The sequence below is a fragment of the Lacerta agilis genome, chromosome 16 (assembly GCF_009819535.1).
Source record: "Lacerta agilis isolate rLacAgi1 chromosome 16, rLacAgi1.pri, whole genome shotgun sequence".
NCBI lineage: Eukaryota > Metazoa > Chordata > Lepidosauria > Squamata > Lacertidae > Lacerta > Lacerta agilis.
In genome coordinates this window covers 17,445,114-17,589,292 of record NC_046327.1, presented here as the reverse complement: position 1 = coordinate 17,589,292, position 144,179 = coordinate 17,445,114, and the positions used below count along the sequence as shown (strand labels likewise).

Genomic DNA, 144,179 nt, shown 5'->3' with positions numbered 1-144,179 from the left:
TGTCATAACAAGAACATAAGTCATTGTGAAGATAATTTGTTATTACAACATTTCTTTTTCTTTCTTTCCTTTAACAACAAGCTGCCTTATGCATCAGACCATTGATCTATTTTTTCCATATTTTTTATTAAATTTTCTGTTTTAGGATATTCATTTAAACAACCTTAAAATAGCAGTGACTTCCCTTCTTCTCTTTCCATGGTTCATTTTGCATAACACAAATCCCTGCATATTTTATATAAAGTAAACTATTCAGTATTCCATTATTACATCCATCAAAACTTATTTACACTGTTGAATTTATCTTAATGCTGCCCACGTTTTCAAATACAGTGGTACCTTGGGTTACATACGCTTCAGGTTACAGACTCGGCTAACCCAGAAATAACGCTTCAGGTTAAGAACTTTGCTTCAGGATGAGAACAGAAATCGTGCTCTGGCTGCGCAGCGGCAGTGGGAGGCCCCATTAGCTAAAGTGGTGCTTCAGGTTAAGAACAGTTTCAGGTTAAGAACGGACCTCCAGAACGAATTAAGTACATAACCAGAGGTACCACTGTATACACCATTCCCCCCATATATTCAATAAACATTTTCCAGTCTTCTTTAAACGTATGTTCTTCTTGTTCTCTTATTCTATATGTTAGGTCCACAAGATGTGCATATTCCATCAGTTTAAGTTGCCATTCTTCTTTAGTTGGGACTTTGTGGGAATACGTTTTAGGGTTTTCCCGCACGATAGCCGCTTTGTTAATCCTTCCGCGCTACTGCGCAGAAGGAAAGAAGATCCGGCCAGAGATCGGAGCCTGGATCCCTCCGCGCCTCTCCGAAAGCGCGCCAGGAAGCCTCCTGGTAACGGTCGCAAGGCTGGTTTCCTGCCCGGAAACACTCGTTATTGTAATGATGTTATTGGTTTATGCTTGTTTGATGATGCTGTATAATTTGCCAATAAATAGCCCCTGCTTCTGTTAGCTCGGCGACAGAGCCACAGAGCGACAGAGAGACGGAGAGCTCGCTCACAAATTACCGACTGCAGTCTGCTTCATTTGGCCTTCTTCCTGCTTCTTCGGCCACACCTTTTGCTTTGCTTCTTGCTGCCTGTTCTGTCCTCTTCAGCACTTCATCTACTTCCAAAACTCCTCACGACCTTCAAGAACCCCCATAACCAGCGGCCTTCATAACCAGTGGGAGCAGGATCTCCAGCGACTGGTTATCCCAACGACTGGTTATCCCGACAGGACTTCGCTCGTTTTCCATTTTTGAGCTAACCAAACACGGGCTGCAGTAGTGGCATACATAAATAACATTTCCACTATCTCAATATGCAGTTCAGTAGTACTTCCAACTAGTCTGAAAAGCACAGCCAAGCAACTGCCTACTTGCAAGGATCCAATGAATCAGAAGTAGACAGTGATTGGTTTACACGTTGATGTGGACCTTCTGCACTGTCATTTTCGAGAGACGCTATACTGAATCCAGATTTGACCTTTTCTTATTGATGCTCAATGGGACCACTTCCAGGAAAGAGGCCAGCTACACTAGAATTTAACTCATCAGGCATCTCAGTGAAGTAAAGAGGTTTTGCAATGGACTTTTCTTCCTTCATGGTGGCTCAGCAGTTATGCTCACTTCGGGGGGTGCATGACCTACTGTACTTTACCGCCTCTAAGACATCCCCATGGATAAGACGCCCCCTAATTTTCAGGATTCAATATCAAGAAAATCAGGGGAGATTGTCCATAATGGGAGGAATGCTGGAAGAAAGCTCACCCAGATTCCAAACGCTTGCGATTGAACGCAACACAGAAGCCTCCTATAGTATTTCCAGTCAACACCAGCAGCTGCCAATCACACGCCCAATTGCTGCAGCAGAGCCCAATCACCTGCAGCCATTGTTGCAGCAGCGACCAATCACCAGTGGACATTCTCGCAGCAGCGACCAATCACAAGCAGACATTGTCGCAGCAGCCTATCACCCGCAATAACACCAATGACAATCTACTACTCAAGGCAGAAATCATTTCCAAAGTCCCCCCCGCACTACCCATGAATAAGACTACCTCAATTTTTAAGCATTGTTTTAAGGTAAAAAAACAATTGTCTTATAGATAGAAAAGTATGGTAGGTGCTTAGGAGTGACTTCGAACTCTCCAGCCCTGTTCCTTGCCTGTTCACTCCTTGCTAATCCCAACTTACAGAGTGGAGAGAAACAGCAGGCCAGGAGAAATGGTTTTCTTCTGTGTGCAAATTGAGGATGAAGCCCTTGGCAATCATAAAAAGAAACGAATAATTTGCAAAAACTACTGAGGATCCAGCTTTGTTAAACGGCTCAGTAATTTCCACCAGCATTACTACAATGAGGTCTGATTCACAGTGACACCCAAGCTTCAACATTGCATGGCTTGCCAATTATTTTAGGCTGAACTGAATGTTAATCTGAAAATTTCCCTTTATGCTATTTTAGCTCACCAAAACATACTGCCCCAACAATTAAAAAGCATTCTCTCTAATGTGTCCCCAGACAATACCATTTACGTTGTATGTCAACTATATAAAAAAGTGCAGTGATTATTCTGCTTAAAAGTTATACCATGTTTCCCTCATAATTGCAGGTCTTATTGAATTCCCCCAATTTTTATTTTTATTTTGGTAAATTATATCTGCAATGCTCCACCAAAGATTAAAAATGCAACAATTAGGGTGACCATATTCAAAGTAGGGGAAAGCTTATGTATCTTTAATATGTGTGTATAAGATGGACTTTGTTATCCACAGGTGAAAGGGATGCTTGAAGAATTGTACCTTTGCACGTTCCTATATCAAATGGCATGCTCTGCACTTCTTGGCACGCACTGTGGAGATGGAAGCTAGACTGCCCAGTGGATTTCACACTTCTCTGAATACTGCAGCACAATTCTCAGTAGTTTAAACATACACATTTATCTGAGAGAAAACGCATGCTTTAATATATATTACAAGGGCGTAAATATTAGAGGTGTATGTAAAAGATACAGAAAGTCCCAAGCCAAGAACTGAAGCAAGGCTGCTTGGGACAATTTTGAAGCTGTACATGCTGTAGCAGGATCTCTCCAAAGTGCCTGAAACTAAAGTGTGTGTGTGTGAGTGAGTGAGAGAGAGAGAGATCCTATTGATTCTTCTAGACCTCTCAGCAACCTTCAGTAATAATCTACCATGGCATTTCATTCTTCTGGGTTATTTTGCTGAAATGGGCTTGGAAGGCACGGTACTGAATCACTTGCCAACTATTTTATGCTGAACTGCATGTGAATCTGAAAATTTCTTCCTTCAATTGTACCGTCTGTCTGTCTGTCTGTCTATCTATCTATCTATCTATCTATCTATCTATCTATCTATCTATCATCTATCTATCTATCTATCTATCTATCTATCTATCTATCATCTATCTATTCCTCTATCCATCCACCCCCCTTTCAATGCTTTTCAACACATTCACCTGTAAAACACATTCACATGTGCATTCTGTGTGCATCACTCATTTAAAGCCGGAAGTGGTTGGTGAGGAGGGGATGCACAACACACCTGGTCTTCCAGCTTCTGAGTGCCTACCACATATTAGAAGAGGCGGGACAATGTGGCAGGGAGGTCAGTGTTGTGTTGGTGCATCTGTTGACCCAGTCTGGTGCTCCCAGTGCACTCGCACAGTGCCGACCTCCTTGCCACCTCACCGCCCCCCCCCAGTAAACAGTAGTGACTCAGCTGCCAGGAGGATGGGTATGCAGCAGTGCCCTTTCTCACTGACTCCTCCCATATAAAACTCACATTTTTGGGGTGCCACCTTTTGTACACCAAAAATGCATTACAACATTTAGTCACGTGCATAATCTGACTAGGATCTGCATTCCAGTCCACAAGGAAGTTAGAAAGCATTGGATGAAGAAGTGGACCAAATGTACCGTATTTTTCTGTGTATAAAACTAGGTTTCCCCCCCTAAAAAATAATGTAAAAAATTAGGGGGCATCTTATACATGGCTACATCTCCCCCATTTTCTTAAATCTGAGTCCTCAAAAAGAGGGGGCGTCTTATACATGGGGGCGTCTTATACGTGGGGGCGTCTTATAGGCAGAAAAATACGGTATCTTGTCCAGCCCTGGCATCATGCATCAGAAACATTCATAGGTAGTAGTATGCATTGCCACTGCTAGAGCTATACTGCATGTCCTCTAATTTTCTGTGTTTGCCTGATATATAGCTAATCTAATGCAACTGATCAGACTGCCCATAGCCCAGCCCGTCAATTCATATTTGTATATGATTTTTTTATTGTATAATTGCTGCCACACTTTTGTCATCTTGGCTGCTTTTTGGGGAGGCATCATAACCATCCCTCTCCTTCTTTACTTTTGTGGTTTTGCACATACCACTATTCAATCATGTTGACTACTCTTAACACTCTTGGAATATGTGCATGTGTGTGTGTGTTTGGTTTTTTTTTACATGAAAAGGATTGCAGAATGTGGCGAGTAGCCCTGGCTTTTGAAACTTGAGGAGTATATTTTTAGAACTCGCTGTGGGACTTTAGGCTGAAGGGTGGGTATTAAATGAAATTGCAATCTTCATCATCCTCACCTCAGTTGTATTCAATGTGGTGTTGTGTGAATTTTCATAGTGCATTTGTTCAGTGGAACATTCTCCTCCTCTCCTTCAGATCTGATCTGATCTAGGGGTTCTTCTCAGCCTCTGCAGCAGTTTTGGTGAGGACATGGGACATGCACTTGGTGAGATGGAGGGCAAATCCCTTTAAACAAGTGGAAATCCTTGCACTGTTGGCGGCAAGTGGGAGCTGAACATGTTTCCTTTTCAGACATACTGAACAGATGAGTCAAAAAGAAGCCCTCTGTCCACCTCCCATGGATTAGAGCGATGTTTGTAAACTTCTGTGGACAGCTGAGATCATTCTGACAGAGTTTTCCAAAGGAATTTCCCTGTGTTCTCAGCCGCATAATTTGCTCAGTGAAACCGGCAGCAGAAATTTATGGTTTATCTTCTTCTGTTTCATTTAGCATTATTTAAAGACATGCTTATAATTCTATTGAAGCTAATAGGATTTCTGTTAAAGTATACATTGGAGTGTTTTGCTGAATCAAAGCCTTTGTATAGAACTCAAAAGCAGCATGTTTGTATTTCAGCTCAGAATACTTTGAAAAGTGCCGCTGGATGAAAGATGAAAGCAGGCAGATTGGAAACATGCATCGAAAATGTGACTTTAATTGACTGCTATGATGACTTCGGCGCGTCCTGGTATGATGTTACATATGTCACCTGAACTGTGTAATTCATATCCTTTGATCATTGTTTTGGATAGCATCACCACATATCTGCAGTCAGCTTGTAGAACATGAGTTTCTGTGCATGTTTGTTTGTTTGTTTAGCTTGATATCCCATTTCCAAAATTTACAACCATTCTATTTCCTGCTCTGTGTCGTGTCTTCCTCATGTTCCCATTTGGATTAAAGGAACAACTTGCTTGGAAAATGCCATTTAAAAAAACAAAACACATGCTCCTTTGCATAATCTGAATCATGACCTTCTCCTGGATAGGGTACCATAGCATTCCTGCTAATAATCTGCAAAAATACTTTTAGCCAAGCAATTGGCCCATCAGTAGAACAGATTGTATTTGCCAAAATGCAATCAAAGCTACATTTAGATCCCTACCATTATTTTTCCTCCCTATGCCTTGACACTTTCCACAGAGCTTAACCTTGTCTCACTGCAGCCTCATCAGTCATGATTCATGTGTCTTGTCAGGATTCTAGCCCAGTGGGCTTATTCTTGAACAGGCAACCGGAGCATGCAGGGATTTAGTCTGTGCACCACTATGTGGCTCTTACTGAAGAGGGGGCTTCAGGGAAACCAGGCACATCAGCAAGGATGCATATTGACATTGATTGGACAGGTAGTCCTTCCTAACCCCTTATAAGGGAGTTCGGGTCATGACTGCTGTTTGCTGATCTACCTGCACAGCTTTGACTCCATATGCCTTTACTAGGTTTCACAAAAAGCTAATTTTCCAGGCACATCAGAAAACTTATCTTTTCCAACAGAGAATTAATAGGAGGAACACACTATCCTTGCATTGATACCTATCCAAATAGTTAAGGTAAACCGTAGAGCCTTATTTTGAGGGAATATGTTTTGGATTAAAAGTAAAGGGTGGCATATCTCAGGGCTGATTTTTAACCATGCTGCTCCTACCCACAAGACAGCTGCTGTGTCAGGAACATGGCCCACCAGAGCGCAGTGGAAGAGTCAGCCTCAGAAATTGAGCTAAGCAAGCAAGGGACTGACTCTGCAGATGAGAGCTGGTTGTCAGAGTCTAGAAATAGCAGCCCGGCCCCCCTTCTTCCCAGGGAAGACGCTGTTAGCTCCCAAGGAGAGGAAGAGTTGGAAGGCGTCTAGAGCATTGCCAGGCAACCAGAAGATAAGCCAGAGTCTGAGGCTGTGTCTTCTGGGAGTGGGGAGGAGACAGGCCAGCCTTTCAGTCCCCGTACTAGGAGACTGGAGAAGCTCAGAGAACAATGAAAGGGAAGGAGAAGAAAGGTGTGGTTTTGGCTTTCTTCCTGTTGGTGGATGGACAATGATTCACACTGACCAACTACTATTAATGAGAGCAGGCGGGGAGCCGAGCTCTCGATGTGTTTTTCTTGTAAATAAACTTACATAAAACTGATGGAGAGTCCTTGCTGCTTATCAGGCTGCTTGCCTGCCAGAGATCGTTATATGCTGGTGTAAAAATAAAAACAAGTTGGAGATCCTCTTCCCCTGTGCATCAGTCCACGGCATGCAAGCACTTCTGGTATAATCCTGACATGGAGCTGCTGCATGAATTTTGGACAGTGTACAAAGGGTAAAAGGCCTTAAAATGTTATTCTTGGCCTGTTACATGGAGCATCGCCATAGGAAAATGTTTTTTGGAAGCCTTCTGACATTATCTTTAGTGGCATTGGAGCTACTGGGTGTATCTCCTTTCTGTGCTGTTCATTGGACAGCCATGTGGGAATGTCAGGTTTCAGGGAATCCAGTCTCTCCCCCAGTGGCAGCCAAAAACCAGATAAACAAGAAGAGTTCTTACCATGTAATTTATTCTATATTCACAGAGAGAGACAGAGGAATGCAGTCTCTATTAAATAATGGCATTGATCTGAGTAAAGTCCAACCCCCTCTGTCTCTCCTATTATATGTCATCCCTGTGTCAGCTGATCTGAGCTTTCTGCCTCTGCGCTTTCTGTTCTACTACTCTCAATGCCCTCCTAGTCCTGGAAGAGGGAGGCTCAGGAATGCTTTCCAAAGACACTGAATCTGTCAGCTGTCCCTTCCCCAGTGCTTCTTCTTCCTGTTCTTCCTCTCCCAATATTTCCCAGCTTTTCCCCTCTGCAGCCTCTGAACTATGGCCTTCTGGAAACCACTGTTCTAAATCTATACTGTCCTCCTGTTCTCGGGAAGGTTTAGGAGCCTCCACCATTCCTCCTCAGTCCAACCCCTGACAGGGAGGCATGTATAGTGTGGTTCTTTCCTACACCAGTGTGGGCTACCAGGGAAATGGGGCAATGCACACATGGTTTAAATCAGGCATAGGCAAACTTGGCCCTCCAGATGTTTTGGGACTACAACTCCCATCATCCCTGACCACTGGTCCTGTTAGCAAGGGATGATGGGAGTTGTAGTCCCAAAACATCTGGAGGGCCAAGTTTGCCTATGCCTGGTTTAAATCGAGTAACTCCAGCAAACTGGGATAGAAGCAGCACTATTTTTTCCAGAAAAAGAGATGCCGTAACTCATCATGAACGCCTCCCTCGTTCTCTTAGAATGGCAATGGCCCCCACCTGAGAGGTGCGGCAACTGAGTTCCTGTGAGTTCCAGCTGAAAAAAGCCCCTGATAGAAGCATCAACTGGCATTTCTATTTAATTAAACACATTAACAAAAGTGTATTGCCTCACAAGCATTTGCCCAATTAAAAATAATAATATTTATAATGGTTATAAACATAGTTATTAATTCCTTCTCTAGGCAGCATGAGCTAGCTTGCAGCATGCTCTCTGAGGAAAGTAAATAGAGACATTTCCACAGAAAGCATTTGCATTCATTTCTAGTAGTAGTTGTACTTTGCTTTGTAGAGAATGTTAACTGGAAAATTGGTCTCTCTCTCTTTTTTACCATTGCTGTGTCACACTGACATTTAGAAAGAAATTAAGTGCAGATGCTGAAGAAATCATCTGGATGAGAAGTAATTTTTTCTTGATATGCAAAACTGAATTGATAAGATATTGAATAAGCACATAAATTACTTCTGCTAGGAAGATCTTGCCTTTTCAGGAAGGCTGAAAAGAAAGAAAATCAATATATAAACAAACGAAATATTCACACATAAATCTCAATCATTAATAATCTTTCTTGATACATGGTTGAAACATATTAACACTATGCCCTATTTTTATTATTTCTTTTTTTTACAAAGTGTTTTAAATTGTGGAAAAGGATTCTATTAGTTAAGTGGGTATGCGTGAGTGTTCTGTGATAATATATTTGGCTACTGTTCCAGACTGCAATTCAAACTCCATCTATCTGGGAGTTAGCCCCATTGAATTCTGAGTAAGTATAATTAGGTTTGCACTGTAAGTTTCCCTTTAGACTAGGTCTTAACAACATGCAATTTGGCCAGTCAAATAGGCAACCCCTCTCCTCTGTTTATGCAGGCTGAGACAGGCAGCAAACTCAAGTCCTTGGTGGTGGACCTGGCTGGTCAACCTCTTTGGGTTGGTTCATAAGTTGTTTGGTTCAGATTTAGACAGATTCCATAAAATATCTGAGCCCACGAGTGATCCCCAACTAATACTCAAAATGCCAGAAGCACAAGGTTTTCAAGTAATCCATCTCTTCTTAAGTCATATATGTTCTAAACAAAAATCCAAAACAACCGAGATGTTGCAGGGCTATCAGTGTTATCGTCTTGCAGGATATTTCTGCATGACCAACCCCCCATCCCCAAGCCAGTTAAGCAGTTTAAAACCTCATTCATTTGTTGGGAGGGGCTTAAGCTTGAATCCGATAGGAACTGGAATTGGGATCATTTATTGCTAAATCCCTACCAAAATAGCAGACATAGCAGACAATAAATAATAATGACATTAATGTTGCAGTATTTACTCTGAACCATTTTTAAGTGAATTAAACACTTCCCCTTCCAATTAAATGGGGGGGGCACTTTTTAAAGCCAGGAAAATAAGAAGGAAATGAAAAAGAAGGAAGAAGCTGGTGGGATGGAAGAATGGGGCAGCTCCAGGAATAGATGAGGGCCACATAAAGTGAAGTCAGAGGCCGTGTGCCTCTCAGATGTAGGTTGCTCCCCTGTGCTCCAAGACATGTGTTAAATTGTTTCTGCTGCTGTTAGAGCACTGGGGCTTGGGTGCCCTCAGTGGGGTAACAAGCGCCAATAAATAGGTAAAGGGACCCCTGACCGTTAGGTCCAGTTGCGGACGACTCTGGGGTTGCGGCGCTCATCTCGCTTTACTGGCCGAGGGAACCAGCGTACAGCTTCCGGGTCATGTGGCCAGCATGACTAAACCACTTGTGATGAATCAGAGCAGTGCACAGAAACGCAGTTTACCTTCCCGCTGGAGTGGTACCTATTTATCTACTTGCACTTTGATGTGCTTTCGAACTGCTAGGTTGGCAGGAGCAAGGACTGAGCAACGGGAGCTCACCCCGTCACAGGGATTCGAACCGTCAACCCTCTGATCAGCAAGCCCTAGGCTCTGTGGTTTAACCCACAGCGCCACCCGTGTCCCTAATAGATAGTTAGGGAAGCTTTAATTTCATAGATTGATTTGAACCAACCAGCCAATTCTTTGGCTACAAGCTTCTAGTTAACGTTTAATCCTTTCCATTGCAATCTATGATGCGGATTTAGAACAAAATGCCTGTGTTGTGTTGGTTGGCTTCTGATGAAAGCTTCCTTTCCCCTGACTGTGAGAGACATGGTTAAACATAGAGATTTTAGAAGAAAACTAATTTCAGGCTTGATTTTGCTAGCATCACTTAACAACATTCCCCTCATTTAACTGGATGGGAATATGTGTGAGACAGCCTGCCCAAATGAGCAATTCACAGCCATGGTCTTTCATGTGTGAAAGAAGGCTCCGTAGGGAGGTATGAAGATTGAGTGTTTCTCTCAATACTTCCTCAAACCAGTGAGCATGCTTGCTTGTGTGTGTATCTATGTGGATACAAAACTTGTTTGTCATTAACAGAGAGACTAAGCTTTTGTACAACTGGTCTAGACCAAGATCTTACACCAGCACTTTAGCTAGCTCTTATCTCACCCCTCACACCACTTTGACTTTATATTATAATAAGGGTGGCCTGTCAATGCATCTACCTCTTTTTTGGAAATGCATAACAGCCCCCACAAAAAAGAGGACAAAAAGGACAGAAGAGGACATAGCCTTGCATGAAATTTGCATTTGCTAATTTAGTCATTGATTCAAATCTAGAAATAATAATTCTAATTTTAATCAAAGTACTGTACATTTCTCCATACGAGCGATTACTCTGATCAGCCAACCACTAAGCTTCACTAGTTCACTAGGTTCAGTGTGTCCATGCATTGGTAGGCAACTTCAAGGTTTCTCTTCTCCATTCCTAAGGTTTAAAAAAATATTTATATCAGTCTGGATAGCACTTCAAATATAGGACTCATTTATATAAGGGTCTGTCTTCTGTAAGACATGACCACCCTCATAATAATACCTAGCAGCAATATTGCTAGGTAGCCATTATTTCATTGATATAGAGAATCTGCATTATTTCATGGTTTCAAGCAAACAACTAAATTGGCTGATCCTTGTGCTCATTTGCACACCAGAGGAGGTGTGCATCCACTGATTTTAAATGACCCATTGTTTCCTGTGACATCTGAGCTTGGGAAACTGCCTTATTTAAACTATAGTTGTTAGTGAAAAAAGGTCACGATCAAACCACAGTTTCAGAACCATCGTTTAAACAAACCACATTTTCCCAAGTTGAATGACACAGAAAACTGTGGTTAATTTAACACCAGAACTGGATGCTTCTGATTTCCTCCTCACAACATGCAGAAGAAGAGGTGAGGCAAGGCAAGGGATTTTGTAAGCCTGAGACTTGGTCAGGCATGCTTTCCCATTACATCTGAACTGGGCCTAAGTGCATAACTATTGTTTATGCCCCGGGCAGTCTTGGCCAGTTACTGTTTCCTGTTGCAGGAAGTGAAATGCAATAGATATGCAGCAATAGTAAAACATATACAGTATTATATTAGTCCATAAAAGGCAAGCCTTTTGGTTAAAATTTCTGTGGACAAACACTTATTCAGTTCAGCACATCACTGAAATTTAAAGCAGGGCGTATTTGTAGCTGTGTAAAGTATGTGTTTGTTCCTGTTCAGAAAATCTTCCTACCAGAATAGGAAGCAGACTATTACTTTTCCTGTTAATTCATGAAATCCATACATGGCTGATGACCAGAGGCATAGGAAGGTCAGGTGGTACCCGGTGTGGAAAATTTCTTGTCACCCCCCATTGATTCCCCCCCTGCAAAAATGGTTTTACTTTATTTCATATTTTCTTACAAATGAATAATAACAAGTAATAATAATAATAAACTTTTATTTATATCCTGCCCTCCCCGGCCAAAGTCGGGCTCAGGGTGGCTAAGATCAGGTACATAACATTGGTATAAAATCAAACAATAATTAAATTACCTCCTAAAAACATCTCAAAATCAAATTAAAGTCTAATTAGATGGCTTTCCACAGGGTTAGGGTTGGGAACAGTAAGTGCTCCACTGAACTGCAATTTCAGCCTTCACGACATAGGAAAACAGCCAAGTAAACAGCTATTTTGGTGGAGGAGGGTCAAGATATTAACCGATATGCATGAAATTTCATATATAGCTATATAATCCCTAGTATAGTAAGATAAGACATTTGGAGCAGGCATTTTTTAAAAAAGTTTTTATGAACCGCCCTGGTAGGGCAGTAATTGTTCCTTGATAATTTATCACCCCCTCCATTATGGAATAAGGGGCGTTCCGCCCCCTATGCCCCCCCTTGCTACGCCCCTGCTGATGACTCTGTAAGCAATATATGGCTTCTTATAGTCAAATTCTTCAGAGATAGTCATGGATAGATTTCTGTTGACTTTCAGAGCTATAGTCTATTTCACATTTCAGTGATCTGCTTAACAGGGTGTTTGTTTCTAATAATTTTGTGTCAGACGAGAGCTTTTTTATTATGGTCTTCTATAGCATGTTTTATTTTTATTTTTATCTGATCTGTGTACCCAATGCATGTTTTATTGTTGATAATTTCACCTAATATTTCAGTTTATTCTTCTGGTTTCCTGGGAAATAACTGTGTGTGTGCTCAATTGCAATTACTAATATATATGGTACAACAGATACATGGAACAGCTTCAGATGTGATGTCATTCTTTGTTTATATTTTTTATTATATTCTTTAATTCTCTGGGTAACATACAGACAACTGAAAACAACTGAAAAGCATAGAAACCCTACACGATGCAACACAACACTAAAATCAAATTAAACCAACCAACCAACACTAAAACAGAAAATAACCTAATTATACATAGAGCTAAAAGAACCTTAAAAAGGCTAAGATGCACCCTAACTGTCACCAAAACAAATGCAAAAATGCAATATCAATATTTAAATGATATTATGCATATGTTTGAATGGAGCTAAGAGGATATCAAAATGCAATGGTGAAAGGACTGGGAATAAAAAAAGAATTTAAAAAGCCATTGTCACCAAAATTACATTAGCATGAGCAACAGTCTAGTCTTTATAGGGAAAACCACCCTGCAGAATGGGAGGGAAGGCAGAGAAGGGCCTCTGATGGAGATCTTAAGTCTCTGGTAGGCACATATGGGGTAAGGTGATCTTGATACTGATGTCCCAAGCCACACTGGGCTTTATAGATCAAAACCACCACTTTAAATTAGGCCAGGAACGGACCAGGAGCCAGTGATGGTGAAGAAGAAATGCCGCAATATGTTCTTAATTCCCATTCTTATCGGAATTCTCGCTGCTAAATTCTGCAACAGTTTCTGGATCATCTTCAAAGGCAGCGCCATGTTTATAGAAGAGAGCTCAGTTTGAATACAAGGGTTGTGGGTTTGAGTCCCATGTTGGGCAAAAGATTCCTGCTTTGCAGGGGGCTGGACCTGATGACCCTTGTGGTCCCCTCCAACACTACAATTCTATGATTCCATGTACAGTGCATGACAGTAATTCAAGTGGGCAGTTACCAGTGCATGAACTACTGAAGAGTCTAGTTGGAAAACCAGTCTAAGCTGGTTAAAGGCACTCCATTCCACAGAGACCACACAAGCCTCTAATGACAGTGATAAATCCAGGAGCACCCCAGCAGGAAAACAAACAAACAAACAAACAACACCCAAAACAAACAAAACAAAATACAGCCATCTGGACAGAGGAGCCACCTACTAACAGCGCCTCCGTCTTGTCTGGAATGGATTGAGCTTCAGTTTGTTGGGGGATCAGAAGTGGAAAGGTGGTTGCATCAGAACTGCTGTCCACCTCAGGTTGGTCCTGCTTGAGGGATGAGACATAATCTTGATGTATAGATATGTTTGGGTCAAGCAAAGATCTGCCAGTACCACCTTCTGGAAATGGCCACCTAAATGCGAACACAAACTCTGCAACATAGTGCCACCCACACCCAAATTGGACAGCGTCTCCAGAAAGATGCCATGACTGGTGGTTTTGAAAGCAGCTGGGAATCAACAGACTCACACTCCCCACCTCTCTTCCGCAACAGAGATCATCCCAAAGGTGGCCAAGGTGGTTTCAGTGCCAAACCACATCAGAGTATTTTATTGATAAATTACTTTGTGTTTTTATTGACATTGTATCACTCTTTGGGACTGCTCCCCCTGAGTGTGCACTGCCAGGAGAGTGCTGTTGTGCTCGGGTCCTGCTTGTAGGCATTTGGTTGGCCCCTGCGAGAGCAGGATGCTGGACCAGATGGAACCTTGGCCTGACCCAGCAGCTGGGCTCCTCTTATGTTCTTATATATGTGTAACAAATCAAGGGAAGGAAATAAATAAAAGCCAAGCTATTATGAAGAGAAAGAAAATAGAGAGGAGGAGGAGGAGGAGGAGGGGGAGGAGGGGGAGGAAAGAAATAAGAATGGCACTATTAACTGGGCTATCCCTTGCTGTTGCAGTGATGATGGCTGCCCATTCATCTGAAAACAGCTCAAGGATAGATGTATTTTTATGTAAGTAGAAAATGGAACTCCAATTTTGATCCAGAAAAAAAATCCTCGAAAGCCACCTGTGACCCAGGCATAAAAAACTGGGAAACGCAACTCTATCCTTTGAAATGACACCTCGTTTTTAGGTGCTTCAGCTTTCCAATTAAGGATGGAAATGAAACATTGCAACAAATGAAGAGTAGATAAAATGTCTGCATTTATGACAAACAAATCTACGGCGAGAGAAGAGCGGTAATTTCAGTGACTGGTGAAATCATCCTTTTATGATGAGCTGCGGGGTCTTCACTTTTGCACATGTGCTGTTTTATACGAAAATGGTTCTTTAGGGGAACAATTTAGCAGGGATTAATCCCTGTGAAATCTGAGTGAGTCAGTGTGAGCTCCTGTTTTCATAGCTTGAAAACATCTCTCCCTGCTCACCCCAGCCTAGCTCCCAATTCGCCACTACACTTCAACGAACTCAAGCATTCCCTGGCGTTGTTGGTCAGTGTAAGCGTGTGTTTATATAAGACTTTGTGCAATGAAGATGCAGCTGCTTTCTGAATGTATACAGAAGGCAAATGTTGTAGATCTGTTATATTTTTGTACATGGGTTGTTGCAGTTCTGCTCTATTCTAAATTTATTTCCCAAGTGCCACATCTCAGCCAAGTGCAGCGTTTACATAATGAGGAGGGTGTGAGTGCTCACTGGAGGCTTTCCTTTCCCCTCCCTGAACTTGTTATAGGTTGACGGCTACCTTACTGGTTGTCACAAATAGCCTGTCATGGAAGCTGCATAGTTATGGCAGCCAAGTGCAGAGAGCACCCTTGGCTAATTTGTACGGTGGGCAAAATAGATAGGGCACTCATCCTCGTGGTGTCCTCCATCAAATGTGGATGTTCTCTGGTCCCTTGGAGTTCACATGCATTGCTGAGCTGCCCTGGTTTTGCATTTTTAAGACTCCCTCCAGTAGATTAATTTGTGGTCTTAAATTATTGCTTCACGCTCCCCTGCTTCCTTGAGAAGGAGGATATTTTAGGAGCAGCCATTACGGTGCTATCACATTCATGTGGAAAAGTACTGGAGGCTCATCTAATAGGTGTTTATTTACAAATTTGCAGGATTTTTTTTTTTAAAGAAATCTACAGGATGACAAAGAAAAATAGCCAGGCACTCAAGTAAGGAGCACCAGTCAGCAGCAGCAGTGACAGTAGCATTTGCAGACCTAACCTCAGTCTCTACATCCTGAGAGCTGGCTACTAATCCAGCACCTGGCATCCAGACACACCTCCACGTTCTACAATGGCAGGTACAGTACCAGGGTGACCCCTAAGAAGCATCATGCATAGGATTGCCATAGGTCCGGAATACTGCAGCTGGGAAATTGGCAAAATGTGAAAATGTGGCTGCATAGAAGCCCATGTCGGTAGTACCGTTTTTGCCAGTTTTCCATAAAAATAGCTCAAAAACGGCAAAATGACATCTCAACAATTTTGGCCAAAACACCCCAAGGATGTTTTTTTGTCAAGAAAACACCTCATTCACTCACCGCATTCAGCAACTTCCTAGTTTGTTTGTTTTTCATTCCGTCAGGGAAATGTGGCCTGCAGTCCTGTCTCCACAAATGACACCACTGAAGTGTTGAGTTTTTACATGTTTTTATTGGATGGGGTGGGAGACTGCTGTAGCTTTTTGGGACTGAAACAGTGTGCTTGCTTTAGTTCCATCAGCTCAGCCTGTGAATTTGTAAGGTAAAAGGCTCCACAAATCTCCAGTACTTGATCCAAGAGAATGGTAAAAGGCCTCCTTCCCCTGAAAAACCCAACTTCCTTGAGAAATAAGGACTGCAAAACATACGTTTGATCATGTTGCAGCAGTTTTGTGGCTTCTGTTGCATCTCCCATCTCATGCCCAGTCAGCTGCCTGGTGACACCACTGATGATACATGTTTCTCTATTGGCTTGATGCTGATGTGACCCTGACCTGAAATCAATCTTCCATGTCACTCGCATAGTGGACATTTCTCATTGCTTCTTTGCCTTTTGGTTAAAGATTTAACACTGGTTTTCTTCTGTTTTCATGAAGGAAACATCCTGGGCTGCTTTATCTTCATAAATAAAAATATGGACTTTTAAATGTCTCTATGTGTATTTTTCTATTTTATCAACACATTAAACAATAGCACACATAATGTTTCGATGATACAAATGACACACAATGCAAAATAAAAGAATGGCAGAAGTCCAGGAAATGACAGAGATACTGGGAACAATCGCCTTACATTTTCTAGTGACAGGCGAGGGAGAAGGAAGCAGCCAAGAGATGTCAAATGTCTACACATTTCTGCTATTGAACAATCAGCCTAGGAATCAAGATAGATGTTGTGAATGAACTCTTTTTATTTCTTTCCATGCGGGACAAGGAATTTGTGAAACCACTCGTTAAGTCCAAGAGGCCTAGTGATGAGCCAGATTAGACATTGTGAGGAATGTATGACTGTCATGTAGAGCAGTAGTCTTGCTTAAGTGCTCCTCGTGGCTTCCCAGAATACCCTGGACCGCCAAGGTACATTATTGGCTATCACTTACATGGGCCAAGGATAGTCTGAGCACAAAGATGTTCAGTCATGCATCATTCTTTTACGAGACATTGCTGGGAAGCTATGAGGAGCACTTAAGCCCTACATGATAGTCATACATTCCTCACAATGTCTAATTTGGCTCATCAACAGGTCTCTTTGTGGATGCAATCCATTGGAGCAGTCAAATGCAACATTCCTTATTCCTCCCCGTTCATGTGATCTGGGAGATGGGCGTGGCTCTGGCTGACTCCATAAAAGTGCCGAGTCATGTGGCCATTTTCTCAGTCTGTTTTGCCTTTCTGTTGTCTTGATTCTTTCTGTCTTGTTGCTGCTCTCCTGCAACCATTTTGTTGTCTTAATGTAATTTTGTTGTCTGCTGGCTCTCAGCCAGAAGCCCATGAGTTCAGTCTCCATATGAGATGAACTCACAGTTTCTTTGTGTAACTACCAAGGAAAGCCTGCTTTTCAGGGATCAATTTGTGAACTGAAATGTGAGTAAACCTTTCGTTACTTTACTCAGAAAGACTCTCGTGTCTTTATTCTTTTTAAAGGGATCAAAGGGGACACCAGGAAATAATCTTAACTAAGAGATTCAAACGAATCTCAAACTAGTTTCCAGCTATATTGAGGTGAGTTTGCTCTGCTACATCACTTCACTAGCGTGAGTGAGGGAAGGATAATACTTATTGAATATATCCTTCCCTACTATCTTGTCAAGTCTTCTTGCACTGAGCGTGTGAGAAACACACATGGGATTTCTCCTTAGAACATCTCAACCCCTTCCAGTAGCTCTCACCCTTACAAGTGCATGAGTCTCTTTCTCCCCTCCCCTGCATGAACAAATAATTCTTTTTATTTATTTATAGTTTCACAGAGGACATACAGGGTGACTCATTTCACATCCACTATTGTATAAAGTTGCCAAATGACTGTAATAAAATAAATCTCCAAGAACATAAATATATTGAGACCAGAGTATATCACTGCGGTAACATTTAAATGTCAATAGCTGTTACAATGAAATGTGCTTATTCAGAATAAATTTCCTAACAGGTGACTGGTGAGAGCCACACCTATGAAATGCATTTTATTTAAATCAGAAAAACCACTTGATGCAAAGGCTGTCTAAGGTATGGCATTTCTACACCTATGTTAAGCAAATCTGTGCAAATATTTATTGTATCATAATATGTAATTATATTACTACTAGTAATTTTGCATGCCCCAAAGCATTAAAAATTAAAAAGAGCCTGCTGTTCCCCCCAGCATTTATAAGCTGCATGTTAATAATAGGCTGAAAGAATATCAAGAACATGTATTATTCCTTTGTTGATTTGCAGCTATTCAAGCCATTTGAGTGTACAAAGCTAGCAAACATGTTTCTAAATTGTCCAGGCAGAAAGCTCAGCATTACACCTGAATTCGTAGAATTGCTTCCCATTATCAACACTGCAGAAGAATCTAAGTGAATGCTGAAGACAATCTGTTCCTCAACTACATGGAATGTAGCTTATTTTAATGTATTACATATGAAAAGGAAGCGGGGGGAAATTGTTCTTTTTACAGCTAAACCAAATTTGGGGAAATATTAACCACCATATGTTTAGGGAAACCCATGCTAGTTTTCTTCCATAGTAGAATGAAATAGGACTTAGAAATTAAGGCATCAACTGTGACCCCACTTATCTAGGTGTAAGCCCCACTGAATTCAATAGGAGTTATTTCTCAGTAGGCATGGTTAGGATTGCACTGCAAATCGTGAATTTTAATTGTAATGTAGCGTCACACATTCTGTTGTAATGTTCCAGAACACACACACATATACAAAAGCACTGGGCCCAATGCTGATCCTTGGGGGTCCCCATTGATTGCATCCCTCCATTGTAAGAACTATCCATTTATTCTCATTCCCTGCTTACTGTTCTTTCACCAGTTAGCATTCAATAAGGAGAGTCAGCCTTTTGACTCTTCTTAATTTAAAAATTAAGAAGAATTGATGCTTTTGAATTATGGTGCTGGAGGAGACTCTTAAGAGTCCCATGGACAGCAAAAAGATCAAACTTATCCATCCTTAAAGAAATCAGCCCTGAGTGCTCACTGGAAGGACAGACCCTGAAGCTGAGACTCCAGTACTTTGGCCACCTCATGAGAAGAGAAGACTCCCTGGAAAAGACCCTGATGTTGGGAAAGATGGCACAAGGAGAAGGGGATGACAGAGGATGAGATGGTTGGACAGTGTTCTTGAAGCGACTGGCATGAGTTTGGCAAAACTGCGGGAGGCAGTGAAAGATAGCGGTGCCTGGCGTGCTCTGTTCCATGGGGTCACGAAGAGTCGGACACGACTGAACAACAACAAATTTAAAAATTCCCTCCCTTGTATTTACAGGTAGGTAGCTGTGTTGGTCTGCCATAGTCAAAACAAAATAAAATAAAAAAATTCCTTCCAGTAGCACCTTAGAGACCAACTAAGTTTGTTCTTGGTATGAGCTTTCGTGTGCATGCACACTTCTTCAGTATTTGTAATGGTTTCACCCACTTAGCCCCTAACCTCTGAACTCCCCCCCCCCCTGTTTGCATGGTAGCTGCAGCTTCTGGGCTCTGGCAGTCATTGTGGATGGTGGTGAGAGTGGCAGAAGTTGGTCTTACTCCTTCTCACCCTCCATCTCTTTCTTTCATTTTCTTTTCCTCATTCTCCCCATTCCCACAGAACTTGGAATTCTGCTATGGCCCATGATGACAAGTGAGCATATATGCTTACTTTTGTAGGTTTGGGCTTCTTCAAGCACAAACACATGGAGGTGTTCTTGAGAAGGAGTGAACCTGCTTATCCCCTAGATTGTGATGTGTGAACCAGCCCCCCCAAACCCAGGTGATTTGCAATTTGCAATTGTAATTTTTAAGGGGGTTTACACGCATGCAGATGTATAAGCTAGCCTCATCTTTCTTGAGAGCCATTTCATGCATTTGGTATTGAATTCCTGAAGAGTGTTTAGGGACATTATAGTCTGAGCCAGAGAAGAACCACGGAGGGCAAGAGTGGAGGGCAAACAGCCATGGAGGCCCAGCTCAGAATATCAGCATGTATTCAACCCCATCTGATTAATATTCTGAACCAGGCAGTTATGAGACTCTGCAACATAACTCTGTGCAAATGAATTTGTTATTGGCCAGCTGACATGTGCTAATATTTAGCATCTGATAGCAATGCCATGCTTTTTTTTTTTTAAAAAAAATAACTTTATAATTGCAAAATTATTAAAGAAGGAAAATGGGGAAATGGGGAACCAGCAAAAGGAAAAACACAAAGAAAAGGGGACAAAACTCCATCAGCAATGCTAAGCAATATGCAATTGATTACATTTTATAACAATTTACCTTTGATGCCTCTTAAAATCATAACGATAAAATGACACTGAGACGTACAAAGCATCCAGATTTCAAAATTTGGGGGTTAAGTCCGTGTTGAAAATGCAAATTAGAATGTCAAAAATTAACGTTCAAAATCTGACTTTGAAAACTGGGCAGATTTTTTTTTTTAACATGCAAAATATTGATTTCAGCTAAGGTGGAAGCAGTCACAGCTCATGACTATGGAAATCTAGGTTTCAAGCCATTGGAATGTTTCACACAAATATATTTGGTTCATTTACTATTTCAGAGCAGTGCTGCACTTATCTCAAATGTGTGGTTCCCTTCTGCTTTTGGTGCAGCCATACAATTTCCCCAGCTAAGCCCTGGAACCTGTAAAACCTCTCTCTCTCCCCCCTGCCTCTTTTAACCTTTTGAAAACTAGACTTACGGCTTCCCCAAGGTATTATCATTCCCCCCCCTCTTTCTTCCCTTGTCCTGAGGGGAAAGAATTATAACCCAACATTTCCCCCTACAGCTATTCATAAAGAATAAAAGCAACGAGGGAGGATATAAATATATTCATGAATTAGTGCTATTAAAATTCTATCTGCATTAGATGGAAATAAATTGCACTTATCACACCCCCTGCAGATGCCGGCCGTCACAGTCAGCTATGGGAAACAAAGAGAAGGGCAGCGAAAGGAAGATCCTATCAAATTGTGTTGGTGTGAAAATAAATACACACACACAGCCCTGGAATCATAATAATGAACAGTCCATATGTTTGCTGTAGGGAAAATCCTCTTCACTTAGTTTCTTGCTATCCATAAATATCTACCTTCCTGCTTCACTTTGGTGCTGTTTTTACCCCATTCCCCCCCCCCCAGCATATCTGAGTGGCTATATCAGGCATAGCTCATGTGGCTCCCTGTGGGTGTTATGAACTACGACTCCCATCATCAATGCTGGCTGGGACAGAGGGGAGTCGTAGTTCGCAACATCTGGAGGCTACATGATGATGTGGCTGTTGTAAGGAAGAACTCAGATATGGACCAAAAATAGTGCTGAAAAAAAACAGCTGATCCAGGTTGGGAAGAGACTCGCTTTGGTGTTTTGCTCCAAGGCAAGGTTCTGAGGAACATCCACTGCATGTCATGACTGTGACCCCCTTTGGGACCTCATAAAATAAAATCAGCAAAGAGGATGGTGCATTTCACATGGGGGGGGGGATATTCACAACACCTGCACCTTATTCTGACTCAGCACTCATCTTAATGTCTTTTGTTACTGTGTACACAATAATATTTGTAAGCCTGTTACCTCATCAGGACATTTATATCCCATAGGTAATAAATGGCTCTTGCTTTCAGAGCAGGTAGGCATGAATACTTGTTGAATCCCTGGTAAGCATGGAGTGAAGGATCCATTTACTGTTTTTCCTGGAGCAAGGGGAGCTAAACTGTCAGGGACTGGGCAAAGGAGGAATGATAGAGACCGTCTCCCCATCCTGACCCTTCCAGGGAGGAGGAAGAGGAAGACAGTATAGGTTAACAACAGGGGTTTGCGGGAGGTCACAGCTCAGAGGCAGATGAGGGGGGAAGTTGGGAAATCCAGAGCAGCAGCTGGCTGACATGTTGTCATTAGAAAGTATTCCAGATCCTCCATCTCCCAGAACCTGGCAAGCCTTAAAAGTAGGAGAGCAAAGAGCTCAAAGACAGAGGGCACATAGCAGCACCTGCAGAGGAAACGGTGAGAATGATGGTTAATGAGGAAGTGGGAGAGACGAGGGGTGGGGATTCACTCAGGACAATGCCATTATCCAAGAGGCTGGGTTCTATAACCTCTCTCTGTAAAGTCTGAAATAAAAAAGGATGGTAAGAAACTTTTCCTTGTCTTTATACTTTCCTGGACAACCAGCCAGGAGCCATTGACAATATCCAGTCATAAACCATGAAACTCCATTCTTCAAATACAGTAATGTCATCAGATTAGTGCAGCTGATATCGCTCTTCGGAAACAATGCAAGAAAAATCCCACAAGTGGTGGAATCTGAGCTACCTTTTAAGAAGTGAGTAGGATCTAAAGGAGACGTAGCACTAATTTCTAAACACAGAGAGAAAGGTAAAGTACGGATTCTCTGGAATTAATTCACCTTTTCAGTTTGCGCAGCTGAAATCAGTGGTGTCTGATTTGTTTGGGCAAATGGGGCATTGCTGTCCTCAGTCAGCTGTCTGTTTCTTTCTTTTAACCAGCCAAAGAGGTGGCACTGTCTTAGTCTCAACGTTGCACTTCTAGAACTCAGCAGAGAGGAAGATTGGGACAAGACCAGAATTTTTTGGCTCTGCCTAACATTGGCCCCCACACTGCCTTTTTTGTTTGTTTGTTTGTTCCCTGCCTTCTGCCCTATCCATCACAATGGGTACAGCCACCATTGGCTGCAATATTCCACCACCATAATTTTTCTTACAGTATATGAATTCTTCTTCCCACGGCAGTATCTGTAGCACAAGGCAGAAATGCTAATACACCACAGGGCTTTAAAGCTTGCTCTCTCTACCCAAGCTGTCAAAACTTAACATGAATCTTTTGCACTTTGGCACCAGTGATGCTTTTTGTCCTGCTACAGTTTGGACTTACTGGAAGAAAAGCAAAACAAACAAAAACACTGGCATCCACCAGTCTGTGCTAAACTCTTGGCAACAAACTGATCTGTGATGAAGTAGCTACAGATGACATCATTGTTAAGTGGATCAAATGGGATGAATTCTTTCCTGATCCTTCTTGGCATGTTTTATGAGATGGGACTGAAGGTTGTAGAGTATATCTGAGACAGGGCTAGTAGGTTTGCTATCAAGATGCTTGGTACACAGTGTCCAGGCTGGTGTGTTTCTATCTTTAGATGGCATGAAATAATCACCTTCATCATTCCACCTGCATTTCACCTGGCTTCAGCAGATGAAAGGATGGGAAGCACATCCCACTTGATTGGCTCTGCTGAAAGACCAGCTTCATTTGGCTCTTCCTCTTCCTGAACTGTTTCCATTCAAGCATGTCATTATAGGAACTGGGCAGCTTTAAGAGCTGGGGTCAAGGTTTGCTTTTCCCGCCTTCCCTTTTGCATTGTATTTTTTAGGTTGTAAGCCTTTTCAGGCTTTTTCAGCTGAAGAGCCTGGTAAAAATTCTTTTAAACACAACAACAACAACAACATTGATGTAATGCTTTACAGAGTAACATAAATTAATTATAGGTCCCTGCCTTGAGTTTGTAAGCCTGAGCACAGGGACTATCTTGTTTGCACTTATTTGTAGTATCTTATTATGGGATGTGGGTAGCACTGTGGTCTAAACCACTGAGCCTCTTGGACTTGCCGATCAGAAGGTTGGCTGTTCAAATCCCTGTGACGGGTTGAGCTTCCGTTGCTCTGTCCCATTTTCTGCCAACCTAGCAGTTCAAAAGCGCGTCAAAGTGCAAGTAGACATATAGGTACCGCTGTGGGGATGAAGGTAAATGGTGTTTCTGTGCACTCTGGCTTCCGTCACTGTGTCCTGCTGCACCAGAAGCGATTTAGTCATGCTGGCCACATGACCTGGAAAGCTGTCTGTGGACAAACACAAGCTCCCTTGGCCTGAAAGCTATAGTCACCTTTGACTGGACTTAACCGTCCTTTACCTTTTTAAAAAACTGATCTTATTAAGCTGGTCTCCAAGCCCTCTGTTTACACTTCATGAAAACTGTGGTGCAGTGGTTAGAGTGTCAGACTAGGACCTTGGGGACCAGGGTTCAAGTCCCCACTCAGCTATGAATCTCCCTGGGTGACCTTGGGCCAGCCGCTGCCTCTCCGCCTCAGCTACTTCACAGGTTTGTTGTGGGGATTAAACAAGGAGGTGGAAAACCGTGTTAGCCACTGTGAGCCACCTTAAAGAGAAAGGTAGAGTATAAATGCAATAAGTAAAGAATAGAAGAAATGAAGACATAAAGACATAAAGATTTTCAGTAATTCCATCCTGATTCTGGAACCTGATCCATTATTTAAATATTAAACTGCAGTGTTTCTCATATATGGCACATAATATTGTTATGAGGTGTCCCCCCCCTTTTTGGAGGGGTGCAAGCTGTATGCCTGAGCCCCCTTCTAATTCCTGGATACAGCATGGATTCAGTTCCTATAAAAAGCTAGGCTAGCTTCCTGGTGAAGTAATGGCACTCAAATGATGAGCTATTAAGGCAACAAAGGAAGTGGCTCTTGGCAGTGTGGCACATGAGTGGAGCCCCTTCCCTCAACTCACTGGTAGTTAGAAAGACAAAGGGCGGAGTTGAAGTTTGTGTTACCTAGAAGCCATTGAAACAGGGCTGCAGGTTAGGCAGTTGAGAGAGACAGAACCATGCCTGATTTCCACAGGGATCAAAGGCTGTGGTTATGGGAGAAGCAAGGCCATGTTGAAATGCTGATGCTGAGGGCCCCTTCATTGTAGGCTCAGGTTGTTTATATGTGTAAATAAACCACATATCATAAAGACGCCACAGCCTCCACTGTCCCTCTTTCGAGGAAACAGAATCGTTGTTAAGCCCCTGGAACCCCTGGAATCTCACCCATCTCAGAGTTTGGGATGGTGTGCAACAATATGCAACAAAGCAAGAACAATCTCATCAAACAGAGACAAAGGCAGAGAAATAGCTGCGGGTGCTCTGTGCTTAGTATACGGCCAATATGTAGGCCCATGTAAACTTCTGTAGAACCAATGTGTTGGCCAGAAATATAGGTGTTCTGCACAACTGCATCTTGCAAATGTGGGAGGAGGCATGACCACCCTCTCTAAATCATTAATCTGGGAGCAAAGTGCCAAGCAGCAAAATTGCACAGCAGCCGAGTAATGGGTACAACTCAGCAGCAAGGATTACAGCACCTTGGATAGCTCCATATGGGAGCTTTTAGCTGCAGTTTGGCAGCACTACAGTGGTACCTCGGGTTTCAGACGCTTCAGGTTACAGACGCTTCAGGTTACAGACTCCGCTAACCCAGAAATAGTACCTCGAGTTAAGAACTTTGCTTCAGGATAAGAACAGAAATCATGCGGTGGCAGCGGGAGGCCCCATTAGCTAAAGTGGTACGTCAGGTTAAGAACAGTTTCAGGTTAAGTACGGACCTCCAGAACAAATTAAGTTCTTAACCCGAGGTACCACTGTACTTGGCTGGCTCATGGTCCCTGAAATCAGGATCAACCTGTCACACTATACCAGGCATAGGCAAACTCGCCCCCCCCAGATGTTTTGGGACTACAACTCCCATCATCCCTAGCTAACAGGACCAGTGGTCAGGGATGAGGGGAACTGTAGTCGCAAAACATCTGGAGGGCTGAGTTTGCCTATGGCTGCACTACACAGACACAAACCCTATATGCCCTTACTACCAGGGCCCATAGAGCCACCCAGCCTTCATCCTGGGGTCCAGGTTTGCCAGCCTTTATCAAATTAGTTTTCCCAGTGCTTCTCTTTCCTGATAAGCATTTTCATTCCTTTTAATATAACATGGCTCAATGGATGGCACATACTACTGATAATGCCTAGTTCTTATAAAAAGGCAAGGTGGTAATGGGAGAAAACTTATTTGCGGCAGCTACTCTTTCTTGCTTTTTCAAAGAGCTTCTTTTTCTTTCTGTCTGAATCTGCTCTGCATTCCATGCAATGTTTTTGGACACTTGGAGCAATGTGCCATATCTTTCCTCAGTTTTTACACATCTGGACAATTTGCCTGGTTTAACTTTGCCATTGCAAACCATCCAATGAATAAGTAGCCTCATTTGAAGCTGTCAGCTAGGCTACTAGTGGGCGGCATATGAAATACACTAGCAGATATTGACAAAACATTAAGATGGGGCTGGATCAATTTGGATGTGCATTGATTCATGCAAAAATATTTCTAAAGGTCCATATGACCTTTCCGAGCATGTCAGTATAAAGGAGATAACAGGCTTTAAAAAGACTTTTATTGTTTTGTTTAAAGTAGACCTGCAGTGGCATAAGTAAAGGTGAGACGGCTCAATAACATTCCCTAGTTGTCCACCTGGACAATTACAGTTAGTTGCATTGTATTTTCCATTGGAAGAAAAACTGAAATGGTCTCAATGCAAATATACTATTACAACCATATATCTGAAAAGGCAGCTTACACACTTCGTTGATGAAAAATCTGTATACATGAAGCAGAGATGAAATGAACTAAGTAATATTGTCTGTTGGTAAAGACACCACTTATCCTATTTTGCACCATCTTCTTTTCTGGAGCACAAGGGGTGGTGGTGGAATGACATGAACTGAGAGTCTCCTGTGCAAACTCTGGCTAAATAAATTGGAGACCCAAAAGAGCACAGTAGACAAAGCTCTTGGTTGTTTAGTAATTACTGGATTCATAGCCTGCCTTTTCTCCAAAGAGCTCAAGGTGGTGTGCATGATTCTCTCTCCATCCCCAATTTAATCCCCACAGTTATTAGCCAATTATAAGCACAAAGTATGTCACTGCTCCCCAAGCTGGGTTTACTCTTCAAAATAACACTTTATCAGGTGGATGTAGGACTTGCAGATCAGGTGTTGGCTCTCCACTCTCTTTGCACTGCCTGGGCTCCTGGCAAGGAGGAGGAAAGGTAGGCAGTTCCAACTGGGATACTCACAGAGATTGCATTCACCTGGCAGTCTGTTCCATTTTTATGGCACTTGCCTAACCATAAATTTCTGCATTACACTTGAGCTTCCACACGACATAAAAGCTGCTTTCATAAACATAGCAGAACACAGTGCTAATTTAGCAGTCCTTTCTGTGTTCTTTGCTTCCAGAGGACAAAAGCTCGCACCAGTTTTCAAATATCATGGAAATGAGTATTAAAATTGTGCCATATTCTGCTATATTTGCAGAAGTGGCTTTTACTTCATTTGAAAGCTCAAACAGAACACCTGTGGAGGCTGGTGGTACCCGGAAGCTAGCCTGGTGCCACTGGCTTCCATATCAGCTACCTTCTTTCTCTTGGGGTGGCTTTATTTATTTTTCATTTATAAAAGAATTTCTAAACCACCAAATCTACCTACCTACCTACCTACCTACCTACCTACCTACCTACCTACCTATATCTATCTATCTATCTATCTATCCAAAGCTTTTCTCAGTTCCGGCACCTCTCAGTTGGGCGCCATCGCCATTCTAAGAGAACAAGGGTAGTGTTCATTGTGAGTTCTGACACTTCTTTCTCTAGAAAAATAGCACTGTACTCTGCCTGCCTGCCTACCTGCCTTCCTACCTACCTACCTACCTACCTACCTATCCTTCATCCCAGTTTCTGATAACATGTTGCTTAGGGAGGCCACTAGGCTCTTCCTCCATGCCTCCAGACTGTTGATCTTCAGCCTGCCCCCTATCTTACTAACTGCTGGTGGCCTGAACTTGGCAGGCTGCCTATCCAAAGTATTTTACCACCCTGGGTCTCAGCACCGGAAAACTGAGGAGCAAACCCACTTTCCCAGCATCTCTGATGGCAACAACACCCACGCTTGCTGCTCTTTCTCCCCTTCCCCGCAGCATATTATTTAAGCATGTAGCAGCATGTTTGGTTCCCATTTGTCAGCAATATGTAAGAATTAGCCCTGGGTCGTAGTGTTTTGACTGATACTGCTATGATGTATTGCCATACCTATCAGTGTCAAACGGCTGCCTAATTCGCCTTCCCTTCAAGCCACAGTTTTCCCCCTTACTGCAGTACACACAAGCCTTATGCAAGAGGAGCTGAATTTTAAAACAGAAATCTCTGAGGCAGGCTGTGGCGTGGAGACCATACTGTGAGGTGGAAAAGGTTCCCCCCAAAACAAGCATACCAGAACAATGTGTTCATCAAAGTAGCAAATAATTGCTGTTCTATAACTCTCACAAAGTGCCCACCATTATGATGGCTGAAGTGCATATCTGACTTGTATACTGCAAGGACCCTGGGTGTGTGCAAGAGGCATTTTTCTCACAGTTACAAGGTACACACACCCTGCCGAGTTCCCACCAGTGAATTCCAGGCCACTCAGCTTCATGTTTGGAGGGTAGATTTTGCTCTCTCGCTGCAACTGAGTGCCCGAGTGCTGTGTTTCTGCAGCCAATCGAAAGCTGTACCTTGGTTTTTGAACTGCTTCAGGAGTCAAATGGACTCCCGGAATGGATTAAGTTCGACAACCAAGGCATGACAATACTGTGAAGTGAAATAAACAGAAAAGCAAAGGTTTTGCCAGATATCTTGTCAAAGATAGAGGGCTGCTTAGAATAACTTATGATCAAGTTTTGGAGACTGTGGCCTTCTCCAGATGTTGTTAGACTTCAACTCCCATCAATTCCAGCCTGCATGGCCAATGGATGATGGGAGTTGTAGTCTTTAAATCAGGGGCTGGGAACCTGTGTCCCAATGGTCAGGGAGAATGGGAGTTGTAGTCTAACAAAATCTGGAGGGATACAGGTTTTCCAGCCCTGCTTTAACCAAAATATTTAAATCAATCTTTGGATCTCTCTTACAAAATATTTCCCTTCAAAATACATGACTGGCAAGAGTCCTGGATGAAATTGCTTGTGCCAGGTCTTTAAGCAGCTTGACATGAGTTGATAAAGTCTTTCAGAGCTTTGGTTTATGCACAGAAACATCACCTGTGAGCTATACAAGAACACCTTCCATTTGAGGGAGGGGGAAAGGGGGGGAGAAAGCAAAACAGAAGTGCAGTCATGTGCAGCAAAACACGGGAGTTTCATTAAAGAAAAGGCAGGCACATTATTACAATTTAGCTGTAATTTGTCATAGAGCTTAGAGAGCTAAGTTAATATTCTTAGCACAGAGCACATTTCTTTGTCACAGTAGTATGGAGGGATACTGATGTTCCTCTTTTCTTGCAAGAAGAAAAATGATTCAGAGCTGTTTTTTCTAAATGTTATCATGGTTGTGTCCTAACTTTCCTCCAAGGGACTCATTTATCTGCCCAACAGTCCTAAAAGGTAGGTAAGTGTGAGAGATGTGGACTGGACCAGGACCACTGTTTCTAGACTGGAATTTGACCTGAATCTTCCTCAGCACAGGTCTGCAACATCACAATTGCCATCCCAAAGATTCTCCTGCAAATCAAGTGAGCATATTGTGCTTGAATCATTCAGCGCTGCAGAGAGCGAAAGGGAATTTAAGACAAATTGCAGGGTCAGTTCTAAATGGTGTGAGGTCAGGGCTCCAGGAGCCCCCTACCCCACTCTAATGGAGCCATCATCCTTACTTTGCATGGAAAGCAGTGTGTGAGGATTCTCAGTTTGCTCATCATATTTTTTTCTATATGAAGAGGGCCCACTGTGGATGCCTGGCTCAAGGGCCAATCAAAATTCCGGAGCCAGCACTGGCCAATGAGAAACTGGCCCCAGATTTGTCCCTGCTTTTGATGACAAGCTTCTAAGAAGCAAGCCTTGAGATATATAAGATCTATATATTATCAGTAGGAAAAGGTTTATAATTCAATTTGTGAAAAAGAAATGACGCAGTCTTCAGCATAAACGGAGGTAAAAGTTACAGCAGTATTCTCCGTCCAGCTTCTGCTGCTGGCCTTGTAGAATGTCAACCAAATATATGAACAGATAAATCTAGGGAACATTGCAGCACTTTGTTTTCTCATGGCAGGAGATGCAAAAAGGGCAGGGTTGGGAGGGGGCAGGAAGATCATTTCATTGGCTTATAATTCAGCAAGGTTTTTTATAGTTCAAATCTAAGTGATACCAGAGAAAGAACAGAAGCTTCTCTCTCTCTCTATATATATATGTGTGTGTGTGTGTGTATATACTGTAAAATAATAATGATGTTAATAATACTAATTCTGCAGGGGCCTGGCTAACCTTCTGAAGTTAAAATATAATATATATTTCAGCTTTCATTCTTAAAGTTCCCTAGAGGTAACACCAATAAGTGTTTTAATAACCAAATGGTAAATTGGCAGGGAGGCAAAACACTAGAACTGGTAAAGTATAAAAGCTCTATAAACAAATGCTGAATTCAGTACATATAAGTGCATTTAATTTTGAAATCTACAAAATCTAGATTTAATGACGCTGTGAATAGTGGGACACATGTTAATATCTTGCCACCAAATATCTGAATTCTGAATCCACCCAGGTTTGTAAAGATTGTATGAATCCGACTTTTTGAGATATAAGAAATTGTGCAATGTATGCATCTATATTTCCACACACACACACACACCAGACAATATTCAACACTCATAAAATACAAAAATAGGTTTTCAACAAGAACAAACTAAATAAAACATCAATAAAAACCAACAACATTGTTGTTGTCTTCACTTTTCATCTAAAAGTTGAGAGAGAGAGAGAGAGAGAGAGAGCGAGCACTAAATGAGGGCATTCCAGCTGTCCTGCTCAGCTACTGTCAGAGTCCAAGCTGAGCAGGACATCATGTCAGAGGCTACAGTGTCACTGGTTGGGGACTGATCCAGGTTTCTGCCTCTGACACTGATGGTGGTGACCAGGGGACTTCAAAACCTGAGGTGGGCAGAAACCTGCTGAACTGAATCCCATAACACCAGGGTCCATAGAACCAGAACCAGACTCATGGGTCTAAGAAAGCAGGTACCTCCCAAATGCCTTACTGGTCCAATGACACAGAAAGCAGGCCATAGAATGAAGCAGGTCATATTCAGGCTAGATGCATGGCCCTTTCTCTAGTTCTCCAACAAAGAGGATGGAGCATTAGAGTGTTAGAGCCTTGAAAGACATCAGTTCAACTTCTGCAAGTTGCTCATAAGAGCTGTCCTTGGTGCTACTATGTGCCTTGTCCCATGAGCTCCTCATGGGGAGCAGCACAACATAGCCACAAAAAGGCCCTGTCTCATATACCCACTAACCTTGCTCCAGACAGAGGAGGAGCACAGAACAGAGTCACCCCCAAAAATCTCAGTGGGTGGGGAGAATCATGGAGGAGCCAGCAGGCCTTTCAATTTTGGAGCCAAACCAGGAACAGCTCAATAGGTGATGACCATCACTTTGAATTGGGCTCAGAAACAAATTGGAAAGCAGTAGAGGTTGAATAATATTGGAATAATATATGCTATGAATAATGGGCCCTCAGCAAGGCTCTGACAGCAGCATCCTACCACCAATCTCAGTTCCTGAACGTTCTTCAAAGTCTACAGGTACAGTTTTTTGAATGACAAATTGTAATTCCTGAGATTTCCTCTTCAATTAAAAGATAGTTGCCCTGTCTGTCTATGCATTGGACCCCTCAAGAGGAGGAATCCAGAACCAAATCTGGTCTTATTTTTACAGTGTAAAATGTATGCAGTGTAAAGGGATTGTGCCAAGATTAATTAGACCTTTTGGGAATTGCCAGATTTTGGCTGTTTCCTTCATCATCACCATAAGTTGCAATGATGTCATCCTTAAGCATACAGCACAAGGACAAATGGATTGCAAATATTTTGCAGTACCCTGCCCTGAGTATGCATAGGCTGTGATCCCTTTTCCCATTTGCTCCTTTTGGAGTAGACCCACCAAATACTAATTTAGAGTATGCGTTTTGAAGCCTGTAGCCCGTCACAGGCTGTGTACACACAAAACCATTTGTAGCAACTCTTTTTCTAATCCAAAATCATTCATGTTCATTTTCAACATCTTGCTTTTAATCTCAGCTGGAGGTTGGATCTGTTGTCTCCTCAACAGCCTCTCTAATGCAATGTCTGCAGTGGCTTCTTGGAGAATAGGAGGTGCTACTGGTCTCCTCCCATTTTTGTTCCTGATGTAGATCTTTATTTACCACCCATGTTCCTGATGTAGATCTTCACTCAACCCTTCTTCCCTGTCGGGGTGGGGAGCAACATTTTATGGTTTGTCTCAGGTGCCACAATGTCTTGGACCACTCTACCAGTGTCTAAACCCTCCTCCTGACACAACCATCTTATCCATGCTTTGAGACTACTACCAGCAGGCTCTGGATATGGAAGTGGTAGCATTTCCGATAAAACTACCTTGGAGGTCCTGGCTTTCAGCATCCAATTTAACAACCTACAGTAAATTTCACTTCCACAGTGTCACAACTACATCTCCCCATGCCAACTGTACCAACATGCACCACAACCACTAACTCCTCCCCAGCACTATTTACCAGGCTAACTAGATGATGGGTGACATCAGCAACCTTCATGCCAGGTAGGCAATTCATCTTGTAGTCTGTATGTCCAATCACACATCCAACTATCTCTGTTCTTAATTATTGACTCATCCACTAATGAGACCGCCCCCCATAAATGTATCCTTGGCACAAGAGGATAGCTGTGCATCCCTCAAGAAACCAATCCCTTCCAAGAGAAGATTTTCTTCTTCTTCAGAGTGACATTCTCCTTCCCTGAGACTCATTCTCCCTGACAGCAGGGCAGCTGTCATTGTGTGAGTGGGACACAGCTATAACATCCCACCAACCTCTCTGCCTCTCTTAGCTATTCCAAGTCAACCACCTTGGTCTCAAGGAAACAAACTTGTTCCTGGAGAGCCAGGAGCTCATTGCACCTTGGACATACCCACGGCTTCTGTCCAACAGGGATATAGTGGTACATGTGACAGACAGTGCAAAACAGTGAAAAACATTCTACCTGCATAATTGTTTCTGTAGTTTAAGTTGCTTTATTGAGAGCTTGGTTTTGCTTTAGGTCAAGGAAAGGAGAGTGGTGTGTCCCGGCTTTGTTGCCCTGCTGCTGAACTTGAACATCTGCTTAACTCTCCTTCACCCTTTGTCAGATGGAGCTAAGACATTTCATCAGCCAGGACTTCCTATAGCTCTTGGAGGAAGCTCTCCTTGCTAGGCTGCTCTAAATTTATTTGCCTGGCTAGTTCCTCACTAGGTCAGGACATGTGACTCAAATTCTGTTCATCCCTCTGGGAGTCGGAAATGAGCAATGGGTGCTGATTGAATGGGGAACAGTCAATGATTTTTCAGTCACCTGGCAGTTGGCTCCAAGGGGGGGATAGGACTTCTTTCCTTATTGAGAAGGGGTCCTGTTTGAAAACTTTTAATACTGCTTCTAAAAAACTGCTTCTATTTTGTTTACTGGCAACAGTATTCTAGCTTGAATAGAGTAGGCTGAGTAGACTAGCTGTGGTCATGTGGCATTCTTGGATCAGACAGATATCTTTTGTGATACACGCAAACACATACACACACACACCCTCCAGTAACACCCTGAACTTCATAATTATAAGCATTCTACAGGACCATGAAAATAATGTAATGTACCGGTACTCATGCACAAATATTTTCAAAAAAAGCTTTTGGTTTGCACATTGCTTGAGACCCAGAGCAATTTGCAGTGCTCTCGGTGATCACAGCATAACATCCTTGTCAGCAGTTTAACAAAAGGAAGACTTCATACGGTCAGCAACACAATGCCTGCAGTTCACAGCATTTCTTGTGTGTGATGCCGGCTAATTAATTTCTTCAGTTAATTGAAAAGATTGTCAACATAAAGCCAAGGGTTCGTGTGTGAGTTGAAGATTGGTGCCAAGATCTGCCTTAAATCAATTGCAAATCTCTCCACACTATTAGAATAAAAGGAAGAACAGAAATCGCTGTCACATAGGTTTCTTTTTATAAGCGCTACAGTAAAATGACTCTTTAAATGCTGCATTTTAAAGTGTACACTTGAAAGGTACAATGCAAACTTATACATGTTTACTCAGAAAAAAAGCTCCATTGAGTTCAAAGTGTTTGAAGTGTGCCACAAACCCTCATGTGCTTACAAGGTAGTTCTAGAACATCAAGGGAGGGTTCATCCCTCCTTGTAGTGAAATACAGTTTAATTACAATCTTAGAGGTCAGCCAATCTCCCACTCAGACACCATGATGACTGATGGGTTCTTATTACTAGCCAATTGGAGCGTTTTATCATTAAGGTCCCATCTGGACTATATATTTAAAGCAGTATCATATCAATTTAAACAGTCATGGTGTGCATCAAATAATCCTAGGTGCTACAGTTGTTTGGAGACCACTGTTTCCCCCCAGAGAGCCACAGTTCCCAGAGTGGTTTATCTGTCAACTCTTCTTTCCAGGGAACTCTGGAGAATTGTAGCTCTGTGGAGGAAATAGGGGTCTCAACACCATTAACAAACTACCGGTACATTCTCCAGGATTCTTAAGGGGAATCCATAACTGTTTAAAGTGGTATGATACTGCTTTAAATGTATAGTGCGGAAGGCGCCTGCTGGTACGTCATATCCTGTTAATATCTCTCTTACAAAGATATTATTTTTGAGCAATACCAAATAAATGGTACATGTCACTGTTAATTGCTTTACACTTCCAACATACTTTGCTTGGTTCCCATAAATGCTGTCAAGTCATGAAGCTATTGATCTTTAATAAGGACTTTATTAACATTTCCTATCTTTAACATCTCCTAGGGAGGTAAGTACCCACACTGCAGTGTTTAATAAAGACTGTAGCATCAGTTCTCATCAGCATCCATGCAGCCAGAGAAATTCAAACAATAGAAGAGAGTGCATGGATGCTGCAACGACAATGAGAATTTGTTTTTGGGCTCAGACTAATTATGAAGGGAGTATACTTTTTGGTAATTTTTGGGCTCAGCTTCCAATTAGCCTGGAAGCTCCTTCCTGGTAAAAATTTTGTACTCCAGACCCTCAAGTCCTGATCATTGACTGAATCACTAGTTGGATCTGCACTTTAAAGAGAAAGGTGGGGATCTGCACTTCAACAGTATGAGCATACATAACTCAGGCTGTTATAGAATAGCACACTTTAGTTTTTAAGAGGTTTCCCCTTCACAGCAACCAGTGCATTAATAGCCTAGGAGTGCAACCCCATAATGTTTTGTTCTTGGCAACAGATTCAGACCCTGTACCGGTTTGTATTAAGTTTGGCAAAAATATATATGCAATTTTTGGGGGAGTTTAAAAGGAAGACTTGCATTAATTCAAGTCAATGTTTTGGAAACATAGTCGTACTACAAGCCACACTTTTTGCTTTTATTTATTTTTTGCTGGCCGCCACATATATTTTTAAATTATGGCTGCCATGGTGGCTTGAAAGGCTTCTTAACTGAAGCTCATGCTGCCGCAGTTACTGTGTGCTGCATCCTGCAAGTTGAAAGGAAAATGGAAAGCGTTGCTAGGTAGCTGCTTGGCATGCTTAGGTTTGTCCTTGGAATGGGTCTAGCCACTTGAAATTCTATCTGGAAGTAACTCTGAATGAAGAGCTGAGCAGCCCGAATGTTTTATGGACGCTCAACAAGCTGAATCCAGACTCCAGACTGGGTCCCTGTTGGGTCCGGAAACCCTGGCAAGAGGTGCTAGGCTTTAAGGCTGATAACTCTGTGGCATATCGAAGACAACTGGTGGTTCCAGGATCAAAACAAAAAACTCACTGACCTAGACAGTTAGATATTATATGAATACCCCTAACAATTCTCCAGCAAATTAAGGTTTTACCAGGTTTTTCACTGGCTACTGCTCTTCTGCCTTGAATTGAATTTTTTAATTGCAGGCAATCACAGGTGATAATGCTTATATCCTTGCTGTGTGGAAGGCAACACCTTCTAGTCAAAAGAGAAAGCCAGGCCACTTCTTTAGTTCGTAACCATAGTCAGCAGCGGAGCAAGCCGCTTGGGGCCAGCTGCCTGCAAGGGTGGGGCCAGCCGCCCACAGGGTGAGGACAACCGGGTTAGGACACTCCGTGGGACCACAGAGGAGTCTGCCTGCCTCCTCCCACTCAGCCGCCCTACAGCTGAGGGGGAGGCAGTGCGGAGCCTGCGGGTGCTCCAGCCACTGTGTCACTCCCAGGAGAGATGTGTGGCTCGGGCACACTGCAGGTCCCGCAGTGAGCGCTGCCTGGCATTTTGTGACCCCCCCTCAGTGGTGACCCCCCGGGCAGCCCACCCCCACCGCACCCCCTTCCTCCGCCCCTGACCATAGTAAAATAGGGACTATGTCCAAAGCAGAGCTCCATTGGTGCTGAGCCACTTCATTTTCCTCTCCTCCTCCTGCATGGTAGAATCAAATCTGCTAAGGGCCCCCTAGCCCCTTTGAGCTGATTTTGAGGTATAGAGGAGCTGCATGGGAGAGTTCCATTCTGCTAGTGCAAGTCTCTTATGCTAGTGGAACCTAAGCATTGGAGACTTCCCTAGGTATGTTTGTAACCCCTTCTTACATCCCTGCCTCAAAAACATACTTACTTGACAGTAATTTGCATTGAAATCAACTATCTGCACAATCCTATGCACACCTACACAGAAGTAAGTCCCACTGTGTCTCTAAGAAACTTTAGTAGTTGAGGGCTGCCGACAGACATCCTATATCAGAGGACAGGGAACAGGATAATCTCAGCTGGAAGGTGATGTAGGAGGTTGTGCTTTTGGTACAACATTTTTATTCTAGTTCACATTATATCCTGGAAATCTAGGGCTGGCCCAACAGAAAGCATTTTAGGTAAATGTGACAGGAAGGACTGACATTTGCTTATAATTTCCATGGGCAGTTCATATTTTGAAAACTCTCTCCATAATAAGGAGAAAGCAGAGCATGGGTGGTGTTTGCTCACATGTTAAATGAGCAAACATCCAAAGTAAACATTCTTTGATCAGTGCTACTTTCATTTGCAGGAACACATTTTTAAGGGCAAAGGGACAGAACTCTTCTTCAAAAGCAGCAGAAATTTGCTAAAATGTGAGTGTAGGATAGAATTAGGGGGAAAGAGGATGGGGTGCTGAAATTTTATTTATACTGGTGTTATCTTGTCTGTTAACCACACTCTGGAAAGCTGTAATTGCTTCATGGTAGCCTTTTCCAACCTGGTGCCCTCCAGGTGTTTCAGGTTACAATATTGGTTGGGGATGCTGAGAATTATAGTCCAAAACTTCTGAAGGGCACCAGATTGCAGAAGGCATATCACGAGATAACAAGGAATTTGTGCATAGATCTCAAGCTCTGTAGTTAATCACGAAAATAAAATGTCATCAGGGTCCCAAGGAGATGTTGGGACCCTGAGATGTTGTACACTGCCATAGTGAGTGGCTGACTGAACTGTTCATAAGCTGGCAGGTTAAAAAGTGTCAGACCTAAGTGTGAGAGTCTTCCAGATCTCAGTCCCAGAACTTGTTCTCAATATCCTGTATAACATACAAAATCATCCTAAGAGAGAGCTCATTTGAGAATGCTCAAAGCCCATTTCTAGTGCGCCCTATGCATGGAAAGGCTTTCAGGTTAGATGATGTGCTTAATAGGTACAGATGGGTGGATGTGTCCATTTTGGCTTCTCTCAGTTTCTCATTTGCCCATTCTTCAGTTCTTTACATTTTGGCATCAATTTGTGATATATTAAAAATGTCCTCGTAAAAATTGGTCAGCATTTTAATGCAAACTTCTACTAATAGACGCCCATGTGTGCAATTTTGCCTAAGACAAACAGGTCTGCAAAGCAATTTTCCCAATATATTGCTTTCTTTGTATGTCATTTTTATGAATACGGTATACACATTCATATGCTCACTTTACCATAGCAGATGGATTTTTCGTACATGTTACTTGGCTTGAGAACTGCATTGCAAAATTCACATAAGGGCAAATGTCAAAGGATGCCTGTATTTCAGTTTGCATATTACTTGTGACAGTGTGAATTAGGTAGGTTCACCTTTCAAAGTCAACTGCATCGAATTTCTCCTTCATCCCTACTTAAAGGGAAATCTTGAGCTCCCAACAGCAAGTTATTTATTCAATTTACCAATTAAACGATTTAATCTATTTAATTTACAAATAATTTGACTGCATTAATTGCTGCTCACAAGTTCCTCTTAGCAATGAATAAGGAGCAGAATTGTTTTTTTTTAAAGCCTGGGTTGTTCTCTTAGGAAGGAACCGCTTTATTTTGTTTCCTTGTACTGTACAGTGAGGCATTCTCTCTCCTTGCTACATACACACAACAAAGCTCTCCTCCAAGCTCAACTGAAGGTTCTGGTTGCTCTGGAAGAAAGAGGTGAAGGCCAGGCAACAGCGGGTTATGCTGTTGTGACTCCCTCTCTCCCCCTTCCCCACCCCACCATCACTTGCCATGAGTGGAGAGCTTCTGGGCAAACACAAGCCTATAGAACTTCCATCCAATAACAAGACGAGGAGGCTTTTCCTGGATACAGTGCATTGTAGCAACCTTAAAAGGTGCGTTTGTGTATTGTCGAGAGAACAAACAAACAAGGTGAGTGCATTGCTGCTGCTCTTCTTGTCCCTTCTCCCCGCTCAGTTGATCTTGACACGTTTTCTAAATTATGCTTGATCTTTCCTTTTCAAGGTGTAATATTTTATGCGAGGCAGAGCTGTCAGTGTAGGGAGTACTTGCTTCAGAACTGCAATCTCTCTCTCTCTCCCTCTTTGTTGGAGTTCTTTCAAAAGGATTCATCAAACTTGTATGTGGGAAGAAGGGGGCAAGGGAATCCTTCGTTTTGTTTCAGGGAGCAACGAGACTGACATGTTCCTCAGCCTTTTCTCTGTCTCTCATTTCAGGCAATAGCAACCCAAGGCATATCTGCAACTTCAACTGCTTAAACTAGTTTAAAGGAACAGAGCCCCTTCCCTTTCTTTCTTTCTTTTCTTTTCTTTTCTTTTTTTTTTTTTTTTGCTTTCTTCCCTCCCTCCCCTTGCTTTCCTGGAATAATTTAAAAACAACAACAACACTCCAGCTATTTCCCCAACAGCATTGCCAGAGGTGAGAAGCAGCTCTTGTTCCACTGAAGTGAGAATAAAGAACGCCCACCCCCCCCATTTAGTTTCTGCACAAGGAGGGGAACTAGGCAGTGGAACTATTTCAATGGGTCCAGGACAGCAAGAGAGTGTGGGGCAGTAAATTGTGGGTGGTAAATTTGTAACATCTAGCCCCCCTGCCATCACTAGCAATGTTTGAAGAGAGGAGCATGGGTGTATGTGTGGATGCAGGGCCATCTAAGACAGGGGTCAGCAACCTTTTTCAGCCGTGCGCCGGTCCACCGTCTCTCAGACCATGTGGTGGGCCAGACTATATATTTGGGGGGGGATGAACAAATTCCCATGCCCCAGAAATAACCCAGAGATGCATTTTAAATAAAAGGACACATTCTACTCATGTAAAAACACACCAATTCCCGGACCATCCATGGGCCAGATTGAGAAGGTGATTGGGCCACATCCGGCCCCCAGGTCTTAGGTTGCCTACCCCTGATCTAAGACCTTGTTTTTGGATATTAACAGCAGCAGCTGGGTATCAGGCTACGAAGTACCACTTCCAGGGTACGGCCTGCTGCAAGTAGTGGGGGTATCCCTAAAGTATTGACTCAGAGTATTTCTCTTTCGGGTTACCCCTTTGGGGAGACCACTCCCTAGAACTTTTGTTTCTTTTTGCCACAAACTCAGCAAAGCTGTGTCTCGAGTTAATTCAGATTGTGAATTAACACGATGACCTCAAAGTCAGAAGCACTTTTGCTATAGTTTGTTACTAGTTTGGCTGGAGAAACACAGGTCCTTACCTACACCCAAAGCATTGAGGCATCATTGAGTATGGGGTGTATATCTCTCATCCCATTCTAGTCACATGTTTTTGTTTCAAAAACAACAACAACAACATGCAAACTTGCTGGCTTGGAGACAGCGAATGGGTTTTTTTTTTCAAACGAGCATGCACACCTCAGGCAAGGATGCTTCTCTCAATTTCCTTATCTATCTTCTGTAACTCCAGGCTCAAAATCTGTTACTGGCGCATTCATTTATTTATGGGGGTGGGGGTGGGGGAGGGGTGGGGGGGAGGGTGGCGCTTTCCAAATGAGTGTGATAGGAGATAACTTCTGAAATGTTAAAGATTCATAAAGAGTTTCTTTAAAAACTCCCATGGATAACTATTGCGTTTGCATGGGGCTTGTTCCAGCTTACCCATTTAGTAAATGATACTTTCTTCCTAGCATTAGAAAAATAAGCAAATAAGACCTGAAATAGAACCCTACTGGATCAGAACAAAGGACCATTTTGTGCAGCATCCTTACCCCATTCTCGTAGTGGCCGATCATAGGCCTATGGGGAAGTCCACTGGAACGATTCCCAGAAACTGGTATATAGAGACCTACCTTTTCCTGTACTGGAGATGGTATACAGCAGGTTTTCCCAAACGTGAGTTCCCAGCTGGTTTTGCACTACAACTCCCATCATCCCTAACTAACAGGACCAGTGGTCATGGATGATGGGAGTTGTAGTCCAAAAACAGCTGGAGACCCGAGTTTGGGAAACCCTGTATACAGTCATCATGGCTACTAGCAAACTGTAGCTTCAGATGCCCTATGATTGATGCACATAATATGAATAGACTGTGAAAAGATATATATCCAGTCCCATAGCATGCAAGGCCCAAAAAGTCAATGGAATTTTTTTTTTCCTGGCAAGGAGTGGAGTCCTACAGCCAAATTATTCTGTGAACCACCCTGAGACCCCCGGGTATAGGGCGGTATGTAAATTCAATAAATAAATAAAATAAAAATAAGTATGTAAAATCTTATATATTTTCTCAGAAGGAAATTCCACTGATTTCATTTCAGCTTACTTCCAAGCACATCTGTTTAGGATTCCAACCTTAGTTCGCCCCAAAGCTGGGAAGACTTGATACAGGACTATGAAGGAGCCCGTTCAAAATTAACAGTTAACAATGCAGGAAAGAGAGGAGGGTGTTTGTATAGAACCTAGCCTAGTGTACTTACTGTAGGTAAAATATACATTCCTTACTCTGCCCACACCCACCACAAGGCCTTTTGTCCTGAAAGCTTGACCAGAAGGAAATGAAGCCACCACACTGAAAAAGTGTCCCTGCTCTGCTCTAGAATAAAGTGAGGGTTTCTAGTTCTCTGGTGTAGCAGAATCAAGTTCTCCTTACAGTAGTTTACTGCACTGCTTCAGGTCGTGGGATTTGTCTGGACTATGGGAATCTATGCCAGTCACTTCCAAAAGAACGATGGTCAGATCCTTACGGCAATTACAGATCCATCTCAAGCCAACTGGATTGCGATCCACGCCGAGACCTGCAAAAGTAAGAGCATCACTTCTTCTTTTTTTAAAGCATCAGCCACTGCTGTGACTCACACCTTAATCTTCTCTCTTGGCCTCTGAAGGATAAAGTGCTATTTCTGTCCACACCAATAATTGCTGAACACATTCCTGTAATCCTTTTTACAGTACAGCATTTGCATGGTTTTTTTTTTTTTAAATGTATCCCTTCATAGTGACTTCATACGGTGCCTTTCACCCATTACATAGCCAAAATAAGTTTAATTAAAGGTATTAGCAGCATAATTTCTCCATGTAATAGACTGTGCTGGTTTGAGCCATTTTGTCTCCCCTTTAAAATCTGTTAGTTCTGTGAAAGGAGCTTTCGTGTGCATGCACACTTCTTTCACAAGAAAGCTCATACCAAGAACAAACTTAGTTGGTCTCTAAGGTGCTACTGGAAGGAATTTTTTATTTTATTTTATTTTATTTTATTTTATTTTATTTTATTTTATTTTATTTTATTTTGTTTTAACTATGGCAGACCAACACGGCTACCTACCTGTAACAAATTTTTAATATAAAAGAGCAGGTTTTGAAATGTCCCATGGAGAGAAACAAGTTATTTTTACATCCGGTAATAGGGTGTATACACATCCTACACATAAAGTAGAGCACTCTGCCTTGGGATAGGGTGCAGTTTCCATTGTCTGAAGCCTACAAAGTGATTTTGAACATGGTTCCAAAAAGAGCTGATATTGCAGGACGTTTGTAATTGGAATGAAGCAATTGTTATGCAAGATTGTGTGGTCAAGATTATGGAATGAGGCAGGGTATGCGGTTTGTGGTGGACATCCATTTAAGGCATCCAGCCCACTTTGCATTGTGCACATTTTTCGTGTTAGCCATGTGGACTGGAGAATGTGCAAGTCCATAGAGCCTTCAAACAGTGATGATGCTGAAAAACCGCAATGCACAAGGTTTAATGCACACGCTTTAATATTGCATTAGATCAGTTGATTGTGCCAGGGATGAACCCTGTCTTTACCATCTGTCCACAGTGCTAGGGGGAGATGAAGGAATAATAGATGAAAGCAACCCTGCACAGGTTCGTGATGGGTTTCCTTTCTCATGGAGTAAGCACAGAGCACCCCACCTCACCCCACGCCTGCTGCCAAACATACTGGGGATTTGGATACAGGTTTCCAACTGAGAGTGCTATTTCCAGATCCAGCATCTTTTGTTCTGGAAATTAAGCACTGATTAGGACTCACTCTTTCCAACTCAACAACATATCCATTTCCTCTGCATCCAATAAGCAGTGAGGCAACAATGGACAAGTATGTGCTAAATCCTCAACAGCTCTCTTGTGATGTGCTAAGTTACTGCACACATGGGAAGACCAGGGCGGGGGGTCTGGAAAGTGTAATAAAGTGTGAGAAACATTGCACAGCCACACGGAGAATTTATACACTTAGTTACTGTATTTGCTGGTTCCTCCCTTGCTGGGCAGCTTAAAGTATCTGAGATGTTTTCTGATTACAAAAGGTGCAACTTTTGATGGGAAGATGGGACAGCGAGGGAAGTGGCAATGTGGCAACATAGTCATTATGAAATGACATTTCAATACAGTTGTGCCATCACACACTTGGTTTATTACATCTGATGCCATTTATCTTTGTTTTATTCATTTATACCATACTTTTCAAGAGCAAATCTTTTTTTAAACTTTCCAGCTTGTTACAAAACAAATAATCCCCTCACCCTGAAGCAATGGCTAGTGGTAGCTCTGACTCCAGCTGCAATCAGTAGTTTTGCTGAAGCAGGAGGGCACTGAATGTATTTCTTTCCAGGCCTGACAATTGCCCCATCAGCAAACCGATCACAATTATAAATCGTACTGGGGGAAAGAATTGCAAAACAAGACATTACACACTCTGTCTAGTGTCAGGCTTCGGAGAATCAGATCCCTCCCCTGGTGGCAGTAAATAAGCAGATCAAATGAAAGGAGTGTTCTTACCAGATAAGTTCTTTAATAATCACAGCGAGAGACAAAGGAATGCACATCTCTCTTAAAAATGGCATCGCTCCCAGTAAAGTTTCACCCCCTCCGTCCCCATTAATCTATGCCACTCCTACACCGGGTAATCTGAGTTTATTGCTGTTGTGCTTTCTGTTCTATCACTTTCCAAGACCATCTAATCTTGTGCAAAGTGGGGGGTCAGGAATGCTGTCCCAGGACACCAAATCTAACCAGCTGTCTTTCTCTTGGCACTTCCTCTTCTAGCTGTTCCTCACCCAGTATTTCCCAGCTTTCCCCCTCTGGGCTATGCCCTTCTGCGAACCACTGCTCTAAATCAATACTGTCCTCCTGCCCTTGGGAAGGTTCAGAAAAGGGGGCCAGGCTCCAACTTTTCCTCCTCAGCCCAGTCCCTGACATCCAGTCATGAAGCAGTAAAATTGCCTTTTGAAATTGTTCAGCTTTGCAACCAATTTTTAGATTAATACTTGGCTCCTCTTCTTGAACTCTCCACAAAGATAAGAGGAGAATATTGGCCAGTTATTAACATACAATCCTATACCTGTCTACTCAGAGGAAATGCTACTAAGTTAAGTGCAATCCTATACCGGTCCACTCAAAAGTACTGGTAATTGTGCATAGGACTGAAACCCAAGGTTCAAAGCACTCTCAGCCAAAATGTTTGTTCTGTTGCCTTGGGCAAACCACTACAGTCTCTTTCAGGCATTGTGTTGTTGTTGTGTAGTTGTTTAGTCGTGTCCGACTCTTCGTGACCCCATGGACCAGAGCATGCCAGGCACTCCTGTCTTCCACTGCCTCCCACAGTTTGGTCAAACTCATGTTAGCAACTTCGAGAACACTGTCCAGCCATCTCATCCTCTGTTGTCCCCTTCTCCTTGTGCCCTCCATCTTTCCCAACATCAAGGTCTTTCCCAGGGAGTCTTCTCTTCTCATGAGGTGGTGAAAGTATTGGAGCCTCAGCTTCAGGATGTGTCCTTCCAGTGAGCACTCAGGGCTGATTTCCTTCAGAATGGATAGGTTTGATCTTTTTGCAGTCCATGGGACTCTCAAGAGTCTCCTCCAGCACCATAATTCAAAAACACCAATTCTTCTGCGATCAGCCTTCTTTATGGTCCAGCTCTCACTTCTGTACATCACTACGGGGAAAACTATAGCTTTAATTATACAGACCTTTGTCGACATTCAGGCATTGTACTCATATGTCAAAACAACATGTAAGTATGGATGAGCATGCTAAGCTCTGTCTGCTGTTGCCACCACCCTCCCTAAGTTGGAAGATGAACTTCCAAAGTGGAGAGCTTATGGTACTTGTGGAAGGTCCCCTCATAATTGGAATCCTCTGCAAATACCCTAGGCTCATAGAGTTGTAGATTGAAAGGGTCCTTGAGGTTCATCTAGTCTAACCCCCTGCAATGCAGGGATCATTTGCCCAATGTGGGGGTTGAATACCCAACCCTGAGATTAAGAGTCTCATGCTCTACTGACTGAGGAAATTCATCTTACCGCTGACAGAGGACAACAGGGACGATGCTTGGCATACTTGTCCCCACTCTCCCAATTCACATGTTGCATTTACACATGAGTAGAATGCCCAATGCATTATTTATTTATTTCATTCCACATTTTGTCCATAGACCTTCATAGCGGCTCATGACATAAACTAAAATACGGTAATTCACACTGTACGCTCACTAATAATTAAAAATGAACCTTTTTAAAAATATATATCTTGTGAACCACTTTGAACTGCAGATCTTTATTGGTGATTTATAAATGAATCTTAATTTATGACAATAGCAATGCTTGCAATTGATACTGTTGCCTGATGTCTAGAAAAGTTCTACACTACCTTCGGAACTGAAAAAAAAGCAGTTTTATTGATGCTGAAATGCAACTAAAAATGCGTGAATTGACTTGAAAGCCAGAAACAAAACCCCAAAATATGTCCCTTCTTTAGGACAAAGTGCAAACCAACCTGCTGCCTCCGAGATGTTGTTTGAATATAGCTCCCACCATCTCTGACGATTAGCCAAGTCAGCTGGTGCTGATGAGATTAGTAGCCCCAAACATATTGAGGTCTGGTGTAGACACACTTCTGATTCAATTTACTTGACTTTTTGTTACAAAAAACGAAGCAATCGTTCTTCAATCTGGAGAGAGGGGGTTGTTTAGCCTTGCTTAGATTCTTGTCTCTCCACAAAGCCCTGCAAGCAGTCTTCTACCCAGGGTGCATATCACATCAGCATTTCTTGATGCACATCTCCAGACAGAATTTAGTAATAAAATGAGCAATAAGACTCCTGTAGCTGAGAATGGGAAGACAACATCTGTCTTTCAAGCACATTCTTGTTGCACCAGAATTCTCTCAAGCAAATAACAGGTGAAGCTTCAGTGACTCAGAACCTCCTTTGAAAACTAGTGCTGGAGTGGGGGGGGGAATCACTTTCTTTCTTTTTTTGCAGCTGAGTTGGAATCTGCCTTGACAAAAATGCCAGCACCCACCCAGCAGTCATGGGGAAATGTGGCATGATCTCTTAGTGCAATCAAATGAAACTTTAACACTCGGCATGATAAAAGTCTGTAATTTTATTAGGACAAGTTATTTGCTGTTTACTGTCGTAACAATTGTTTTCTCAAAATTTATCTTCTGTACCATGAAAATAAATAGAAACAGTATTTTTTTTTTAAAAGCCTATTTTTTCTTTCTCAAACAATTCTATTTCAAAAACTTTGGTGGCAGTGGCAGTCTGGGGCCATTTCGCTTTCCTCTTGGTTGTTCTTTGCAGTAGGGTGATAGTGGGAGCACCCAGCTTGAATAAATAAGGGTCAAACTGGAGCTGACACCATGCGGTTAGCAATGGCACGAATAGCTTTTGAAAAGTAAATTGGTGGGGTGGCGGGCACTACCTTGGCATGGGTGGTGCCTCGATTTTTTGCCCCCTCCCTTGTGGTCCCAATGGCATCCCGATCCAAGCTTGACCTTGAGAAGGCTTGCTAGAAAAGACTACAGTTGCAAGTAGATATATGTGTTAGGAGTAAGCTGGAGCGACCACCCATTTCTGTGTGATTGTAAACGAGGGAATACATGGCCTAAAATCTGCTCTCGCTGGAGCTGGAGGAACTTATCTCCAATGGTGTCAATGGTATCCTTCTCTCCTGATAAAAATAGCAAGTGGGGTGGGGAATTTTCATTGACCCTAGCAGGGGGGGAAGGGGTTAAACTTACCCCCCCACCTCTGTGGCCCCAGTGCTGATTGAGCTGCTATTTACATTCTTTAAAAATGTACGCATTAACCGCATTAAACTTGGCCTTAATCTAATATAATTTGATTCATTCGAGGGTTGTTGTTTTTTTAGTGCAAGAGTGGGAAACTCATTTTGGCCTGATGGCCACATTCCCACATGAGCAAACTTTCAGGGGCCATATGCTAGGGATTAAGTGGCGAAAGTGAGTGGACCTCTAAGCTAGGAAGATGCACTGTCACAGTTAAGCACTTAAGGGAGGAGTTGAGCAGAACCTGTGATGGGTGTGGCTTGGAGACATTTCATGGCCTAAGGAGAGCCTCAAAGGTCAGAGAGACCCAGAGACTCCTCTCCCTGCTTTTAGTGCTAAGTTTAGGGTTTTGAGATTTGAGGACGTCCACCTCCCATACACAGTAGTAAATCTGGTTATTTTACATTCAACAGGGTGCTGCAGCCAATCACAGCTACCTGAGCTACCAGCATACCTGTATAACACATACTTGGCATATCCACACAATGTTACACCTAACATGTAATTAAAAATAAATAAATTTCTGGGGCGTGCTCTTAAAAACGGTTAATATTTTAATTTGCCTTCTTTCTCTGAACAGTGCCAGTGCCGGAGGTTCGAAGATGCTGGAGTAGGTTCCTTATGTTGCAGCCGGACCAGAAGGGGAACTTGCCTCGAATGCGCCTCCTGCAAACCAGCAGTCCTTTTGGCCAGAAGGTACAACCAGCAGCTGCTGGGTGAACTTTCCTGCTCTTTCTCTTAGATAAGGCCTGCCCAACAACAAGCAAGGGGAGAAAGGGAAGTCGTCCCGACAATCATTAGGAATCTCACACACTTGATAGAGATGTCACTGCAAAAGAGGTGCCCAGAAAACTTACGTCAATGCTTTACATGCATCCTTTCAGAACAATATTGGCTTCAGCTGACTGCTCAGGTTTTTGGCTCCAGGCTTAAATTCAAATCTTTTTTTCTTGCATTCATTTTCCAGTTGTGGGTGTCCCACTTCTAGAATGCTCTCCCAGGAGTGACATGCTTGGTGCCTCCATGCCCTTTCAGTTCTAGGCAAAAACCATCTTATTTCCCCTAGCATTTCCCTTGTAATGATTTGTTCAACTGGTGGTAGGTTATTGTTTTTATCCTACTGTTTCACTTGGCAGGCGCGATCGGCCGGCACCCCTTCCGTGCGGTGCAGCAACCTTTAAGGCTGAAGCGTGCGAACAGCAGCACAGACGCTGTGCTGCTGTTCGCGCGTTGCAGCCTTTTAAAAGTTGCCGCGCCGGCGGTGTCGATCGCGGGGGTGGGGCCTGCCCCCAGAGTGTCACCCTTCCCAGGGCGGTACCCGGGTCGGACCGCCCCCCCCCGCCCCCTTGCTCCGCCCGTATATATGTTTATCATTTTGTCAGCCTTCCTGGGGAAGTTTTGTATTTAAGGGCAGGGTATAATGGTATAAAATGAAACGGAAAAGCTGTTTAAAATAAAGGGGGGGGTGGAAGAAGAAAACATTGGGTGATATTCAGTTAAGTTTTACTCGGAGTAGAGTTATTGAAATGAATGGATCTAACTTAGTCACTGTATTTTGCTTGATTATAGTATTGCTATCTTGGAATGGCAATGCCAAGGGATCAAAATGTAAGCTAAGAGTTCATTTCTTCTTAAGAGTTTTAAAGTTGCTAGTTGGTGCAATTGCAGGAGTCACTCATGGTGGTTGAGCTAATTGACAGCTAATTAAGAACTCTTGGGGGGAGCCAAAGAAGTTCCCTTCAGCCTGAGTTTCTTGAGTATAAAAGAATGTCCAGTATGTTCTAGTTGCAGCAATACATTCATTTATTTTTAGCAGAGCAGAGCAGATTAGGCTTCTGCCTGACTGCTAACCAGACGACTCTGTACGTTCTTATTTATAGCAATCTTACTGCTAGAGTTTTGTTCAGCCTGCCCGCTTATGAAGTTTGCCAACTTCTTCACTTTCTGGATTCAGCCTACTTTATCCAAGCCACTTCTACTAAGAATTACCCCTACGGGTCCACAGTTTTACCTTGTCTTTTGTACTCGAATACTGCCCTTCCTTGGCAAGTTCTAGCAGAAATAGTCATTAGGGAAGGGTTATAGCTCAGTGGCGCAGTAGGTCCCTGGTTACACCTGAGCATTTTCCTGGGAACCCTGGAGATCTGCTGAGCTAGATGAACAATGTCTCATTCTGTACAAGGCCGCTTCCCATCTGTAAAATGTTGCAGTCTATGTTTTCCTGCCTTTGGCACTAGCAGTACTGGCTTCAGCAGATACTGAAGCAAAGCCAGGAGATGGACATTGTAATGATGTTAGAAGAATGAATAAGCTCAACTAAACAGTTATGGGGGTTGGAGGAGCTCATCATGGGTTTATTTTTGTTTTGTTTTTTGCAGAAGCCCCCCCCCTGCTCTTTGCAACTTTTGCTCTCAAAGCAACTTATGTGGGGCTCCCAGTGGTCTCCTATCCAGGCACTGATTAGGTCCACAGCTGCTCAGCTTCAATGACGCCACAGCCCTGCAGCTTTACAATGTTCTCTGCCCATTCACTCAGCCCCAATAAAGTTCTATTGGCTGCAGTCTAGAAAAAAAACAACCTAGTTTAAAGCAGTGTGTTTTAAACCCAAGGGGCATCACCGTGTTGGCTTCACTCCCCAGTAGACAATAGCCTTAAGAAAGAAGAGGCACTGGGTCATTTTAGCCAGGACAGGGAACATATTTTTATTAAGAGAGTTAAGAACCAAGCATGAATGTTTGTAGCCAGATGAAATAATAATCAGAGGCAGCGATTGCCAGTTGACCTACTCTGGTTAGTTCCACTGCTATTAATAATTGACAATAAACAATAAAAGCTCTCCCCTTATTAAAATGAGACAACTGCAGAATAGCCTGTTATTGCATAACGTCTTAATTATACTTAAGACATGAGAGCCTCAAAGGGAACATCATTTTATCAGCGTCCCTTTAAAATATCTGTCACATACACACAAAATAATCTTTGTCCATTGTTAAAGGACTAGGAACTGCTTTTGAAAGCTGACTTAGCTGATCCGTTGCAAATGTGTTGTCTGATTATAAAACCACATATTTAAATTACAATTCTTTTAGAAACAGGCCAACAATTTTACCTAAACACCAGTGATTTGTTTGTAGAATCTACTGGTTTATCAGAGGTTTACACCCAAGGTGAGCACGATAAGAAATATTTTTATTTGATTGTTAAATTTGCTATTAAAAAAATAAAGAAGGAAAATGGAAAAGGAAAAAATGACCACAAAAACTTCAGCTCGCATGAAAAGAACCATCAGCACATCCATCTTAAATTAAAACATACAAATTTATATAACCCATCCAGATGTCTGAAGAGTAGGGGCAGTTAAGTTCCTCAGACCATTATGTAATAGACAGTGGGTGTTTATCCTTCTTAGCTCATAGTATAAGTCTGTATCACAATCATTTTAAAATAATAAATAAATCTGATGTGAACTTTAAAGTGTGGAGCAGAGCCTCAGAACCATGAGAGGGTCTTGACTCATCTCAGTTTCATTTTTGGATGCGACCAGATAAATGGGAGATTATCTTGAATATTTCAAGGTGGATGCAGTTCACTTCCTAGCGGTAAGTGAGCCAGGAGTTGCTGAAGGAACAAGAAAATGTGGCATGATAATGTGGGGTCTCTAGCTCATGCACAGTAAGGCAAGTGTATGCGATTTAGGATCCAAGCAAACTTAAGAGCATTCCCCATTGCCATAGCTGCTGTTCCTTCTGTTCCCCACCCGCTTCCATAAGTTGACATGGTGGGCATCTATGTCTCCTCAGGGGGAAAGATTTGACAGTTGCACATGCATAACCTACAGTAGAGATGTTCAGCCAGTCAATGTTGTTTGTTGGTGCTTTGCAAATGAGGTGAGCGATGTATGTTATTCCCCCTTAAAAATATATTGTCCTCCCCGCAAAAAAGCTCAACAACTCTACTTTCAAAATGCTCAACAACTCTGATTCACCCCTAAAAGTTTAACAACTCTGCTCTCCCCAAGAAAAGCTGAACAACTCTGGTCAATCCTCAATGACAATGCCAGGTTTTTTTTTATATACTGGGAGTAGATCACATTCTCGTGGGAGTTGGACGGGCCTGACCTACAGCATTTATCATGGGAGAAGAGGGGCATTAATGAATTAGATAGTTAGCAGTCAAATGGAATGAACAATTCCATGGAGGTATCCAGTGTAAGAACTCTGCTCATAAATAAAAATTAATATGCATAGATTTTGAAAACATACAGCGAAAAAGATAAACCTACACAAGATGCGACATGCCTGCCGCTTGCTTGCAGATTATGGTGTCTCCTAATAGGAAACATTTCTCATTAGTGCAGATTCATTTACTGTAGATATATTTCAGTGGAAAGAAGGAAGGCACAAATTGCAAAACACCATTTTCGTGTTGAGGTACTTTTTTACCATTGTTAAACAGAATGCTTTGCGTATGGAACATTTACTCTTCACTGCTTTGCAGATAATAAGGAAATGAGCTTGATATTCATGACAATAAATTGAAATCCTTATTCCCCTAGTGTGTCTTTAATAGTGTTTTGGAAACCTATCTGGTTTTTAATTAGAGTCTGAGGAATTTATAATTGCTTTGCTGTCTGTGAAGCCAAGAAGTTGTTTCTTTCTAGAGATACAGAAAAGCTCCACAGCCAATCAGCCTACAGATCCACCCTGCAACTGAAAACAAAGATATTGGAAATAACATAGTTGAACTTTTCCACAGGTTCTTAATTCCACAAACCTGCCACAAATCAAGGTCACGAAGAAGAGCAACAGCATTTCAAAGCTGTTGGATCAATTGTATATTTATAAGATGTTCCAGCCTCAAGGAGTTTCAACAGGATTCCATCTGCTGTGAAAGAACAAAATCTAAAAATCGGTACACAGAGGGTTTGTTTACTAGGGAAAGGACCATTCTTAATTCTGTCATGCAGAAATTGTGAATTTCACTTTGCCATAGTGAACAGTTGCTTGCATTGCAACAGAGAATAAGCCACCACACATGAACTAGAATGACATGAAGTGAGACTTACCTCTTTACCTCCTTCAAATAGCATTAGATTAGAAAGGGTATATGTTATGATCCTGGCCTGCTTGTCATGGCTACTATAGAGCTCAACAGCCACTTTGGGAGCCAGGAAAATGTGTGCGTCCCCCTTCTCGTTTGTGTTCTGTTGTCACCTAGACAACCTTTGGAAGATGTAAGACTTCCTGACTTAACTAATGGCTCAACATTTTAGCGTATTTCATTCAAACCAAATGCGAGTAATACAGAGAATGGAATCCTCATCTTTGAATAAGCTTCCCTTGTTCGCTTTGCACAAGCTTCCCCTCTCGCCATCTCTATGGACTTGCAGGATTAGCTCCTGCCATAAGAGCTGCGCAGTCACCTTTCCCCAAAGGCTTTCGTTGTTTGAGGGCTGGATTCTTCTTTCCAGGGGAATTCAGATTCAAGCTTCTACTGTACTTGGAATTCTGTGGTCGCAGTCCTATTCCTGCTTTTTGTTCTCTGATCATGTCCTTGAAAAAGATGGAGAATTGTTGTCCGCCTCCTAGAGATTTCTAGACTCTATTAAACTGTTATTCAGGCAGGCATGTGGTACTCATACCTCCTCCACTCGCCTCCAACATGGTGGAGTTTAGGTTTTTGTGTGTATGTTTAAGTCTTGTTTTCTTTTATGTTTTGAATGAAGAGATCATACAGCTTGAATGCTTGCATCTATTGGACTAAATGCCTAGATAACACTTCCACTTCCTGCTTTTAAAAGAAAGTTTTCTTGGGGATTTTAAACAGGGATTTGTCCAATGAGGGGAAAAACCTTGCTTGGCCCTGGATGCCCCACAGGAGAACATTTGCAGTGGAAGCCAAGAAAAATATGATATTTATTAGATTTCTTACCCACCCTTCACCATAAGGTTCCAGGGTGGGTTACTACACACACACACACACACACACACACACACACACACACACACACTGTAAAATAGAAAATGTTCTATGAAATAAACATATCTCTCTATAGAAGAAGGTTTATTTATGAGGCAATAAACGATATCCTTGCCCTTCACAAGTGGTATTTCTGCAACAGATAGAATGTCGTTTGGGAGAACCTAATTGCAATGAAAGTATGAAAATGGGACATTTTTTTTATTACAGCCAGCCTGATATTTTTGGTCAAACTAATAGCGGAATGGAAAGAAAACCCATCTCCAAACTGTGACTGAACAAGAGAATTTTCTAAGAATTTCAGGGACTGAGGTGGGGAATTAGGTTACTTTACAGACAAGGTGGTCAAGGACAGTATTCCCCCCTCCTTATAATAATAATAATAATAATAATAATAATAATAATAATAATAATAATAATAATAATGTTAAAAAGTCTTGCTGGTTGCTGATCACAGCCATCAAGACTCACCAACCTCTTTGCCTTCTGGAGTTTCTTCCAGCAATTGTTTCGCTTCCTTTGCCAGTCTGGTCCTTGTGTAGTGGTGTTTCCATGGAGATTCTTGGCCCTATGAAGGTAAGCCATCCCTTATCCCTGAACATTCCTTAGAAATTTGCTCGCTACTCACAGAACTAGCTGTTCACAGAACCCAGTTGCAGGAATGTGTGCGGTGCAAACAGTCTTGCAAGTATGAGAAGGACCTCCAGTAATCGTTGCGCATCGTTAAAAACTTGGAACTGTAAGCCTGCTATATATTGGCAGCCAGGAGAAAACACATGTGGCCAAAGGCATAAAAGTTTTTGCCTTCGTTCCACAGATTAAGAATGGGAAGATTTGCGGTTGGCGGTTGAAAGTGGAACAAAAGAAACAGGGAAGCCGCTGATTAATGATAAGGAATATTTATTCTATATATTGGAGACTTTAATTGTTTCAAAGTCGAGTTCTCTCTCAGGGGCAATTTCTGAAGAATAGTTACAGCACATCATCCAGATGATATACTATAAGTATTTTTCAGCAGTGACCCCCCCCCCCCACCAAGGAAGAGAGTGTTAGAAATGTGGATAGCAACCAATCTATAGAATCAATATTTTTTTAATGAGAAAAGCAGTGTCTCTCCCCTGTTCCTATGTGCCTGCTGCTGTAGAAACAACACTTTTGTTTTGGTTTTTATCCTCTCAGCTTAACCAACCTTGGAGGGTTGTTGTGAAGATTAAATATTGGGGAGGGGGGAGGCAAGAGAATAATGCAAGATTCCTGCATTGCAGGGGTTGGACTAGATGACCCTCAATGACCCTTCCAATTCTACAATTTTTGGAACCCTTGGAAGAAAGGTGGGATGGAAAATTAAGAAGTATAAGTAACCGTATTTTTATATTCTGAAACACGACTAGTCTTTAGAGAAGAAAGAGCTGTTAATTGGCAAGTAATATAAATAATTACGTTTTGAAGTCAGTAACGATTGACTGCCCGGTGCTTTTAAATATATTTGGTTAACCTATTTAATAAAAGGAAGCAAAGAGGCAGGAAATGTTGCTTGCTTAGAATTTGATTCTAGTGCTCCCTCCTGTGGCAAGGGGAATGCATGTGCTGTCCTCTTAAAATAAGTATGTGCAAAGCATAATTGGTGCAACAGTCAAAGCTGCTACTAAACACTTCACATAGAAGAAATTGGCAGATATTGTTTTCATTCTCAAGCTAAGAGGGAGAACCAAGAAGAACAGAGATCCACACTCTAAGCTTCTGTGGCTTGGGCCCTGCCTTCTTTCTTCTTCTTCTTCTTCTTCTTCTTCTTCTTCTTCTTCTTCTTCTTCTTCTTCTTCTTCTTCTTCTTCTTCTTCTTCTTCTTCTTCTTCTTCTTGTTATTCTTGTTATTCTGTGAAGTGCCATACGCTTACACAGTGATGATGCTATAAATAACCAAAATAAGGAGCTTAATTGTTAGTTATATGTGTACTATAGCAAAAACTGTGTTCAACAATCATGAGCGTGTAGCCAATGGAGAATGCAGATGTTTGTATTGCAATGAGTGCCTTGCTCTGCATGGAAAACAATGTCATCGATACACAATGCATTGCTCAGTACTAATCTCCACTTTTGCTAATATTTGGGGGCTCAGGAAGGTAGACAGTCCATGCGGCACACAAAGCCGTGTCTTCTGACACAGGGGAACAAATAGGGAGGAGTGGCTGGATGGCCGCTGCTGCTGCCCCATAACACCTGTCATTTGAGGCAATTGCCTCACTGTGCCTAATGTTATGGCTGGCCCTGCATGGAAATTTAGGGAGAAAAATATTTAAGGTAGAGAAATCATTTATCTCCTTGGTTTTGAATAAGTTTGTCTATTTGTTTCAGTTGTTAAAGCAAATTCCGGTCACGGATGATGACCAGTTAACATTCCAGACTTACTGTAATGCTGTGTCCTGGCTATCTAAAAGCAGCTTGGAGACCAAAGTAAAAGGTAAGACATAATTCCAGGATTTATATTAGTCCTCTCTGTTTATTCAATTGCTCTTAAGCACAACATTCCGTTAGTTTCAGTGTTAAATATTGCAGTAGACACTATCTGCTGACACATTCGACAGAATCCTCGTACGGCACAGTATTATCCTTGTAGGATATGCTGGCATCTGATCTTGAGCTCTTATTTGCTGTCACAACAAATGTTAAGATACTGTCCCTAGCTCGGTAAGATAACAGCTGGAATATACTTAAGAAGCAGATATGCCTTTAGACTTTTTCCTTTCCTTCTTAACGCTGTTAAACATATAATAAGTTTGGGCTACTGAGAGATCCATTCATGTCATATCTAAGGAGGGAGGAGAAATTCATTTCAGTTTGCATTTTAAGGGGAACCTGCCATATTCACACTTTCTGAAACAGTGCAAGAATCAAAATGGAGGCATCCTTCGAACTTTGCATATCTCTGAATTTTGTACACAAAGTAATGTGCACAAATATGCATTTACTGGGGGAAAGTTTGCATAAAAATGCAGAAACAGATGAAAATAACACAAAAATGCATTATATTATGCACTTTGCAAAAAAAATGTATATTAGACAGAACTACATCAAACCTGTGTACATAAGGAAAAAATTCACACTAAAATGCTGGTGAATTTCCAAGAGTTTTAAAAACAAATCACAATTGAATGTGGTAATATGGAGAACTGAACAAGACTGGGAAAATAAGAAACTGAGAGAAGCTTAAACTGACAGATTTATCCAACAGTCATTATGATGAATCTATATGATACCCAATCAAGGGTTAATGTTCTTGAGAAAATAATAACTGAGGAAATGATTAAGACTGATATTTCACTCACAAAACTAGTTTTTTTGGAAAAAAAATAAAAGCCACCTATTGTATTCTCTGCATTGATTAGGAATGTAATTGCAGAACGTGCTATTACAGTGGTACCTCAGGTTACATATGCTTCAGGTTACAAACTCTGCTAACCCAGAAATAATGCTTCAGGTTAGGAACTTTGCTTCAGGATAAGAACAGAAATTGTGCTCTGGTGGCGCAGGGGCAGCGGGAGGCCCCATTAGCTAAAGTGGTGCTTCAGGTTAAGAACAGTTCCAGGTTATCAGAACACCAGTAAAAAAAGGTTGAAAACAATCTAAACATTTCAAGAGATTCATTTTCCCCCCTTTATGGAAGCATCTTCCAGAATTGTGGCTTTAGTCATGACACCATCACAACTCAAATAAATGTGTTTGTCACCCATCAAAGGCTGCTAGCTAGGATGGCTACGGTCCATCTCTACAAGAAGCAGGAAGTCTCAGTTGCTGTTGTGCTCAGATCCTTCTTACTGGCTTCCTATAGACTTCTAGCTGGCTACTGTGAGAGCTGGATGCTAGACTTGATGGGCCATTGGCCTGATCCAGTAGGCTCTTCTTATGTTCTATGAAGAGTTTGGATTTGATATCCCGCTTTATCACTACCCGAAGGAGTCTCAAAGTGGCTAACATTCTCCTTGCCCTTCCTCCCCCACAACAAACACTCTGTGAGGTGAGTGGGGCTGAGAGACTTCAAAGAAGTGTGACTAGCCCAAGGTCACCCAGCAGCTGCATGTGGAGGAGTGGAGACGCGAACTCGGTTCCCCAGATTACGAGACTACCGCTCTTAACCACTACACCACACTGACTCTCATACTAAGTACTTAAAGAATCTTCTACAGGGTTATCTTCTGGCCCAAACAAAAGAAACCAGGTCAGAGACTATGCAGAATAGACCAAGCACTATATTATGTCAAAAATAATAATAAATGAATCATATACACAGAAAGGCAGAGCCCCGGAAGAAAGAGCAAAGGAAAAAGACCTATCTATTCAACAATGAAAATTTGAATAGGTGGTTGCACCCATATTGGTTGTAGCCCAATTCCCGCCTCATTGTGGAGACGTTTATGGCCTGGGACATCAAATCAGCAAGTGCCCTGTGCTGAAAATGAGAATGAATGTATGGCTATTTCAGTACTGCAGTCTGCAACCTATTGGCAGACTAAGAGTCTGAATAAGATAGGGGCTTTGCGTTTGTAAATCAGCCGAACTCCGGTCAAGTCCAGGGAGGTTTGCTGGCTTGCGTGGGATGATTATACAGAAGCAGTCATGTGTGGTAGTTTTGTCGTGTTGCCGGGGGATATTCTTCTATCCAGTATTTTGTTCTCCAGGGATCACTACCAATTTTCTCTGTAGTTTAGTATTCATGAAAAGTTGTGTCTTGTGTCTCTTGGAATGGAAAATGTCATTTACTTTTTGATGGCATCTACATGTTTTCAGACACGGGTCCCATTTATTTCAATGGGACTTGCTTCCAGATGAGTGAGTAGAGATTGAAGCCACAGGGTTTTCTACTTTACTTGCTTTTTGCACTCTAATTCATCACTGGCTTGTAGTCCAGGGTTTACCCACTTCCTCATGTGTATTGCATTAGGTTGTTTTAGTACATTCTGCTGTAGAATTAGATCAGGACTTTTATCGGAATGATTTTATACACCAACAATCTTTCCTAGGCATGGGGCTGGATCCTAAAAGGGTAATCTTAGTTCATGAAATTATCATCCTCTCTTCTCCCTTGCTTCCTTGTAACGTGGCTATGTGTTCTACATTACAGAGGTCCTCTTCAAGCTCCAGGGAGGGTCTCCTCCTATAGTTGGTTAATGATAAATTCTATTGGATTAGCCTTCTTGGGAAATCCAAGAAACATGTTGAATAACATTATACTCGGGCATCACATTGCTGTAGGTATAAATCTGTTGCCCACGTTCAGCTGCTCTGCATTCAAAATGAAATTATTGATTCATTACCCAGGCTTGGAAGGAGTGAAGAACTGCTGAAAGGTTTTGCTTTTGAAATACCTGATGGGATTAGCTGTCTCAATTGAAAAACCCAGGAATACCAGTTTTGAAGTGCAGAGTTCATTTGATTAATTAAAGCAATTACAGCACACAGTGCATTTCCTGCAGATTAATGGCCAGATGGGGGAAACTGATATTCTGGAATTTTGCTTTGTTTTGGGCTATTACCTCCAGCTGGCTGCTGGACAATCCTTTGCTGGAATGACTATTATTGCTATTAAATCATTTTGTTTAAAAACAACCAAACAGGAATAACTGCTCCTTTCTTCTCATAACCCCAGCCCCAGGCAGACACCCAGCGCTTTACAGAAATGATATAGCTCTAGGGGCTTGGCCTTCTCTGTGAAACAAAAGACTGTAATCCAGTTCTTATCTCACAACGTTTTCTAAAATTATTTCGCCTACAGTCATGGGAGAAGAAAGGAGCTTTGATTGAAAAATATGGACGTGGATTTCTCAGGAGTAACTTCAGTTGTTGTGTGGTTTCTATAGGTTATGACATGTAAAGCCCTAAGTGGCTTAGAACTGGGATATCTGAAGGATCATGTCTTTCCTTATAAGCCTACCCATCAAACTTCATTTGAGAGCCAGTGTGGTCCAATGACTATGTATTGTGTTGGACTAGATGCTGGAAGACCAAATCCCCACTCAGCTACAAAGCTCTTTGGGTGACCATGGGCCCACAATTACTTTTCCACCTAACCTACCTTACAGAGTTGTTGTGAGTAGAAATGGGTGGCTCTGTCATTTAAAAAAAAAGATTCAACAGATATACATCTTAGAAAAAGAGGAAAAACAACAAACAAACAAAACACAGAGACGTTATGGACATGGTAGGTATATGAGAGAAAAATAACATAAATATAGATTTTACAGTACTGTACTCAGTATATAAATAATTTCCGGGCATCCATCTGTCTCGGGAAACAGTGGAGGAGTGTGCCTTTTGGGATGAGTTGAAGCTGTTGGACGGTTGCAGCGCCTGCTGTGGCTGTAGAGACTGATGTGGGAGAGATGTTTTGTTGCAGCTGGGGCAGGTGAAGGTGTCCCGTTGTGCTGCTGCAGATGCATCACGGTGTTCCTTCTCTCTGCTCTCCTCCCAGCGGTCCTTTCTGCTCTGGCCACTACTTTGTTTACACAGTGTCTCCAGGCACTGTGGTCATCTGCAAGGGATTCCCACATGGCAGGGTTGCCAGCATTGACACTGGGACTAGATGGCCCTCGGGGTCCTTTCCAACTCTATGACTCAATGAGATGAGACATTCTAGCTAGACAAAAATGACCAAGGAGCAAAGCAGGGCCAATCAGGAGTGTGGCCTGGGAAGAGTCATGAGTGGCAGATACATAGGGCACTTGGTTCCTGAGCCTGAGGTTCCCCACTCCTGCCAAAGTAAATATGCCTAGTACTAGTTCCTCCTATACCATATATCCACTCAGTTTTGGTGCATTTCTCCTCATATATCGACAAATAATAAGATGACACCTGGATCTTCCTAGCTAGGTCAGCGTCAAAGACTTATGAGTGGTTCACTTCATGCTGGAACATGTCTGTAGGGTTTTATGCTTTCGTGTACTAAAGCAGTGAGTCTGAAGATATTAAATGATATATTAAGGACCTCACATCACCATCATTGACAGGAAAACATATTAATGAAGGAATGGTAGGGACTGGAATTCAGGATTTCTACTTCTTTCTTTTTAGCAAGGGTCGTTGCTGTGGGGGCTTACATGCTTTAGGGACCCGCGACTGTGTTTGAAGCTGTTTGCTGCAGCTGTTGATCCATATGGGGGTGATAGATCAGACTAGGATGCAGGGGCGTAGCAAGGGGGGGCATAGGGGACGGACCGCCCCAGGTTCCATAATGGAGGGGGTGACAAATTATCAAGGAACAATTACTGCCCTACTAGGGCGGTTCATTAAAAAACTTTTTTTTTAAATGCCTGCTCCAAAGGTCTTATCTTACTATACTAGGGATTATATAGCTATATATGAAATTTCATGCATATCGGTTAATATCTTGACCCTCCTCCACCAAAATAGCTGTTTACTTGGCTGTTCTCCTATGGCGTGAAGGCTGAAATTTCAGTTCAGTGGAGCACTTACTGTTCCCAACCCTAACCCTGTGGAAAGCCATCTAATTAGACTTTAATTTGATTTTGAGATGTTTTTAGGAGGTAATTTAATTATTGTTTGATTTTATACCAATGTTATGTATCTGATGTAAGCCACTCCCCGGACTTCGGCCGGGGAGGGCGGGATATAAATAAAAGTTTTTATTATTTTTATTATTACTTGTTATTATTCCTTTGTAAGAAAATGTGAAATAATGTAAAACCATTTTTGCAGGGGGGGAATCAATGGGGGGTGTGACAAGAAATTTTCCGCACCGGGTACCACCTGACCTTCCTATGCCTCGGGGGGGGGGGTGTTGACAATTATTTTTTTTGCCCCGGGTACCAATTTACCTTGCTACGCCCCTGCTAGGATGTTCTTAGTTATCAAGTTGTTAACAGCTGCACTAGATGCTTGATGGGAAAACGTTAAGGGGCAGCGAAGATGCACCTCCGCGATAACACTTTTGTAGTTTTGGGGTGCTGGATTCTGTGTTTGTTTTCTTTTCTCTCGGAATAAGATGAAGCTTGCTTGGATTCTTGCAAATCTGTGACAATGAAACAGCAACAAAAACAGATAGCCACAGAGCCCCCCAAGGGCCATGGCAGATACTAATGCATCTTTCCTGCAGGCTGAAGAATTATTCAGATGTGCAGCTAGCAGCTGACGTCCGAATAAAAATTCATCAGCCCGACTGTACTAACTCTGGTCACAGAATAATGGCGTCAAAAATAGATTCACCAGTCACTGTTAGGCATTGCTTGATTCTATAGGGTGGCTATTTGAGAATCCCTGATAAGGTTCGTTGGCAAGGCCCAGGATTTCTGAGTAGTGCAGAGCATTAGTCCGCAGTATTTGCGACACAGCCTGGTATCTCTGACCAGCGTTGAAATGTGGGCTTGCATCATGAGACTTAAACCATGAAATTGACTCTTATATTCCAAATTAATAGGAATTTTGGATTACTGCCAGGCTTGCAAGGAGATTCACACTTCAATAATCTAGATATCCTCTGCTGAAGGCTGTTTTTCAAAGAAGAAAACTGAGCTGTGGGGGAGAAAAATAGAAAAGAGAAGCTTGGGAGTATGGCAACATTTTAGCAATGTTGGAAGATTCAGGCAGCTGAATAAAGCAATTAATAGAAAGGGTAGAATACTCATGAGTAAACAGAGAGCTGATCGCACTGCATTTTAATTTCTCTTAGTTTCCATTGAAATCAATGGAGCTCACTTACATCATGGCTCACGTGGCCCAATGATCTCAATGGGAATGAAGTACAGCTTCCATTGTTTGGATCCACCACTGTGTGTTAAATTTACTTGCAAACCATTTTCAAATGATGAAGCAGGTTTACTTATTATTGAGCAATCAGTTGAATATTGCCTGTATGTTTTCCCTTATGTCTCCAGCAAATAAACAAACAAAAGAAGAAGAAGAAGAAAAAGGTTTAAGCTCAGTCAGGCCAGAGTTACGTACTTGATTTCTTTGAAGGGAACAAACTCAAAGCACAAATGTACTTTCCTTCCTTCTTAGAACGTTGATCTTTTTCTTAGAAGGGGAATGGAAGAACATCTCAGAGGCCAAGCTTTTGTGGCTTATCTCCTATTACTAGCTAGCCCTGTTTTCAGAATAATAATAATAATAATAATAATAATAATAATAATAATAATAATAATAATAATAATTTATTTCTACCCCTCCCATCTGGCTGGGTTTCCCCAGCCACTCTGGGCGGCTTTCAACAGAAAATTAAAAACAGAATAAAACTTCAAACATTAAAAACTTCCCTAAACAGGGCTGCCTTCAGATGTCTTCTAAAAGTCGGATAGTTGTTTATTTCCTTGACATCTGACGGGGCAGGTGCCACCACTGAGAAGGCCCTCTGCCTGGTTCCCTGTAACCTCACTTCTCGCAGTGAGGGAACCGCCAGAAGGATCTTGGTGCTGGACCTCAGTGTCCGGGCTGAATGATGGGGCTGGAGATGCTCCTTCAGGTACAGTATACTGGACCAAGGCCATTTAGGGCTTTAAAGATCAGCTTGTGACCTTGCCAACACCAGCAATGCCATGCCTAGGGTGGTTTTTCCCCTCCAGCCAGAACTCAGTTCTGGCACGTCTCAGGTGGGTGGGTGCCCTTGCCATTCTAAGAGAATGAAGGAGGTGTTCATTGTGAATTCTGGAACCTCTTTTTCTAGTAAAATAGCACTGGTTGTGCCCACAGAAAAAGTGCCAGGTTTGAGCTCAAGAATAATCACACACAGTTCTTGTATCTTTTGAGATCCTGCCCCTTAGCTCAATTAACTTGCTCCAACATGGGAAACTTGAGAGAACCCCCTTTGCAGATTGGCTTTGCTTAAGAACAAATCAATGGTTCTTAGAAACATCAGTTATTGACAGGATTTTGGGGGCACATCTGGCTTTTAAACCAGCCAATAACTTTTTGTTTGTTTTTACCACATGAGTGGTAAGCCCTTTTGTTCAAATCAATAAATTACCGTCATTCCACTCTAATTCCCGTGATGCATGCAAACAATGCAATTATCCCAAATGAAGAAGATACAGCATCTGTGATTTCACCGAACTCATAAAAATGATGACGCACATCTAAAGATTTATTGATTTCCCAAGTGCATGCTTTTCTTTTTTCCTTAACAAAATTGGTGGGGCAGAGGGTGATCAGGCTTGTGTCATTGGTACACAGGAGTTTAGCTTTATAAGAGTGGCATTCTGATATTGTCACCAGAGAACAATATTGTGAATGCTAAGCTTATATTTGCCTTGAGGCCAAAGTCAATTCTTCTTGAACCCTTTCTGGCTAAATCTCTTTTCTTCTGTCTGTGTGGTATTGGATGAAAATGCTTAAGAGAAGATTGTTTTCCTTGCTTCCCCAGACCAAAGTCCCATTAAATCCATGATTGAAGCCACTACCACAGAGGAGGGAGGAGATGCAGAGAATGGCTATGGGCTAGACCCAGAGCTAAGTCACCCATGAGGCAAGGTGAGGTGACCACCTGGGGCAGCAGGATCCATAGGGGCAGTAGATCCAGTCTCCAAGGAATTATTCACCCACTGCCTCCTTGCCCTGCCCCCCAAAGCTGTGTCTACAGTGGCCTCTTGGTGAACAGACAACTCCTGCTAAAACTGGTTACTTGCAAAAGAGGAGTAGTTTCTGTGGCGGTGCTGTTTGGTTGCTTCAGATTCCATAGTGTGATGTGGAAAGCTCTTCAGAACCTGACTGTTGATGCCAGGTTGCTGGCTAACATCATGTGCCCCATCTATGACTTCTTGCACCATCTAAAACATTGGTAGGCAAACTAAGGCCCAGGGGCCAGATCTGGCCCAATTACCTTCTCAATCCGGACCGTGGACGGTCCAGGAATCAGGGTGTTTTTACATGAGTAGAATGTGCCCTTTTATTTAAAATGCATCTCTGGGTTATTTGTGGGGCATAGGAATTCGTTCAATTCCCTCCACCAAAATATAGTCCAGCCCCCCCACCAGGTCTGAGGGACAGTGGGCCAGCCCCCTGCTGATAAAGTTTGCTGACCCCTGATCTAAAATGTTCAGAGATCTAGATGGGCTCTTTAATGTGACCCAAGATTGCAGTGCTGTACCCACATGATTTTAGCCTCCACTACTGCCAAGCAACTTGTTAGATGGAATCCATGGCACAAAATCATCCTGTTCACTCTGTGATCCATGACTGGTTGGAATTCCCCATGTGAATAATCTTGAAAGGTGGAAGTATCAGTAATGCGGGGGACGGACGGACGGACGCCGACAGGATTTTTTACTTCTCCAAAATAGCCAGTAATTCTAACTAAAAATAAAAACGGGGAAAAAAATATTTGGAGCAGATTTAGAAAATAACCTCCAGTTTGTTTTTCATTTCCCTTGCTTAGGACTATACCAAACATTATTCTCTGGCATTATTGGCAGGGAACAACTCAGAGGTTTGCTGCATGACTTATATCCTTTGCAAAGTTGCAGTGCCGTTGATGAACTTTCTGCTGCTTTCCTCAAGGAAGTGGATAAAGACAATCAAGGTAGTTTGCTGACTTTTTGAGAATATTGATTGAAGAAATGTACATTCCTGCGTCCATGATGTGTAGGATGCCATGTTAACAGGAAAATTAAATTGACTGAAAGAAGCTCAAAAACAATGTATTTTTTCCATAAAGGATGTGACACAGCACCATCTTGTGGATTCTTCGTTATGTGGCAAACAGAAATGAGGGGGAGTTTGCAAAGAGATGTGGTTTCCAGGCTTATTTTACTTTTACATGACTCAACTGAAGTCAAGCTGTTCCTGTTAATTCCAATGAGACAATTAAGAATGCACTCACTTTCGACCCACTGAAACCAATGGGGCTTAAAAGTGCTTAACTATGGCTAGATCGTGTTTATTATTTTAAAACCAAAGCATCATATTCTGTCACTGCTGTTGCTTTACATACATAAATTTGCAGTAAGTGTTGTATTTATGTATGTAAATACATAAATTACTCTGTGATCAGAGGCTATACTCTACGCAGAACCCCAGTGTGCAAACAGCTTTCCGGCATCCGCAAGGACTTTCCTATTCATGACAATTCCAGATAAAAATATGCACTCATGTGCAGCTATTGCCCCTGACAATTCAGTGAATAGGGAGTCCTGCTCTTCCTAGGAGTTGTATCTCCAGCTCTGAATATCTGAAGAGCTTTGGATCAGAGCACTTTTTAAAACCAACCTTCCTTAGTGGTAGAATATCCATAATGCCTTGGGAACTTCCAGACTGGGCTACAGTAATGTGCTCTGTGTGGGGCTGCCACTGACGAATATTTAATAACTTCAGTTACAAGATGGCACCCATTGTCTTGCAGATAAATAGCATTAATGTAAGAAGAACATTTTCTCCTTAGGGTATATCTCTGAAGATATGTTTGTTGCCTGGGTTCTATCCTTTTCAGAAGAAATAGTCAAATCTACGCTAGATTTTCCAATAATACCTCCAAATCTGACACAAATTGAGCATCCTACTTCTTATCTGAGTGTAAGTAGACATTATAATTTATTTTTAAGATTTCCCTTAACAAAAAGTTGTCACTTTTCACTAATAATAATTTGTGGGAGAAAAGAAGGTGGTTACCAATCCACATTAAAGAATATGCACTTGACATAATGTAACAAGATTATATCTGTTGGGCTTTTAATATCTCTGCACCCAACCAGCAATATGAGTACAGTCAACATCTCTTTCCAGAATTCTAATAAGTCCACATATTTGCAAAGCTCGTATCTGTTAAATACAGAGAACCACAAAATGCCAAGGCTTAACAGCCTTCTGAAGGGTTGAATGGCATTCTTATTGGTCTGGCTTTTGAAAGATCAAATTAATTCAGAAGGATGTGCGTGAGAGAGAGTACAATTCTAAACTGGATGCTTTTGATCATTGTCAACTTTGTATAAATTCTAAATTGTCTGCTTTTGTTTTGTGTATCTATTTGAAGTACACTTAGTCTGACCCAAGGGCTTGAGATGCAGTAGAAATGGCAGGTAGGGCTCTTTGCTTGGAGAGCATATAGAACATGTCTCAAATCTTGTGGAAATCCCAGTACTATGTCCATGTAGACTCTTGACCTGCTCCTAGGGAATCATGGATTTTAAAGAGAACTCAGCGGAACATTCTGAAATAGCATTTTGGATACCATCTTGTCTTGTGATTCAAAGCGAGATGTGGCCAACCGTTTTGCCAAAAGCTGCCAACAGTTACTTGCATGAAGGGATAAAGTGCTTAGAAAGCTGCAGTGAACCCACACATCTGGACCTACCCAGACACACATTTGTTTCTCCCTTTGTCCCCATCATCTATTGTGTGAGGTTCCAGGAGCTGAGGAAGCCTGTAACTACATACAGTGACACCCGTGCAATTTCATGAATGATATGAATGGGAGGAGCTGCACATGGTTTGGGCGGGGCCAGAAGCACAGCCCTATTACAGCGGTACCTCAGGTTACAAACACTTTGGGTTACAAACACTTCGGATTACAGACTCTGCTAACCCGGAAGTAGTACCTCAGGCAGGGCTGTCTTAAGCATATGCAGTGCTGGAGTGCAAAGATCTGCCCGGTGGGCCCCGCCCCCAGCCCAGCACAACAAACCAGCCCGAGGCGTTGGTGTCAGCGACTGAGCCAAGCCAGGCACCTCGTGGTGTGAACAGCATGCGCTGGGTGGGCCTCTCCATGGCCCTACGCCAATCCCAGGCATGCAGGAGGGCGCAGCCAGCCAGCCAGCCACCTCACCGCTTCACTGGCTCGTTTGCCCCCGAACTTGTGGTGCAGAGCCGCCAGCAGCAGAAAAGCCTGCTTTGGCGCTCCAATGGGCAGGCTCTTCCCCAGACTCCAACTTTTGGGCCCCGGACTCTCGGCCTGGTGCCCCTGAGAGCCCGGCGCCCAGGTGCCCCACACTCCTGGCACCTATGGTTAAGACGGCCCTGACCTCAGGTTAAGAACTTTACCTCAGGATGAGAACAGAAATCGTATGCTGGCGGTGTGGCAGCAGCGAGAGGCCCAATTAGCTAATGTGGTACCTCAGGTTAAGAATGGTTCCAGGTTAAGAATGGACCTCCGGAACGAATTAAGTTTGTAACCAGAGGTACCACTGTACATCATTCTACATGCTCTGTCTTTTCACAGAGTGTGAAGGGAGTGAAAGAGAAATATACAAGGCTGTTAAATGCAAACCCAATAACTTCCTAGAATTTTTTATAATATGGCTACTGTTTAGTTCTCATCTCGGCATGCCTTTCATTTTTTTCAGAGTCTTCTGTTCCAACCTTTACTCTTATTTCATCTTTTAGCAGTGGAGTGTTTCTACAGTTGTCTAATAGCATATATATATTTAATCCAGTAATTAACAACATCCAAGGAATTAAGCTGCAGAATAGATGGAATCAGAATGCTTTAATGGGTTTCCGCTTAGCAAGGTCATTTAAAATATAACTTTATGTTGTTAACCAATCAGAATAAAGTTCCTAACCAGAAGCTGAGTCCATCGAAGACCATGTGGCTCACCCATAAAATGCAGTTCTCTAATAATCCACTTTGTTTTTACAGATCACCGCAAATACTCAGGATAAAGAAGGACTGAGTGACCTGCAACTTGTTAAGGTGGCCACAGAGATAGCCACAAGAAAAAGAAACTGGAGGCTTCTTGCTAGTAAGCTTGGCATTACAGAGAAGGACAACTTCCATTTGGTGAATGAGCATGGGAAAACAAAGGAACAAGTAAGTCATATTTGGTGTGTGGTGTGGATGGGTGTGGAATCTTTTGCAAGTGTCAAAATCAAATTGAGTCAGTAATTATAATAAAAATGCAACAGCCGTGTTGAAAAACAAAGAGTGGCATACCTGTTAGGCTGGTGGAGAAAGCCATGTATTGAACTGTTCCAGTGGCAGGATACTTGGGCACTAAGCATAATCCAGAGGGGCCTAGCTGGCAGCAAGATGTCCAATACAGCCCATGTTGTTTCAAAAGAGTGTGGCATTCAGATGAGGTCTTCTAGAAGAGATGGAGAACCTGTGGCCCTCCAGATATTCTTAGACCCTATCAGCCCAGGCCAGCATTGTCAGGGACAACAAGAATTGGAGTGCAGTAACATCTGGAGGGCCATGGGTTCCACATCTCTACCTCCTGTCCTGATGGAGGAGTTGATGACTTCTGAAGCTGTACCCCCCCTTAAGAGAGAGTGGAATGGACTCGAAGGGGCTGTGTGCTAGCTTGGAAATGTGTGCATCTCTGACATTCAGCATCCTCCTTGTGTGCCTCTTGGTATTTCCAGCGCGGGATTACACGAGGGAGCTTGGATGTTTGGGAAGCTAACTCATGAGGAGGGGCTCATGCTGCATGCTTCGTTGTCAGAGTCCCCAACCACAGGGCTGAAGTCCTTTCCTGAGTCATCTTCCCTGGAAGAGCAGAACAGCTGGCTTGCCTTTGCATGGTTACTGTGACAAGACTGGAAGCAACTGGGATTTCCAGTCCATAGCTCTGGTCTTATGAACTTCCTATAGGAAGCTCACAAGGGGGATCTGAGCGCAGAATCTTCCAAATGTTTCTGTGAAAGACTGCTTGGTTTTGTAATGTAACAAACATAGGGAAACTGCCTCAGACAGAGTCAGCCCAACCTAACTCAGTGCAGATGTGGGAAACCTGGGCCTTCCAGACATAGTTGAACTGCAACTCCCATCATCCCTTGCCATTGGCCATGGACTACCAGATACTAGGACTGCTACTAGGGTTGATGGGAGTTGTAGTCCAGCAACATCTGGCAGGCCAAAGGGTCTGAACCCAATCTATACTAACTGGTGGAGGTTCTCCAGGGTTTCCAACAGGAGATATTCTCAACTCTGCTGGGAGATGCCAAGGATTAAAATTAGGGGCTTCTGCATACAAAGAAAGTGCCACTGAGCAGCAAGGCTCCCTCACAATCCCATCAGTTTGTAGCCCCTCACTTTCCCGCAAACCAGCAGGCTTGAGGCTAATGAAGTGAAATGAACAGATACAGTACTGATATATGAGATGTTATATGGTAGATATAGGGTAAAACCAACCATATGACTGTCACAAGATTTTACTGCTTTTCTATAGCTGTTGAGAAAGGTTCAGGGTAATATTTTGGCTCCCCTTTTGTTTTTATGTGCAGATCCTGAAAATGTTACTGAGCTGGCACAGAGCATGTCAAGGAGCTCCTCTTCCTATACTTCAAGCAGCCCTGCAAGAAAGTGGCAATGTAGACATTTGTAACGAAGTGTTCCACTTGAGCTTTTAATGCTAGGAGAGGATAGCTGTTTTAAGATGGGGTGGGTAAGCTTTCCCAGCCTAAGGGGTTGTACTCTTTTGTGCAATGCTATTGTTATATATTTGTGTAACCCCACCCCCCTTTTCCCCTGATAGGGACTCAAGACGGCTTACCATAGTGCACTGGTTTTCAACATGCTGTGTTTCTCTACTTGGGGCACATGTGTTCATGGCAACATGTATCAAAAGGATACAATGCAATACATCCAAGGCAGAATAGGCTAGACCTGTCCACCTTTAGTTTTAATTAAGTCCATTGAAATCAGCTCTGTGTGTGGATTGTTGTTACCATGTGCAAGGCTGCAGCCCATCTTGTTTGTGTACACATAGCTCGGGGGCAAAGCACACACTTGGTAAGTCCAATATCCCAGGTTCAGTCCCCAACATCTGCAGATACAGCTGAGAAATACACCTGCCCAGGACTCTGGAGTGCTGCTACCAGTCACTGTAGCAGACAATAGCAAGGTAGATGGGCCAACTCCCTGACTATGTATTAGTCAGTTTCCTGTGTTCCTGTGCATTTAGTCTCCCGTGTGCTTAAATAACATTTTAATTGCCTTCTGAAGGACAGAGAGGACCATTATCCCCATGTAACTTGACATCCTGGTACTTCTATTGTTGGATTAAATCAGCACCTCTTACATTTAATTGGCTTTAAGGTAGTACTAAACCACTTTGCTGTCTCCGGGACTATATTACATCATATCACTGGGGAAGCGACGGAGACTGCTGTTTTTCCTTGGAAGCTGGTTAATTATGCTATTTTAAGAGCACCATTAAACCCTGCCAGTTTTGAATTCTGAACTTCTTTAAACTTGTGACAGTTTAATTGGCATCTTCTGCGATGAGAGATGGAGCAAAATGGAACCAGGAAAAATGCGCCACACAGACATGAAAGGGGGGGAAAGTGTCCGTAATAAATGCATTTTAATGTCAAGTAAATGTTCAGAAAAGAAAGGGAAGATTACATTTGCCTCAAACAAGTAATTTGTGCCCCAGTGAGGAAAAGCCATGCCGATGTTTCCGTAACATGGATGGTGTTGCCGTTTTGAAAAGCATTGTGCAAAGTGAAATCAGCAGGGAAGGAAAAGGCTTAGTGCATGAACATAAGGCCATATTCAGAGAGCCAGCAGGATTGCACACACTCAACCACGGGCATACTGTGACATCTCAGACCAGTCCCACACTACTAACATGTTGAGGGAAGGTCTGAAGGGGAGAAGGCTGCCTGTGGTACATAGTCCATCTCTCTCTCTCTCTTTCCATTTGAATTCTGCATGCTTCCAAGAGAATATTTAGGGAAATAATTTCCCACCCCCACCTATCCCTATCTCTTTGGCTGTAATTTGTTTTTAATATTGAATTTTAAATTATTGTAACCCGCCCTGGGACCTGATGGTGAAGGCAGATAATAAATCAAAATATATTAATAAGAATTTCACCATCCCCTGCAAACAGGTTGGAGTAAGTTTACCAGACATCCCCATTTCCCAGGGACAGTCCTTGGATTTACAAATCAGCCCCCTCACAAAATCCATCCCCGGAACGGGGAAGTTGAAAAGTGTCCCCGGATTTATTTATTTTTTGGGGGGAATCTGGTAACCTTAGGTTAGAGAGTTTTGGGAGCCCATTTTGGTTGAGTCCTACAGAAAACCAGAAGAAAGGTTGAAGGTCAGAATGTTGAAGGGTGAAATGCCAGCCGAGGTCTGAAAAACCATATACCAAATGACCTACATTATGCACATGCACAAACTATCTAGACAATTCAGCTGTTATTTCCCCCTCTTTGTAATTATGCAATTATGCACATTCCATTTTCCTGCATCTGTGCTCCGAGTGAGCATTCCATTGTTTTGTTTTGTTTTTTAGAGATGCTGTTTTCCAAACTTGAAAAAAGGAGGTTCTTTAGCATTTCATTTGTTTGGGAAAAGTAAACAGTCTGGTGTCCTTTCCTTTGCTTGCTCAGCCAATTCTTCTCCCGGGGATCTGAATTTCAATGGTGCTTCTTCTATATCATGAGATGGATTAGTACTAGAGATTGGCTGTGGTACAGGTGGCACCATGATGTCTGGCTTTCTAGTGGGCAATGGGTTATCTGGATAAAACTGATCGTGCTGCTGATCACCAGATGGAGCTCCCGTGCTGGATAAATACTGCTTTAACCACCTTCCAAAGCATGGAGTCCTCTTGAACCCAAGTGCTGCGCGTTCTCCTTTCCTAACATCTTCACCATCAAGAGCTGCACTTCTGATCCCTTGAGGTGGTGGCTGTACATTTTCAGGAACAAACTTCATAGAAGCTGCCCTTTCAGATTCTCTTTTGGACTGATTTTCCCCCACAATCCAAGCAAGGACATTGTGTCCGTCACCTCGGATGCTGCTTCCATACCAAGGTGTGTTCCTAGGTGCAGGTAGACCAGTTTCATAGTTGGCTTCAGGTTCATTCTGTTTTCTTAGTTGCGATTTGGAGCATGGTGGACCATTCTGTAGGCCTGCTATTTCCTCTCCAAATGCATCCAAGTTTTCTCTCTGCGATTTTGTTTCCCCAGTCTTCAGAAAAGTATCCCTGTGATTAGATTGAATGCCAGCTGGGTAGGGGGCATGCCTGGCATGCTTTACATGGTTGCTCTCTGGATATGTCGAGCTTCCTTTTTGCTCCCATGAAGCAAACTGGAAACGAGGAGCACTTTGCAGTGGTGCCAGTAAGTTCTCTCTTGGCACTGGGGAGTCACCATCACAGCACAGGTGGCTGGCGGTCGTGTGTGAGGTGATAGTTCTGGGTTCTCTTGGGTAGTCATCTGGGTATCTCAGTGTGTCAGAATGATGACTTCTTTCTGCAATATTAATACTGGAAATGGGTGCTCTTCCATGCATGGCTCCCTCTGTATTTTCAGCATGCGCTGGGTTTTTCCTGAAGTCTGTGGGGTGGGTATTAAAGTAGGGTGAAGTTTCTTTCGGAGCAGATGGGCCCACCATGTGGGGGACCCAAACATCTCTTTCAGGATACTGTGGTCTGCTTTGGAGGAGAGTGCTGCTTTGTAATGGAGAATGTGGTGCTTGGTTCTCCAAATTCCTTTCTCTGGGTCCGAATGCATTGTTCACGCGATATGGGGTGTTTTCTGTTTGTCTCAAGTGTTCTGTGCCATGAACTGGAGAATGTTCTTCTGGAGTCCACCGGTTAATTTCCTCATATGGCAAATTACTTCTTTGGTTGGCTGGATTCTCCATAGAATATTTTGGATATGCATGGTGTTGAGTTGGATTGTATGGAGGGTTTCTGTACTCTCTGTCAAGGTCAAGCACCTGTTTTTCTTGGGTCCATGGGTTTTGCCTGGGATATGGTTCATGCTCCTGCAGAACGTTTCTATGATAGGTGTTTCTTTGCATCTGATTTGAAGGCAAATCTAGAGAATATGGTGGACTTTCTCTTTGGTTTGCTGGGCTCATTGTGGGTGAATGTTCTCTATCCTCCCATCCTCTGGGATAAACGGAATGGGTTTGTTGGCCATTGAGATCCCTTTCAGAGTAAGTGGCATGTCCCGTTTGTTGAAAAGAACCAGATGGATACATCGAGTTATACCTGGGAGGAGCATCTCGGAAGACCTGTGGATCTTCTTGGTTGTTCCACCTCCGGTTTTGTGAAGATTTAAATTGTTCTCTTTCACGATCTGGATGAATAAAGGGCTTCTCCTTCCACTGATACCGCTGGGCTTCTGTTTCAAATGGAGTTCTGCTTGTGGCTGAGAATGCTTCCTGATGGGAAAATGCGCTTGTTCGGTGCATTCCAGAAGGCTGGTGCCGTTCAGTGTTTTCTCTTTCATTATAGACATCCTCAACTCGTCCTACTGTATTAAACTGCAGATCCAGGGAACGGCCTTCAGATGGGGAGTGATTTAGACCATTATCCCTGTAGACTGGAACTTTATTCCACTGGCTTTGTGGATCAGAACTAGGAAAAGGCACTCTTTCTCTTTGACCTGATGGGTTCATCTCAAGATAATGGGGTTGCCCTTGTTGCTCATATAAGTTAGGTCTATTGTTCAATGAGGGAGGGTTGCTGTTTGTATTCTGGAGATTGCCTCTGTGGTTAGAGTACTCTCCATAAGACAAGGACTTTGTTGGGCTTTCAGTTTGGGTAGAGGGGTTTCCTCTATAAATCAAAGCATTGTGCCTTGTATCTCCCATATCTGGTTGGGGCTTATAGACATGTGCACCATACCCTGAGGGTTGTTGGCCCCCTGAAGGAAAGCTTTGAATGGCATTGACATCTGGAGATGGAGGCCTTTGACTTGAGGGATCAATGCCATTCCATGTTGCTCCGTTCCTTGCCGACACATGAGCCGTGGGTGACGGTGTTGGGATCCCATTTCCACTGAGCAAGTTCCTCTCAAGGCCTGGCGAATTAGCCCCATTGCCTGCTGAACTGAGCCCAGAAGCAGTGCCATTCGCTGCCTGGCTTGGTTGATTAGAGATGGTTGAATTTGTTTCCAAGACCGTTGAGTTGGTTGCGGGATCAGCTGTAGGGGTTTCTTTTTCTTTTGCCTCCTCAAAGTCTTGCTCAAGCATCTCTTCAGAATACGGAGGTCTGCCTCCCATCCCAAGGTAGCCATATCCGTAATAGGGGGTCTACAAATATAATTAAAGAGAGTAAAATAGTTTGATACCACCCAACACAATAAAATTACTAGCAATTGTGAATGAAATGTTATTGTTAATAGAATTATAAAAGTTATTTTAACTGTGGGTTAAAGGCCTTGACCTCAGAGATGCATTCATCACTCAGCAGTCCTGAGCACTAGAAACATTAAAGCCATGCGGTCTGTGCATCCTGACCTTCTTGAAGGTCAAGGGCAGGGTGCTCCCAAGTGAACATTATAGCAGGAGAATGTAGAAGGATGCCTCGGAAGTCGTCTTTCCTGCAGCTTCATATATAGTTTAGCTCACACCATCCCAATTATATCAAATTGTATTTACCCCTTCTTCATTGCTGGCAGGTGGCTGTCCAAATGGCATATGCTGGAGAAAAATAAAATTGAGTAAGTTTAGATAGACTTTGCAGGTAAGGCATAAAAATTAGATTGCTTAGCTATTCTGAAACATAAAGACCAGTGTCTAAGCACACATGGTGTGTTGAAATTCGCAAGGTTCTCCCTCGCTTCTCAGACACGAGCTATTTGATCAATAATGAGGGACAGATTCATACCCACCCACCACACTACAAAAAATGCTTAACTCCTTTCCCCTTTGTTCTACTGAATCCATCTCTTTATATTTCTTTTTTTTTGAAGTATTTTTATTAAAGATTTCTTGATTTACAAAAGTATGTGCAATGTCTCTCTCTCATATTTTTTACATGTATCATTTTTACAAATCAGTTTCATTTGTTGAGACATTGGGAAGAAAAAGGGGGAAAGAGGTGGATAGGGTGGGAGGGTGGGTGGGGTTGGGGTTGGGTGACGATGTTTCTATTTTACTTAATATATGTAGGGTTTGATGTCAGCGTTGCTTGTGCAGGTTCTCTTTATATTTCTAATGGAAGAATCAACAGCATTTCGGATTCACTGCGTGGATCTATATTAGTTTTACAGGGCTTGTTTATTTACTTTTCTAACTTTTCCAGAACCACAACAACACAATTAAAACATTGATAATCTTAAGAATATAACACAATCCCTCGCAGCCCATGGAGATACTGATAGGAATGCTTTGGTGGTGTTTCCTGCTTGGTAGGGGGTTGGACTGGATGGCCCTTGTGGTCTCTTCCAACTCTATGATTCTATGAATTCAGACAAAGGCATTGTCAACCAATCATTCCTGGTTAAACAAGCCACTTTAGCTATGGGATAGAGCTAAGTGGTCCCCAAAATTGTCACCACTACCCCCAAAGCCTTTAAATGGAATATCTTACTCCCCGATGTGGACCAAATGGTTGCTGTTGGAAGCCTCCATGACCAAACATCTACAATGCAGAAGAAAAACAGCCACATGTTAGCATAATTGTAGTTTCGCCATTGTTAGTAAATGTTATCAGTGTCTGTGGTGCTGTGGCTTGAATGCTAGGCAGCTGTTCATATCCCAACTAATGAAACCAAGGTTGCTAGTTGGTGACTGGACAAGGAATTAGCTTAACATACCACCCTGGCCAAATGGTTTACAATTTACAACAATAAAGAAGTGCTCTGAGCATGCAGGATCAGATGAGAATATTTCAACAAAGCTAAACTTAGGGCCACTTCACACTTATTATGGGCTGTATGGGAACTTTATAATATAAACCACTGCACATCAGCACCTCTGGACTTCCCCTGGTCCCCACATTAGCATCTCTGTGCCTCCCCCGCCCCCTTCCTCATGTGGATGGTGATTACTTCCTCCTCCTCATACATAAAGTTTAACAAGGAAGTGGCACCAATTCCACCCATCATTCATCATTTTATTTGTATGCCGCCTTTCCATAGTTAAAACAGTGCTCAAGGCTGCTTACAACATGACAAGATTTAGATAATTACCAACATAACAGAAGTCGTACACAATAAATAAAACGCATCAAAAAGTACACAACCAAATGGAAAACAATTTCCACATAAATCATAAAATCTAGGTAAAAAGGTTAAAAAGGTAAAGGGACACCCTGGACGGCTTTCAGACCGAGGGAGCCAGCGTTTGTCCACAGACAGCTTTCTGGGGCATGTGGCCAGCACGACTAAACCGCTTCTGGCGCATTAATATCAATCACAATTTAAAATGACATAAATAAAAAAATAAAAGCATTTTGAAAAAAGAAACGAAACAAAAACAGGGCCCTCTCTGCCCACCACCAGCAGCAGCAGCACTCCTTTATGGAGCCTGTCAAGCCCCACCCCAAGCCAGGTGGAGAGAAGCAGAGCAGACTCCCAGCATGTCAGCACCAATTCCCACTTCCACTTTTAGCTCTACAGGTAAGTGCTTGTCAGAGATCAGAGCATCTGAACAGCATCAAAGTGACCCAGAAGGTAAGAGAGAATGGGGTGAGATCTAGGAGACACAACGATCCAAAAAATTAAATTAAAAATAAAATAAAATATATATTTTTTTAAATGCAGCCCCCTGATACTGCTTAAGTTTTTCATGGATTCCTCCTTCCACCCACCATCACATGACAGATCATTTTGGCACCTGTTGACTGCCACAAGAACCACAGATCTGGTGTTTCCCAGAGTTTTCATGGTACAAAAACATGGATCATTAATGGATAATGCATAATTTTTACATGGAGTCTCCTCAAAATCACCCAACCACAGGTGTGGTTTCTGATTTATTGGTGGTTCACTTTTCTTCCTATGTAAACAAAAACCATAAAGATCTGTGAGGAAGCATGCATTGGACCAATGTTGCCATGGTGCCGGCAACAAATCCATTGAAGAAATCTTAGTAGATGAACCATGTGAGTTTTCAGTGATCAGCTCAATCTGCATACAGATCATTTTCAAAAGTATCATTATTGTCAGTTACTGATATTAATGAATCCATCAATATACCGCTTAATGCCAAAATGAGTTTCTAAGCCCTTCCTCCCATGTTTGAGAAGAGGAAGCTTTGGCTGCCCTGAGAAAGCATCTTCCACCTGTGAATTTAGAAGAATTTAACTTAGAAGTATTTTATTTTAAGGAGAGATCTGCTGGCCAATTAACCAGAAGTCCTTTTTAATAAAAAACAAAAAAGACCCCACAACTGTAGCCCTTAAAATGATTGTCAAATTTCTCTGCGTGTGTTAAACAAGGAACATCCATTCACCTGAGGGAAGTGCCAAGGATATTGTTGCTGTGGTGGGAATGCCTGGAGGGGGAAAGAGAAGGTGTCATTATGAAAAAATCTAACACTCCCTGCAAAAAAACAAAACAAAACAAAAAAAGTCTCTATGTCATGATTACAATAAAAGAGAATAGTGTGATTCCACCTACATTTCCAGCTATCATTGTTTTGCCTAAAATGACCACTGAGAGTAGCTTCTGTTCTGTTGGTTTGCCTGACACCACATAACACATGGGTAGGCAAACTAAGGCCCAGGGGCCGGATCCGGACCAATCACTTTCTAAATCCGGCCCACGGACGGTCCGGGAATCAGCGTGTTTTTACATGAGTAGAATGTGTCTTTTTATTTAAATGCATCTCTGCATTATTTGTGGGGCATAGGAATTTGTTTCCCCCCCCCTCCAAAATATAGTCTGGCCACCACAAGGTCTGAGGGACAGTGGACCAGACCCCTGCTGAAAAAGTTTGCTGACCCCTGACATAACACATTTCCCCCTTTAACGTGGAAAATGTCCAAAACTAAGGTGTGTAACACCATACATTTAAGACATGCACCCTTCCCGAAAAGAAACCGTGGGAACTGTAGTTTACCCCCACACTTGGCGCCCCTAACAAAACTACAGTTCCTGGGATGCTTTGGGGGTGTGTGCTTTAAATGTATGGTGTGTACATTCAGTGCTGGCACATGTGCAATATGTCACATGCTCTCATTTTCTCTCCCCCCCCTCAATACCCATCCTTTCTGATGCATATGCTCTATAATCATAGCCTAAAAATGAAAACTAGGGTCGCCACCTGTGTCTTTTTCCTGTGTCTTCAGGGGGCCACTTACGCATGGGCAAAGAGGGCACAATTTAGACCCCAATTTTTTTGTAATTGCATAGAAAGAAACTAAATCTCCCCATAGCGGGAAGGCTGTGACCAAGTGACATTTGTGCCAGCTCAGTGTGCCATCCAAATACCAATTTCAAGGCCACAGCTCTCCAAACTTGGGGTTCTTTATTTTTAACCCATATATGGGCAGGGCAGTCCTTCAAATAGAGAATGCCTTCAAATATAGGACGCCACTCCCCACCTCCTGTAAAGTAGGCCAAGGGGGTCACCCTAACATTTTGTGACAAGTAGAAAATTTGCAGCTTCTTTCCCTGGCCTGGAGATACAGCGATGGGAGTAAGGGCTGAAGGCCAGGGACTGACCCAGGACTATTGTTGCCTGAGGCAAGGTCAATATGGCACCTCCTCTCAGCCCTGGTCCATGTACAGAAGCTGACTGGACTGGCAGCCGACTCTTACTTCAATGGGACAGCATCCGCCACCCACCTGAGCAAAACAAATTATATTAGAAGCTTCAGGAAAGGTTGTGTGGAACTCACAGCTCTGTCCTCCAAAAGAAGGAAGCGGGTGTGGGGACAGACTTCCACTGCTGCCCTACAACATCTGCTGCCTGAAGCAGATCCTCATTCTGGCTAATGATAGGGCCGTCCCTGCTGATCCCTTGCAATGGCAGATGTTGAGATGCCGGGGACATCGGAGCAATTCCCCCCCAGATCAAACCTGCTTGTTTACCTGAGGCTGTTGCTGCTTCCCCCTTTGGGGTTGATGACCAGCACTTGTTGGTGAGTCTGAGAAGGGCGGGTATTCTGAGGCTGCCTTGGTGGCTGCTGTAATCGTGGTTGTGGCTGCGGACGCCTCGGATGTTGTGGTTTTAACTGCGGCCTTGGCTGCGGCCTGATGTTTGGCTGCCTGGCCGCTGGAGTTTGGTGAGGCTTGCGTGGGGGCAGCCTGGCGACTTGATGCACTGGTGTCTGCTGCGGCCAGAGGAAAAATCTCTGCTGGGGCGATATAGGCTGCTGGGGGAACATCTGCGGGAAACCCGAGCGGTAGCCATATAAAGAAGCTGCCAAATGAGCCAGCTGAAATGTGATTGAAAGAGAAACAAAAGCAGCACATGGTGAGATAGCATTTCTGATTGGAGTGTTGGTCTAAGACCAGTGAAACCCAGGTTCAAATACCTTCTCTGCCATGATGTTCGCTGGATGGCCTTGGGTCTCCCTCAACCCTACCTTGCAGGGTTGTCGTGAGGATAAATTGAAGGAGAGCCATGTGTGCCGCATTGAGATCCTTAGTGGCAAGGCAGGTTATACATGTTTTTAAATATATGTTGGAAGCTGCCCAGAGTGGCTGGGGCAACCCAGTCAGATGGGTGCGGTACAACAACAACAACAACAACAACAACAACATGTAATAAAATCATAGAATAATAGAGTTGAAAGGGATCATCTATTTCAACTCTCTGCAATGCAGGAATCTTTTGCCCAATGTAGGTCTTGGACCATGACCCTGAGATTAAGAGTCCATGGTCTACTGACTGAGCTATCCTCTGGAGTATAGAAAGTTGTATGTTCCAAGAACCAAGAAAAGAGTGAACTTACTTGTGGGAATTCATGTATCCATATGGACCAAACTGCATCATCTGTGAAGAAATATACCTGTCAGACTGTGTTTCATTTCAATCTGGCTCTCCATGAACAACAGTATTTGAACCGAACAGGTTTTCAATTGAATCAACATGATTCTAGTCCCATTGGCTTCACTAGCACTGCGGGAGGGTAAATTACCCCTGGCCTGTCAGTCATTTTAAAATGCTGGAAGTGATAAATTATTTTCTAAGCCTGCCAAACCTCACTTGCTTTCAGAGCTGCCTGGACAATAAGCTGAGAACTACAGCTGTACACAAACAAACTTGAAATGGGCAAATATGAACCCAGGTATGGAAGAATCTGTCTAGGTGGGCAGGGGTAAAAGAAGGAAGGGCTCACACACACACCCCGGCCGCCTGACAAACTACACCTGCTGCGTTTCAGTCTTCTACACAACAATAAAGGTGCAAGAGTCCTGTCCTGTTCTGTTTTTTCACTCTGGCCCCTCTAATGCTGCCAAGTGTTTAGGTTCATCAGGGGAATGTGTTGTATAAGAGAGTGTGTGAGACTGTGCTTCTCTTTTGGGGGTTGGAGTGTATATACAAGTGTTTAGGAACAGAGGTGAATTAGACTCTCCAGAATTTCAGGCAGGGTTTTTCCTAGCTGGAAATATAATGTTTTAAGTGCATTATACAAATGTAACATTAGGTGTGCTGGTGAGCTAATGGCAAATTCCAGATATATTTTACTTTTTTAAAAAAGGCATTTTCACAGCGTTTTTTAAATATCTGTTTAGATCCAGCCTGGATATGCCAGTGATTGAATCTGAGACTTTCTCTGCCGCAGTGTTTACTAGCCTAAACAGACTAAACCACCGGCCGGGGGGGGGGGGCTGGATTATTGGGACAGAGTAGCCCCTGGAAATACAGAGCTGGATAAATCTGGTTGAATGGAAAATGGAAGGAAATTTACTTACTTCTTCACTCTTACTTCCAAATCCTGCCTTACGGGGTTTGCGCAGCTAAGGTAGAAAGAAGAAAAAGTGGTGCTGAGTGATCACCACAGAGGAAAATTTTTAAAAAAGAGGAGGCCTAGCAAATTGGCCGGATCTAAAAGGCTCACCGACACGGCCCAAGCTGTGCCCATGAGGCAAAGATAACAAGGGTTAGCTTCATTCCTTCCCTTTTCCGGCCTATAAAAACAACATACACACAGTCAACCAGTCCATCCACATATATTGGGCCATTCATTTTAGCACCCTGGCTTGCTTATATCATGTAAGAATTTTAAGAGTGGGCATCTTCAGGTGTCTTTAGTGCAAAGCAGCAGCCTACTCTTCATTCTGGTTACATGACTAGGGCATAGCTGTCAACTTTTTCCTTTTTTTTAAGGGAAATCCCTTATTCCGAATAGGATTCCTCGCAGGAAAAGGGAAAAGTTGACAGCTATGGACTAGGGATGGAGGAGACATTTGTGTGGCCTGCTGTGGGAATACATTTTTGGTTTCCTCCCGCGCGATAGCCGCTTTGCCGATCCTTCCACGCTACCGCGCAGAAGGAAGAAGATCCGGCTGGAGTTGGAGCCTGGATCCCTCCGCGCCGTCCCAAAAGCGCGCCAGGAAGCCTCCTGCTAACGGCTGCAAGGCTGGTTTCCCGCCCGAAGACTCGTTATTGCTATGTTGTGATTGGTTTATGCTGAGTTGGTGACGCTGTATAATTTGTTAATAAATAGCCCCTGCCTCTGTTAGCAAGAGAGAGAGTGACACAGAGACGGAGAGCTCGCTCGCATTCGTGAGTGCACTTAAACCACCGACTGCAGTCTCATTTATTTTGGCCTCCTTCTGCTTCTTCGGGCCACAACCTTTTACTTTGCTTCTTGCTGCCTATCGCTATCCTCTTCAGCCTTCATCTAATCCCGAACTCCTCACGACCTTCAAGAACCCTTCATAACCAGTGGGAGCAGGCTCTCCAGCGACTGGTTATCCCGACAGCCTGCATGTTAATACAAACCTCCCTAAAAGGCAGGTGGTAAGACACCAGGTTAAGGAAGACTGACATAGCCTAGTTCTAAGATAGAATAGTTGGAAGTGAAGCAGGAACAGATTTTTGGCATACCTCAGCAAACAGATCCAGGCATACCTGATGCTGACTATGTCTTGAAACGTTTCCTCCTTTACCATAGAGCCTCAGAACTGCACTGCATAAGAAGACATCCCACAAATCACACCTGAGAGAACATAGGACAGTTTTTTTTAAAAATAATATTTATTGATTTTTCCAAAAAACCACAAAACGCATCCAACAACAAAACAACTACAATAAGAACAAACAAAAACAAGTAACACAACTACAAAATACAATACATCAAAGATAGAAGAAAAAACAAAAAACAAAAATATATCATCTTACCAAAATCTACTTTTTTCTATCATCATTTTTTGGACTTCCTCCTGTTTCCCCTTATTTGCGTCCCTTTAGAATATTTCACGTAACCTTCCAAATTTAATTTTCCTCACATATTTTATACATATTATTATCTCTTAAAAAAATAAAAAATACAACACTTTACCATCTAAAACTATTCATATCTAAAACAATTCCAAATCTATTCTAAAATCCATATATTCCTAAAATTCTCCTTAATTACTTCAACTTAAAATTGACAGCCTATCCTTATTTTCCAAACACAAATTAATTTTAAATATTACAATGTTTTTTCAAATACAATTTAATTTTTCCCCATTCTTTTTCCACCGCGTCCTCTCTCTGGTTACGGATTCTCCCGGTCATTTCAGCAGGCTCCATATATTCCATCATCTTCATCTGCCATTGTTCAACAGTAGGTAATTCTTCCAATTTCCAGTTTTTTGCTATTACAACTCTTGCTGCTGTTGTGGCATACAACACTAAATTTCTATCACATTTCAAAATGTCTTTACCTAAAATACCTAACAAAAAGGCTTCAGGCTTTTTCTTAAAAGTATATCTAAGTATTTTTTTCAACTCATTATAAATCTTTTCCCAAAAGTCCTTCACCTTAGGGTACAACCACCACATATGAAAGAAAGTTCCTTCGGATTGCTTACACTTCCAACATTTCTTACTTAATCCCTGATGCATTTTTGCAAGTTTAACAGGGGTCAAATACCACCTGTAAATCATTTTCATAAAGTTCTCCCTTAATAAACTGCACGCTGTAAATTTAATACTCTGGTTCCACAGTCTTTCCCAATCCTCCATCATAATGTTATGCCCAAGGTCTTTTGCCCATTTAATCATAGCCGATTTCACCAACTCATCTTGCGTATGCCACCCCAATAATAAATTGTACATTCTGGAAAGATTTTTACTTTTCGATTCTAGTAGTTCTGTCTCCAACTTGGATTTTTCTATCTGAAAACCAACCTTCTTATCTGCTTTGAATGTTTCATTAATCTGATGATATTGCAGCCAGTTCGTAACTTGGTCTTTCAATTGTTCATAAGTTTTTAACTTATAATTCTGTCCTGAAACATAGGACAGTTTACAACCGGACCTCCAGAACGGATTATGGTTGTAAACCAAGGTAACCCTGTAATAGGTATCTAAGCCATTTGCACATAACAAAATATGTATTTTATCAAAGTAATTGTTGAACTGAAATACAATTAAGAGGAAGTATATTAATAGTGAGATACAATTAAGAAGAAGTATATTGGGAGGTGGGGCAAGAGAGTGGGCCCCTAAGCTATAGCTTTATATGTAAATCCAGCACTGTTCACACCCCATACCCTGCCCCAAGGAGAAAATAAGTCCATAGCTGGAGTAGAAGTTTCGCCTCTCTGGTCTGCGAGCCTAAGAGATCTTGCATAAGTAGAACATTGCAAAATCTTGCAAATCTTCTACTTGCATAAGTAGAACATTGCAAAATCTACAGATCACGCAGGAGAGATTAGCACATGCCCCTAGGGACGTTTATGCACATTTACCCCTAGCAGAAGTTCCACATCAAATCTGCTACTGTGGACAACTCCATCTTTTAGGTTCAAAAATGAACGCATCTGGTTACGAAGTCAATTCGTTCCGGAGGTCCATTCTTAACCTGAAACCGTTCTTAACCTGAGGTACCACTTTAGCTAATGGGGTCTCCCAGTGCCGGTGTGCCCCCACCGGCCGATTTCTGTTCTCGTTCTGAGGTAAAGTTCTTAACCCGAGGTACTACTTCCGGGTTAGCGGAGTCTGTAACCCGAGGTGTTTGTAACCCGAGGTACCACTGTATCGTATAGATAGAAGTAACCAGCTTTATTAATATTTTAAAACAGAATTGGGTTGCAAATCTCAAAACACGGTGAAAAATCTAAATATTTTGTATCATGCAAGATAGACATTGGGAAGATCAGGCAATATACATTACAGCAAAATCCCAAGAAACATCACATCACCAACCACCCTTGTTCTCAAGCAGTTTAAATAAAAAAGCTGAATTACTGACATTTACAAAGTTGATACAGCAAAAGAAGCATGGCAAAAGCCAAACCTGAGAATTTTCACTTTTAGATAGCCCCAATTGCATGTTGGATTGGGTCCCCCCCCTTTGTTCACATTGATTTACGGTGCAAACATGCCTGTCTATACAGAAGTATGCCCTACTGAGTTAGATTGGATTTATTCCTAAATTAGTAGGTCCTATGGATGAATGTTTAAACCTCTCCCGTGGGAATCAGTGGGACTTGTCACATAACTCTGATTGGACTGTGCCGTTATTATTATGATTATTTTAAATCTAAAGCAATATCTATTTTGCCGCACAGTATTTGCAAAGTAATGAAAAAAGAATGACACATCAAATAATACATAACTCAGTCACTGATTGCTTGTTGTTCCTTTTTCAATTAATCAACCTTTAGCAAAGTAAAACGCAAATTTCAAAAATCAAAATGAAGGGGAGTCATATATTCATATGAAATAGAATTACCTCTTAAATGTGGGGAAGCATTCTTGGGATCCTGAGATGGGATGAGGGGGGGAAACAACTTAAGACTGAAAATCGAAGAAATTTGCTCTCCATTCTAAAATCATCTGTAGGGCAACATTTAAATGTTGTTTTTGCAAGGTTGGAGCCAATCAGTGCTCGTGAGACATTTGACGTCACTCTAGGCTTCAGCCAGGCAGTTGATACTGTATGCAAGGTCTTGCATATGTTATTACAGGAGCTGCCAAATCTCAAAGTCTCTTATTATGTTTAATAACAAGTCACGGGGAGGAAAAGCTTACAGTGCAATCCTATACATGTCTTCTCAGCAGTAAGTCCCTTTGGGTTCAGTGGAGCTTCTTCCTGGATAGGGATGGACAAAGCTGTCCTTTCTGCTTTCTCTCATTTTCTCATTTTCCTAATCTTAAACTGAGTTATTCATATTTCTGCAGTACTTTGTGAGGTTTTGTTTTTCAGATCCTTATGAAAAATTGTCAGCATTTTAGTGCGAACTTCTCCTAATAAACATAGTTTTGTATGCAGTTTTGTTAATGTGCATATTTGTGCAACCAATTTTGGATGTTATTTTCTAATATTTGTATTTTATGCACACATTATCTTTGTGTGTACATTTTGGTATGTACACATTATTTGACCACAGAACTGCATTGCAAACTTCACAGAAGTACAAATTTCAAAGGATGGCTAAAATCTGGGGGACGGGTGCATTTTGGTTCATGTATTGCCTTGAGAAATGCAAATTAGGTACAATGCAAACAAAATTGAATTTCTCCTCCATCCCTACTCCCAGGTAAATGGATATAGAAGTGTAGCCTTGGAACAGCAACTTCAAGAAACTACATGACCATATTCAAATACTAGTTGAACTTGCATCGGAAGAGGATTCATGAATTGCATTGAAAAAAAAGAAGCTTTGAGAAAGCACTGTTTTACAGAAATCAAATAATTTACATATCAAGCTACTAAGGCATAGTAAATAATATGTACTGCTATATGTGCATCCATCCATATAAGCATATTGCAGCCCAATGGCCTTTTGCGCATCACTTTAAACCATAGTTATACTAAACTATGGTTTAAATGAAAACCTTTAGCATGGCGGCGTAAGCTGCTGAAATTGTGGGCACTATCTTCTTCCCCCACTCCTGCTGCTACCACACTGCTGGGAAACAGTGGCTGGGTGGTATGTCCAAACCCAGGTTCATGGTTTGCTTTTCCTGAATGAAAAACAAGTGAGTTTCACCAGTGCCATATGCAATTACAGATGGATGCTGAATGTACTGTTTGGAAGTCCCTGTTCACAATGGGTAAATAATGAGTTCATTGGATTGATTAGTTCATTGGATTAAAACACTTTAATCTACTAAAAACATACCTCTGATTAATTGGTCAGCAGGTTTTTGTTTTTTAATGCAATTATTTTCAAAGCTCACACTTTCAACAAACTGCAGGCACAGCCAGTCAGGGCCTGCGCAAGACATTTTGGCACCTGAGACGAAGCACAAAATGGCATCCCTCCTCTCTCACCAGGGAAGAAGGAGTGAGTGAAGATCTACATCAGGAGCAAGAGGGGAATGAAGATCTACACCGGAATCTGCTGCCCCTGTGGATCCTGTCATCCAGAGGTGCCAGGGCGATGGAGAGGGGTGTTCAATGTCACACGTGTGATGTCCCGATGTCCCAGTGCTGTGTGTGTGTGATGTCAGGACATTGAGGGGAGCAGGGGGGAGCCAAATGTGGTGGCTCCGTGGCTTCAATGGCAAGTGACACCTTCTCCTGGTGTCAACCCTCTTTTCTCTCTGCTTCAGGAGGAGGAGAAGGAGCTGGTCACTGGAGCCCTGTCATGGTTGGCTATGTGCTATGCCTCCATGCTTTTGGGGCCTTGGGGGGGGGCCCAGGCCCTACCCCAAATATATAGGGGGGTAAAGGGGAGCTGGTGTCCCCAGGAGCTGGTGCTCCTACTATCATCTGAGGCAGTCACCTCACCTTGCCTCATGAGTGGGCTGTCCCTGCAACCAGAATTATCCTGCCCTCTTCTATTTCAACTAGGAGGCAATAGCTCTTCTAAGAAGATGCCTGTGCGAACTGGTGCGCATCACCCTAAAAACAAAGAAGAAGTGCTTTTCTTTGTAGAACTGTTGGTTTTGTCTCACATTCAAGGCTTCACGCAGACTTAACTGATTAATCAGCTTAAACCTGTAATAAAACACAATGCAAAACCTATACAGACGTAATCCTCAATGGGGTCAAATAGATTTATTCCCAAGTATAATGGGTTATACCCTAAGATTTCTGGTTCTGGTGGTGATGTGCAGCCATACCCTATGTGCCCTGTGCATGCACCTGACAATATTCTGTTGCATGCTGTACACTATTGCATTCCAGCAGTGCTCAGTACTGTCAAATATAATAAACTAATGTATCTTGTGGCACCTTAAAGCACTGAGATTTACTATGGCATTTTTGTAAACTACAGCCATCTAGTCTATAAAGGTGCATGCCATAAGAAATTACTTGGTTTTTAAAGTGCTGCAGCATGACTCTTCGTTGTCAGTGAGCCAGTGTGGTGTAGTGGTTAAGAGCGGTAGCCTCGTAATCTGGTGAACCGGGTTCGCGTTTCCACTCCTCCACGTGCAGCTGCTGGGTGACCTTGGGCTAGTCACACTTCTTTGAAGTCTCTCAGCCCCACTCACCTCACAGAGTGTTTGTTGTGGGGGAGGAAGGGAAAGGAGAATGTAAGCCGCTTTGAGACTCCTTTGGGTAGTGAGAAAGCGGGATATCAAATCCAAACTCTTCTTCTCTTCTTCTTATTTACTTCAACAGACTAACATATCCCTCTGGGGATCACCAAATACCATTAGTACACTTCATGTTAGTTTTCCAATACAGTGGTACCTCGGTTTGCGAACTTAATCTGTTCTGAAGTCTGTTCATAAACCGAAACCGTTCTTAAACTGAGGCGCGCTTTCCCTAATGAGGTCTCCCGCTACCAGTGCCCTTCCACCATTCGGATTCCGTTCTTAGACCGAGGTAAAGTTCTCAAACCAGGACACTGGTTTTGTGGAGTTCGTAAACCGAATCATTTGTAAACAGGACTGTTCTTAAACCGAGGTACCACTGTCGTATAAAAAACCCCAGCTGCCAGTAGCAAATACTAACAAGACTATGAATGGATCAACCTATACATTTAAAGCACATAGTAAAAACTAAATTAAAAAATTCCTTCCAGTAGCACCTTAGAAACCAACTAAGTTTGTTATAAGTTTTTTGTAAAGGAAATGGAGGCAGTGAGAGATTTTTATTTTCTTGGGCTCCATGATCACTGCAGATGGTGACAGCAGTCACGAAATTAAAAGACGCCTGCTCTTGGGAGGAAAGCAAGGACAAACCTAGACAGCATCTTAAAAAGCAGAGACATCACCTTGCCGACAAAGGTCCGCATAGTTAAAGCTATGGTTTTCCCAGTAGTAATGTATGGAAGTGAGAGCTGGACCATAAGAAGACTGATCGCCGAAGAATTGATGCTTTGAATTATGGTGCTGGAGGAGACTCTTGAGAGGTCCCATGGACTGCAAAAAGATCAAACTTATCCATCGTTAAAGAAATCAACCCTGAGTGCTCACTGGAAGGGCAGATCCTGAAGTTGAGGCTCCAGTACTTTGGCCACCTCATGAGAAGAGAAGACTTCCTGGAAAAGACCCTGATGTTGGGAACGATGGAGGGCACAAGGAGAAGGGGAGACAGAGCTGGTTCAGCCCCCTGCAATGCAGGAATATGCAGCTGTCCCATACGGGGATCCAATTTGCAACCTTTGCAAACCATTTGCTTTAAATCTGCACTGGGTGTGCTTTAAATGCATAGCAAGGATCTGCCCTGGGTGTTCGAACAGAAGCATCCAGCAAATAATCAGAAACTACAATGCAAACATCTGTTATCAAAATTTGCAAATGACGGTTTTTGGAGGGTGAATTTATGCACACAAATCTCTCCCCCCCCCCCAGCTCTTTCTCAAAGGTAACTTAGTTCAAGGGTAACTTAGTTCAGGATGCTACCATCCATTGCACCCAGCATACAGAGCCTTCTTATGCTGATCTTTTTGGAAAAAAGAGACAGAAATGTTAAAATTATGATTGCAGTGTCTGCCGTGGCAGTGTCTGCATGCTACTAGTGTATCATTCTGCCCTGTTTTTACATGTGTAAAACAACAAACCCTCTCCTTGCAAAACAGCCCTGGAGCGCCATGAGAACTCCTTACATTGCACACCCAAACCCCTCCCCCTTCGGCTAGTTTCCCCTGGGTATGAAATTATCCATCTAAGAGCAAATGAAAGTAGGAAGGTTGCTGAACTGTAATGAAAGATGAAAGGAGAATACAGAAACCATCAGCAGAACAGGGTAGACGTATATTCCTGATTATTCCTTTAGGCTCAGAGGTTTGGCACTGCTTCACCACTGTCTGAATATTTCTCCCCCATCTTACTTTGTTTCTGTTCTCACAAATATATTTCCTACCAAACATCAGGCATTTTTTAAAGAAAGGAAGTATAGCTGAATTGCGTTTTGCTGGAAAGGATTTTGAGTACTGGTCTGGACAATCACCATCATGTGCTGTCTGGCAATTTATGGAGTGGTGGTTAGTATTTTATGAAAGCAAAGAAAAAAACAATTCACAGCAAATTCTGATCACAAGATTTTTTTGGGGGGGGGAGGGGGGGAACCAGAAAAGGTAACAGAAATCAGTGCATAAATATTCAGCTGACTGGTCCAGGGAGTTTTAGACTGCATTCTGGTGATTCCTTGGCTTGGAAGGGGATTCATAGAATCATAGAGTTGGAAGGGACCTTGAGGATAATCTAGTCCAACCCCCTGCAATGCAGGAATATGCAGCAGTTCCATACGGGGATCGAACCTGCAACCTTGCACCATGCTCTAAACAGCTGAGCTATCCAGTCAGTACTTCTTGGTGTGAAGATCAGCAATGGTGGACAAGCTTACCTGAAAGGCCGCTTGCTTATCGCTACTGATGTTCCCTTTCAATATGAAGATGAGGGGGAATATTGATAAGCTCCAAGCTGGGGGGGGGATTTGGTTCACGTTTAATGTGAAATTACCAATTCCACCACTTCCCGAAACCTAATCACAATTATCCCTCAAGCACTGCACATCTCTGAATTTTGCGGTGCAGTTCTCCAACAAAAACAATATGAACACAAAGCTGTAGATTAGGGGAAAGTATGCATAAAGATGCATGCATTTGTGAAAACAACATAGAACAGCACCTCTGGAGCATCTCGCTGCTCAGAGAAATGTGATCATACCAGTAGTTAATTGCCCAGCCTGTTTCAGTGGAAATCTTCTCAGCAACACAAGAATACAAATTATTGACTTATTCTTGCAAGGTTTTCTTTCTTTCTTTCTTTCTTTCTTTCTTTCTTTCTTTCTTTCTTTCTTTCTTTCTTTCTTTCTTTCTTTCTTTCTTTCTCTCTCTCTCTCTCTCTCTCTCTCTCTCTCTCTCTCTCTCTCTCTTTCCCTCCCTCCCTCCTCTTTTCTATTTGGTGCTGCCCTATTTTCACCCTCTGGGAATACATTTTCAAGTTACATTCACAAAACTGTAATGGGTTTCATCAAAACCTTGAACAAATCTTTCCACATTTCTCTGCGCTCTGCAGCTCATAATATGCCTCCTAACTGTAAATTTTAGTGTGCTGTGCTGTTCAGTGCACATGGGGCTAATGTCTATCCAAGCACCGAGTCTCAGTTGTTAACAGGGCTCTGTGAATTCACAGTAGTGTGTATTTGTCAAGGACTTACAGTGTTGGATATACAGATCCAAAACACAGGCAGCCCAGTCATTACTTGTTTTTGCCCTGTCCCATACCCCCAATCCCCAGATACCTTTAAGAGTTATTGGTATCTTTGGGGGATTCAAGGAAGAATGAGATCAGACTCTCACTGTGTGATGAGATTTGCAGACTCACAGAGGCAGAAGAATTGCTCCAACTGCCTTAAGAGTGCCTTCAAAGCACAGCACAAAATAAGCCATTAACATGTTTAACAACAACTTTATACAGCTTTTCATGCCACAATAGGCTCCTAAACGGTTTGCAAATTATTAAAACCAGTTACACAAATGTTAAAATATAAACACCATGATTAAAAAATACGTTAGAACAGCACATCAATACAAACAGCAGATTTGGATCTAAAGATCATGGGAATGCCTGTGTAAACAGTGCAATGCCAATACAGATTGGACCTCTCATACTTCATCAGAGAGTGCATTCCAAAGCACTGATGCCACCAGTGAAGAAGCCCCCTTTTGCATCACCACAAGTAATGTGTGCTTTGAAGACACACAGAATCAGGCAAGAGAAAGAGTTGATTGCTGCATTGCAGCGCAGGGTCCTGGTGCTAAATAAGAGGTCGACTCTCTGCTCCTCATGATCCCCTGAGAGTCAGGTTGTCAGTCCCACCAGGCACAAGACACAACACTTCCCCTTCTTTACAAAGGCTTTTCCGTATGCAGGGAATTCAGGGAAGGAGGGTGGGTGTTCGTGTCATCCACATCATTCTGAGACTGGGCTCATGGTCACAAGGACAGGATTCGTTGCTCATGGCAACAGCATTTTGCAACGCTCCCAAGATAGCTGTGGAAGCAAAGATTTCTTCTGGAGTTCTGAGTACTAAACTAATTATTCTCCACACATCTTTCCAGACGAAAGCTCCTGCCAAGCAGCTCCAGAATATGGCCTCACTTTGCCTCTGGGGCCTTACATATTGAAAAACATAAATGTGTATGTGGTTCATTTATTTTATTTTTTTGCAAAAAGTGTTCACGCTGTCCCAAATGTCCGGTTCAAAACTTTCTAAGAATGGTAAGAATCCATATTTGCCAACACACCGCTCAGTTATACTAATAAATACTAATATACTAATAAATGACACTGCCTCTGTGATGGCTGCCAACACAGTTTGGATTATGAGGCCTCTGTTTATGGCAAAGGCCTAGTCCACTGCCTGGTCCATCTCAGTACCAGCCAGTGGGATGTATTTGTGGAAGTACAGCTCCTGTGGTACTTGCACACCGAATCCCTACAAATGTCCCTACAAATGTCAACATGACTGCTCCAGAGAGCCAGTGTAGTGTAGTGGTTAAGAGCGGTAGACTCGTAATCTGGTGAACTGGGTTCGCGTCTCCGCTCCTCCACATGCAGCTGCTGGGTGACCTTGGGCTAGTCACACTTCTCTGAAGTCTCTCAGCCCCACTCACCTCACAGAGTGTTTGTTGCGGGGAAGGAAGGGAAAGGAGAATGTTAGCTGCTTTGAGACTACTTCGGGTAGTGATTAAGCGGGATATCAAATCCAAACTTTTCTTCTTCTCCATCTGTGGGACCTCTCATAATTTAACCAATTGCCCCAAGTGTCAATTCTTAAAGTACAGCTACAGGGATTCCCATTGCAAAAATCCAGGATCTGGGGACAGTGCATCTCGAAAAAGGCCATGTCCAATTAGGGTAGATGCCATGTTCCAAATTCTGGAGGACTATCCCCTTAGGGAGGATACCATTTACCTCAGGGAGGTTTTCTTTTTAGTTTTCACATCCCTTATGAGGACCCACAGCACCCTCTTTTGCAAGGAATCTGAAGACGGTATTGGGCACCGAGTCTCTAGCCTGGCAGAAGATAGATAAGGAATTTAACAAAGGCAAGGTTTTAGGCCCCTTTTCTGTCCCTCCTGTGCACTCTCTTAGGGTGTTGCCTCTAGGTATAGTGCCCTAGAAAGCCCCAAGTGAGTTTAGGCTTATTCACCATTTGTCTTATCACTCAGTCATTACATCTCAGATCAGTTGTGCACAGTTTGCTATACCTCCTTTGATAGCCCCATCTGTATGGTTCAGAACTGTGTTAGTGGGCCCTTGATGGGCAAATGCCACATTAAATCTGCCTTTTGCCTCCTGCCTGTTCAATCCTGGGATTTTTATTTGTTGGGCCTAGATGGATGGCTCTTGCTTTGTTGACATAGCTTTTACAATTGGCTGCTTGGTACATTTTTTGGAGTGGGTGGTCAAGAGGTGAACAGGTCTGGCACAGGTGGTGCACTGTTTAAATGATTTTCTCTGGCACTTCCAGTTCTTGGGAGTGCCAGTTTTTTGATGGAGCAGTTTTCTCAGTTGACCCTTGATGGCCAGGCCCATCTTCAGCTATGGTGGTTGAAGACGGACCAGTGTTGCAAGGATATAACCATCTCATTAGCCCAATGGGTGAGCTATGGAGGAAAGGGGACTAAATAGAGGTTTGCCCCCTTTTGTGGGAGTCCAGGTGTGGGAAGTGGAGCAGCTGTGTTTCAGCCTGGTGACCCCTTTAGGCACCTTTCAGAGTGATGGGCTCCCCTTGAGGCTTCCTGTCTGGGCTTTGAGGTGGGATATGGGCTGCTTCTGACACTAAACTGCTTCATCAGCCTGAAGCTATGGAGCCTTGGTGGTGGAGTCTGGACAATCATGCTTCCAGCGCCTGCACTCTAGAGACTGTAGTTGGGTTCAGGTTTGGTCCAATAGCAGACCCTCCTATTTTCCAGCTGTCCCAGTTTCTGATATGATCCCAGAATGGCCCGCTTTTCCTTAGGACATCCCTATTTTCAACGGAGACATGTCGGAGGATATGGAGTTATGTTATGCAACCCCTGAGTCAAGGAGATAAGTGACTATACAACCTTTAGAAGACATCTGAAGGCAGCCCTGTATAGGGAGGTTTTTAATGTTTAATGTTTTATTATGTTTTTATATATGTTGGAAGCCACCTAGAGTGGCTGGGGCAACCCAGTCAGATGGGCAGGTATACTTAATAAGGTGGTTGTTGTTGTTGTTGTTGTTGTTGTTGTTGTTGTTGTTGTTGTTATGGAATAGGACATCCCTATTTTCATCAGAGAAATGTTGGAGGGTATGCAATAGTGTTGCCCTCTACAAGGTTTCTATGGGTTTTAATCTTATACAGTATAAAGAGGATCTAGTTCAACCGAGACTCTGTGTCAGACTCTTCATTTGGCCATCAGGTAATTTATTTTATCACTGGAAAACCCCTCCAGTAAACAATGTATGTGAAGGCTGGTGCAGCTGGCAGTGGGAGAGCAAGTTCTTTCTTTCTTTCTTTCTTTCTTTCTTTCTTTCTTTCTTTCTTTCTTTCTTTCTTTCTTTCTTTCTTTCTTTCCTCCCAAGAAATAAAACCAGGTTAAGGTAAAGACAGGTAACTGGTTTGAGGTGCCATGAAACGGCAGCAAATAGTCTGTCAAAACAAGAAGAGAGTGGTGCTTGTGGGATATGTTGTCACAGTTCTCAAAATGCCTTAGTGCCCTTGAATAGTTTTGTACCTTGACTTGGGCCTGAGGGTGGTAGTAGCAGGATGGCCTCCGGCAGCAAAAGATATTGGATTGACCACCGGAAATCTATCACAAAGTGTGTTGGAAATGCATGGACATTTCCCAGAGGAAATTGGGCTGACCGCTTTTGAAAAGAGAATGCGTGTACCCTGCTCTGATCCAGCATCACATGTCCCTAGCCTAGATTATGACAATTTGGCAGTTGGGGGTCTGTGCTAGGAAAGCAGCTGGAAGCCCTTGAGCTACACCTAGCTTCTCCAGTTGCACATCTATATGCTTAAGTAAGGAGGGATGCGAAGGGAGTTGCATCTGTAAAATTGGGTGTGCCAGCAGTTCAGTTGATGGGGTTGGCAGGCCCATGAGGCAGGGTAAAGCAGCCACCTTGGGCAGTAGAATCCCATAGTATGGTGCCTCCGTTGGTATCCTGCCTCTCCCTACCACTGCTGGGGGGGTACAGAGAGATTTCTGGCTGACTTCCAGAGAGATTTCACCAGAAGCTACTGCCATGTGACCCTGATAAATGAGACTTCAGCTGTAGTCAGGGACAGCACTTTCCCATTTTGCAAAACAGGATGGGCCGCCCCTGGGGATTAGGAACATGACCTTGGCCAACCATCAAGTCACTGAAGACTCAGGGAAGAGTATGAATGGGGGACTTTGGTTTCCCCAAAATTAAATCTGGTTACCTGAAAGTTCTGCGTTTAATGTGCAGTAGCAAAGTATCTGAGAAGGAAAGGGTGACCGAACTGAGGGTTAAGAATTGCTTATGTTTCTGAACAGCTTTTGCATAGCTGCACTGTCATTCACTCAACATTTTAAGAAAAGCAAGCCTCAAGAAGCATTAATATGGCTAAATAAAAGTTTATTACATGCTGCCTACATAAATCAATGCAACACACTGAGCCATCTAATCAGAATCAGAGACACACGCCAACCGTAAGACTCCAGATTAACACGCGACTGCTTATAAATCTTGAGTGCATTTCTGGTTTCTAATGCCAAAGGTTTCATAAATAATAATCATTGTTTAAAATATCAATCAGGCAAGGGCTTAAAGCATATGAAAGCTAAAGTGGCATAAACAAAAGGGAAGGGAACCTCCGCGATTGCCAGCAGAAACAGAATTCATTTTTGTAGCCATTAATCATCTGGCACCTCCGTTGCTTTTCCAGACGTGAAATGTAAGACATGGGGGGGGGGGGAATTACGCCATCACTGCCACAAGCTGCATACATTGATTAGCACATTTAATGCTTTGGTGCTCATTGTGTAGAAGATTAATAGTCCTCCTAAGCCAATGCATCAAGCACAGGAAATACCTGCAGAGCACATGAGGGCATGCGTTCCTTAAGGGCACTCAAGGCTCTTGGAAATGCCACATATCTTGACCTACTTGTGGGTACCCAGCTTCATTTCCTGCATTGGCTGTGGATACGGTGTCGGGGAACATGGTGGGATCCAAGGGCATGGCAGCGTCAGCGTTAAAAGGCATGAAGCTTTCAGGGAACCCTTCTGCTGCCGGAGGGACTGCTGTGGCCTGGGGTACACCTGCTGGTCCTTTGCTCTGGGCCGCGGGGTTTAGCAGGTTGCCATTGGCATTTGGCAAGGCACCACCCTGGCTGCCATCTAGGGAGATGATATTGGTCCCCTTGCCAGAAGGGTTAGCTCCTGCGTTGGCTCCTCCTTGAACTTCAGGCTGCTCTGTTATTCCAAGCTGGTCGTCTTCAACAGTGTAATCACCTGGCCCGCCGAGGTTTGGTTGCATGTTTCCATATCTAGCATCCATGGCGAACAGGTTTGGGCCCGGTGCGCTAAAGGCTGGTGCTCCAAATCCACCACCCTGGGGGAGGAAAAATTGCAGCATGTCCCATTACCACGATTGCCATAAATTCCCATTGCTAAGTTTTAGACCCTGAGGATCATCTAGCCCAATGCCCTGTAATTCAGGAATATGTAGCTTTCCCATATGGGGATCGAACTTGCAGCCTTGGCATTATCAACACCATGCTCTAACCAAATAATAATAATAATAATAATAATAATAATAATAATAATAATAATAATAATAATTTTTATTTCTACTCCACCCTCCCCAGCCAAGACTAACACCAGGTAGCTAACACCAGGTATAAAAACAATAGATTAAAATACAACTTAAAAACAAGATTAAAATACAACATTATATACCATTTGCACTGGTATTTCCATTTGTACTACTGGTGTCAACCTCCCAGTAATATTAGGGGGAAGGAAGCAGTGCTACATCTCCATGAAATGAAAACCATGTCTTAAATCTCTGCCCTTGTGCATCCATATAGCATTTAGCAGAGCTTTTCCAATATCCACAATGTCAGCAGCATTTTCACATTACGGTAAGCTATAGTTAATAGTTCATTGTGAATGTGCAGAGGACCCTCGCTTCACTCCTTGCCTTGCACAACCCCGGGCTTAGTGTTACACCCAAACTGGAGGTTGTGGTTTTCACCCCCTTCCTTTGCTCCCTTTCGTTTGTTCTTGGGCTTACCAACTGTGGCTTGAGTGAAACAAGAGAACAGTCCCTGGTTCAGATGAAAGGCTAAACCAGGGAGCATGGTCTTCTGCTCCTGCTTGTGCCAGGAGAGGAGAGAGAGGTGTCGAGCAAACTGAACCAATGCATGTTTTCCTGCTCCACATCATTGTCTGTTACTAGTGGGGGCTGTGACTTCTGTGCTGAAACATTTGCTCTAGATGTTTTGGAATGAGAAGGTAGTATTAAAAACAGGGCTGACATTTCTGATGCCAGGTGTGTGTTTAATGGAACAATCTGGGCTTGATTCTCATTCACTTCCTGATGAACTAGAGTCTAATGTAGGATTTTAGTGAGGGAAAATGTTTTGTATCAAAAAGGGAGCGGCTTCTTATTCGAAGGCCAAGCTTTTTTTAAACCCTCCTTGGCACTGACAGGCTAAAAAAGAAAAAGAAACCCTGCTGTATATTTGTTTCTCCCAAATATTTCTCTTCCAGCATCAGCGGTAAACTGTATACATCACTCAATATTGGTGAACCTGTACTGTGATACTTATCTAGCCATGTAGGAGAGTTATGGAGATCTGCTGACATTACAATCCTGTAATCAGCATTATACCAAGTTTGAGGGTAATGACCTCTCCAAGTACTGTCAATTTTTTGGTGAGGTAACTGAGAAATGTTACAGGTGGGTAGCCGTGTTGGTCTGCCATAGTCAAAACAAAATCGAAAATTCTTTCTAGTAGCACCTTAGAGACCAACTGTTACAGATGCAGTCCAAGGAGAAGACCCTAAGACTGAGAGGTGTCCCTGAGAGGTTGGATGAAAACCTACAAGGGGCTTTAACTAAAGAAATAGCTACCTGGTTAGAAGTGGAAGAAGAAGAACTAGCAGACAATACTGAAAGCTTATTTAGAGTTAATTCGAAAAAAGCAAAAGAAAATCAATGGCCAGGAGACTGTTTAATAACATTCACCTCAAATAAATGGAAAAACAGGGTTTTACAAACTAGAAGACAAAAGAAACTTATGATAGATGAGGAAGAAATTGTAATCCTGAAGGAAGTTCCTCCACGTCTCTTGAGAAAGAGGGATAAATACCAATTTTTTAACAAAACCTCTTAAAGCCAACTCCATATTTTTTAAATGGGAATATCCAGAAGGATTATCCTTCCACTTTAAAGGTAGAAGAAGGAGGTTTGATAATCCGGTGGATGCAGATATCTTCTTCAGAAAGTATAAAGATGAATTGGGAGTAAAAAAACAACAACTAAAAGGAAATCCTAATCAGAAAACTTCACGCCAAGACAGCAATTCTGAAAGTGAATAAATAATAAAATATATTATTTATTCCGTTTTTTTTTTTTTTCTTAAAAAACCAACAGATTTTATTTGAATAAATAAATAAATGAATCTCAAAATCTCCTCTTGGAATGTGAATGGATTAAACAGTAAAAATAAAAGAAATAAAATATTTCACATATTATTAAAACAAAGGAATGATATTGTATGTCTTCAGGAAACGCATATTAAAAAAGAGCATAAAAGACTGCTGATAAACCCAAAATTAGGACAAGAATTTGTAGCTGCAGATGAAGTTAAAAAAAAAGGAGTAGTGATATATGTAAGAACAAGTTTAGAACCACAATTAATATTTTCAGATCCGGAAGGTAGAATAATTGTATTAAAAATAAATTATTTTGGAGAAATAATACATATAATAGGAATATATGCGCCAAACACTAAAAAAGCAGAGTTCTTTAAAAAGGTTGAAACAAAATTGCTGGAATATGTTGAAAGTAAAATGGTAATCTTAGGGGATTTAAATGGAGTAATTGATCCGAAAATTGACAGAACAGGAAGTAGAAAGGAAAATAAAAAGGGGAAATTACCGATATCGTTCTTCAATATGATAGAAAATTTAAATTTGGAAGATGCCTGGAGATTCAAGAATGAGGCCGAAAGAGAATATACATTCTTTTCGGATTCAAAAAATATGGCAAGCAGAATAGATGCCATTTGGCTCTCTTCTGAACTATTAAGTAGAATCCAGGAAGTCAAAATATTACCTAGAACAATATCGGATCATAATCAGATATTACTACATTTAAATTCAGAATGGAAGTCAGGTATTAAAAGATGGAAATTGAACACCTCGTTGTTATATGATGAAAAAGTAATAAATGGCGCAAAAAGAGTATTACAAGAATTCTTCAAACTAAATAACAAAAAAGATTCAGATATAAAAACAATATGGGACACCAGTAAGGCAGTAATTAGAGGATATTTTATTAAACAAAATGCCATACAAAAAAGAGAAAGAGAAAAAGAGAAAAGGGGAATTCTAGAAGAACTAGAGAAAAAAGAAAAAGAGTTACATAAAAATCCAAAAAAAAACAAATTTAAAAACTGAAATTAATATGTTAAAAACAAAATATAAAATCAAAATAGAACAAGAAATAGATTGGAATTTAAGGATTTGGAAACAAAACAACTTTGAATTTGCAAATAAACCGGGCAAATATTTGGCCTGGCAATTGAAAAAAAAGAGAAATGAAAAATTAATAAATAGAATAAAAGTAGGGGAAACAATTATTGATGATCCACAAATAATAATGGAAAAATTTGTCCAATATTATGAACAATTATATAATAAAAAAGATGAAAACAAAGAGGAGATAAAGCAATATTTGGAAAAATATAAAATTGGAATTAATATAAAAGAGGAAGTGAAAGAATTAAACACCCCTATAACAATACAAGAAATAAAAAACTCAATCAAAAGGAGTAAATCAGGGAAAACCCCAGGGCCAGATGGCCTACCAATAGAATATTATAAAAGATTAGAAGACATTTTGGTAGCCCCTTTACTGGAAATAATGAATCATACATTAGAAAAAACAGAAATTCCGGATTCTTGGAAAGAAGCATATGTCACACTCCTGCAAAAACCTGATACAGATAAGGAAAAAATGTCAAACTATAGACCAATTTCCCTGTTAAACAGCGATTATAAAATCTTCGCTGGAATAATAGCAAATAGATTAAAAGAACTGGCCAAAAAAGTAATACACCCCAACCAAGCGGGCTTTATACCCGGGAGACAACTGTATAATAATACAAGGAACATCGTAGATATAATAGAACATCTGGAATTTAAAATTGATAAAAAGGCGGCCTTTCTATTGTTGGATGCAGAAAAAACATTCGACAATGTATCATGGGAGTTTATGAAAAAACAAATGGAAACAATTGGAATAGAGGGAAGAATGCAAAAGGCAATTGAGGCAATATATAATCACCAAAAGGCGAGACTTATAATAAATGGGAATCTAACGAAAAGCTTTTTAATTTCCAAAGGAACAAGACAGGGATGTCCCCTTTCACCTTTACTGTTTGTCTTGACAATAGAAATTCTCCTACAAAACATTAGAAATAATAAGAAAATAAAAGGAATAACACTAGGTAAGAATTCTTATAAAGTGCGAGCTTTCGCCGATGATATCATAATAACAACCCAAGATCCGTTAGAGAGTATACCAGCAGCTCTAGAGACCATTAAAGAATACGGAGAATTAGCAGGATTAAAAATAAATTATCAAAAAACATCATTACTAACCAAAAATTTAGAGTTAAAAGAGAAAAGGGAATTACAACAACTAACAGGATTGGAGATTAAAAATAAAGTAAAATATCTGGGGATTTGGTTAACCTCTAAAAGCATTAATTTATACGAAGATAATTATGTAAAAACCTGGAAAGACATTAAGAAAAATATGGAAACATGGAACAGGTTGCATTTATCATTATGGGGAAGAGTTTCCGTTGTCAAAATGAATATATTGCCGAAAATGATATTCCTATTTCAATCCATTCCAATTCTAGGGGGCATGAAATGCTTTAAGGACTGGAAAAAAGAATTGACGAAATTTATTTGGAACGGGAAAAAACCCCGTATAAAGTTTCAATTATTGACTGATTGTAAAGAGAGGGGAGGTTTTGCATTGCCCAACCTAGAATTGTACCATGCAGCAGCAGGGCTATTATGGATAAAAGAGTGGATTACATTGGAGAACCCAGAGATTTTGGATTTGGAGGGAGCAGAGAATCGATTCAGCTGGCACTCCTACTTGCTATATGATAAGGTTAAAGTCCACAAGGGGTTTTTAAACCATCTCATAAGAAAATCCTTATATAACATTTGGTCAAAATATAAAGGAATTCTAGAACCAAAAATACCCCTGTGGACTTCACCGGTGGAAATTATTACAGTTAAAAAAACAAATATGGAGGGGAGGTGGGCCACATATCAAATATTACTAGAAAAACAACAAGAGGAATGGTCTTTAAAAAAATATGAAGAGGTAAAGGAATATCTGAATGGCTGGCTACAATATTTCCAGATTCATCAAAGATTTATAATGGATAGAAAATTGGGCATTGCAAAAGAGAACTCAAAATTTGAAAAAGAATTAATACAAAATAAAGGTAAATATATCTCACGTATGTATAAGCTATTATTAGAGTGGGACCTAAAAGAAGAACAGGTGAAGTCGGTAATGGTCAAATGGGCCCAAGATTTAGGCCACAACATACTGATGGATCAATGGGAAAGGCTTTGGCAAGTAGATATAAAATTTACGGCCTGTTATTCTTTGAGGGAAAATACCCTTAAGATGATGTATAGATGGCACTATACACCGGATAAACTAGCCAAAATGTATAAAAATAGATCACATTTATGTTGGAGGTGCGATAAAGAATGTGGGTCATATATGCACATGTGGTGGAATTGTCAAGAGGTTAGTATATTCTGGAATAATGTTTATGAAGAATTGAAAAAATTACTGAAATGTACGTTTAAGAAAAAACCGGAATTATTTTTACTAAGTATAGTGCCAGATGAGATAAAAAAACCAAAAAGAACATTAATGCTATATGGAATAACAGCGGCCAGAATATTAGTAGCCAGGAATTGGAAGAATAAGACTATACCAAATATGACAGATTGGCAAAACTTGATGTTAGAGTATTTTGAGTTAGCGATGAACACTGGAAGGGTAAGAGAGCAGACTAAACAAAAAGTCCATACTGAATGGAAGCTATTTGAGGAATACCTGGAGAATAATGGTATTAGGAGCTCCTTTATAGCAGAAATAGACTGAACCAGATGATAAATCAACTAAGAGGTAATAAAGAGACAAAAAGGAACAAAAAGAAAAATCTACAACTGTGCGATAAATATAGACAATGAACAGCAGAAACAGCGAGTTTAGTTGGAAGTCTTTTTAATTAACATCGAAATGTTTTAATTTGTGGAAATTATGTTACAATTTTTTGTTTTTGATGTTTGTATTAGATCATTATGTTTGGTAAGAATGTAAATAATTACATCTTTTCTTTTACTATTTTCTTTTCTTTCTTTACCCTTATCCTTCCCCTTCTCCTTCTCCTCTTCTTCTTTTCTTCGTCCAAGTGGTGTTTTGTTGTATGTTATCTATATTATGTTTTGTTGTATGTTGTGATATTTGTTATATGTATGAGTGTTTTTTTTAAAAGAATAAAGTTTATTAAAGATTAAAAAAAAAAAAAAAAGAGAGACCAACTGAGTTTGTTCCTGGTATGAGCTTTCGTGTGCATGCACACTTCTTCAGATACACTGAAACAGAAGTCACCAGATCCTTAAATATAGTGGGGGAGTACCCTTCTGAGTAATACCCCTCCCCACTCCCCCACTATATTTAAGGATCTGGTGACTTCTGTTTCAGTGTATCTGAAGAAGTGTGCATGCACACGAAAGCTCATACCAGGAACAAACTCAGTTGGTCTCTAAGGTGCTACTAGAAAGAATTTTCGATTTTGTTTTAACTGAGAAATGTTCCTTAGCAACTCTGAATGCCATCGCTACAATTCACAGAGTCCCTTGAATGGTAGCTATTATAATACTTAGCTTTTAATGTTTATAGCATAACACAGCCATCCACCCAACCAGCTGTCCCCCAGATGTTTTAGGGTGAAACCTCCCAACGTCACTGACCACTGGCCATGTGGCACCAGGTAAGGGAAAGCTGGCATAAGGTATCTTTGCAGACAGAATTTGCTCTTTTATTCATTCACAGTGTAAATTAATGTATTAATTAAGGAGGCATATTTCAACTTATCGTGACTCACCTGCATTTCTTCTGAGCTTACTATTCCTAGTCTGGCAGGAGCCACCTAAGGAACATGTAAGCAAACAGCATATGAGGACCAAATCACCCCAGGCCAATACACGTACAGTGGTAGGAAAACACCCTTCATTTTAAAGCATATTATACCCATTTGATTGTACTTCATAATACATTTCTATCTACATGGTTTAAAAGTCCACATTGCGGCTTATATTATTTCCTTCCCTTTGAAACATTAGTGTATCACAAACAAGTTAATGAGCTCTGGAGCGTTTTGCTTTCCTTCACTGAAAATTCTTCCTGTCTTTTGAAATTAAAAAATTGCAATGTGTAGCTTCCAGGGGTAGGTTTATGATCATTCCCATAAGTGTGCTCCCTCCCTGCCTCCCTCCCGCTCACACACATTTGAATAGCGAAAGGTAAAGGTAAAGGGACCCCTGACCATTAGGTCCAGTTGTGGACAACTCTGGGGTTGCGGCGCTCATCTCGCTTTATTGGCTGAGGGAGCCGGCATACAGCTTCCAGGTCATGAGGCCAGCATGACAAAGCCGCTTCTGGCGAACCAGAGCAGCACACGGAAATGCCATTTACCTTCCCGCCAGAGCGGTACCTATTTATCTACTTGCACTTTGACGTGCTTTCGAACTGCTAGGTGGGCAGGAGCTGGGGCTGAGCAACAGGAGCTCACCCCATCATGGGGATTCGAACCGCCGACCTTCTGATCACTTCCTTGATTCTATCTGTTTGTCATATTTTAGTGTGACTGACAAAAAGGATGAGACTATGCAGATGAATGGGTTGAGATGTGTAGATGGGTGGCAAGTTAGTTCTCGGATACTCTTGCTGAGCTTTTTGAGACAAAGTAATCAAGCTCTGATAAGGAAAACATTGGGTGGGGTGGAAAGGGAGCGCTAGGATTGGCCGTAGAGGAAGGGCAAGCTCTGCCCTCATTCAGGTGGCATCCCTGAGTTCCTTCTCCATTCATTCCTGTGAGGGAAAAGTGATGCACATAGATACACTTTGCCCTTTGGTTCTGGTGCTAGCTGGCCAAAGCTTCTACTGGGGTCACAACAATATTGGTGTTGCTAGCATTCTCATACTGTGCGCAGAGCACACAGAGATGTACTGCACCCCAGATATTTCTTTAATGTTTTGGTTGTCTCCCTGACGTGATAATGATAAGGATTTCATTGCCTATAAATGAATGCAACATACTTACTCCTTGGTTGGCTATGTAAGGCATGTAACGCAAACTGGGTTGCATCTAGACAAAGGAGAAAACCAGTTAGCAGTAGTTTTGCTTTCAGGGACAGTACTCTTTGTTTTTTCATGCAAAACAGTGAAGAGCTTAGAATCAGACCACAGCATCGTGTTCTCAATGGTAGTCTCACCAAAATGCCCTAAGACAGGGATGGGGAACCTTTGAGTTTCCAGGTGCTGCTGGACTCCAAATCCCATCAGTCTAGCCAACATGATCAATAGTCAGGGATGATGGGAGTTGTAAACCAGCTACATCTGAAGAGCCACAGGTTCCCAATTCTTGCTCTTATATTTAGTACCTACACTGTCGACTTAAGTCATCACCTCTTTGCAGCAAGTATAGAATCATAGAATTGTAGGGTTGGAAGGGATCCTGAGGGTCATTTAGTCCAAACCTCTGCAATGCAGGAATCTTAACTAGATCATACATTACAGATGGCTATACAACCTCTGCTTCAAAACCTCCAAGGAAGAAGAGTCCAACGCCTCTCCTGGGTGAGATTAAGGTACTGCAATAATTGTACGTGATTCACTGTACTGGTGGCTTTTCTCCAGATCAGTCAATAAATCCTACTAGTAAGAATAATAAAGAAAGTGGGATTTCCCCCCTGTATTGCCTAGTACTGGCATCCCCAAACTTGGCCCTCCAGATGTTTTGGGACTACAATTCCCATCATCCCTGACCGCTGGTCCTGTTAGCTAGGTATGATGGGAGTTGTAGTCCCAAAACATCTGGAGGGCCGAATTTGGAGGTGCCTGGCCTAGTCCTTTACTGCCCTGCCCAGACTTGTCTGTGAGGTCAATGTGGGGGTGTGCATGTGGGGTAGCAGGGCTGAAAGAAAGACACCTGATGGCTGCCTTTGGTTAGATCTGTGTGTTCCCATGCACTGCTTTGCTTCATGATGGATGGTGCAGAAAGCACCTATATAAACAGAGTTATTGCATAGCTTAACTTCTCAGAAAAGTCACTTTGGACATAAGCTCATCTTAAACCTGTGCAGGATACTTACTTGATGCACTCAAAGTAGGACTTTGGGTCATAAGTCTAGGGCCAAGCTCAGGTGAATGAGCAGGAGCCCTGCCCCCCACCAACCCACAAATATGGATGGGTGAGAAGTCCGGTTCAGTTTAAAGGTGACTGCATCAAATTCGCAATGTAAGAACTGAAACACATGCATCTTTCAAAATTGACACGTCCAAATTTTGCAGTGCTGTTCTCCAACATTTACAAAAATTAATATATTAGGGGACAGTGTGTGTAAAAGCTAATATGTCAATGCAAATAACATTAAAATGCTTTATATTATAGGTAATTGCTTTAAAAATGTGTACTTGAGACAAAATTGCATGAAAAAAATGTGTTTATTATGAGAAATTCAAATTAAAATGCTGAGGGTTTTTTTTTAAGAATTGCAGAAATGTGAAGAACTAAATTTAAGAAAAATGAGAAACTGAGAGAATTGAAACTGACAGCTCCTTCCACCCCAAGCAGAAAAACTGACTGACCACATTTTGGAGTGATCAAAGTAATATGTATTACTGTCTAAAGAGCCTCACACCTCCCCTGTAATACCACAAAGTTCTGAGCCTGAAAGCACCTAAGTGCACCACTGGGGTTGCATGTTAAGAGAGTTGAGCTATGGGAATCAGTGTGCTGGCAGCATGACTCTGTTTTCAGAATCAACATACAGATCTTTGCTGTGCTTGTTGGGCTGCATCTTGTGGGTTTCCAAGTAAACCTGGGTAGAGCTTTGCAAGAGAAAGGCACATAGAAACATCCAGTGAAATGCGATGCAAGGCAAAAACTAATATATATATAGAACAGGTACTACAATATGTACCCAAGAAAAGTATCAAAGAACTATGGGCGCTGTCTATTTGTGCATAGAGTTCAATGTTAATTTTTCAAGGCGATATGAAATAAAATTCTATACTTACTCCCTGACCTAATGCCCCTGAGTATTCTTGTATAGCCGGTAACTGTATCTATCAAGAAAACATTTAGAGACATAAGATTAGGAGACACAAAGTGAGTAAGAAAAGCAAAGACAGGCCTTAATCCTAACTTGCAGCTGAGGCTGGATGCTTTTACAGCAGTATTTCAGCAGACCAGGATTGGATGGAAATTTGAAATTCTATGGAAGAAAAATCTTCCAAAAATTCAGAAACTGGCCTTTGGTAGGAAAATGAACCTAACATCCATGGAAGTTCCTGCAATACATTTCTATCATAGAAGTTCTAAAACTGTATCGAAAGAATAAGCAAAAATGATACAAGAATGGTTAAGAATGGATATAAGAATGGTTCATAAAACTACTGACTGATGCATCATTAAGGCAACAAAATACAAGGCTTTGGGTTCAGAGATTCAGACACTGAAAAAACCTGCAAACAGTGTACCTGAAAAAAACAGAAGCATTTCTCCCCAAGCTTGCCGTAAAAAGCAAATGCCCGGGTGAGAAAAGCGTTTTTTAATTATTATTATTTTTTTGCGATGGACTAGTCTAGCTTGTAAATCAGTGGTGGGAATCTCTCAGCCCACAGACCCCAAAGGGACCCTAATTTTGCATGCAAAGCAATTTCCCCCAAACCACACCCCCTGTCTCTCACCCAACATCATGTGAGATGTCAAGTGTGGAACAGGTAAAGCCATGGCTGAAAATGAACAATCGGGAGATCCAGAGTGCTCCTGGTTGTTTATTGGCAAGCTAGGTTGCAAGGGAAGGAAGGGTAGAAACAGCAGCACAGTTGGGCACCCCCTCCACCTGTCGTAACTGACCCTGGGGGGGTGGGAGCTCAGAGTTCAAGCACTGGAGTCTCTGAAACCTGTACTGGTGGCTTCGGGACTTGGATGTCACCTGTTTATAAAACTGACCTGCTGAGTTTGTCTCTCTGACGGTGGCTGCTGTGGAACAACTGGCTGGTTTCCCTCTGGCAGCAGAAATGGCTTCTGCTGGAATGGTGGCTGCACATCGTACTGCTGGAGTTGGACTTGCCTTGTAGGAATGAGATTCACGAGCTGGAAGAGAGGTTGCTCTTGCAGTCCAGGCTGCTGAAGCAGAATGGGTGTCTGCTGAGATGGCAGTGGAGGAGGGTGCACAGGCATGCTGTATTCATACTATAGAGAGGGGCGTGGGGAGGACATATAGCCAGAAGGAAAAGGGTATAGTCATTAAGAAGTTATGTCCACAATACCAAAGGTAGTGCATGCATTTTTTAAAAAGTATCTGTGCATGCATTTTTAAAAGTATCTAATGTATTAGGCTCTTGCCTGCAAAATCTCATGTTCTTTCATTAAGATGCCAAATAATTAGCGAAATATACTAATGACTGAGTTGTACTGAAATAAAGATGATCTCTTTAAATGCCTATATAGCACAATATTTTAATCATTCCTTATGTGTTCCAAGAGGGCTTTCTCCCTATAAACTGTGCCCTGACAGCAAAGAGAAGATTGCCATTCTTCCTAGCAAATATCTTGGGGGATAGTTTGGCTGTCATCATTTAAGACATATGAAAGCTATTGCATCACACCCATATGCCTTGTTTATTCAGCATTCATCCTGATCTTTTTGCCCAAAATAGACTATGACTTGAGTATTCATTCCCATATGTTATTTGACAATGAGCATTTATCCTCCATCCATCCTGATTTGCTTGCAGGCTTTTTTTTTTTTTTTTTTTTGCACATCTTCCTGGTAATATTTCATTCTCCTCACACTTTTCAATGCATTTCCCCATCGCTTTCCAAACCACAAAAAGCTCAGGGTTTTTTGTTTTGTTTTTAAAGGATTTGCTGCACTCGGGCCTTAATCCGCTTTAATTGCGCAAACCTAAACACCCAGTAAGTGCTTGAATCTCTCCCGCAAAATTCTAATGGCCTGGAAGCACCTTATTTTTTAATCCTTATTATACTGAGTACAGTTTCCAAAATTATTGTAGCGTGAACAGCTTACCTGTTGAGTTTCATGTTGCTGAGGTCCTCCCCTTATCCAAAAGTAAGATGAATGTGACGGAAGAAAGTTGTGCATCCACATTGTATTAAACGGATCTGCATAGCTATAAGGCTGAGCGTACTAAAGAAATGGAAGAAATCAATGCAGATATTCTGCAGTTGCGTTTCACATTTTAGCATTCTTAAAAACTCGTGTTAGAATGTAGCATCATAAATAGTTGGAAATGGGTTTTCTTATTGATTTCTATTATGTTGACATTCCCACTTCTTTTTTCCTTGAAAATATAGCCATATACTGTATATCTGATATCGGGAATCACAAGACAGAGAAACCAGTAGGAGAACACTTCAATCTCCCAGGACATTCTATAAAAGATCTCAAAGTAGCTGTCTTAATACAAAGAAATTTCAGAAATAGACTGGAAAGAGAAGTGGCTGAATTGCAACTAATCACCAAACTTAAAACCATGGAGAAACCTGGTCTGAACAAAGACACTGGATTCTTATCTCATTATACATAACAAAGCTATCTTTAGCCATCTCACCCCTTGCCTTTCCCTGCAAGACTAATTGCAGCCGTTAAGAGTCGTCAACAGGTTTTCCCCACCTATCAGCTGATCACCCATTCCCACCACCCTTCTGAGTAATACCCCTCCCCCCTCCCTCACTATATTTAAGGATCTGGTGACTTCTGTTTCAGTGTATCTGAAGAAGTGTGCATGCACACGAAAGCTCATACCAAGAACAAACTCAGTTGGTCTCTAAGGTGCTACTGGAAAGAATTTTCTATTTAGTTATAGAGAGATAGAGGCAGAAGAGGAAGGTGGAACAAGGAAGTACCGGTATTTACAAATATTCTGCCTTTGGGTACCCAAGGAACCCTCAAGTTAGTTTACAATTGGATTTCTATTGCCAAAGGAACAATAGATTTTTTTTTGGTAGTTTGTCATATAGGAAAATATTCTAGAATTGCATCATATATTTTCTATTGCAGTTATATTCACGTAGAAAGAGAATTTTTCAAAGAGGGCATCTGTAGTTAGCTGCAGTTACCTGCGGGAGTACACTTGCCCCGTTTGGTCCTGCCAATTGTCTCATCAGCTGAAAAGAAATGAAAAACCCACAACATTAATACCAACCATTTTATCTTCGCAATATTCTTCTCCTTCTTATTGCCACCACCACCACCCCGGCTCATTTCTGATGCTCAGAATTGGTATTTAACTCTCAAGGTCCTTATCTTTTGATGCCAGAGATAGTGCCTGGAACATAAGTAACAACACCTCTAAGCATGTGCAGAGAAGCCTTCTTATTGTGGAAGGAGCTCCCCGATGTTGTATAATGTCTGTGTCAGAAGAAAGTAAGAAGAACCTTGCGTGATCACATCCAGATCACACACACACATCCGGTCTAGGCCAACATCCTGTATCCAAATGCAGCCAGCCAGATTCTTTTGGGAAGCCTTCAAACACAGCATGAAACCATAGCCCTTCTCTGCTTTTTGTGCCCAGCAATTGGTATTCAGAAATACATTGCCTCTGAAAGTGGAGGTTGCTATCACAGCTAGTAACCTTTGGCAGACCAATTCTGTATTAAAATGGTCTGTTCCTCTTTGAAAGCCAACCAAGCTAATGGCCATTGTGGCAGCGATTCCCACATGTTGCTTATGCGTTGTGCACGGAAGCACATTTCTCTTATCTGTTCAGAATCTCGTACTGGACAGTTTCATGGGATGGCCCCACGAGGAAAGGGGTGGTGAAAATCTATCAAATTTTCTTCTATGCAGGTTGTATGAGTCTTTGTTTAAGGTTCAGAGACACTCTTTTTATAAAACAGGGTTTCCCAAACTTGGGTCTCCAGCTGTTTTTGGACTATAATTCCCATCATCCCTGACCTCTGCTCTTGCAAGCTAGGGATGATGGGAGTTGTAGTCCAAAAACAGCTGGAGATCCAAGTTTGGGAAACCCTGTTACAGAGCTTAACACAGTTTCCCACTGCTTGGCTGAGATCAAGATTTCAAATTCTTTATTTTGTTCCTCCCTTAATATATGTGCATTGAACTGGTTTGCTGCTAATAAACATTTCTATAAGGTAATAGGTTTTTTTTCTTGTTACATAAAAATTAATCAGCTGTCTTAATATCTCTGGGGTCTCTGAGGTTGTAAAAGCTGTTGGTCCATAAATGGTAGTTAGCAAATGCTTTTTCTGAAGATATTGCCATTGATTGTTTAAAGGTAATTCATATTTATCTCTTAACATGGAGTACAGTCGTACCTTGGATCCCAAACGCCTTGTGAGTCAAACATTTTGGCTCCTGAACGCTGCAAACCCGGAAGTGAGTGTTCCGGTTTGTGAATGTCCTTTGGAAGCTGAACGTCCAACGTGACATCTGCAACTTCTGATTGGCTGATTGGCACCTCCAATGCTAGTGGAACATCTACACTTGCAGGGCTCTCTGTGCCAAGGCCTGCCTGTAGATCTCCCTCTCTGCTGGAGGATGGCATTTACAGCTTCCTAAGACAATTCAGCTAGCCTTTCACCAGCTGTAGCATTGCAGCCCTGGCTAATTATTCATTACTGCATTAATGATTTAAAGCAGCAAACACCATCATTCAGAAAAGCCTATTTTAAGATGCTAATTGGACCGGCTCTCCTTGAAGGTTATCATAATGACTTCCAGATATTTTAGAGATACTTGCAAGTGCAGGTGGGGTGTAAAATATACCTCAAGGCTTATACCACCCATTCCAAGTATCCTGGCATGTTGAAGAAGCATCTCCGGACAAACAATTTATCTATTGAATCTCTCCCCCCCCCTTTGCAACACTTGCATTTGGGAAGGTGCTAATCACCTGTATTCAGAAAGGGGAGAAGCAAATTTGCCATTGCTGGCTTGCTCTTTTGCATGGAATTTATATTGTATTGAGGCTTAGGTATCTAAAAATGGCCACAGATTCACCTTTGTGCAAAACTAAAGTTAATGTTGGGAGAAGAAAGGAATGGGGGGGGGGGAATTTCTCTGGATAGTGAAAGAGGTTGTGTGAGGAGCCAGCCATCAGGCCCATAATCAGCTCCCAGTCTCAGCAGGGTTGTAGCAACACCTGGCCTTTGTCATATAAAATTCAAACCATTTGTAAAATGCCTTGGAAGCCATCTTGATATTTATGGTGTTATATTCCCCCCCCCCCAGCATGAGAAAGAACCAGAGGATCATCTACTCTGGAAAGCGCTGTGCATGTCAAGTCTCCAAAATAACAATCTATGCTACTTGTAACGAAACAAAACATGAAACAGGTTCTCCTTAATTTGACGGACAACAGTTTGAGGTAAAATTGTATTAGTTACCGGCATTGCAGAGCAGATTCCTAATAGGACTGAGATAAGGATCCATTTTTTCATATCTCTGATTTTATGTCTTGAGTAAAAAAAAAAAAGGACCCGGGAAGAATTTCAGAGGATGATGAGGTCCTGGAAATGAAATATAGTAAACAGTGAAATGGGGGCATAGTCAGTGCAAAGACCCCCTTGACAAATGTGGTTTGCCTTCCAAGCTTGAGGTACTTAATACCCAAGGCCGGTGAAGTTCTTTTATCAACTGAAACAAAAACCCCACAACCATTTCTCAACATCCCTAGGAGGAGAAAAAATAATAATTATTATACAACATTACAATACAATGTTAATTAATTACAATACAATGCTAATAAATCAATGCTAATAAATTACAATACAATGCTAATAAATCAAACGGATTTAATTGCTGCTTTTTCATTATACCCCAAATCATGACATCACACTCAACCTAATGGTAGGGGGAGCCCTTCCCATGATGCTCTGCATATCTAAGGATGCTTGGTCACTTAGCACTGTTGCCAAGCAGTCAGAAGGAGGAATGCGAGGCATTTTTGAATCTTCCCTGTTGAACGGAGTCCTGCTTTTCCAACAGGAGTAGCTTGTGGAGAAAGCCACTTCCGCCTATCGGCAGGAGGTGGCATTGCGGGCATCACGACCCGAGCACGCGTGCAGGGGCTGATACACAGCCCCTGCACGATTGGAGGATTCCCAGGGGCCTCTCCCCAGCGGCCGACCAATCCGGTCGGCCGAGGGGAGGGGCCAGCAGACCTTTAACTGGAGACGACGGGAATCCTTCCCCCTCTCTTTTCGCTGCCCCCAGCAGTTCCCCTTGATCAACATCAGGGGTGCTGTCCTTGGTGGTTAACCCTTCACGGACCTCCAACACTTGGGTTGGGGGTCAGATATAGTGGTTAGGATCCAATGCCTAAGCCAATACCGCTCAACATCCATAACCAATAAAGTTGTGGCCTTTTCGCCCATTTAATTCGATTCAATGTGTCCTGTGTCATTATTCACTTGGGAGGGAGGGATATAGCCACGCAAAAGGAGAGGTACAGGAACTAAACGAACAATGCCTTGTGCCAGTTGTGTGGCAGGCAAGCCTTTTCTGGTATAGTAATGCAGCTATGGGGGGATCGTTACCTGTTAATATTCTGCCTGTCAAGAGAGCTTATTTACTTGTGTGCCGTTTACTGATTTGATTTCGGACCCTACACTTCAGCATAGCAGCAGGTGAGGATAAACTTTTTATGAACTGAAAAGCTTGGAGTGAATTTGTTTGCTTTGTAAAAGTGCAAACTTGAACTCAGACAAGTTCATTTTTGGATAAGAGGAACTTGAACTAAACTTGTTCCTTTTAAAAATGGACTGTCCAAGTACCTCCAGTTGCGGACGGGATCCCTTCTGGACCTCTGGTCAGATCACGAGGTTTCTGCAACCGGAGGTGCCGCTTCTGTGCATGCGCGCATGGAGAAACCAGGAAAAATACTTCCGTGTTTGCCATGTACGTATCCTGAAGGATACATAACCGGAGGTGAACACAAGTACAGGTACCATTGTACTGGTTTGGGCCAGTGGAGATTCTCATGAGTAAACCCCTCTCTGGTTCCTGATGGCTCTGCTGCTTTTATACGCTTTGAGCATAGGCTAATCTCCAATAAGAATAATGCTGAAACTATCTGAAACTTTAGTCTACAAGATAATGAGGGTTTTCATAACAATCACAAGCAGGCCTACATAATATACACCCTGTGCCAAACATTTTTCTTCCCTAAAGAATAGCTTCTGTCTGTCACATGTTTATAGCATAACACTGCAAAAAGTAATTTTAGGCTGAGAGTGCACAGAGATATAAAAAGCAATGCTAATAAATTGATCCCAAGCAAGCTCTCCAGCACAGCGGGGCCATATTCTACAAGTGGCAGGGCTTCTAGATTAAATACACTTGTCCTGTAATTCACTTATAGAGGAACGGAAGGCAAATGTGGAAATTCTTGCTTGGGGAATTGGGGGTGGCCCAATATATTTTGCTGCCTGAAGCAAAGCGGCAAATGTTATGTGCCCTTCCCAGTCAAGACACACCACAAAAAGTATTTTGTACACACGGCCAGTCAAGTTACTTTAGCACCTGAGGTAGAAAAGTGCCTCTCCCTGGGAATAAAAAAAATAGAGCAATAACAAACCTCAAATCAGCTGCCTGTCATGGCCATTACATTCTGCTTCGTGGTAGCTGAGGCAAGGTGAAAGGGTTTCTTGATGATAAATTTTAGGGAAGAAGTTATGACAACCCATTGCAGCAAAAATCAAAACCAAAGTAAGTTATTTGGCACCTTAAAGACTAAGGTTGTTTCCTGAAGACTGTTTACATTTATCTGATGGAAATTTGTTGTTCAGTCATTCAGTCGTGTCCGACTCTTCGTGACCCCATGGACCAGAGCACGCCAGGCACCCTTATAAGACATCCTATTCAACAAGAGTGGGACGTGGGTGGCGTTTCTGTGTGCTGCTCTGGTTCACCAGAAGCGGCTTAGTCATGCTGGCCACATGACCCGGAAGCTGTACACCGGCTCCCTCGGCCAGTAACGCGACATGAGCGCCACAACCCCAGAGTCGGACACGACTGGACCTAATGGTCAGGGGTCCCTTTACCTTTACCTATGCAACAAGAACAACAATTTTATTATTTATTCCCCGCCCATCTGACTGGGTTGCCCCAGCCACTTTAGGTGGTTTCCAACATATATAAAAACATAACAAAACATTAAACATTAAAAAAAAACTTCCATATACTGGGCTGCTTTCAGATGTCTTCTAAAGGTTGTATAGTTACTTATCTCTTTGGCTTGGGAGTCACATAACTCCATACCCCCCCCAACACTTCTCTGATGAAAATAGGGACATCCTAATGACATTCCAGGATCAAATCAGAAACCAGGAGGGCTTCTGTAAATCTGGGACTGTCCCTGGAAAATAGGGACACTTGGAGGGTCTGTGTTTAGTGAGCATTTGTCCTAATCAACTTGCACAAAGTTTGCAGGGCGGCGATATGATAACCTGCTACTTTTTGAACATTCACTCTGATTTGTTTCTGAGGAGACTATAGGACCTCACTTGTTATCCCACTTTTCCCCAGTACTTCCCCTCACCACTTCCTTCATCACAAAAGGCCCATTGGTTTTGTTTTGTTTTGTTTTTTGTTTGAAGGGGAGTGGGTTTGTTCTGCAAGAGCACCAAATCCACTTTAATTGCCCAAACTAAAGTTATCGGAGTGCAATTAAATCCTACCCACAAAATAGCGACTCTCTGGCTTGAAATTTTTAATTCCCATTATAATCTATTTAATTTGTATATCTTTTAACCTATTCTGTTGCTAGTAATTGTAAATCGGAATGTGCGCATTTTCTCTGTTCTTGTTTGTTACGTCTATGGGCTTAAAGCCGAAATGAAATAAACTGTAAACTGTTGCGACTCTCTGGAAATGGCCCAGCACACTTCCCTTGAGCTCTCCTGACGTAAGCTTTGTCACTTTTTTTCACAGGGTTCTTTTTACACACACACACCCCACTAGCCTGAGGTAAAACCAAAAATTCAGGGGAAAGTGAGCTGTCGTGACTGCTTTCTTTCTCAGACAGAACTCTTGTCCGTGATGGAATACAGTCCCCTTCCTCCAAGCACATCCATTACAGAAGATGGAAAGAAATGTTTACCTTCACGCTGTCTTGAAAATCCCCCACCCTTTGTCGTCTTGAGGCAACTCGAGAAATCTTCACGAGATAAAGCTTTCACAGGAATGATTTGTAAACTTCTGTCTCTAGAATATAAGCCTTATTGAAATGCCGGCTAACCAATCAATACCGAGCAAAAGGGCAGGGGAATAACAGACTTCCCACTAGATCCCACCTACCCTTATCACAGCACATAAAACTCAGAGCCATAATATCTCATTACTTATAATTGCACCCTCAAGTCTATATTTATAGAAACCATTGTCTAACACACAGAAAATGAGCACAAAAACAGAATGTGTGCAACAAAGCAAAATGGAGATGAAATCTTGTTTATGGCACCAGGTGTCACGGCGGTCACCCTCCTCTTGCCCCAACAGAAGTGTTCTACCTGAAACAGCTCCATTTTAGTAGCTATCCCACAGGTGTAGCTTTCCACCTTGCTGCATCTCTAGAAACACTGCCCTGTGGAATACCTACCTGCCATGCAGCTGTTCAAGTTGCAAAACCTTTTATCAAAACATGCACACACTGCAGGTACAAAATGAACTAAAACCAGGAGAAAATGTTGATTTAAGGACATAACCTCATATGCTGGTGAGAATGAAAAATATATATGAAAGCAGCTGAGGTTTATTTAATGGTTTATAGTTCATTTCATGTTTTCTTCCAGTGTCAACATTATATGTTAATCTGACAATCCAAAAGCAACACAGTAGTCTAATAACTACCGTGGCGCTGTGGGTTAAACCACAGAGCCTAGGGCTTGTCGACCAGAAGGTTGACGGTTCGAATCCCCACGACGGGGTGAGCTCCCATTGCTCGGTCCCTGCTCCTGCCAACCTAGCAGTTCAAAAGCAAGTCAAAGTGCAAGTAGATAAATAGGTACCACTCTGGGGGGAAGGTAAACGGCATTTCTGTGCGCTGCTCTGGTTCACCAGAAGCGGCTTAGTCATGCTGGCCACATGACCCGGAAGCTGTACGCCGGCTCCCTCGGCCAATAAAGCGAGATGAGCACCGCAACCCCAGAGTTTTCTGCGACTGCACCTAATGGTCAGGGGTCCCTTTACCTTTACCTAGTGTAATAATATGATTACAACACTTTTATATCATTACTGAATTGTATCTTAATTTACAATCAGATAGCGTACAATATATACCTGGTGACACCAACTAATATGAATTAAGAAAATGTCCCAAAGTAAGGGATTTTTTTGGCTAGTATAACATCACAAAGAATCCCTCAAGCTTGAGGCAACATGCCTTCCAAGGTAAGTGTAAAATCAGACAATGCACAACTTATGCAATGTTTTGCAGGGAATAAGGTGAAGGATGTTGGTGCTCCAAAAACAGCAGCAGCAGCAGCAGCAGCAGCAGCAGCAGCAGCAGGACAGTCCTTCCAGCATAACCAACTGTTTCAAATGTTCTTCCTTAGCTGATAATAATAGCTAACAGTGTCAGCCAATTACACTGATTAGTGAAAGCGGAACCATTTGTATCCTGTGTAACCTTTTGGACGTTTTACTTGGTAATTTATCTGTTGCTGTGTAATAACCGTTTGTAGAATGTTCAGGTCTATCATCTCATTTATTGTATTTGAATGTAATTGATTTTATTTGGTGGTCTGGTCTCAATGAGTTCCCCAGGAATCTCCAGGAATCAACCTTAATCTCCAGGAATATCCTGAGGCTAATCCTGGAGATTTGACAAGTAACCAGTGCTGTCCCACATTGGCAAGTGCTAATAGGGCACATCCAAATTGGGCCATCCTATTCCATTATTATTATTATTATTATTATTATTATTATTATTATTATTATTATTATTTTATTAGTTGTACCCTGCCCATCTGACTGGGTTGCCACAGCCACTCTGAGCTGCTTCCAACATATATAAAAACATAATAAAACATTAAACCTTCAGATGTCTACTAAAGGTTGTATGCTTATGTATCTCCTTGGCTTGGGGGTCACTCCAACCTCCATGCCTGCCAACCTTTCTCTGAAGACCAGGATGCTCCCATCCCAAAATCCCATGAATTCTTCAGAAATGTAAAGTCATATAATGCCCCCCTAAAAAAAAAACCCTAACCAAACCAAACAAAAAAAAAACCCTTCAGAACATGGCATCCAGATAAAAATAATTAAATACTAAAGAATTCAAATCACTTCTTCACCATTTTCACCTAAAACCAATATTAATGCTCCAAAATGGGAGATTTGAAATACTCTATATATTTAAAGTAAATTTCTGATAAATGAAGTTAGAATGTATGTACCTAACACCCATTCTGAATGCCTCCCTTAACATAAGGCCTTTACATCTCGATATTCCTTTTAAATATACCCCCATGTCTAAATGAAATTACAACAATAAAGCTGTCTCTGTTTCCTGCTGTGGCACTATTTTTCCTTCACTGAACTTTTTCTCTTAACTTGGAAGAAAGGACAAAACCAGCAGTCAGGCGTTTGACTTCCACTGTGATGTGATTTGACTTGCTTTCATCCTTTAAATTAAAGGCTCGAGGCAAAATTACTTTGTCACATAGCCAGATTCTCTGGGGAAATTTTGAAAGTGCCTAAAGAATTCAGGAATTGAATTCAAGAGAATGTCAATGGAAATTGTATTATTTAAGTGCTCTAGATATGTTCAAACAAGGCAGAAATTCGTGGCAAAGTCAATTTTGTCTCTACCATCTCCTGCTTCCCTTGCAGTTGGGAATAAGGAGGCTGTGGAAGATATTATTAGTACTTGTTGCATCTATGATGAAAGAAAGGCCATAAAGACCAAAAAAGAAAAGTAAACAGGGTTTTGGAAAGAAATTGCATGCAAAAAGGGTTTTGGAAAGAAATTGCATGCGAACAGTGAGCCAGTGTGGCACACTGGTTGAAATGTTGGACTACGGCTCATTAATGGTTCCTTGTTATCCTGGGAAAAAGTGACAAGTGAGGTGCCACAGGGTTCTGTCCTGGGCCCGTTGTTGTCTTTATAAATGACTTGGATGAAGGAATTGTCAGAAACGTCTTGCACGCACAGACATTCTGCCAAGTGTGGTGTTGAATGGTGTGGTGGTGCCTTATAGTGACGCCATTTTGGATGGAAGTCACTGTCAAAATTAGCTTTGTCCATGGAAAATTCCTAAAATTCTAGGATGCACACAATTTATATTCCAACACTGTGGGCCTTGACAGAAGGGCAACGTAAGTGGTCTTTGTGCACCCTGTTGGTGGCCAAAAGGCTGTTGTTACATCACTGGAAGGAACACTCTTGATGCCAAAGTATGTACTGTGCCTGAAGCATAACCCCAGAGCTAGAGAGGGAAACCTGGTGAATGTTGATGAGCTTGTTTCCATTTGGTCTCGAATATTCAGATGGCAGCCGATGCTGAACAATATATTTGCAGAAGTCGCAAGTAGTCAGTCAAACGATGTGCTGGCCACAGGGTGACCTCTGCTAGTACAGGCAGGAGAAGCAAATTATCCTCAGCAATGCTTGTGAAAGGGGCTGGAAATGGACCAAGACAGACTTTGACTCATCAGTTGTCTGAATTATGGGTGGCTCTTGAAGAAGACGAAACGGCTGAAAGTTGATGTTTCTGGGCAGGTGTCGAAGAAGTGCCTGTTTTGATCTCTCTGCACATTTCAGAAGGCTGGATTATGTGTGAAAGTGAAGTAGTGTCTCAGATCAGAATTATGAGGCAAGACTTGCTGAAGCTTTTGCGTTTCACTGTTGCACAAACGGTAATTAAAATGGGGCAGACAGAGCACACGGTGTTGAAATTGCTGGTAATGGATGATGCACTGCTTGCTGATACACACAAGCATGATCTGTGGTGGTTAGAAAAAGATAGCTTTGCCTAGAACTCAGCAAGGCAAGCAGAGATCTGACTAGACAATGGATATGGGCTAAATGCCCTGCGGTATTGGCGGCTGTCTGGCCTCTGGTGCAAAATTCCTAAAAATAAGTGGCAATGGTGGAAAGGAAGCCATAATATGTTCCAGTAACTAAGAAAGGACTTCAAGCCAACTAGCAATGCCTAAATCATAGAATTGTAGTGTTGGAAGGGACCCTGAGCATCATCTAGTCCAAACCCCTGCCATGCAGGAATAGGCAGCTGTCCCATATGGGAATCGAACCTGCAACCTTGGTGTTATCAGCACCATGCTCTAACCAACTGAGTTACTCAGCTTCTCATTTTTCCACTCTTAAGTTCAATTCCCCACATTTCTACATCAGTTTGCATTTTTTCATATAGGAAGTCTCCATGAAAATTCAGCAGCATTTTAGTGTGAATTTTGTGTATTGCACACAACTTTGCAGGCAAATTTCCCCCCTAATGGGCACATTTTTGCAAGCAAGCATCCCTAATATAATGCATTTTCCTCTGTTATAGGCAAGATATTCAAACTTTACCCTGCTACATGCATTTTTGTATCCACTACTTTGTTTTAGTTACTTTAATTTCAAACACTTATTTTCTGGGTTTTAGGGCACTGTAAGAAGGAGCAGATCCACTTCCTGTATGAAACGAAGTTGGGTTTCAGGAAGCTTTGATGATTGTGCCAAGTCCAAGGTCTGGAGAGAGCAAAATAAATGATGGCTAAACATCCTTGAATACATGGATCATTCTTCCCACCATGCAAACTTTGACATTAACAGAAAGATGGACACTATATCTTCCTTTGAATATAGTTTTGGTTGACAGTTTTCTGATAGCAGCACCAAAGGGATCCCTGGAGAAGTGGATTCTGGTTACTCCCTATTCTAATTAAAAAGGAGTGGATTTATCACTGTGGCCCACTCAAGCCTGTTCTGGAGCAACACAGATTTGTTGCTTAATTGGGAATGAAATATCTTACTCCTTTCATCCATTTGTATCTTTAGGTACCTTTTGATGTTACATATTGTTTGTTCTGAATTTGAGAGTTACCTATGTCTCTCCTCTTTAATTCAGCTAGGAAGCAGCTGTTCAAGGAAAAACACCCCAATTATAAACTAGGGGATGAACGTTGGGGATATAAGATATGAACCAAAGTTGTGTGAGTGATGACTTCCCCTGTTGTCTGGAATTGCCCAGGTGTGTGCCTTTATGTTTGTTAAATTGGATTGTTTTTATTTTAACCAAGTTTTTCATCCCTGTTTAGAGACAGAAATCTTGTTTGGGGCAATTAGTTTGAGGAATGAGGGTACAATCTTAGCTAGAAACCAGGTGATTTCAGGGTTTTACTTCCAGGCTTGGAGGAGAATTTATGGCTTGAGTTTGATGAGGACAACTGGAAAACTCAGAGTTGCAAAAAGAAGGAAGGAAGGAAGGAAGAACACAGAGAATCTTGGGGAAAGAGCCAATCCAATTTGAATTGAGATTTTTTTTATTTATTTTGGGGACACACAAATAAGGTCTAACTACTTATTTTACACAGCTTTCTGCCCTGAGCAATCTTCCTTTTCTTACATTGTCCCACCCTGCAACACTTTCCCTATATCTCCTGAAGGCATTCTGGCTTGGAGGCTTTGGGGAGATGGAGGGTATGTTTGTGATTTTTGCATGTTGCTTTTAGCCTTTACTCATTACTCCCCAACACCCTTTAGTCCACCCCAATATTAAGAAATATTATCGCACATCTCACTTACATCTCACAAGCTACGGCTAGGTGTCACCAGCATACTGGTGGCCCCTTGCCCCACATCTTCTAAAGACTGCCCCAGAGGCTTCATGTAACTGTTAAGTAGCCTCGAGGACTCAATCATATCAACCTGCCTATCCATTGCAGGGGTTGAATCACAGTCACCCAATACTATTTCGTGAAACCAACCCCATAAGTAGAAGTGAAACCAGCTTTGAGCAGGTGATTTCCCTTGGAGTCTTTGTGAGCTGAAGAGCTGGAGCTCCAGGCAAAGTCTGGTCTGCACAGGATCATAGAACTGTAGAGTTGGAAGGGACCCTGAGGAACACCTAGTCCAATGCCCTGCAAAGCAGGAATGTGCAGCTGTCCCATACAGGGATCAAACCTGCAACCTTGCCATTATCAGCGCCATGCTGTAACCAACTGAGCTATCCAGGCTTCCTTCTTTTAGAGGCAAGCAATCTCTGCAGTGAATGTATTTCTAGCCCACACTTTGTCTGCCAGTGCAAGACCCAGAGAAATAGTTCTTTGGGCCTTTGAAATGGAAATACGTTTCCATCCTAAAATAGTTTGCTTTCATATTCTCCTTGTAAAGACTGCGTTTAAGATTCCATGCATTGGCGAACTCCCAAGAAGCAGCAATTCATTTAAAAATAAGTAAAGATCGCACAGGATTGGGGTGTGCTTTGATCTTTCCAATCAATACTGATTAGCCTGGGGAAACGTTTGAGCAAATATTAATTACAAAAAGACCAGGAGCTGCCATTAGCAACCTAAAGTATTAGCAAATTGCCCAGCAGATGTCTCCTGGGTACCCAATACATATAAGTGGCTTCTGAAGAGACCAGATGGGGCGTTTGAGCAAATAGGGAAGCACGGTTAGCATTGCAAAGTGTTCAGAGCTACTTACATTCCAGCTGCACAAACCATTTTAAATGGGCGACAGTTCGTAAATTTCAATAATGTGCAGGTACCTCATGCCTTCGTTGTAAGCAGGGAGTTCAGGAAGAGGGATTGAAATGACAAAGGAGTAAATGGAGGAGGGAAGAAAGGGAGAGAAGTGGAGGAGCAAAGACTTGTGGAGAGACAGGCGATAGTTACGTGTCTCGGCAGTTGGTTGGAAGAAAGTCTCAAACAGCAACAGAGCAGGATGGCTGCTTAAACAACTGGTGACCTTTCACAAGTCACAGTGTCTACTAAGATAGATGATGTGCCAGCTGTGGAGCTGCATGACTCTTGCTGCTTGCCCAAGACTGCAAAAGCTGGGGAAAGTTTGCCATGCACCTAGAGCACTGCAATACATGGCTGATGAACTAGAAGCATACAGAACTGCCTTACACCATACGTCCATCTAGCCCAGGGTTTCCCAAACCTGTGTCTCCAGCTGTTTTGGAACTACAATTCCTATCATCCCTGACCACTGGTCCTGCTAGCTAGGGATGATGGGAGTTATAGTCCAAAAACAGCTGGAGACCCAAGGTTGGGACACCTTGATCTTGTCCAATATTGTCTACTGTCTCCAGACACTCTCAGGCACTTGGGGTCTTTTGCAGACCTGACACCTTAGCTTGTTTTTGCTGGACAGCCTAGTAATTTCACCTTGCAGGAGCTTCACAACTCCCCCTGTTTTTTGAAGGGTGTGAAAGCTTCTCCCAGACATGCTTTGTTCTCAGGTTAACAGATCTCAGGAAAAACAGCAATAGCACACATGTTGTCCTACAATTGCTGGTGTTGCAGTGTGGGTTTTCTGCAGCAAATCAGCAGGGCTGTTGTACCTGGGTAAACAGTACCTGGGTAATATAGTACCTGGGTAAACAGACATGCTGTGGTGGGTGAGCCTGTGAGAGAGAATGCTCTTGTTGTCGTGATTCATGACCTTGCGGTGTTTGGCAGAAAACTCTGACGAGAATTCAGGCTACTTCCTCAGGGTGGGGTAAGGGAGCTGCCAGTATTGTTCAGACTGGTGGATGCAGCCATAGCACTGTCCTCTGACTCAGAGGTTGAAACTCCTGCAGTGCCTCTGTCACCTCCATCCCTTTCAAGTGTCCCTAGTTTCCAGGGACAGTCCCAGAACTGTGAAAGCCATCTTGGCTTCTGATTTGATCCTGGAATATCTCTATTTTTCCTGCCACCACTGAGCTCGGGGAGAAGGATGAGCTGGTGCTTGTGCTGAACAGCAATCATGGCGGTGGTGTCTATGAAGGAGCATCCCATTGCCTCTCCATTGCCTCTCCTTGGCTGCCACCACTAGCCTTCTCTCTTGGGCAGCTCGTAGTGGCTTCTGGAGAGCAGGCCAGGAGGGGGAAACATTGAGGTCCAACCCCACGTGACATGTCAGCTCTAAAATATGTATCACCCTACTCAACTCCTCATCATTAAGATCTAGAGCTGGAATTAGAAGCTGCTAAGCATTGTTACAAGGCTGTTAAAAGAGTATTTCCCTTTCTGGAATGGGAATGTCCAAATTTTCCAAGTAGTAAGGTTGTATCCAACCATGACCCATTAAAGTTAAGATGCCTTCTCGGTAGTGGCCTTCTCAGTAGTAGCCCCTGCCCTGTGGAATGCCCTCCCATCAGATGTCAAGGAAATAAACAACTATATAACTTTTAAAAGACATCTGAAGGCAGCCCTGTTTAGGGAAGTTTAATGCTGTATTGTGTTATTAACATTCGGTTGGGAGCTGCCCAGAGTGGCTGGGGAAATCCCAACCAGATGGGTGGGGTAATAATAATAATAATAATAATAATCATTATTATTATCATTATTATTATTATTTAAAGTGCAGGCAGAGGGTAGGGCTGCCCTGGGCAGGAAGAAAGTTGGAGCGGAGCAGAGCGTAAGGAGTCTTGATATTTTTTAAAATACGCTTTGTGCTTCGGTGTCTCATCTTGCTCCTTTCTAAAATTAATTTATTGGTGTGTGTTTTCCTTTTTGTAAATCTACCAAAGAATAAAATAAAATAAAATTGGGATTAATGGGTTTTCTCGGGATTACTGCAAGAAGAATGATAATCAGACAAAACTAGGTGGTGGAGAGAGGCTCCACCAATAACAGAGTAGCTATTAAAGCTCTAGATTGGATTTCAAACTATATTAGATTTTGTTAAACTCGAGCAACGTCTGTTATGATACTCTTGTTATCTAATGAACCTCCGCTTGTGCAAAAGGGTTTTCCCCTGATGTCACTAAAATTGGAGTGTGTGCATGAGGAAACCCCAGAACAGGACATGGGGAGGAGGGGAGCTCGTTCCATCTGGCAAGCTGTTACGTTCGCACAGGCGTAATATTTGTAATAGCGTGACAAACATAAAGAAGAAATAACCAGAACAAGCTTCATGTGAATGGGAAATTTTCTCATTCCCTTTAATATGATTAAAACCTTCAACTGGAATAGCGCACTAAACTCAAGCCCAATCACATGCCTCTGAAAATATATTTATTGACTTATTGTTTATTATGCATTGCTGCCAGAAATTACTATCAGATGCAATATGGCACAATGAGGAAAGGGACATTTGTGGCACACTGTTCACCAAGTCATGTCAAGTCGTGAAATATAATTAATGTGTTCTTTGATGGACAGTCTCTCGTTATCTGATATCTTCAGCAGGATACATTTATCTCCCATGAATTTATAATTATTATTATTATTTTGGCTTTGCATCATATAAGAAAGTGAATGAAGCATTGTTTCAAGTCTTATCCTTAGCAGGCAGGAACTGGCATGTGGCCCCTGCAGACTCAGCTGAAGCATCAGGGAGACAAAAACAGCACCAGGCAGGGAATATCACACACCCACTTTTGTACTTTAAATGGCACCCTTTTACATGTGATTTGGGCAGGTCCTATGTTTAAAAACTCGGGTCTTCTGCCCACATGTGTAATTTGGCCATTAATCATTTATCACAATAGCCACTTGATATATGGAACTCGTTTGCAGGCTCCAGGTCTATGCTTCCAATGAATTATTGCACCGTGTCTGGAAAAGGGGAAAGGGAGATTCTGGTTGCCCTCCCTAAATGGAACCCCTGCATGTGAAGATTCCTCCCTGTATATAAGAGAGAATCTTTATGAAAAAGGACCTCACTGTAAAGAGGCATGAAGCTAAATAAAAAGATTCTCACAATAGTCTTTCTTAAAACATGTATCACCCAACTCAACCCCTCGTCATTAAGATCTAGAGCCGGAATTAAAAACTGCTAAGCATTGTTATAAGGCTGTTAAAAGAATATTGCCATTTCTGGAATGGGAATTTCCAAATTTCCCAACTAGTAAGGTTGTATACAACAAAGACCCACTAAAGTTGAGGGGCCTAAGTTACTCGTGTCCATTAATGCCATTGGGTCTCCTCTAAGCAAGATTAATGTGGGATACAATCCATAATGATTATTATTTTTTCAAAAAACAAAAAAATCTTCCAACCACCCCTAGCCCAAATTTCAACTCAGTTATCACACACATGTTAGCATCTGCATATGATGTACAATACACAGAAGACATGATAATTGAGTGGTCTCCCTTTATGGTTCTTTCAATGGCTTACTCTCCACAGTGCTTAATGGCACGTAGCTGTCTCCTCTCACATGTGACCGAGACAGATTGTGCTGCTGCTTCCCATTATTGTCCTTATCAAGTCTTACGAGAGAAGTAGGTGGTTCCCGGAGTTCACTCGGCTCCATATTCATGCCAGCAGTTGGTTCGGCAAACACATCATTCGTCACAGGGCCTGGCTGTCTGAAGCCCGAGGGGGTTGGGTATAACCCGCTTGCAACCTCGCTCAGACCATCACTTGCTGTTGGAGAAATCTTCTGGATGGCTGCTGCTGTGCCCTCTGGAAATGGTAGGTTGCCCTGATTAGAACCAGCCTGGTTTGCTGGAAGAAGACCTTCTTGACCTTCAGGAAGGGCCCCAGACTGGCCCAAAGGGAAGAACCCTCCTCCAGGGACTAGAACTCCAACAATCTGTGACTGTGGTGGCTACAAAGGGAGAAGAAAAGCAATGGAACACTTGTCAGGATGTTTGACGACTAACATCAACATCACAGAGAGCCTCTTTGGACATGAGAGAGAGAGAGAGAGAGAGAGAGAGAGAGAGAGAGAGAGAGAGAGAGGAGGAGGAGGAGGAGGAGGAGGAGGAGGAGGAGGAGAAATGTAGTGTGCCTCCTTATCCACAGTGCTGGAGCTGGAACTTCTACATCTCCCTAAACCCTATGGTGAGATGGGAGAATACCAAATTCCGCTCCAAGAAAAGCTGGATTCGGTGATGGGTGTACTGTCATGCACGTGAACCACACATGAACCTTTTTTGTTTTGGCAAGCCTACCCACACATCAATCCTTATTAGTTATTATTGGGCCAGATCCAACTAACAGAATCCCGTTACATTCCAGCGGTGGGTGTGGTCAGAGCCAAAAGTGGGCAAGGCCAGAGCGTGAGGGTGTGACCAGAGTGGGTAGTCACACAAATACACACCAGGAAGCTGGCTAGGGTGTGTTGTACCTAGAGCATCATCATGTGGGGATAGAGGGGAGGCCATGGGAGACTTCCAAGGTGTCTAGTTTTGGCCTTCAGTCCAGAGTTTTCATATACCTTGACTAAAGGCTTCCTCATTTGAAACAAAAACTGAAATACTCAGGGATGCTGAATCCTGAAACCAAGACCAAATTCTGCCATACCCTCCTCCTCCCCCTTGACCCAGGATCTTGGAGTGGATGCTTCATTGTTCTCTTATGTAGTGGAGGCCACAGAAGTAAGTGTGCCACACTAACAGGGTGGGCTTGAAACAGCTCAGTGGTGATTACTGACCAACTCTTTTGAGAAATGAAAATAAGAAATTGAGGAGTGAGTAACTTACCATTTCTTCAGAACTGAGCACTGCACCCTAGAGCCCACGAAAAGGAGAGGGGTGAGATAAGTAAAAGCTAAATTTGCAGAAATATTTTTATATATATTTTAAATGATATCCTTAAGAAGGTACACAACATAGTAACACCAGCAGGCTTTGTGGTTGTTGTTTATTTCATTGAGTTTGCCATGAGGCATCCCAAAAGAAATTTACAATATGCTAATAACAGATATGAAACTATTTAGTAATTTAGTATATAAAAACAATAGGAATTTTGTGTGTGTGTGTGTGAACACACGTCTGTTCAAATTCAATGCAAACTGGATAGTATTGGTTATAATAGTACCCTAGCAGTCTTAAGAGGCAAATAACCATAATGACATGCATTGTCCTCTTCATGAGAATAAAAAGTAGACTTACTATTTTCTACACTGCGTTTTGAGCTTTCAAAACATTTCGCAAACATTACAACAGCTATCCTCACAAAATCTCTGCAAGGAAGATCTGTATCACCTTCATTTTGTAGATGAGCCGATACTGAGGGGTTGGGTGGGCTAGCTAAGGATAGTTAATTACTATATGGCAGAGGCAATGTACAAAATGCTATTCCTTGTTCACAGCTCGGTCTGTCAACAAAAATTGCCAGTATGCAACACCACCAGTTCCTAGCTCTTTAGCACGCATCTACGTCATCCGGTATCTGCCTGTGTGTGCTTCTGTGCAGGTTTCATTGGAATTAAAACACCCTGCCAGATCTAGGACAGAGAAATAACCCCCATGCATTCCACTTATGCGTTTCTCTCCAGAGCAGAACGTTGGGAAGGAAGCGGCCTCACACTGAGCCAGACTGTTGAGCTCAGTATTGTGGATCTTTCCCAACCCTACCCAGAGATGCTGGGGGAATGAACATGCAGCCCTCTGCTTGGGAGGAAAGTGCTCTGTGACTAAGCTACCTCTCCCCTTGCTATGAGAATGGGCATCTCCAATAAGCTAGAGCCCTATTCCCTCACGCAATTAACAATAATGTCAGATTCTAAGAGACTGTGGGAGGTGTTCAATGTGAGTTCCGGCTCCTCTTTTTCTAGAAAAATAGCATCAGACGTCCCTATTTTCCTCAGTGAAATGTTGGAGGGTAGGCGGGAAAAGTGAGGCCATGGCCATTAGCCCCCCCCCCTTCATGCCATACCCCCTGCCAGGCCGTGGGGAAGCTAAATCACGCAGGGAGCCTATATGTGTAGTGCAGGTTCCCCAGACCTTCCACCAGCACGTGGAGAGTGGATATGGCAGGGAACATGAGGTCACTCCTTTCCCTCACCTGACTGTTAACTAGGTGCAATGAGAGAACAGGGCAGTGATGGGGACCCTGTGGCGCTTCAGATGTTGTTGGACTACAACTCCCATCGGCACCAACAAGCATTGCCAGTGGTCAGCAATGATGGGAACTGTAGCTCAGCAATATTGGACAGGCTCATTTTTCAGGCAAAAAGAAAAAAAGGAAGGGACAACTATATTTCAAGAGCCCAAGAGATTCAGAGTGGATACCAGATGGATGGGGTATAAATATAATAATAATAATAATAATAATAATAATAATAATAATAATAATAATAATTCATAAAATAATTTTGTCTAACTTCTTACCTGTGGCCCCATTTGCGCAACTATAATTGGAAGCATCTGCAAGAAAAGTTGTCATAATTGGCACCTCCTTGACAAATTTAAAATACTCACCATACTTTTAAAGCACATTTCCTACCCAAGGATCCTGGAAACTGTAGTTTACCCCTCACAAAGCTACAAGTAATCACAGAAGTTATTAGGACATTATTCTCATTTGCATTCCAGTTTCCAATCTTCAGCTGTGCTGACTTATCTAGAAGGATGAGTGGTTTGTTTTTTTAGTGTTGCACCAGTATCTCTTCACTAGCACCAACATAAATTCCAAAATAGCGAAGGGTGAATAGTGCAGGCACTATTAGCCACCATCCTTTGCTCACTTTGGAGCAGACTTACATAGGCTTGCACCATTAGTATGTTTACAGTGCCATCCTATAAGTGCATGCTTGGAGTTCAGTGGGATTTACTGCCAGGTAATCAGAGCTATGGTTTTCCCAGTAGTAATGTATGGAAGTGAGAGCTGGACCATAAAGAAGGCTGGTCGCCAAAGAATTGATGCTTTTGAATTATGGTGCTGGAGGAGACTCTTGAGAGTCCCATGGACTGCAAGAAGATCAAACCTATCCATTCTGAAGGAAATCAGCCCCGAGTGCTCACTGGAAGGACAGATCCTGAAGCTGAGGCTCCAGTACTTTGGCCACCTCATGAGAAGAGAAGATTCCCTGGAAAAGACCCTGATGTTGGGAAAGATGGAGGGCACAAGGAGAAGGGGACGACAGAGGACGAGATGGTTGGACAGTGTTCTCGAAGCTACTAACATGAGTCTGACCAAACTGCGGGAGGCAGTGGAAGACAGGAGTGCTTGGTGTGCCCTGGTCCATGGGGTCACAAAGAGCTGGACATGACTAACCGACCAAACAACAAATCAGGTATGAGATAGCAGCCTCAAAGTGCTATAAAATACTTACCGATTGGGGTGGCAGCAGCTGTTGTGGCATAGTTGTTCCAAAGCCCGCTACAGGCAGCGTCTGAGGAAGTGTCAATGCCCCCAACAGAATAGCAAGCTATGTGAAAAGATATAAGGGTTTGAAACTATCAGGGGAAAATACAGAAAGAGAAGAAATGCCCCATTTGAAATGAATATGTAAAATCTGATAAAAAATTTCTCAGAACCATAAATATTTTAATTCCACACACAGCAGATGACAGGGACACGAGCTTTGTTGTCATAGCAGAGGCCTTCAACCCAGGCCAGCTCATGTTGGGCAAGCAGGGCAGCCACAATGTTGCCAAGACAATGTTGAGTCAGTTTGAAGAATGTCATTGTTTGCGTCATTTGACAGGCAGCGTGCAGACCTTCCAAGTGCCCCTGTTTTCCAGGGACAGTCCTGGATTTACAGAAGCCGTCCCGGTTTCTGATTTGATCCCAGAATGTCCCACTTTTCCTTAGGACATCCCTATTTTCACCAGCGAAATATGGAGTTATGCAACTCCCAAGCCAAGGATATATGTCGCAATACAACCTTTAGAAGACATTGGAAAGTAGCCTTGTATAGGGAAGGTTGTTGTTGTTGTTGTTGTTGTTGTTGTTGTTGTTGTTGTTGTGTGTTTCTTATGTTTTTATTATGTTAGAAGCTTCCCAGAGTGGCTGGGGCAACCCAGTCAGATGGGCGAGGTATAATGAATGAAATCATTGTTATGGAATAGGATGTTCCTATTTTTCATTGGAGAAATGTTGGAGGGTATGAGTGCATGGCCTCATCCTGAAGCCCTGAGAATTGGGCACCGGCTTTTTTTACTCACAGTACCAACCACAGTTTGGAACAGGGAACTACAGCAGACAGAAACCTCTGTGAAGAAGGTGTCAGTTTGAGGAGCAGACCGCCATGGGACATTGGAAGCCGTTTGGTTGTTCTGTTGCACCTGTGCCCCTGACGATCCATAGATCCTCTTCCACCTGCCTGCTAAACGGGGGCACGCAGGGCCAAGCACCATTTTACTTTTATCTGCAGCGTTTTTAAAAAGTGTGCTTTTACTTTGAAGACAAAGCAAGCCTGAGGTCCCGATTTAGACACGCAACATATGCAAGGTCCCTGCTGAAAATTCCCTCTCCTCTCAGCTGCTATTTGGGGGCAAAAAGCAGCTGGGTGGGGGGAGGGGGCGGGTGCTGCTCAAGCAGAATACTGACATGATCCAGATAGAAACTACATTCTGGATTAGGGCTCCCATGGCTGTTTTCCCTCAAAATACATTCTCCAGCAGTTCAGGTGGAGGAAGGAAAGAAAGAAAGAAAGAAAGAAAGAAAGAAAGAAAGAAAGAAAGAAAGAAAGAAAGAAAGAAAGAAAGAAAGAAAGAAAGAAAGATTCAGAACATTTATCAGAAAATTGTTTTCAGAGCAATTTCATTCCAGCTCGAATCTGACCATGAGGTCAGTGGGTGGGCAGAGCTCAGCACACTGGCAGTTTCCTGGCAGATGAGTCATTGTCGCTTACTGGGACAGTGGCAGGGAGGATGTGGGAGCACCAGATTGGCTCAACTGGCCCATTCGCCTTGCACCCAGGTCTCTGGCACCTTGCCTCTCTCCCTCCCCCTCTTAGTAAGCAGCAGCGCCTGCTGCTACAGGGTTGGGCGATATTGTGTGTGTGTGTGTGTTTAATTTATATTTTTTAGAACCTCAAAGAGCAACAACTTTTAAAATTCTTTAAAAAAAAAACAACCATTGACAGTGGTTTGAAACAGAGAGGTAGCAGAAAATTAGGACATATTGTGCTTATAACATTATATTTTTACTCTTTTTAGATAAATAGAAGTTCTGTATTAGGAGCAGCAATAATGGTGTCTTCTTACATCAGAACACCTTCAGATATAACAAAACTTCCTGTAGAGCAAAACCAGAATGATTTCTTCCATTTCTTTTTGTTAAAAAAAATAATAATCTTGCAGTGATGAAAGCAAATATGGAACATGGCATGCTTGGGAAGAAAAATAACTTACAGAATTAAGGTCCATTGGGAGCGTCTGGGTGAACGGTAGTACACTATAGCCAGGAAAGTTCTGTAACACAAAAATGACTGAGATTTGTATTTTTTAAGTGATTTATGCAAAAACATTGAAAGCCATAGTATATAACACATTTGGTAGGCAGAATATTACTTTGTATTCTATTCAAAGAGTATTCTGGATATCAGATGATGCAACTACAAGACAATGTTTGCTGCTCTGGGAACTTTTTTTTGGCTGAGGAGTAGGATAAATCATTCAAATCAATAATAGCAGCTCTAGAATATTTAGGTTAGCCCTTAAAGATCAAACCATTTGAAATCTCATTTTTGAAACTTACTGTTGAGTGACTTCACAATGAATGTTTCATAACAGTGAAGAACTGATGGCCTGCTTCGCACACCATGTTGAGTGAAACCATGGCTTAAGCATGAATGCACAAACATGGGGACTCCTGCTGCTGCCTTTTCCCTCTACAGTTGTTCTGCTGCTGTGCTGCGCTGCACTGCAAATAGCCCATAGCTTGGCTTATCATGTCATCCAAATATGGGCTTGTGGTTTAACCCTCTGCAGACTAACTATGAGCTTTAAGGTTTGTCCTGTGGTTTATGGCTTGTGGAGAGAGTGGGAGAACTACTGTACACCATGAGCACAGGTTCAGAAGACATCTTGAGCCAAACCATGACTTAGCACAGCACAAAAAGAGAATGGAAAGAAGTTGCTGAGACCTCAACACACATGGTTTGCTTATTAAGATGTGTCAACCAGGCCAATGTATCCTTCAGTTTTATTTAAAAACACTGGAAAAGGTAAAACAAGGTCCTGGAAGAAGGTAACAGGAGGGGGACCTCCAAATGTTGTTGACCATCCATCAACCCCACTAAGCATAGCCTATGGTCAGGGATGGTGGAAGCTGGAGTCGAACAACATTTGGACTATATGCTGAAATAAATTAATTCCTGGACTACATGGAGAAAAATAAAATAAAATAAAATACTCAAATCTCTGTTACAAGTTAGAAAAGCACAATGCATTTATGATCTGCTTTTAAGATGGCACATAACCATTTAAGAATCTTCCTTACTTGCATGTTTGGCCCTTCCAGCTCTGATGGGTTTTGTGGGAAATTGTAAGTAACTGGGAAATTTGCAAACGTCCATTCAAGTGGAGCAACCTGCTAAAGGATGACAAAGAATCACATTGATCAACATGCATTTAATAAATATAACCTGGAAATCTGGTTATGCTGGAACAGATGGACAGTGCAGTCCCCTCAGAATTCAATAGGACTTAACCCCATTGTGTACAGAATTTTTTGCCTGAGTAAATAATATCGATAAGCGTAGTTTGAATCAAGATATTGGGCATGAGATATGCAAAATTTATCTCCCATATTCTGAGTTGAAATCTGAGCCACAGTCAGCTGTGTTGAAAAGACTTTGTATGTAATCCCAAACACATTTACTGTATTCAGAAGTAAGTCCAGTGGAAATAGATGAGACTAAGGAAATGACTTCAAAACAAGGGTATTTAGCTCTGAAACACACAAGAGCAAGAGCATTTGGGACTCTCAGGGTCCGTTAGTCCCAGTTCTGATTCTGTATAGGATTGAGCCACCAGTCCTACACTTCCTGCTGCAGGAATGTGAACTAGTATTGCCGCAGACCCAGAATCATCATTATTCTCTTCAGTCCCTAGACTGACCCGTCCATGTGCAGTACAGAGGGACCTAGCTGGAACCACTTACTTGGGCTTAAGAAAATGTATTTCTAACCACCACACTTCCTCAGTGCACAGTCAATTTAGTAGCACAAATAACACCAGCAGTAAGAGAGAAATGTATTCCCATTCAGCGCCCAGATCTCTTTTTCTTGAACCACACAGAGCAGATGTATATGCAGTCTTCCATAACAGTAACAGAAGCCTCATCTGTGAAGGCAGTCAGGCACCAGACTCCCTCTAGAATGTGAGCCATTATATCAGATCTGCCTGCTGCAAACTTTTCTCATTTTTGCCCTCAAACCATAAGGCCTGGGACTTCTAAGTTCCTTGCTTTCAGCCCACCTACAGCATCCTGTTTAATGGACCTAGCCGGACCAGTTCCACTGGGTCATTCCCCCATGAGCCAGAAGGCCTGCAATTTGGAGTCGAGCAGCTGGCATTGATTTCTCTGTCTGCACTTCTAAAATAGCGGTACCAACTACCATGGAAACGCATTACACAACACTGACTTATGAGATGAATTCTTTCCAGCTTACCTCATTGGGCACCTGGTTTACTGATGGATTCTGATCTGGAACCAGCTTTGCTGGAGGCAATCCAGGCCCCAATCTTGGCCTTTGCTACCATCAAGGAGGGAACACAAATTAAGGATGAAGTATGCGATTTGAACGTTGTTTTTTTTTATTCTATTTTAAGGATCAGGTTTATGTTTGTTTATTGCTTTAGTTCTAAAAGAGAGGTGCCCTGTGTTCGAAATAAAGAAAAGCTCTCCCAAAGTGTTGCTACTGCTCCAAGATTTTCTCTTTCTAATGATGAAATTAATTCTATATTGTACTAGTGAAGCCACTGGTACCAACTGGCTGAGCCAGTGTGGATTGCCTTTGGTTGAGTAAATGTCTTCCTTCCTCTTTCCTTCCTATCCATTGCTATTCTGGACTCCTGTTTTGTTAACTTTGTTATTGCTTAGTTTTGTGGGCTTTTATGATTTTAATATAAATTGCACCTGTTTTAATTGTGATATTTTTGTAATTTGCCCTGGACCATTTGGTGAAGGGCAAGCTATTACTACCTATCATCTATCTATATCTATCATCTTTCTATCTATCTAATCTATCTATCATCATCATCTATCAATCTATCTACCATCTATCCATCCATCCATCTATCATCTATCTATCATCTATCTATCTATCTATCTATCTATCTATCTATCTATCTATCTACCATCTATCCACCCACCCACCCATCCATCCATCTATCATCTATCATATTTGGGTGGGGAGTGTGTCAGAATGTTTGCAATTCAGTATCTGTGGCTTTGTGAAGGACAGCAATGCTGTCAGCTTTTAGGGACAGAAATAGCTTTACTGGTGATGCTGAAGATTGGGAGGAAGTCCCACAAAGTAGAGAGAGAGAGCAAGAGGCTCAAATATAAGGATACCGACAGAAGTCTATACATGTGCAGACACTCTCCTATTTGTCTCAAAAACCACCTGGGTTTTGGAAGCATTCGTACCGTGTACTCAAAAACCTTGAAATGCTCACAATAAATGCTAGCAAAACCCACAATATAGACACTCTTCCCCCATTACTCCCCTCCTTATTAGTTCTGCACCTACCTTACTCAGCAGAACCTAGCCTCGGTTGCCGTATGTAACTGTGGATTGTGGGTCTTGCACTCAGTGGGTCTTGCACCCAGCTGCAAAGATTTGAGGTGTTGTCCAAGCCCAAATCTAAGTTAGGAGAAGCTTAAAGTGGACTTTGCACAACTTAAAGTGGGGCAGCCTTGTCTAGCAAGGAGTTGTTAGCATTCCAAGCTCCCTGTTCTCCATTTCTCGTTCCACTGCCATTTGAACTGGATGCTTCTACTGAGCCATCAAATTAGCCTTGAAAATTTCAATGTTGGTAATATTTGGTGGTAATTTAAGTTAAAGCAAAGCCAGCACACAGGAATACAGAACTAAACTCATGACCTAATTCTGCAGCAGTTAAAGATTATCTTAAGAAGTCACATTTACAAGAACAATGCAGTTAAAACTTAATTTTTCTTTCCCAACTTCTTGCACCTCAGTTACTTTGCTTCTGAGGTTATGACAGTACCTGTGTTTGCTGTGGATTGTTCCCCATGGCTTTGTATCTTTGCATCATTCGTAGTATCTGAGGATTGAATTACAGAACAGTTTCTTGCAAGTGATAAATCTGAATTATTCATCATTGGAGAAGTGATTTAGACTATTCATATACTAGGCTATATAGTAATTTGCTGACTTTCCCTTGTACTGTGGATATTTTCCTATACACACATGTACTTAAGCTTGGGAGACAGCTCATTTCAACGGAAAACTATTCAAAACAGTGGTAAAACAAAATAGAATGTTTCGATGAAGGCTTTCAGGAGATGTTCGGGTTGGTTCAAAATGAAGAAAAGAACAAAAATGGCACAATAACACCCACAACCTTCACCACCCCTTATAATTATGTGGAACATTTGTCACCAGAACTCAGAGAAGCCAAATATTTACAGAAAACACAAAACTCCTGAACAGAGGTACCAGCTTGCGAGGGCAATTGGGGGGGGGTACCAACATCGCAACTGCAAGTACACAAATAATAATAATAATAATAATAATAATAATAATAATAATAATAATTTATTTATACCCCACCCATCTGGCTGGGTTTCCCCAGCCACTCTGGGCAGCTTCCAACAGAATATTAAAATGCAATAATATATTAAACATTAAAAGCTTCCCTAAACAGGGTAAAAGGTACACGTTCTTTAAACTTTAAACGAGAGTGTCTTGCATCATTTCTGTAGGAGGGGAAAGAGAATGAAAGGGTCAAATAACCCAGGTCTGTCTTCCGCATACTCTGCAAATAGGGACTACAGAGATCATCTCACAGAGATCATCTGTTCAACTTCCTCTACTGAGGATTCTCCCTCAAATTCACCCCAAAGTGCACTCTGGCTTAGTGCTGAACAGTGCCAGACCTTGAGAAACAGGCCCTCCTCTGCCTTTTGCTTGGCCAGAACCAATAGTTGGGGTGGGCTGAGGCTGAGGAGGTGCCAAGGGAATCCAGCAACCCACAATCTGTATATAGGGGGAAGAATCTGTGCCAGTCTCCAGCATCACTGTCATCTTGATAGGCATTTGTCTAGCTAATTATCCAACTTGTAAAAGTGACAAGGAAATATATATTTTTTTAAAATGCTTTCCTAAGATTACAAAGCATGCACAAAAGAACACTGCTTACCAGCGGTGGAGGAAGCCTCTCGGGCACCTGAAGCTAACCGCCCATAGGGAAGCGGCGCACATGCGTCCACCCGTTGCCTCCTCCCCCAGCTGTAGGGCAGCTGAGGCCCTGCGGCGCATGCATCCCTATGGACGCCACACATCCCGTTGCATCCCTATCAGCACGGTGGTGATCCGCCCAGGGGGGGATTTTGTCACACACACCCCCAGGGCGGGCTGTCCCCACCACCACCCCTTTCTCCGCCACTGCTGCTTACCTCTCTGCTGTTGCTTGTAGCAAGGATTCTGCCCATTTGGTTCAGCTAAGGAGGAAGCAAATACATTCCAGATGTAGTACACCAAAATCGATTGGCGTTGCATTTCATTCGCTTTTCCTATAGCTAGTTACCTAGAATTAACGTTTTTTGAACAATTTTTTTTATGGAAAGTCAGCAAAAGTGACACACTACCGACATCGGTTGACAGATGTCCAAATTTCTTCCTTATGAGCTGTGTGTTGAGTCCCCTACTCTACACCCTCTATACGTATGACTGCACAGCCATCTATTCTAGCAACAAAACCATCAAGTTTGCTGATGACACCATGGTGGTGGAGCTCATCTCAGGAGGGGATGAATCCGTTTATAGGAACGAGGTGGAGCGGCTTTGTGTTTGGTGTGGAGAAAATAATCTGGCTCTTAATACTGCCAAGACCAAGGAACTGGTAGCGGACTACGGGGGGGGGGGAGTGGATATTCAGCCCTTGTATATTGGCGGGGATCGGGTGGAGAGGGTGACTGTATTCAAGTTTTTAGGAGTGACTATTGAGCAGGGTATGACTTGGAGTGCAAATACCACTGCTCTGGTAAAGAAAGCCCAGCAGAGAACTTATTTTCTCAGACTTTTAAAGAAGAACAATCTGAGTGAGAAACTGCTGGTTTCCTTTTACCACAGCTCCATAGAGAGCATTCTTACATATTTTATTTGTGCTTGGCTCTCCAGTTGTACAGTAATGGAGAAGAAGGTGCTCCAGAAGGTCATAACCACAGCCGGAAATATTATTGGTCATTCCCTCCAATCTTTGGAAGAACTATACAGTTCCCGTTGCCTTAAAAAAGTAAAAAATATTTTAAAAGATCCATCTCATCCTGGATATAGTCTTTTTGCGCCACTGCCTTCGGGCAAGAGATATAGAACAATTAAATCAAGAACAAATAGATTTAAAAAGAGTTTCTATCCAAGAGCTATAACCATCTTAAACGCTAAATTCCTTCCAGTAGCACCTTAGAGACCAACTAAGTTTGTTCTTGGTATGAGCATTCATGTGCCTGCACACTTAGTGTATCTGAAGATGTGTGCATGCACACAAAAGCTCATACCAAGAACAAACTTAGTTGGTCTCTAAGGTGCTACTGGAAGGAATTTTTTTATTTTATTTTGTTTTGACTATGGCAGACCAACACGGCTACCTGCCTGCATCTTAAATGCTGTAACTAGAGAGTTGTGATGGGTATGTATGTATGTATGTATGTATGTATGTGTATGTGTATGTGTATGTGTATCTGAAGTGTGCTCTGTGTTGTTTTTATGGGATGGCATCCAATTTCATTGTACTGTACAATGACAATAAAGAAATCTTACCTTACCTTATCTTATTTCACTATGGTATTTCAAATATCGCCGGGAAAGTCTGGACATGCAACCTCAGGTAAGACTCACACAGGACACAGGTGCATCAAAAAACAAGGTCAAGAGCACTTCTGTGTGCGGGTAGCTCTTTCTCATACATAAAAGTAAGCTTTTAAATTTTCCTTTGAAACTGATGTATGTCCCTAATGTTAATTCAGGATTTATTTTTATTTTTTTTAAGCCAAATGTGTGTCAGCTATCAGAAGTCTGGGAAACACGGAAACGGCACAATCAATGCACATAGTGCTTTGCAAACTAACATGAACAATGAAAGGCAAGCAGCTGCCTTTAGACAAAGTAAACCTTCCACCTCAGGCAGCTGATTTGGGACACCAGAAAAGGGCAGCAAACTGTTAGTTATTTAAATTGTTGTTGTAGCCTTAAATTAAGCAAGCCGGCAATCTCTCCTCTGGATATAAACCTTTCTAAGCCTTCTCATTCTCTGAAAATGTACACATATACCCCTTACTGTCTGCTTGGCTCACTTGAGAAATGAAATCGAGTATTTCTCAGTGAGCTAGAACTCTGAAAATGGGCACAGGTAAAGTTCAGTGTACCCCAATTACTACAAAAAGAAACCCCTGAAAGCAGGACTTTTCTATGTCTCGCCTTCAAATTGGGGTGTGCGTGTTATAAATGGTAACCCATGTGGTTAAGGTATTTTGCCACACAGAAAGCATACACCTAATCTGGGACTAGTTAGCAGAAAAGGGCTGGAAAGAAAGACATTCACAGGCCTTCCCCCAGAAACATTATACCCCCGTTGCTGAAAATACTTTCAGAAAGCTAGCATGTAGCACAGGTATAGCCCATTGCAGTCCCCTGATTAGTCACAGCGTGAAATTGAGACATTTGTAAGCCTCTCCCTAGGAAATGGGGGCGGGGGAGATAAGGACGGACACACACAAACACACACACACCAAAAAAAAAAAACCCACTACTTTCAAGCCAGCTGAAAGTTGGTATGTGCAAATGCTGCTTACCAAAAAAAAAAAGTCTGAAAATAGACATTTTCACACCTAAGTGTCAAAATTTGGAGCATGAAGTTGCCTCCTAGTTGGGAAAGCATTGCAGCACAGAGGAAGCGAAGTTGCATGTGGGATGGTGAGTTCCACTGCCCCTGCAGCCGTGGATTTAGGGAGAAGCATGCTGAAGCATTATCAGCAAGAAGCCCAGAGCTATGCCATACATTAAGTGTACCTTGCTGTAGCTTGCTAGGTATGTATGCATCTTGCCAAAACAGCCAAGCTTGAGTAGATTAAAAGCTACTTACTGGTAAAGAGATCGTCAGCCCCAGAAGAGGAAGGAGTAGAATTACAATCTTCATATTTCAAATTGGTACCTGCATGAAAGAATCAGAAATGAATTATTTTTCCCCCCACCGTCTTTCATTATTCGCATTGCAAATTTCAACCAACCTGGGCATTACAAGGAATTCTTACCACGTGGTTTGTATGGCAAATTCAGAAGAAATAATGGCTTGGTCCTCCTGCTGCTTTGTTGAAGCTCTTTCCCCAGCTGCTGAAGACTTTTTTGGGATGTGCCCACCTCCTGCATGGAATTTAAACTCTCTTCCAAGTGGGCAGTGATCAAAGCCGAACCCACACACAGTCATTTGTGTTTCACGCAATGCCCAACATCTTATTAGCAGCAAGTATCATTATGTCACAGAATGTCTGTGGTTGTTGAGGGAATTCTTTTCTCCCTGAGGTGGAACACGCATGGAATGAGCTAAACCAAACCAGACCCACTTCTCTGAGGGGTGGAACACAGCTACCTCTGAGAGAAGGCAATTAACCACCATCACCCCACTTTCAGATCACATGTGATTATTCCTCAGGAGCGCCCATATCCTGGGCCAACTCGACGGTTCTTCAGATTGATGCCCCAACTTACGGAGGGGACATCTACACTCCGAAGGCGCTTCTGCACAAACATTTCTAAGCTGTGCACACAACAAATATTCAGAACACATTTAAAGCACATCTTGGGCATTGTAGTTAAGGGTGCTGCAAATTGTAGCTTTGCGAATCCTGAGAACTGTAGCTTACCTCTCACAAAGCTACAGTCCCCAGCACCCTTAATGAACTGCAGTTCTCTGGATTCTTGGGGGCGGGAATGTGCTTTACATGTATGGTGTGTGTGCAGCCCTAGTGGGTGACAGATTACATGTATTCTGCAAATGTGGTCCCTCTACTGATTCATTCTCTGGGTCTGCATCCATATAGCCCCATCAGAGCCTCTGTTGTGGCACCTACAAGCATCACTACATCCCTCCCCACCATGCGCCCATTAGGCTCGCTCCTGCCCTTTGTTCTCTTCCTGACATTTGTGGGGAGAGGTCAGGTTCCCCCCCCCCCAGTGTATGTATCCCTGGGGGATCACAAAGGCAGCTGTGCTATTGGTCCTGGGGTGGTGGTGGTTGGGAGATGAGCAGGAGAAATGAGGTATAGGCTGTGTCTTTGCTTCCTATGTGGTTCAGGAAGGAAGTAGAGAAGCAACAGAAGATGCATCGCTGCAGTTACTAAGAAAAAGCTGTGAGTGGGAGGACCAAAGGAATAGGAAGCCCAAGAGATGGGTAGTAGCTGGAGTGGGCTCGACAAAGGCCTCCTTGGAGGGTTTTCTTGGGGTGGGCTTTGCCCTTTTCTCTGGATTCTATGACACCCCACTCCAAATCTCTGGACAACTTATCCAGAAGTTTCATGCATATATTAAATAGTTTGGGGAGAAGATGGAAGCCAGGAGTGGGGAACTGGATTTGCCTGGTGGGCTGGATCCTAATGTCTCCCCTCCCCATGAGTCCCTTTGAGAGGTCAGTGTGGCCATCAGAGATCCAGCATGAGGATGCAAGCCCCCCCCCCCCGGCCAATTCCAATTTCAGTCTCAAAACCAGGCTGAGAGCCAGAATAGAAATAGATCCAAAAAATTAGTGTCTTCCCGGAGCACCTGAAGCTGGGGTGTCAAGCATCTGATTCACAGATGGAATGTATACTCATAAAAAAAATGGTGGGGTCTAAAAAGAGTTCCTTCTGTAATGGTCTTGCCATGCTTTTCTTCCAGACCTTTGGCACCTTGCTGTCCTATAAGGAAGGGTTTACTGTCTTGCCCACCCAGCAGACCATGCTACCTCTGGTTACTTTAACCAGCTAGGCAAATGTCCTTACAACTCCGGACATCCTGAGCACATCCTTAGGCTGAACAAACTGAACAGTAACCATAGCAACAGATGAAGAAGGTGCATCCAGATACTTGACCATCAATAGTGTCCAGTTCAGACGAAATGCAGAGTGTTTTGCAAATTGGACACAGCCTAACCCTACATATGTTTGGGTAGGAGTTAATGTCACTAAACTTAGTGGGAAGTGCCCAGAATAATAAATATATTTAGGACTGGGCCTAAAACTCCAATTTTTAGGTCATTCTCTCTCTTTTGAAGTTCATTGTTTTACAAGAGCAATACATTTCTAAAAATACATACGTTAACTTACTAACTTTTTTTCTGATCACCTCTTGATTTCATGGTTTCCTCCTTCCCCACCTCCCTCTTAATTACACACAAAAATTAAATAAAAAGGAAACAAAAAGGATATTTTTAACAAGTTACTTCTTGCACCAAACCTACACCTAATTCTGGAATTGGGTAACTGACCATCATACCATAATTAATGGTTTAGACAAGGCAAAAATGTCCTTAAGATTATCTGTAGTAGAGATGAACTCAGCATCAGCAAAACAGAAATGATGCTTAATTAGTTTGTGATAATATAGATGAAAATGACAGATCAACTGGTGGTATATAATTTTACTTCTCCAACTTTTCTCTAGAGTGCGAAGAAACTAATGTTTCCCATTTAGGTTAAGAATTACATATAATAAATGGGCTATTTTCAAAGTGTGCAGTAAGCAAAAATGTGATTCATAATAGACTTAGCATAAGTAGACATAATGAGCAAGAACCAATGCACACATTTGATTCAAAAGGTGCTCCTAATCCCATACTGATCTCCTAAAATAGCTTTGGATTTGTGCTGCCAATTAAGGGCTTCCTGGTTGTCTGGTGACTAGTAATGTAACGCCAAACTTACCTTGACTCACAACACTGAAGTTGCCATCAAAATCAGTTGGGCTGGCAGTGCAACATATTGAAAGGACACAATCCACACTTGCTCTTTACTCCTGGGTGTCTAAGGAGAATGAACTCCCCTTGCAGAACACTCCTAAAGAGAAAAAAGCCTCCTCTTTTCTCAAGATAAAGCAGAGGTAGATTCCAAAACGGGGAGAACATGCAGAGCCCCCATCCTCTTATTTACATTTGCTGCTCCACATAAAGGAACCATTGATTCAACTCATCCTTGGCACATCTGTGCACTAAAATCTTTATCTCCCTGTCCCTCTTCTATAGGGTTTGTTTCTCATGGGGCTTGGCAACCTGGGAAGGAAGCCCATCTAGGAGGAGGAAAACTCTGGTCCTAAACCTCTGCTGCCTTGTGGGACATCTTCAGGAGAAGAACAGGCTATGAAGTAAACCCTACTCAAATCCAGAGTGGAGTCCCTAAGATGGTTGGTTGGTGCCTTGAATGTCTCCTTCTGGCAACTTCTGCAGCCGAGCTGGTACCAAACGTATTGATCTGCTTTCCTTTGGACCACATCAGTGAGGTTGGGGGGCAGGGGGTCTTGTCATCTGGGCAGCCCAGGACCTCCATAGACACTACCCAGGCTTGCACACCAGAGAGGTCCCTTTGGTGCTTCAGTTTGACTTCACCCCTGGAGGCACACTCCATTGTCTCTTCAGACAGATGGATGTCAACAATAACAACATTCCTGCTCCAACCCTAACCTCCTAGCTAGGCTGCTTCCATACCTCCATCTCCTAAGTCAGGTGTAGAGAACATTTGGCCCTCCAGATATTTGTTGTTGTTTAGTCGTTTAGTCGTGTCTGACTCTTCAAGACCCCGTGGATCAGAGCACGCCAGGCACTCCTGTCTTCCACTGCCTCCCGAAGTTTGGTCAGACTCATGTTGGTATACTGCTGAACTACAATTATCATCAGGCCCTGCCAGCAAGGCCAATGGCCAGGGATTATGACAACTGCAGTTCATCAACATCTGGAGGGACAAAGGTTCCCCCCATACCTGTCCTAAGTGTTTACCTAGGGTTTTAAGGCCTGATTTTAAGGCTAATGTGGTGCCCATCCAATGTTTTGGATTACAATTCTCATCATGTCCTACCACCAGTCCAGCTGGCTGGAATGATGGGAGTTGGAGGCCAAAACCTCTGGAGGATACCACATCAGATAATCCTGATATATCCCTATCCTCTGCACACGGTGACACCACTATGCCACAATAAGGATTTCAGAACAGTTGTATGATAAAGGGCCACTGGTGGAGAAAGGGGGTGCAGTGGGGGTGGTCCGCCCTGGGTTGGGGCTGAAATTGCCGTGCCGCCCCCCTGGGAAGCTCGCCACAGGCAGCGCCCCCTGGGACACGCACCCGTGAGCGGCTAGCCCCCCCCCACAGCTATCCCCGCACACACCACTCCGGGGGACAGAGCAACTAGCGCTGCCTCTGTAAAGGGCCTGCTTGCACCTGGTGTCAGGGATAGTGCAGGTCAGCAAAGGGACTCAGAGATGAGCAATAAAGTTGGTTCTTTATTTAGGGAAACAGAATACAAACAGAGAAACCTATGGGCAAGACTGGCCCCGGTAAAGCAGTTGCCAGGACTGATGATCTGTGCCTCCCGCTTCCCCTGAAGTCTTCTCCACCGCCCAGCTGTTTTCCCAGCAGTCTTAAACTCCGTTGGGGAGTCCCACTCCCCGCGCTCTCTGCTCTGCTACATGTAAAACTCTCAATGCTCTTAGAGACAAGGAAGGAGGGGAGCTGAATAACTGCACCACTGGTTGTAGTACATTACGTTGCATGTGCAAACAAAAATAGTTTTCCATGTTCAACAGCTTGTGGTCAGTGCCAGACCATTGGTTGTGAAAATGTGTTGTTGATTGAACATTGTTCTGATATACAAGATGATATGGATGACTGATGTCTGCTTTCGTTATTTGTGATACATAATAAAAGTTCTGGTTCAAGCGCCTTATTGTGATCTTGTTTCAATGTAACATTGCTTTCACTTTGTTGCTTTTAGCAAACATTTAAATACAAAAATTATGTAGCCTAATAGCTAGATCAATGACAACTTTGCATTATTTTCCCTGCCGTTTGATAACAATTAAAAAACATAGTTTAGAAAACTAATCGACATACAATAAAATAGATACAGCAGGTCAGCCATTTTGAAATCACGATTTCTCAGTGTTCCTGTCAGTTAATTTTGTCTAATTTTTTTATATGTTATTCTACACCCAATTCTCATCAAAATGCCATTTACAGCGTTTTTGTTGCAATTTTGCCCAGGTCATTTTGTATATTGACCGGACTAAGTAGGATCTGTAGGCTCCAGGGAATCTGTTCTAGCCTCAGCCCCCCTCAGCCCCAACCTCCTCCTCAGCTGTCTGTCCTATGTCTGCAGTGCTTTCTGCCTCTCCTTCTTCCTCTCTCTCACTCAAGCCTGTTGTTTGTTCAGCACCCAACCATTCTGCCCCCCCCTTTATCCACTGGCCTGTCTTCAGTGTCCCACCACCCCTCCCTTGGCTCTGAGCAGGGCTTTTTGTTCAACTGGAATGAGCTGGAGCAGTGTTCTGGCACCTCTCAGCTGGACATATAAAGGGCCCTGGAAGTGTGGGCAAAAAAGCGTGGCTGTGCCTCCGGCTCATGTGGAGACCCTCTCCAGAGTGCATAGAGGATATTCCCTTTGGGCTCCAGGGAGGGTCTCCTCATGAGCTGGAGGTACAGCCAGGCTTTTTGGGCCACACTTCCAGGGACCTTTATATGTCCAGCTGTCCTTTGTCAACAGCAAATTGTTATTGGGTTTTTTGTGTTGAATATATGCTATAAGGTAATTTATGGACCTAATAGGTACATAAAGCCATTTGCACATAACAAAATATGTATTTCATCAAAGTAATTG

At 42.4% G+C, this 144,179-nt stretch overlaps 4 protein-coding genes across 4 annotated transcripts; 1 reads left to right on the top strand and 3 right to left on the bottom strand.

The window, feature by feature from the left end:
- Nucleotides 1-41,237: 41,237 nt before the first annotated feature.
- LOC117061115 lies at nt 41,238-68,878 on the top strand. Its single transcript, XM_033173803.1, has 7 exons — nt 41,238-41,346; nt 47,199-47,314; nt 54,950-55,055; nt 63,972-64,115; nt 64,974-65,104; nt 67,167-67,337; nt 68,753-68,878. Exons 1-7 carry the CDS (start codon nt 41,238-41,240, stop codon nt 68,876-68,878), a joined length of 903 nt encoding a protein of 300 aa, XP_033029694.1.
- Nucleotides 68,879-70,774: 1,896 nt separating this feature from the next.
- Nucleotides 70,775-81,295, bottom strand: ENAM (enamelin). Its single transcript, XM_033173801.1, is given in 6 exon segments — nt 70,775-73,532; nt 73,881-73,922; nt 76,680-76,721; nt 78,263-78,285; nt 78,288-78,661; nt 81,255-81,295. Coding segments are annotated over 6 exon segments (3,234 nt in total). The 3' UTR covers nt 70,775-70,820.
- Nucleotides 81,296-94,305: 13,010 nt separating this feature from the next.
- Nucleotides 94,306-110,773, bottom strand: AMBN (ameloblastin). Its single transcript, XM_033174011.1, has 8 exons — nt 110,695-110,773; nt 108,403-108,450; nt 107,351-107,470; nt 106,270-106,512; nt 105,333-105,380; nt 103,354-103,398; nt 102,136-102,180; nt 94,306-95,300 (listed from the first exon to the last, which is right to left on the bottom strand). Exons 1-8 carry the CDS (start codon nt 110,746-110,748, stop codon nt 94,818-94,820), a joined length of 1,086 nt encoding a protein of 361 aa, XP_033029902.1. The 5' UTR covers nt 110,749-110,773; the 3' UTR covers nt 94,306-94,817.
- Nucleotides 110,774-124,553: 13,780 nt separating this feature from the next.
- AMTN (amelotin) lies at nt 124,554-138,508 on the bottom strand. The gene is made up of 10 exons (XM_033173418.1): nt 138,430-138,508; nt 135,746-135,790; nt 134,335-134,391; nt 132,771-132,854; nt 131,597-131,689; nt 130,507-130,566; nt 128,481-128,576; nt 127,537-127,572; nt 125,905-125,931; nt 124,554-125,027 (listed from the first exon to the last, which is right to left on the bottom strand). The coding sequence occupies exons 1-10, from the start codon at nt 138,481-138,483 to the stop codon at nt 124,572-124,574; spliced, it is 1,008 nt and encodes a 335-aa protein (XP_033029309.1). The 5' UTR covers nt 138,484-138,508; the 3' UTR covers nt 124,554-124,571.
- Between the last annotated feature and the right edge of the window lie 5,671 nt (nt 138,509-144,179).

What these genes read in the sequence shown, in the direction of transcription:
- AMBN (XM_033174011.1), bottom strand. Translation starts at nt 110,748, where the DNA reads ATGAAAAAATGGATCCTTATCTCAGTCCTATTAGGAATCTGCTCTGCA. An exon ending in GGGCAAGTGTACTCCCGCAG is followed by an intron (nt 107,471 to 108,402) that starts GTAACTGCAGCT and finishes CCATTTCTTTAG; the next exon opens with TACGCTCAGCCTTATAGCTA. An exon ending in CTTACATAGCCAACCAAGGA is followed by an intron (nt 102,181 to 103,353) that starts GTAAGTATGTTG and finishes CATGTTCCTTAG; the next exon opens with GTGGCTCCTGCCAGACTAGG.
- LOC117061115 (XM_033173803.1), top strand. Translation starts at nt 41,238, where the DNA reads ATGGGAATCTATGCCAGTCACTTCCAAAAGAACGATGGTCAGATCCTT. An exon ending in GCAGTCCTTTTGGCCAGAAG is followed by an intron (nt 47,315 to 54,949) that starts GTACAACCAGCA and finishes TATTTGTTTCAG; the next exon opens with TTGTTAAAGCAAATTCCGGT. An exon ending in AGTGGATAAAGACAATCAAG is followed by an intron (nt 64,116 to 64,973) that starts GTAGTTTGCTGA and finishes TTTTCTCCTTAG; the next exon opens with GGTATATCTCTGAAGATATG.
- AMTN (XM_033173418.1), bottom strand. Translation starts at nt 138,483, where the DNA reads ATGAAGATTGTAATTCTACTCCTTCCTCTTCTGGGGCTGACGATCTCT. An exon ending in CTACAAGCAACAGCAGAGAG is followed by an intron (nt 134,392 to 135,745) that starts GTAAGCAGCAGT and finishes TTCAATCCTCAG; the next exon opens with ATACTACGAATGATGCAAAG. An exon ending in TTGCGCAAATGGGGCCACAG is followed by an intron (nt 125,932 to 127,536) that starts GTAAGAAGTTAG and finishes CGTGGGCTCTAG; the next exon opens with GGTGCAGTGCTCAGTTCTGA.